At 39.8% G+C, this 144,179-nt stretch overlaps 2 protein-coding genes, 1 non-coding gene and 1 pseudogene across 3 annotated transcripts; 1 reads left to right on the plus strand and 3 right to left on the minus strand.

Annotated features, from left to right (window-relative positions):
- Positions 1–1,623: 1,623 nt before the first annotated feature.
- On the minus strand, positions 1,624–1,695 carry TRNAE-UUC. The gene has a single exon. It is a non-coding gene; the product is annotated as a tRNA-Glu (tRNA).
- A 24,417-nt stretch (positions 1,696–26,112) lies between these two features.
- Positions 26,113–72,264, minus strand: NUFIP1 (nuclear FMR1 interacting protein 1). Its single transcript, XM_004759237.3, has 10 exons — positions 71,702–72,264; positions 69,376–69,458; positions 67,208–67,306; positions 66,441–66,503; positions 65,554–65,630; positions 52,638–52,730; positions 45,492–45,685; positions 36,104–36,220; positions 28,035–28,252; positions 26,113–26,420 (listed from the first exon to the last, which is right to left on the minus strand). The coding sequence occupies exons 1-10, from the start codon at positions 72,132–72,134 to the stop codon at positions 26,304–26,306; spliced, it is 1,494 nt and encodes a 497-aa protein (XP_004759294.1). The 5' UTR covers positions 72,135–72,264; the 3' UTR covers positions 26,113–26,303.
- A 12-nt stretch (positions 72,265–72,276) lies between these two features.
- GPALPP1 (GPALPP motifs containing 1) lies at positions 72,277–115,076 on the plus strand. The gene is made up of 9 exons (XM_004759236.3): positions 72,277–72,415; positions 87,993–88,122; positions 88,943–89,044; positions 91,487–91,595; positions 97,857–97,988; positions 98,403–98,567; positions 103,705–103,803; positions 110,799–111,017; positions 111,765–115,076. The coding sequence occupies exons 1-8, from the start codon at positions 72,328–72,330 to the stop codon at positions 111,015–111,017; spliced, it is 1,044 nt and encodes a 347-aa protein (XP_004759293.1). The 5' UTR covers positions 72,277–72,327; the 3' UTR covers positions 111,765–115,076.
- On the minus strand, positions 84,654–85,137 carry LOC123391110 (annotated as a pseudogene).
- Positions 115,077–144,179: the final 29,103 nt, after the last annotated feature.

Here is a 144,179-nt window from a genome sequence, read left to right on the forward strand (position 1 = left end):
AAAGCTTTTGTCAAATCTGTGAGCCCCAAAATCTATTTTATGAAAATGAATTATTCATAGGCTGAGTACATTTGACAGCCTTCATGTGAATAGAACTCACCTGCTAGATCAAAGCAAATTTTGAACCAAATAAACAAAAAATCACAACTTCTCACTGGCAGCCCTCTCCATAAGCAATCCTCCCTCCCCTTACGGGTTTAGACCCAGGAGCTGAGAGGACTGACTGCATTATCCTTTGTTTCCCTAAACTCTAAATAAACCTGCAGTAGTCCCTTTATTAAATTCCCTACTAAGAATCTGTCATCAGTTTCCTTCTGGGCCCCTGGCTGATAGAGACATAATAACATTACCTAATAACAAAATAAGGATTGAATAGAAAAGGGCACGCTAAAGCATTTAGCCTGGTTCATATCAAGTGCTCAATAAATATTACCTATTATGATGACAACTGGACTTTTTATTTTCCCATCAGTTCTGTCCTACTTGATTCCATAAATGCCGATTATCAGCTGATGATAAATTTTTCCTCCAAGCCCTTTATTAGGAATTTTGAATAAATGAACATTTCGCCTAGTAATAGTCTCATGAAGGAGGACATTTGCTTTTGTGTCCCTTAGAATCCCAAAAGACTTTTAAAGGCGAGCAAATTTCTAAGTCACATGGACACCAAGTCTTTTTCACAGTCATTTCTCAGTGTTGGTGGCAGTCTGCGAACAACCGGGGAAGCTTCCAAAAATTCAATACCAGTGGGAAAGGAGTGTGGCTTCTGCAGGCCTTGAGGATTTTCCTAATGGCAAATGTTTGGAGTGGTAAGCAAGCTAAGCCAGCCGAGGAAAACACTTCTTTGGGTAACAGTTGGAAGCGGTCTTGTGACACATCGATACTAAGATTCCTAATTCCAGTTCAGCATAGCATGAGTTCCAGAAGTTTAAAAAACAGAATGTGTCAAATAAATGTTAGGGCTGGAGAAGGAAGTGGTGTTTTTTGGTTTTTTGGTTGGGTGTTTTTTTTTTTTCTTCTTCTTCTTCTTCTTTCCATTTCCTCGCTCCATAATTCCAATAACCTAAGTTTCCCTTTCCCTCCCTCCCTCCCTCTCCCCACGCAACCAGTTCAGTGAGCTCTTCGGATGGTGAACGCCATAGGCCCAACGCTGAGCTCCTCAGCCCTTAATAACACGTCTTTTCTGGCAATCTTGCTGTCCTCAGTAGAATGGCTTTAGGCAACTTAAAAGTCTTATAATGCCCCCCACACACACACACCCCGTGCGTCTTTTCTTTTTCTTTCAAAGAAGAGCACTTTTTGGTCATCTGCTCCATGTCCACAGAACAAGGGGCAATTACATCAGTAGTACCTGCTGGAACGTGTATTTTAGCACGAGACCCATCTTCTTCACTCGGATTTAAATCCCCCATTTCAAAAGCTAACTTCCTCACCGTCGCAGCTACTGCCTTGCCGCCCGCTTCCGCCGGCGTCGCCGGGTTTGGGGAGGGAGGCCCTGATTCCCTTCAGGCCCCAACTTCCCTGCTGCTCTGAAATTGGGTTATAGGTTTTTCTAAAAACACCAGCCTTCTGCTGGTTGAGGAAGGCCTAAATTGGTTTCTTTTTTTCCTAAAAGGCTAGGCGTTCCCACACCGGGAGTCGAACCCGGGCCGCCTGGGTGAAAACCAGGAATCCTAACCGCTAGACCATGTGGGAGACGACGAGCGTAGTTGCAAGTCTAGGTAAATTGAGTCGTTCCCAGCGGCTTCCGCCCGCCGCTTCCCGAGACCTCCGGCTTCAGGCTTGCTTCTGCGCCTGCGGGGATCTTGAGACGCCCTTAACCCCTTGTGGCCCCGCTCTACTCCGCTCCCGGCCGAGGGCGGCGGAATCTTCCCACCCTCGCGTCCTTTGTGATCTCATGCAGTCCCCTGGTTCTAGATGCCGCGTCTACACCCGAGTAGACCCTCGCCTGGATGAGTCATTGTTCCTCATTCCGCACAGGAAACCCCTCAGAACGCGACAGGACTGGAGTTTGAGGGTTAGACTCGGGAATGAGAAACCTGGGCCGCGCGGAGTCGTCACACCGCCCCAGCGAAGGCCAGACTGGAGCCGGTGTCCCGGCCGCCGAGCAACCGCCTCGGCCGCCGAGCAGCCGCGCGGAGCCTCCACCCCGGGACGCGCTGCGCGCCCGCCGGCCGCCCCCGGGGTCCCGCTGTGCCCCGGCCCGGCCCGGGAAAGTTGCTCTTTCCTCTCCAGAAGTGATAACAAGGGCTGCCTGGAAGCCCGCAGCTTTTCGGGATCTGTTGACCCAACGGCAAAAGGCAGGATCTGTGTCACCACCCAAAGCAGGCGACGGTGGTTTGTAAAAGAAGCTTATGAACCTGGAGGAAGCCCCCCTCCCGCAGGCAGTCGTGGTGGATGGGAATTCGTTGTGGTTTCCGAACCTATCTGGGGCTGAAGGAGCATTTCACTGGGAGCAGTGTACGCGTTAGCCATCTACTGTTTGCATTAGGCGAGTCCAAAGAGTCAGTTATTCGGGATAACTGACTGGGGTGGGAGAGCTACGGTTCTGGGGTCCTCGTTGTGGCTTAGGCCACACAGAAGCTGTTTTTGCCAGCGGCGGACACTTGGGGGCCCACTGAAAAGCCCACTCCCCCCCACCTGCCAAAGGAACTTTGCAGGTCCTGGCTCTCTCCCCGAACTAACTGAGGCTCTCTAAGGCTTTAGTTGTGACATTCAGCGGCAAGGGGGAGGGGCAACGAGAGACCCGAAATAGGAACTCTTCCGCCTGGCACTTACGAGCATAGATGAAGCTCCCTCACAGGGAGTGAACATAACCCAACATCTCTGGAACTGCATGAAGTGCCGACGAGAAACTAGAACCCACTGCCTGCAGACCTACTGCGGGTGTTAGACACAAAGAGGTCTGCTCACTTAATCTTCACATTGGACTTATGAGATGGGTCTTATCCCAGTCTCTGGTGGTTCTTCCTGTACTATCTTGACATCTTTGAACAGTTTCGTTGGTTTTTTAATCAGTGAGATAGTTGTCTTCTTTTGGGGACGTCTGGGAACACTAAAGAAAATCTCCAAAGCAAACCTCATCAATTACAGAATAGTTTACATCCTGTGGTTCTCAGTTAAGGACCGTGATTTCTCATGTAACTTTCAGTTGTGTGTTCACATTTGACAGTAATCTTTTTAAAAAGCGTCCTGCAAGTTTTTAAGATAAAAGTTCCCTAGGTGGGGCACTTGTGTGACTTCTGTTCAGCGGGGAGTCTGCTTCTCTCTCTGCCTCTCGCCTCTACTCATGCATTCTCACTGTCTCTCAAATAAGTAAATGAAATCTTTAAACAAACAGAAAGTACCCAATGTAACCCATACATCAAACAGGCACCATCTTTAGGATATAACCAAATACGATTATATCTTTGTCTCTTACTCTCCCTAAACTGAAATCTGCTCAGTTTTTCCCCCTGCCACTGGGTGGAAACTTGGACAGAAATGGGAAGCCCTATGGGCACTTTAAATAATAAAGCGCAGGGCAGAACCATATGCTTTTCAGCAACTCAGTCTTCATTTTTAGATAGTTCTGCCCCTCCATGCCAGCTTGAGTGTGATATCAGGCTAGGAACACTGGGTGTGAGCTGGCTCAGGCTCCCATCGGGCTCACAGTCTGTGCTCAGTGACATCACGTGGGTAACCTGTGGCCTGGAATGGCCATGCTGGGAGTATTATACCACAGGGAAGAGGCAAATGCTGCAAGGCTGGGCTTCCTCCCTCCGGACTTGGTGTGCTGCTTAAAAAACAGTGGTGCACTGCTTCAATATTTACCCACACAACACCCAGCCAAGGTTTACTGTCCAGGGAACAGGGTGTGATCCCTTACTTCACTTTGACCTTCTTCCTTTAGAGACTCCAAGGCCCTCCAAGATTGGAGTGTAGGGAGGGCAACAGAATGGGGAAGTGAGTTTCTACTGGACTGGTATGACTTTAAAAGTTGGCTTCCAAAAAAAAAAAAAAAAAGGTTGGCTTCCTGCTTTCTGGGCCTGAGAGTGTTCTAGAGCTGACCCTCTTTCTCAGTGCTTATCCAAGGCTTCACCCGAGGCTTCACGGTTAGGGTTTTTAAACAGCGTCTCCCAGGAGGCCAGCTGAGCTCTCCCAGTGTGGGTCTTCACCAGTGGTACCGGGATCACCAGGGGCAGAGTGTAACTGTAGATTCCCAACCCCACCTGGAACTTCCACCTGAGAACTTCTAGGAGCGGGGCCCTCAGAGACTGAATTTTAACAAGCACTCCCTCCTGCGATGATTCTCATGCCACTAGAGTTTGAGAAACACTGAACGACAGAACTGTGAGTTCCCTAAAAGTTTAAGTCTGTAAAAAGAACATGATCCACTGTCCATCATTTCCTTTTCCTGCTCAAAATACCTGAAAAAAGGACCCCAGGATGGCTCAGTTGGTTAAGCCGCTGCCTTCAGCTCAGGTCGTGATCCCAGGGTCAGCGAATCGAGTCCCACGTGGGGCTCCTTGCTCAGCCGGAAGCCTGCTTTTCTCTCTGCCTCTGCCTGCCACTCTGCATGCGTGTGTGCGCTCTCGCTCTCTCTCTCTCTCTCTCTCTCTCTGACAAATAAATAAATAAAATCTTAAAAAAAAAAAAGGCTTGTAGTTGCCTACTGAATATATGAAAGGTGAAATGAAGTCAGGTGAGGAAAGGTGAAAAAAGGGTCACTTGTGTCACGGGATTTTAAAACCGAGCCGGGAGTCATTAAGGAGATGGGCCGTATGCACGTCCTCATTGGTGGAACAGCACGCCTTTGAACTGGGCCAAACTGCAAATAACTCCAGGGGCTGAGCCCCAACACCTGCAACTTGCCACCATAAGAGATTTTGCTTAGTGATAGACTCAGCAACCACATATACCCTGCCAAGACTAGCTTTCCGCCATCAACCCCAATCAAAAATTCTTTATAAGCAATGCATGTGAGCATTCTGTTTTTGCTTTAAAAATCCCCGACTTTTGCTCCCTAGTGTCCCTAGACACGATTTGGGTTGCCTGTGTAAGCCGAATTGCAACTCTTTGATCCCAAATAAAACACTCTTGCTTAATTATTGCCTCCTGACAATTTCAGATTGACAGGTAAAAATCTGGCCGAGACTTCCACGCTTTCCATAATCCAGCTCTTTCATACTCTGCTAATATTATCCAACAGAAGCCCCCTTCAGACACCACTTTCCAAGTCTCCCTCCGTGCTCCATCCCACTTGTCCCAAGTGCTTTCCCGCCCTGATCTCTTCACTCCGCCTGTCTGTGTACTGCCCTCCCCAGTCTTCTTTCCACGTCTGACCCCAATTTCAAGGCCAGCTCATCCCCATGAAGCTGCCTTGGGTCCTCCTGGTCACAAGTCACTCCCGTTTCCTCTGAATCCCAAAGCACAGGCCTTTAAAAAAGTGGTGACGTGGGCTAAAATGCCTTGCCACACTTATTTGAGTTATTTAATAGGAAAGTCCATGAATAAAAATTGCACTTCATAATCCCCCTGGGAACCCAGTCCTGCACTCAATCATTCTACCAAAGAGTCCTTCCTTTTAACCAACTTAAATACTTCCTGCTGTACTTCTATGTGAAAGCTGCCCCTTTTTAACCACCAACATGAACAAAATGTTCCTGAGAGGAGGAAAAAAAAAAAAACACAGAGTTTTGAAGTTTAGCCAGACCAGTAAGCAAGCGGCATTTCTTGAGTTACACACACACACACACACACACACACACAGCCGCCTTGTTGACACAAGGAAAAGCTACTCCTGTTCCCATGCATCTAGAGCCACCTCATTTGATACTGGGAAAAAGCCCCAAACATATTGTACTTGCTGGGCATCTCTATTCGCCCAAGTGCTGGGTGCGATTCAGGTCCCTGCCTGCCAGTCATTTAGGAGTTAGGACGCTTTCTATTTCTGGGGGCCCAGGAGTCACCCTTTCTAAGGGCACTGAAAATGAGCACCAATTAAATTCCACTCTCCCAGGGAGAGCTCCTGCCAGCACAGACCCAGCTTACGGCACCAAGTTAACCTCCAAGCTCTTTTGGGTAACAACAGCACCTGCCCCTGCTGACCAGGTGGAGTGAGTTCAACTTCGTGGCCTAACACTAGGTTCAGTTTCTAAAATTGGATCTGAGCTCAGGAGGCCACTGAGATGACAGAGTTTCCTCGGGGCTAGTTTAGATTATATAACTCTGCCTTTCACCTCTACCCCAAATCTCGCAACTCCTACTCATCCTATGACTCAGGGCAAATACCCCTGAACTCCTTGAAAATGAGTTAGGTGCTGTTCTGTGCACGCACTCCACTAAATCATGAGGCTGGACGAACTCCCTGCTTCTCTCTGTGGCGGTCTATAAGCTCCTGAAGCAGAGTCTGGTTCTTCCTCTGCCCCAGCTTCTAGCACAGTGCTTGGCACACAGAACCATTTACTGAATGAATCAGTCCTAAGATATCTTTGTTTCTTTGGGGACTCTCATAATAAAGGTTACTTTTTTCCTCAAGTCAACAAACCACAGGAAGAAACTATCCTTCAGCCAAGAAAAAATAATCTCTACAGCAGTATCTTTCCTGACATACCAGTGACACTCGGTCAGTGCTGGAGTGGTTGCTTATTTGATTCATTTCTTCATTTGGGAATCAGTCCATCAATGAGTCCCAGAGGAATAGTCCTGGTTTTCACAAAGCACGTTAAGCGGCAAGGCCACGAAGGGTCTCAGGGGGCCATAATTTCAACATCTGAACAACTACAGCATAGAACAAGAAACCACATCGCTGTCTGCTAATCTTCCCCACCTCACACTTTTTTTTCCTAATACCTTCCTTTCATCTGCTGTGCTCACAGAAGACGGGGAGAGCTTTGGCTGACTGTCTGTCTTCTTACTCCCCTGTTTGTATGCTCCTACCAGGGTCTAGCCCTGGGACAGAGAGAGAGGTTTTCTCATTTTTCTGGAGAGCCATACTCCGGAGTGGTACGAGTCTGGGTACTCCATGGCCTGGCATCCAGAAAATGTGGCCAGCATTGTAGTTTCCTGTTCTGTGTGACAATGGCTCAAATATTGAAATTATGGCCCTCTGAGACCTTCATTTCATTTACTTTGCCACTTAAGTGGTGGTGGAAATCAAATTGGATGGGAGGTTAAAACTGTTTCTGGTTTATCTCTGAACTTCCCACCAGTAGTTCTGAGTTGAGTGAGCTTTCTAAACTCATTTTCTTCTTGCCCTGTGAAATAATCTGTCTCAATTCCCATCAATAGATCCACAGCCAGAAATTATGTCAAGATCAATGTTCGTCATGGCACCCAGTATATATCCGACAGTGCATGATACAAAAATAATAGCTATTACATATAGGATTCACTACATGCCAGATCATTCTAAACACTTTAATATCTATTAACAATTTAATTCTCACAACAACTCGCTGAGATAGGTACTAATATTACTCCCAATTTATAGATTAGAGAACTGAAATGGGAAGGTTAAGTAACTTGCTAAAAGTTTTACAACTTAGAAACAGTAGAAGCATAATTCAAGAATTCCAGAATATGAACTCCTTTTTTTTTTTTTTTTTTTTACGATTTTATTTTTGAAAGCGAGACAGCGAGAAAGTGAGAGGCAGGGGCAGAGGAAGAAGTGGACTCCCCACAGAGCAAGGAGCCCTAGGTGGAACCCAGGACCCTAGGATCATGACATGAGCAGAAGGCAGACACTTAACCAGTGGAGCCTCCCAGGTGCCCCAGAATCTGGACTCTTAATACCATACTGAATCTACTGTTATACACAGCGCACAGGATAGGGGGTTGCCACTGGTAATAATAATGATGATGACAATGCCTTCAGCAATAATGACAGGATACATCCTGAAGCCTGATGGCATCTTTGGGGGAGAGTAAAGAAGTTATGGGCTCTTCTTAAACAAAAGAAAATAAACAGTTCATGATCTAAGTCTTCAAAGCTGCTGACATTGGCACAGAGACAACACCCTTGGTCCCTTCTCTCTCATCATCTTCCCATTTTCAGACATCCCACCTTCACAATTATCCAAAACCTAATTAATGTTTTTCCTCTCTCACAGTCCAGGATGAGAAATTCCCCCTAACTTGCATTCAGAATTACTGCTCACTGTTCTTTAATTAGTTGATTCATGCAATCAACAACCTAGACACAAAGACTTATGAGGCATAAGACATTCTGCCCCTCCGAAGCCATAAGCTACTTGACATCTGCACATGGATGACTAAGGAGCGTCTCAAACTGAACATGTTTAAAACTGAGCTCGTGAGCATCCACCACCCTCACCCCCACACCCACTTTCTACCATCTTCCCAGTTTCTGTTAATGGCAGCAACATCTTCCCCAGTTGCTCTGGCCAAAAATTCTGGAATCACTGTTGATTCCATTCTCTCTCTCTCCTTTCTCCATCTGATCCCTGGAGAAATCCTATTGGCTCTACCATGAAAATATACCCAGAATCTGATCACCTGTCCCCATTCCTCTGGCTCAAGTCCCCATCATCTCTCACCTGGACCACTGTAATAGTCTCACTCCTGCTTCAGCCTACCAGCTCCCTTCCCCCCCCATCTCTGCAGGCTATTCTCAACACTGTAGCCTGAGGGCTTCTTTTAAATATTTATTTATTTATTAGAGAAAGAGAGAGAGAGAGAAAGAGCACGATGGAGGTGGAGGGGATCTCCAGCACACTTTCCGCGTAGCGCAGAACCCAATGCAGGGCTTGATCTCATGGCCCTGAGACCATGACCTGAGACCATGACCCCAAGACCATGACCTAAGAAATCAAGAGTTGGACACTTAACCAACTGAGACACCCAAGCGTCCCTGAGGGAGTCTTTTAAAACAAATCAGATCATGTCACTTCTCTCTCTACAGCCCTCCAGTGGCTTCCCATCTCACACAGAATAGAAGTCAAAATCCTGACAATGACCTACAAGGCTCTACATGGCAACCATCCCCTCCCATTACTTATCCTTTCCCCTCAGCAAGTACGTTTGGCTCCAGCCACACTACTCTCCTGTCATCTTCACATCCTCTAGATATGCACCCTTTGGACTTGGGTGGAAAGGAGAGAGCTTTCTGTAGCAGGGGAATACCTTCATAACTTGTTCCCTTGCTCCCCTCAAATCCATTAGAAATTATCTCCTCAGTGAGACCTTCTTTGTTCACCCTATCACAAATTTCAGTAACCTGCCTTTTTCTGCTTTACACCTTCTCATGAGCACCTACTGGCACTTGACACACTATTTATTTTATGTATTTGTTTATTTATCTTGCTCATTGCCTTTTCTACCAGAGTACAAAACTTCTGCTGTTTTAATCCCTGAGAGATCCCCTGACTTGAGCAAATCTTTGAACTTAGTGGGCATTCAGTAAAAACTTATAGAGCAAATGAACGAATGAAGACAGTTACACAGAAGAGTGCACTGAAGGGCACTCTGAGTGGTCCGGATAACGATAACCACCATGAGAATTAAGAGGTAAAAGATCGATTCTTGCCAGGGCAATCACAGAAATGTTAAAAAGCACATGGTATCTGAGCTGGGATTTTAAAAACAAGGAACCTTTGGGGCAGGTGCAGGTGGTGGGGTGAGCACAGTGGGTTAGAATGGAACATGAGCAAAACCCTGGGAGCAAATACGGTGTACCTCGAAGGGAGGTTCCCTAGGAAAATAATGCCAAGAAGTTAAGCTGAGAGGGTTGAAGAAGCTTCAAATGCAAGCCAAGAAGCCTAACTTCCCACTTGCTTTGTCCACACCATAATCGTAGTTGGCTCTGTAACGACAGCGTGTCAAATACGTGATGTGACCATAGGGTATAAGGTAAGTAGATGTCAGGATTTCTTCTCAGGTAGTTGTATTTACTGTATTACCTATTAACTTACTGTTCCCAAGCACAGAAAAGCAGCCTCAACCCCAACATCTGGAGGCTGGAACTAGGGTTTTTAGCAATGCACATATTAGAGTTATAAAAGGAAAACTCAAGAACAAACTGGAATTCTTCTTCCAGTCGATAGATGATGATTTTCCTGTATTACCATTAGGCATACATAGCTGAGACTCAGCAAATTAGAAAGCAGGCTAAGCAAGTATGGCCCAAAACCATGAAGCAAATGTGATTTTCAGAGGGGCCATTCAGTAGAACATATAATTAACTTCCATGCCGCTGATAGTTCCCAACCATTAGCCACTGCTGAACCACAGTATCTTTCTTTGGAGCCGCTCTTAAGATAGTAAAACTTTTATAAAGAGGACTAGGATGTACTACTAAGTGCAGGGTAAGTCAACTACTGATTACTGATCCAAGAGGAGTTGAATTCCCCCTTAGCGGTCCCTGAAAATTAAAGAGCTATTCAGACCACATCACAACAGCACTGTCTCCCACTGTGGGTTCCCTTAGAGCCCATGTTCTTGCCACCCTACATAAAAGGAGACACTCAACAGCATTTCTTAGTGACCCTCAAACAGCAGACTCCCGTCAGCATTGCTGTTTATCTGTTTCTATTATTTCTCTTGGCAAAATGCCAAGCAAAGGACAAACGATGCTTGTTAAAGTAAAAACAGAGACGCAAGGGGGAAGCTACGCAGGGAATGAATCCAACCCAGCAGCGGCAGTACTCCTGTGGAAGTAAGTGAAGACCAACCCAATGAGAAAAGCAAAGGCTGTTTGCAAGTCTGTCAGCCTCTGTCCCTTGCATTTGGGCAGACATTCCAAGGCAGGCAGAGGAGTGAGAAAAGTTGTACAATGAAAGAGAGGAAAGGCTGCAGGAGCACCCTGGTTGGAGGCTGCTGGTGTGGGGAAGCAGGAGTCAGGCTAACTAGAAGCGCCCTATGTGGTTGGGGAGTGGGGTTGCCTACTTAGCTTTCTGTAAAGGGCTCTTTACAGTTGGAAGTGGAGGTAAAACAGGGAAGCTGTCTGTTATTAATCAAGTCCTGCCCATTTGGGACTGATTGTTACAGAGGTTAGTGTTTAGCTTCCTGGGTTATTGTTACTGGAGAGAGCTGTCGGACTTCCTACAAGCCTGGCCCGTTGGTTGCCTTCCTGGGCATCTCATCGGAGAGCATGGGTGATTTTCCCAGGCAGGCTGCTGCACGGTGGGGGTCAGAGTTCAGTCTGTACACTGAGTCTTGATTCTCAAGAGGGTTAGTAGCTCCAGCAGTTTCAAAGCACCTCTTCAGGCCAAGACACATAATTCAGCTAGTCCTCACTCCTTCCTTCTGCTTTCCGAACAGCCCCCTCACCTATGGCCCAGCAATGCAGGTTCTTCCCTCCGTCCCTCCTACCTACGCTGCATGAGCAAGAGCTCTCATTTACAATCAAAACCACTTGGAAATCACTTGAAGACAGGCCTCCCCAGAAGGTTCCAGTTCCCCTTCTTGCTGAAGTATTCACATGTCATTTACTTGTTTGCCGGCACTCGTATTATCATGTGGTGTTAACATAAAGAGCAGTGACTGTGTCCTTTTTTCCCAAGACTGTCCAGGGACTGGGACAGTGCCAGAGAGGATGTGTAGTAAATGAATGGCTCTAATGGCCGATGACCTTTGCCTTAGGAAAGTGAGAAGCAATTCCAGTCCACCAGTCAGGGCAGTTTCTGGTAACCTGTTTAACTTCAGGGGGCATCTTTCTCTCCTCAGGTCCTCTTTCTTGTTAAATTCAAAAACACAGCAAAGGCATTTCCTCTATGTTTAGGAGAAAAAAGTCTCCCAGTTCTTACTGAGAAAGATACATATCTATATAGATATATATTATAGATATATTATATAAAATCCAGGTACGGATTCAAATCTCACTTACAATAACTATTAAACTAAAAGTCATAAGGCAATAATAACAAATGGGCCCTTCCACATTCATAATCCAATCAACAAAATAAACTGGGTAGGTATAATAAGGGAAGATGGACCAGCATCCTGTTATAACAGTGCCTGTTACCTAGATCCGGATTGTTGTCTGGAACACCTCAAGCCTTACCATTATCTACCAGGAGAGTCTGATGTGGCATGAGCTTTTGTCCAGTTTCTGGTACCAGATTCCAAATGAATTCCATTCAATAAAAATAAAGGGAGTTTGCAAAAAAATGTCTACTGTTAAACTTTCAGACACTGACATGGTCGAAGTCAGTCACTGACATTTTAAATCAGCACAAAGACATGGACTAGTGCCCTCCATTGAGATATGTGTCCAATTTATCTGGGTCCAAATTCTGACTTCAAGAAGAATGTTCAGGAGGGCCATTATTTATAAATGCCAAATCTTAAAACTATAAAACTGCTCTATGATTATGTAAGTTCTTTGCTCTCTGTTCTCTTTGTCTCCTCTGAATCCTCCCTTGGATACAGAAACCTCCCTGGAACTCAGCCAAGCAGCAGAAAGAATACAAATAATAAATACCACTTCTTGTTTGCATTATGCTTTACAGCTTATAAATCAGCTCATATACAATGAAGTCATGTGGACCACAAACTATGGGTGAAATACAATCACACATCTGTGGCGTCCTATCTCTTTGAAGGTATCAGTCATTATCAGGGTGTGGGCACACATGGGAATTTACACATGCTCCACGACAAGCTCATAAAACTATATGCAACCTACTAAAGTTGCCAGTGGGTCTATCTCTCTGGATCCTATGGACATGTTTCTTCCTGCCTCCATCCATTGTACCCCACAAGATAAGCCAAGTAATTGCCCATGATGCGAAGCAATAATACAGGATGGCAAGTCAACTGTCCATGACTACTCCCTTCCCTGACCTGAAGGTACTAAGTTCAAGTTAATGCTGGAGACTCTTCAGGCAATTGCCCAACAGCCCCCAGGTAATAAACCATTTCCTTCTCCCAGTTTCTGACCTCTAGTCAAACAGGCTTTTAAAAATCCTGTGCTTGGGTACATGGGTGGCTCAGTCACTTAAGCATCCGACTCTTGGATTTGGCTCAGATTCTGATCTCTTGGCTGGTGGAATCAAGCCCTGCTTCAGGCTCCGTTATCAATGGGAGTCCACTTGGATATTCTCTCCCTCTGCCCCTTCTTCCCCCCCTCCCCACCCCTCTCTCTCAAATAAATACATAAGTAAATCTTTAAAATAAATAAATAAATAAATAACAATCCTGGGCTGGTTATTTCTATCCTCTCCTCTGTGATGGCCAGTAACTAAAACATTTGGTCTCTCTAAAATGAACACAATTTCCAGATGTTACCCATTGTAGGATTCTACTATATGGAGAGGGCAGTCATGTTTGCAAGTAGTTAAAAATTACCTTACTCTCCTTTGGTACCAACTATCTCCAATCCCAAAAACTACCTTAGAGATCTAGTTTGAGCATAAAATTGGTTTCTGCTGTTTTTGTTTATATTTCCTTTAGGAAATACATCTTCTATCTACAGATCATATCTTTATAATACACATTGGCTTTTGGAATCATAGGGAAAAAATAACACCCAAGATAATAGCAGACTGAGATTCTTGACTTCCTAGATCAATGCCAAACATAGGATTACAGCTGGTGTCTGACATATAGAAGCACTCAGAAAATAGTAGTTCAAATAACAGAAACCAATGTGTACAGTTGTGCACTATAGGGAATTTATTATAAGAATAACAGTGTCTTCTAGAAACCCCGAGGCAGGACTGAAGCTAATTTTGGAATGCCCCCCCCCGCCCGTGCTGCTGTTTGTATACGTGACCCCATTTGTTCACCCACTATGTGCCAGACACAGCGTCTGTGGCTAGGCCACAATAGGAAATACAAACTGATCCACCTTTTCACAGCATAAGTCCCAGGGCTTACAGTCTAGCTGAGAGAGACAAATCAAGCTACGACACAAATACACAAATACCACTGTGGTTATGCTGGGAAGGGCAGGTATGTGGTGCTGAGTGTGTAAAGAAGGACCTGACCGACTTAGGGAGGTCACAGAAGGCTTTCAGAGGAAGTGATTGCTGAGCAGAGATCTAAGTTCAAGCAAGCAATAACAAGACATTGGGGGAAAGGGAAAAGCTTTCCAGGTATGGAGAAGAGTAAAGGCCTCTTGGCATGAGGGAAGCATGGCAAGGCACCAGGGCTGGAGCTCCCCTGGCTGGAAAGCAGATTAGGGGACCTGCCCAAAATCACAATAAAACCAGGGTCAAAGCACAGGGATTTCTGCCCAGATCTGCACAGCTCCTCTGCTATTTTCATTCCCCTGCCAAGCCACCCTATCCAGCAAACATCAACATCCTTCCACTCGAAACGTTGCTTAGGGATAGAGGTCCATCAATTCATGCTCATTCCCAAGGAAGAAAAATCACCAATCAAGAAGAACATGAAAAAGAAAAGCAAAGGCTTGAGCCAAAGAAACATAAGATCTTGCCCCAGAATTCAGTTTGTTGTCTTTGTTGAGTGTGACCAGTCTGGGACTGGGAAGTCTCGGGGAAGATCTAGGTCAGTAGTACTTGAATGTGTGGTCCCTGGCCCAGCAAAAGCAGCAGCAGCAGCATCTCCTGGGAACTTAATACCATTGCAAATTCTCAAGCCCAATGGGAGACCTGTGAGGCAGAAACTTGAGAGGAGGGAGACCCAGCAATCTGTATTTTCACCAGCAAGATACACTGTAGGGGCTTTTCCACACACACAATACCAGTGCTTCCCAAATCTGTCGGACCATATTCACCACCTCACCTGGGCAACTTGTTAAAATATTCCTGAGCTATATCCTAGTATCAATAAAACCCAGAATCTCTGGGTAGGAACTTATATTCAGATGATCAACATGGTTTGGGAGCCAGCAAATAATAGTGACTGACACAGTGAACAATGAATTTTCAAATGCCATTTTTCCTTGCTAGGTAATTAAGGGTAATGAATACCACAGGCTCTACAAGTCTGACTCAATACCTAATTTGATTGATACCTTCTTATTTTAATGACTTGATACCTTATTTCTTATTCTGATGGTTTTTGATGACTGTCTCCTGTCTCACAATTTCCTATCATTACATCCGTCAAACACCGTATGGGACTGAATAAATGCCTACCAAATTCAAACCCTGTGATTTTAGTTGTGGTCTAAAAACCTGCTCTTGAAAATGTACCCAGGATTCAAAATATCCAAAAGAAAGCACCCAGCCTTGGAATGCAAATATGTATCTAATTCAGAACTTTTTCTTGTTCCTGCTTCTGCAAGGAAGTAGATGTTCTATCACAATGATTCAGCATTGTTTTAAATATATATACACAAATAAATATGGGAGGAACTGAGCCAATATTATGTCTAAAAACAAAAACCAGAAAATTTTTCCAGAGCCGAAAGAACAGATATTATCATAGATTCATCTTAAAGCAATAATATTTTAAAGAATTTTCCCGTTTTAGAATTCTTCCAAAATCTGGAATTTATGCAGCTCATCTGCAAATAATACTGACCGGTCTACTCTAATTTTATGTGTTCTCAGACAAGGTAATAGTTTTTGACTTACTTTCCTCAAGATACAAGAAGGCCACAGTCCAGTGAGAAAGGGCCAAAAATAATCAGTGATCACTGTAATATTAAAAAAAAAAAAGTCCCAATTATTGGTTATCTTCAGATAGTTTAGTGGTTAGAGCCAGAAATCTTATATAAAATCAAAATTTGGGAAGTGGCTACCACTGTTTAGGAAGTGCTACTACCACTCCCATAAGACATGGAAACAATTTCAGTAGTTCTTAAAACATAGAAGAGAGCACAGGAAGAAAACACAGCCTTGATTAAGTAATTGCCCCTTACGACATTAAAAAGAAACCACTATGAAGTTACGTAGTTACGTAGTAATAAAGGATTCTTTCTTATTATATGGTATCATCTTCAAAAAAAAAGAAAAAAGAAAAACAGAACCCTTCTATAGAGCACAAAACCTGGAAGGCAGTATCAAGAATGTAAACCATTTTACCTGTAAAAATAAAGGGATTAGAACAGCAGAATAAGGAATTTAAAAAGTAACAGATCCCTAACTCATGCTGTATGCAAAATAAAGATCGAAATATAGTATCACAAAAATATTAGAAGCCATCAAAGGAAAAGTAATAGAATGAATGTCCCCCCAAATAAAAATACTAGCAAGAGACTGCAGTATTTAACGGAAGATTGAGATCCATAAAGTCTGTGTACAAATCAGAAAGAAAAAATCCAAGCAACCAACAGGAAAATAAAGATTAGAACTCGCAATTCACAGAATGCAATGGTCAGAAACAAACATACAAAACAGGAAAAGTGGTTGGCCTCACTAGTGATGTAGCAAAGACATTAGGGCTCAGAGCCAAACAGCCAAGAAAGAATTCTTGAGATGTCTTTGGTGCAAAAAGGTGAGTTTATTAAAGCACAGGGACAGGACCTGTGGGCAGAAAGAGTTGCAGTAGGGTCAGGAGGAGTCCCCAGTATATACTTTCAAGTTGGGAGGAGATTAAGGATAGCACAAGTCTAAAGGAATTTGGAAGCAAGGTCTCCAGGACCTTGAAGGGTCTAGCTATTGTTGGGAAAAGGTCATTTACTGCGGTCTAATAAAACCTCAGTCAAGAGACCCTTCAGATGTGTATTGGTGGGCCATATGCTTGGGGGGTAACTGCCAACAGTTTTACAAGTTTAGAGATAAAGGAAATTTCTACTTGTCAAAGTATTAACATTGAGGCAGTTGAGTCCCTAGAGGAATGTCACTCTGCCTGCTTCAAGGACTTGTCAATGGGCTGTAGGTAGTAAGGAAATTTAGTAATTTTTCTTCTGCCTTTGTTTCCCAAATCAACTGGTGTCAGGAAAATGCAAAAAAGATGCCATTCTCTCACCTGACAGAATAACAAAATTACTGTATTTGCTGTTTTGGGACATTCTTGTCCCTCAACAAGGTTGTCTGAATATAACATGTGTTCCATGTGAAAGGTCCAACACTGAGGACCCTACTACTGCTCTGGACTGGCAGCTGCGGACAGGACCAACTCCCGGGGTAGGAGTATTTGAAGGAAAGGCACATCTCCCCATGCCATGTGGGATATGGAAGGGGAAGCCTGGGCACTGCCTAGTCCTTCTCTTAGAGTACCGAATCCTCTTCAGGCCCCTGAACAGAAAGCAGATGCACTGAATACTGAGGAAATGTTTAAAAAAATTTTCTTAACTTTTAAGTCCTTAAGTCTTACAATAGCATCAGCAAAACCAGTAAAAATATCTGTGATACATTGGTAAGGGCATGGATAAAAAGAAACTCTTGTGAACTTGTCAAAGAATAATTTTCAAAAGTTGGAAACAAGATAGTAAACACAGGTCAAAAGACTCCTTTAACTTATTATCAAAGGATCCCAAAGGATGATATGAGACGATACTGGAAGAGAATGCACGAGTAAAATTACAGTCAAATGATTAATGTCCTACAAGGCTAAACAACTATGACCTCCCTTCTACTAGAGAAAATGAACAGGTCACTCTACCAAACAAAATTCATTTGTGGCTTATCAGGCCTTACAGAGTCTGGGCCCTAATGAATCAGTCAAACAAAAAGGGTCAGTTAACCATTAGGTATATTCGTTAGATACTGCTCTAGTACAGTGACTTCCCAAACATTTTGGTCTTAGGACTACTTCACACTCTTAAAAATTATTGAGATCGCCAAGAACTTTTGTTTCTATGGGTTATATTTATTAATATACATAGCACTAGAAATTAAAATTTAAGCATATAATGCACTTAAAAACAAAAAACCATTTACATATTCACATGAATTAACATTTTTAAAATCTGTTTTCTAACACAAAAAAGTAGTGAGCTGAGTGGCATCATTTTAAAGTTTTCCAGATCATTGGCATTTAAAAATAATAATTTATTGATGACATTAATTCAATAATTACAAGGTTACAAAGACTATAACAGGCAAAACAAAGATAGCCAGCAAGAGTACTAACAACTTGAGTTAAGCCCTAAAAACTCACGTATGTTTATCCTCAACCTACCACTTTAGAAAATTCTAGACAACACAAGAATAGCCAAGGACACTTCCCATTAGCTGTCATAGTGAAGACAGCATCACATATCATATAGCTTTTGGAAAACTATTCATACATAAAAAATTAGAGTGAAAAGAGCAAATAATGTCCTAGAATTATGAAAACAGTTTGAATTTCACAGACACCCTGAAAGGTCCTGGGCCACACTTTGAGAACTACTGCTCACGTGACACTGAAAGGGCATATGCCAACCTATTTTTATTTCAAGTTTCGATATGTTTTCTAAACATATTTTTAATAAGAATTTATTTTGATATAGCCTTCTAAAGGCCATTCGACCTTTGAGCCCAAGACTCCTACAGAAATATTCATAGATAAAAACAAACACACACACAGAGTGTGTATCACTGTAAATTCAGCAGTGTTCACTGTAGTCTCATTAACATTAGAGAAAAACTGGAAACAAATTTCCCCATAGGGGAATGATGTTAAAAGTGAAAGCATATATATGCATACATGCATATATTTACATATATATACATAAATATCCATGACATACCGTCAAGTGAAAAATTTGCAAGGCAATATCTATGATGATTTTTCTATTTAAAAACAAAATTTATATGAGCATATTTAGACATTTGTAAATATGTGTATCTTAAAAGACTGGAAATGCACTCCAAACTATTAACAGTGGTATCTCTGGGTAATATGACGATAAGAGTATAGGGCAAAACAAACCTCACTTTTTTATTTTATATATTACTGGATTATTTGAATTTTTCAATGAGCATATTACTCTTGTCATAAAAAAACAACAAAATGAACAACAAGGTAACTAAGAGAGACACACTGCTAAACGCAATGTGGTATCCTGAACCGAACTATCAAAAAACGACACAATGGAAGACTGGAGTAACCAAAATAAAGCCTAGAGTTTAGCTTTACAAATTAAATAAAAACAGAAATGTAACTAGAAAAACGTACAGATGCTATGTGTTCGAAAATAGCTGACTCAGGAAATGGTGGTACTGCCCTCCAATAGCCAGTTAGAGACTGACAGAAATCACAGTATGGAAACCTTCACACAAACTATGAAAATTTCTGAAGTGAAGCCATTATAGGTTGTTCCGGGGGTGCACAAAGACACATTACAGTCAACTGGTAAAACGGATCAAGAGAAGACCCCAAAGTGTTTCACAGTGTGCACTGCACTGCAGGGCACAGTCTACGGCAACTGTGATCAAGAATGGAAATGTCAGTTCAGGCATATTCTGAGTATCTGTCTCCTCTATTACTCCATTTACTCACGTTTACTGGTTTCCTCCTCTTCCAATTTTGAAATAACCATTTCTTATGCCACCCTCAAGAAGCCCCCAGCTATGCTAACAGGAGACTGTTCTGGAACAAGCTTCCACCACAGTCGAAGTGGCTTTCCATTCCCAGAGTGACCATTCAGTCCATTTCAGCCTTGTGTATCTGGCAAATACATACTGGACAAAGGAAGCCAACAGGGCAACTTTCAAATGCTTATTAAATACAAGGCAAGCCCCCGGCCCTGGCCTGTTCCTTCAGCAGGGCTTTCCTATCTTCCTCTCCCCTCACAACAAGAGCAACGGTAAGCTCTACTGCGCTTGGCACTGCCATTTGCACATTTAAATGAAGATACATAGTCCATTTCAGAATTTAAATGTCTACTTTTTCATGGAAAAGAGGAAGGTGACCAGTAGTAAGTAGCAAATTGAGCAAATTTTAAATATGTCCAAAATATACTTTTCTAATCTGGCACTTGAGCTACATAAACAAGGTACAAAATGAAATACACAGAATGATCTCAACTATGTTATCTTAACAAGTTATAGAAACTTCATTTGTCTGATTGGATAGTTGATGATCTTAAGGAGTTATTAAATTTGAAGATATGGTGGGGGTTTTTCTAAGTCCTTACCTTCTAGAGATATATACTGAAATGTGTAAGAATAAAATAATTAAGATGCCTAGGCATTTGATTCTAAATAATTTCAGGTGGGGTGGGGAGGGACTGGTGAGGTATGGATAGAAATGAGACTGGCCACAGACTGATCGAGCACTGAAACTGCACGACGGGTGGGAAGATGGGTGTCATTGCATTACTCTATACTTTTACTTTATACTTTATAATATACTTTACTATATACTTTATACTTTAAAAAGCCTTAACAAGGAAACGGGGCACCTGGATGGCTCAGTTGGTTAAGCGTCTGCCTTCGGCTCAGGTCATGATCCCAGGGTCCTGGGATCAAGCCCCATGGCAGGTTCCCTGCTCAGTAGAGAGTCTGCTCCTCACTCTCCCCCTGTTCTTGCTCTCTCTCTCTCTCTCTTTCTCTCATGTGTGTGCTCTCTAATAAATAAAATCTTTCTAAAAAATAGCCATAAAAAGGAGAAATATTTTTAAAGAAGCTTATTCTAAAACTGAAGAATTTAATGAATGAAGAAATTAAGTCTAGACTAAAACAGTGGACTATCCCTCTCCTTATGCTACAAATTCCTTGAAATGATATTTAAAACAAAACAAAACAAAAAACTGAAGATTTAGGGGCGCCTGGATAGCTTAGTCATTAAGCTCCTGCCTTTGGTTTAGGTCATGATCCTAGGGTCCTGGGATCAAGTCCTACATCAGGCTCCCTGCCCCATGGGAAGCCTGATTCTCCCTCTCCTACTCCCCCTGCTTGTGTTCCCTCTCTTGCTGTCTTTCTCTGTCAAATAAATAAATAAATAAAAAGGGGGAAAAAAAAAAGAACTGGGAACAGGGAAGGAATACAAAAGGTAATATTGGGGTGCCAGTGGTTTTGAGAAACTCTCAAGTTCTTAAACGTCTCACAGTGTTTTGTTTTGTTTTTTTTTTTTTAAAGATTTTATTTATTTGACAGAAATCACAAGTAGGCAGGAAGAGAAAGAGAGTAGGAAATTCACAGGCCACATCCCAACCTCCTTATAATCTTCAGGGGTAGGGCCCTGCAATCTGGATTTAATAAGCCCTCTGGGTGATTTTGATGTCCACTGAAGTTGGGGAGCCCCCGTAAAGCTGATCAGACCAACAAAAAACAAGAATGGAGAGCTTCAGCCCCAACCAGCCCAGGCAACAACAATCAAAAAGGTGAAAGCAATCCTAAGGATACCCTATGCTGAGACAACAAGTGACAGAAAGGTGGGAGCCTCCAGCAGTGACTGTCCCGTCCTAACTTTGTCCACTTCCAAAACCAAGTCATTAGTGGGAGTGGGAGAGTTCTGTCCTGGAGAGAAGAACTCTGTCCTCAGAATCAAAACCTCTACTTTGGCAAACATGGTGACTCTCCAGGGATGGGGCTGAGGATGGAACAAGAGCCTAGATCTCCTGCCCATTCCCATCTATGTATTATTAAAAGTCTGTGTGAACAAGCCCTCTTCTTCCAGTCAAGGTAAAAAAAAGTCTTTTGGAGAAAAGAAGGCTCATAGCAATGTGGGGAAACTCCACACCCAACTACCAATACATTAATCAAGTGAATCTCTTCCATATATTTGAATGATCCTTTATTTTTTTTTAAAGATTTTATTTATTTATTTGACAGAGAGATCACAAGTAGGCAGAGGCAGGCAGAGAGAGAGAGAGGAGGAAGCAGGCTCCCTGCTGAGCGGAGATCCCGACACGGGACTCGATCCCAGGACCCTGAGATCATGACCCGAGCCAAAGGCAGCGGCCTAACCCACTGAGCCACCCAGGCACGCCCCTGAATGATCCTTTAAAGACAACAAATAGTGGTAAAGATAATTAATAAATTAACAAAACAGTTGGCAATAGGGAACACGAGTAATTGAAGGAATGGAAAATAATGTAAAAACTCCAACTGAGATCCCCAGGAATGTAAGGGTACCACATCTATGAAAAAAACAGACCAAAAGAGCTATCTTGAGGGGCGCCTGGATGGCTCAGTGGTTTGGGCTGTTGCCTTCGGCTCGGGTCATGATCTCAGAGTCCTGGGATCGAGCCCCGCATCGGGCTCTCTGCTCCGCAGGAAGCCTGCTTCCCTCTCTCTCTCTCTCTCTGCCTGACTCTCTGCCTACTTGTGATCTCTGTCTGTCAAATAAATAAATAAAATCTTTAAAAAAAAAAAAAAAAGGAGCTATCTTGAATATTTAAAAACAAATGACTAAACTTAAAAGGAAACAGAAAACCTAAAATACTATTGTAATGGACATGCCTGAGGAGCGAATCATGATCTGGACAATCACATCTGAAGAATTCTTCCAGAATGGAGCAAAATATAAATGACAAAATATAAATGTCCAGCGAACAGAGGACCAAGGCAGGAGGTCCCACACTCACTCAGTAAGAGTTCCAGAAAAATGAAACTGATGAAATGGAAAGAAAATCATTAAAGAAACCATATTAGAAATTGCTCTTCATCCAAGAATGGTACAGTTCTTCAGAGTGAAAGGACCATGGGGTATGACAAATATCCCACATACCTAGATATACAATGGTGAAACTTTTAGGACTCAACACATAAAAAGAAAATCCTAAATGTTTTTCAATGACAGAAAAAAACAGGTCTTTATCAATATATAAAAAGAGAAGGTGAGAGAATCAGATTGGTGTTGGGTTTTTAAATCAGCAATACTGGATGCTAGCAGACCATCATATTAGGGCTTCAAAATTCTAAAGGGAAAGGATTTTGAACCCAACACCCTAAAACTCAATTTAAAAAAAATTCAAGTGGATGATTCAATCTGATGGGATTAACTGATGATAATCTGCAGTAAACCAAAAAACTAACCTTGGGATGAAAGAAAAAGCAGTGAGAAGGAAACTAAAACTTATAGTTGTCTAAATAACTACACGTACTGTTAAAACACACACAAACACATTCACCAAGATAACAGAGATTAATCTGAAACAAATCCCACATCATTATACCAGGAGGAGAGGTCCAGGTGGGGAAGTGCAAGAATGGTAAGGGAGAGGAGTGGAAGAAGATACAGCCACTGTAGCTGCAAACTGAGAGAAAAGGAAAACCACGAAAGGAAGAGCAATAGGTTTGATTCTTTCCAAAGTACCAGAACGAAAAACTAAGAGAAAAAACAATGCTCAATCAAGTCACTGAAATGTTGAAGTAAGATACAAAATAAAATGGCAGGGACGATCCAAACATTTCAACAATTTCAATTAATACAGATGGATTAAATTCCCCAGAGACCATTAGACCGAACTCCCAGAAAGCTGTTTTGACTACATTAATTGGGGGAAATAGGTCATTGCAGAGAGTCCTGACAACAAACAAGAGTATTTCACAGTTACAAAAGACACAACTCACCAAAAGTCATCATATATTGCTTTCTTTCTTTCACATTCAGAAATCAATTCACTATATGAACAGTAAGACAGGAATGTAGACTCTATGAACAATTAATAAGCCAAATCCAAAAAAAACTTTGTATCCAAGAATAGGCACCCCTCCCTCTGAAAACACTCAATATTTACAAATATTGACCATGTATTCCATAAAGTAGAAACCACATGGGCTGTGTGCTAGGTGCTTAAAAATTTTAAACGCACTTGAGGAATTCCTGGGTTAATTGCTGAATCCAGCCACTGAAACTGAAATTACCCACTTAGAAATAAATGACAACAGTCACCAGAGCTCAAGACTGCCAGACACAGCCAAGGCAGTACTCAGAAGAGCGTTTTCCGTCTTAAATACATTTATTAGAAAGCAAGAGAAATTGAAAATAAAACTTTTTGCACAAAACCCTTTTTTTTTAAATTTTTTTTTTTAAGATTTTTATTTATTTATTTGACAGAGAGAGATCACAAGTAGACAGAGAGGCAGGCAGAGAGAGACAGAGAGGAGGGAAGCAGGCTCCCTGCTGAGCAGATAGCCCGATGTGAGGTTCAATCCCAGGACCCTGGGATCATGACCTGAGCCGAAAGCAGAGGCTTTAACCCACTGAGCCACCCAGGCGCCCTGCACAAAACCCTTTAAAGCAGTGATTGTGAACATTCCTGGGGTTACAGAGGTCTGTGAAAGCAGCCTGAGAGTCTGAATTCATTTATGTAGTTAAAGTCTATGAAATTTGCATGCCAACCTATGATAAAACTACAGACTAAATCATGTTTTAGAATATCAACCCAGTTTTGTAACACTGGTTACTTCATTCTGATGAGATGGATTGGCTTAAGAGTCACAGCTATGAATAATATAAAAATTAAACTGAGTTCCTTAAAGTCAGGCAAGGCCTCATTCATTTTTATATTTTCAATCAATCCATGTTTCCAGTCGGCACCTAAGTAAGAACTCAACAGTGTTGTATAAACTGAATTAAGTAATTTGGTGGACAGGTAATTTTCTAAAACATGGGATTCACTGGAGGAGAAGAATGAAGGAGAGTAAGATCTGTATGGTGAAACACTGGCCTAAGTATGAATTTTGATCTCAGGTCTGTAGTATCACAGTGTTACATACCAGGTGCTCCAGGATTCTGGATAGGATCTTACAGAGGTCTTTCTTCAGGGTTGCCATAAGTTTTCTTACCTTTTTCTTGCAGGCAAGATTTATGGACTTCAAGAATCACAATGTCAGTCAGGTAACAGCAATTTTTCAACTACAACACACTAATTTTTAAAAATCCCAGTCAAAAGTGGAGGGCTCCAGCTCTAGCTAGCACAAGTGACTAGAACGTAAGATCAAAATCTTTGGTATTAATCAGGGAGATTCAAATTAAAACCACATTGAGATACCACCTTACACCAGTTAGAATGGCCAAAATTAGCAAGATAGGAAACAACCTGTATTGGAGGGGATGTGGAGAAAGGGGAACCCTCTTACACTGTTGGTGGGAATGCAAGTTGGTGCAGTCAATTTGGAGAACAGTGTGGAGATTTCTTAAGAAATTAAAAATAGAGCTTCCTTATGACCCTGCAATTGCACTACTGGGTATTTTCCCCAAAGATACAGATGTAGTGAAAAGAAGGGCCATCTGTACCCCAATGTTCATAGCAGCCATGGCCACGGTTGCCAAACTGTGGAAAGAACCAAGATGCCCTTCAATGGACGGATGGATAAGGAAGATGTGGTCCATATACACTATGGAGTATTATGCCTCCATCAGAAAGGATGAATACCCAACTTTTTTATCAACATGGACAGCACTGGAAGAGATTATGCTGAGTGAAATAAGTCAAGGAGAGAGAGTCAATTATCATATCTTTTCACTTATTTGTGGAGCATAACAAATAACATGGAGGACACGGGAAGATGGAGAGGAGAAGGGAGTTGAGGGAAATTGGAGGGGGAGATGCACCATGAGAAACTATGGACTCTGAAAAACAATCTAAGGGTTTTGAAGGGGTTAGGGGTGGGAGGTTGTGGGAGCCTGGTGGTGGGTATTATGGAGGGCATGTATTGCATGGCGTACTGGGTGAATGAACTCTGTTACACTGAAAAGAAATTAAAATTTTAAAAAAATTCTGGGAAAAAAAAATATTTGGTATTAAAGGATCTATTCAAAAAGGGTTCAATTGATATGCTCATAGGATGAATTTTAATTAAATCTTAAAACTGGTTCTAAGGTTTTACTTTATTTTACAAACTACTGTTTTGCCTGTAAATTAGATGGGCTTCATTAAGTACCATGCTTTATATAGTTTTCAACAGAGAAATTTAAAAGGTCCAATTCTGAACCATAGCAAAAACAAGCATTTTCAGTGAATCTAAACACACTCAAAGGCCTTATCTATATTAATATTCCAAACATTCAATATTTGAAATATTTAATTAGTGCCAATAGGTGAATTTCAAAATATCCTTTGAAATAAACAGGGAAATTTTAAATTTCAAGACCTTTTGAATATATTAATTTGATACAGTTTATTTTCTAAATAATCTCCCTTGCTATGGTTAAGGAATGATTCTTGTTCTCCTGCATTAAAAACAAAATGAATATACTTCTCTCCCTAAGCTACAGTTTTGCTTAGCTGAATTTAACATTTTTAAAGCTTTTTTCTTTACTACTAAACCACCAGAGCAGACTTCCTTACCTGACAGCAATACATACAAGTAAATATAAATAACAGAATTCTGCCAGCAAATAACTATGCACATCCCCAACAATACAGACACAGTCTTAAAAATCAGTTATGTATTTATTTGCATAGATTCAAAGGAAAGATTTAAAAATCCAACATAACGTCCCATGAGGCCTACAATTTAATTACTAATCCATTTTTTTTTGTTTTGTTTTGTTTTTTTAAAAAGGTTTTCCTCCACTAACTTTAAGATGGGGCTATTTCACATGAGTGCTGAAACATCAGATACCTATATATCTTCAGTTTTTGCAGAATTAGTATTAAGTCCAAAAAAGTCCTTTTTGATGATGTACCGAACACACTGCAAAATCACATTTCTTTCATGTCGGATGTCCGGAGCTAAAAGCTAAAAAATAATAAATAAAACGATTAGCTGGTAAATAAAATATATCCTAAAATACTATATGTGTCTCCCCTATATAAAGAACAGAACAATAAAGATATATATATTTACATACTTACAACATAATTTTTAATAAATTTGTAATATATATTTAAGTAGATTATTATATTTAAATTATCTTGCTAAAAAACAATATAAGAACATTTACTTTTATACCAAGATTATCTAGCTTTTTGTATGGCACAAATGTTCACATTGGGCATCCTCTCTGGGAGTATGTAACAAAGGACAGGAAATACAGGTTTAAACGTCTGCAATTCTTTGATCCACAAATCATGTCAAAGAGGATCCTCCTAAACCCAAACCTACAAACAGTATAGAAACTGATAAGCCGATACAGTAAATATAGTAATGATGAAAGCAGCAGTAAAAAAAATCCCAACATTCCTGGGCTTTTGTAACTTTTCACTTTTGTGCTTATTGTAATGGAAATATAAAAATCCCCCATATTTAGATGAAATACATAACCAAGGAATCATCTGTGATTTGTCAAAAAGGATAAGATCACTCAATTTATCTCCTGATGTCATTAGTGCAATAGAGAGACCTCACAAAGGAATGAACATCTAGTGAACAGAAGATTTAATTTAAAACTTAGGAGGTATTTTAAAAATGCAATTTACGGGGTGCCTGGGTGGCTCAGTGGGTTAAGCCGCTGCCTTCGGCTCAAGTCATGATTTCAGGGTCCTGGGATCGAGCCCCACGTCAGGCTCTCTGCTCAGCAGGGAGCCTGCTTCCCTCTCTCTCTCTCTCTCTGCCTGCCTCTCTGCCTACTTGTGATCTCTATTTGTCAAATAAATAAATAAAATCTTTAAAAAAATAAGATAAAATAAAATAAAAATGCTATTTACTTTATAGAAGCACTGAAATTTACAAAATAGATAGTCCATTCCAGATCAATTTAAATAAGAAGCAACTGTGTCTACATGTAATACCTCAAAGAGTGTAGCCACAGAACAGTTCAGCTACAGCAGAAACACTTAGCTGACAGGGCAAAAACAACTTTCACACATTGTCAATAGTTCTACAACTCTAGTAAAAATTTTGGAATATTTTCTATTACTTCTAGCACAAAAGAACTAGACCTTTGAACGACTTCATGTCCATTACTTAGAATCAAAAGATGTGCTGCTGCTTCTTTTAAAATTTGAAGAAATAGATTTTTCAGCACATCACACTAAGAATAAAGCCAATAATGCACAAAATAAACACATAAAAAAACTCCTTCTCCCTTCAGTCTGCCTTTGTGTTTAGTTGTGATTTCAAGAGAAACTTTAAAAATGTCAGTACACCTCAATACATATTTCCTTACCAATCAGTTAACTCTACAGATCCTTTTATTTTAAGCAGTTTTGAAAAGTATACTATTTCACATTTACTGAATATCAGCTGTACTCCAAATGCAGCTTCAAAATACACTAATGGAGTCTTCAAGGAGCAAATGTCCCTGGTAAACTTTAAAAACATGCATGCATGAACCCATGAGGAAACCCAGTGGCTCTATCTTTATCATTTGAGAAGAGCACAAAGATTAGAATGTAAAGAAAAATCATTTACCATTTCCAAGAGATATGGATGGTGTGTCCGTGGTTCAAATAATGTTTGGTAGTTGTGATAATCTTTTTTCCTCTTAGGTTTTGTCTTTTTAAAACTTTTCTTTGGGCTCTCATACTTCCTAGCAGTCTCTTTAGCACTGGGACTGGGTCTCTTAGGAGTATTGCTATGAAGAACCTCATCGGCCACCAGAATGTCTGCTTCAGTCTTAATGGGAGCTTCTGAAAGTAATGAAAAACAAATACAAAGATTAACCCCCCCCAAAAAAAAGGTAAACTTACAAAATAACCAAAAAAGCCATAATACTCCCCCCAGCAGCCATAATACTGGCTACTTATTAATAAAAACTAGGCATTTTCAATGTAGTACCATATTTTTCAAATCAGAAATATAACTGCCAAGAACTGAAAAGATTACCATAAAGAGTTACAGAAAGTGATCTCTATGAAGGAAATAATACCAGACAGAAACAAAGGAATGAAGAGCATCAGAAATCATCAATATGTAGATAAACAGAAAAGACCTTTTTTTCTGGTTTAAAAAAGGTTTTAAAGATAACTGACTATTCTAAGCAAAAATAGTTAACAGTGCATGTAGGATTCATAACATCTGCAGGAAAACCTGATAACAACAGCACAAAGGAATGGAAGAGGAGAATGTATGTATATTGCTATAAAATTCTTAAATCCTATATGAAGTGGTATAACATCATTGAAAGTATATTGTTAGTTGGATATCTATAAACTCTAGATAGACCAACTCCTAAAAAGTAAAATAAAGAGGTCAACAAATAAACCTATGTTTGCACTGTCCTAATAGTTAGGCAGCATAAATCCAAAGGCAGGAAAAGAAGGAAAATAGAACAAAAGGTGTGACAAAAAGAAACAAGCCATATTAATAATTACAATATGTTTAAACAGTTTAAACATCCCACTTAAAAGAGTGATTGGTCAGAGTGGAGAGGGGTGGTAGAGAACAACAAGATCAACTATGTCATGTCTACAAGAAACCAACTTTAAATTGTAGGTAGTTCTTGCTTTCACAAACAGAACTGAGATTAAATCTCAGTTACCAAGGAAGTACAAAGCAAGGACTGCCTGCGACCAGTCACAGACTAAAAGTAAAAGGAGGAAAGAAAATTCCATACATACACCAATTATAAAAAGGCTGGATTGGTTTTATCAATATCAGACAAAGGAGACTTCAGAACAGGACTATAACCAGGGACAAAGAAGGGCACTTCATAACGATAAAGAAATCAACTCATCAAGAAAGCAAAACAGTAACACCTAATAATAGCATTTCACTATACATGTAGCAAAAGCCCACAGAGCTGAAACAAGAAACAAACAAATCCATTATTAAGGTTGGAGACTTTTAACACTGCTCTCAGTAACTGAAGAAAATTAAACAAAAAATGAGCAAGGATAGAGAAGACCTGAGTATGGCTAAGAACTCAAACTGACAAACATTCAACCCAGTACATATTTTTGTCAGGTTCACATGAACATTCATTTGTGTTAGGCTACAAAACAAGTCTCAATGAACTGGAAAAAAAAATTGTAAGTGTGCAAATGTGCCCTCTGACCAAAACAGAATTAAAGTAAAATCATTAACAGAAAACTATCTAGAAAACCACCAAATCTCTGGAAACTATACAGCACACATCTAACTAACCCACATGTTAAAGAACAAACCACAAGAGATATTAGAAAACATTTTTATTATTTTTATTTATTTTAAAGGTTTTATTTATTATTTATTTGACAGAGACCGCAAGTAGGCAGAGAGGCAGGCAGAGAGAGAGGAAGGGAAGCAGACTCCCTGCTGAGCAGAGAGCCCAATGAGGGGCTCGATCCCAGGACCCCGGGATCATGACCTGAGCCGAAGGCAGAGGCTTTAACCCACTGAGCCACCCAGGCACCCCTAGAAAACATTTTTAAACAATAAAAATGAAAACATAACAATTTGTAGGATGCAGCTAAAGCAATGCATGGAGGCAAATTTATAACTTTGGTTGCTTTTATTAGAAATGAAGAAAAAGGGCGCCTGGGTGGCTCAGTGGGTGGGCCTCTGCCTTCGGCTCAGGTCATGATCCCAGGATCCTGGGACCAAGTCCTGCATTGGGCTCTCTGCTTGGCGGGGAGCCTGCTTCCTCCTCTCTCTCTCTACCTACGTGCGATATCTCTCTGTCAAATAAATAAATAAAATCTTAAAAAAAAAAAGAAAAAGAGAAAGAAAGAAAGAAAGAAATGAAGAAAAAAAGAAAAGAATTAAAAACTTAAAAAAATTAAAAAGAGGGGCACCTGGGTGTCTGAGTGGTTTGAGCCTCTGCCTTTGGCTCAGGTCATGATCTCAGGGTCCTGGGATCAAGCCCCACATCAGGCTCTCTGCTTAGCAGGGAGCCTGCTTCCCCCTCTCTCACTGCCTGCCTCTCTGCCTACTTGTGATCTCTCTCTCTGTCAAATAAGTAAGTAAGATCTTTAAAAAAAAAAAAAAATCTAAAACACAAAACATGTTTAAAAAAAAAATTAAAAAGACGGACGCCTGGGTGGCTCAGTTGGTTGAGCAGCTGCCTTCAGCTCAGGTCATGATCTCAGCGTCCTGGGATCGAGTCCCACATCGGGCTCCTTGCTCCCCAGGGAGCCTGCTTCTCCCTCTGGCTCTGCCTTCCACTCTGTCTGCCTGTGCTTGCTCTCGCTTGCTCTCTCTCTGACAAATAAATAAATAAAAAAAATCTTTTAAAAAAAAAAAATTAAAAAGAAATGAAGAAAAGCCTAAAATCAATTATCTGAACTTCCACTACAGAAGGCAGAGAGTGAGAAGGGAATAAATAACAAAGTGAAAATCAATGAATTAGAAACAACCAAAAGAAGGGCACCTGGATGGCTCAGTTGCTGGACACGTGCCTTTGGCTTAGATCACGATCCCAAGGTCCTGGGATTGAGCCCTACCTACATCTGGATCCCTGCTCTGCTCAGCAGGGAGCCTGCTTCTCCCTCTCCCACTTCCCCTGCTCGTGTTCCCTCTCTTGCTGTCTCTCTGTCAAATAAATAAATAAAATTTTCCAAAAAAAAAAAACAGCCAATAGAGAAAAATCAATAAAGCCAGAAGTTGGTATACTCTGAAAAGATTAATAAAATTAACAAACAGCTAGCAAGACTGATCAAGAAAAAAAATTTTTAAATACCATTTAATAATATGAGGAATCAAAGAGAAAACATCATTATAGATCCAACAGATAGCACAAGAAAATATCTTTAAGTAACTGTATGCCAATGAATTTGACATCTTAGATGAAACAAATTTTTTTGAAAAACACAAATTACCAAAGCTGAACAAGAAAAAATAGAAAATCTAAATAGTCCTATACCTACTAAGAAATTTAATTCATAATTTAAAATCTACCCTCCCCCAAAAATGCCAGGTAAATGACTCCACTATTGAATTCCACAAACACGAAAAAATGGTAGCAATCCTACACAGACCCTTAAAAGAAGTGGAGAAGGAAACAGATCCCTACTCATACCAAATCCAGACAAAGTCATTACAAGAAAAGAGAAACACAAACTAATAATCCTTTATGAACATGGAATAAATTATTAGTAAATCAAATCCAGTAATGTATTAAAAAGGTAATAATTGTGACTAAGTAGATTTTATTCCAAGAATACAAGACTGGTTTGATACTTGAAATCAATCAATGCATTTCACCATACTAACAAAATAAAAAAGAAAAACCATATGATTAGTTGAAAACTCACAAGTTTTAAGGATCCCCTCCCCTCACCCCCAAAATGGTTATTCTGTATTTTTGACAAGCTGATGTGATATAAAGAGTTCGATTCTAGAAGTTGGGAGACTCAGTTCAAATGCCTGAACAAAAGTGTAGGAGTCTAATCATATCCCTCAAAACCTTTACACCCAAGTGTTAATTGCATTAGAAGGGAAATACAGGGTAAGTATTTTAAGCACAAACCCTGGTCCCAAACTTCAAATTCTAGTTCCATCACATACCAGTTGTGATCTTGGAGCAAGTTACTTATCTCTACCTAAATATCCTCATAAATAATGGCACCTACTTCATGAGGTTATTATAATACTTAGATGAGTCAAGCACATAAAACAGGGCCTGACACAGAATAAGCACTATGTAAGAATTTGCTATGACAGGGCACCTGGGTGGCTCAGTTGGTTAAGCATCCAACTTTTTTTTTTTTTTAAGATTTTATTTATTTATTTGACAGACAGAGATCACAAGTAGGCAGAGAGGCAGGAAGAAAGAGAGGGGGAAGCAGGCTCCCTGCTGAGCAGAGAGCCCGATGTGGGGCTTGATCCCAAGACCCTGGGATCATGACCTGAGCTGAAAGCAGAGGCTTTAATCCACTGAGCCACCCAGGCACCCCAAGCATCCAATTCTTGATTTCAGCTCAGGTCATGATTTCAGCGTTGTTAATGAGATTGAGTCCCCATGCTGGGCTCTAAGCTGAGCATGGAGCCTACCTGAGATCCTCTCTCCCCCTCCAACCCACTAGAGTGCATATGCGTGTGCATGCTCTCTATATCCAAGAAAAGAAAAAAAAAAAGAAAGAAAGAAAAAAAGAATTTGTTGTGATGACCACAGTTTTGATATGCCTTCAAAATGATGGAAAAAAGAAAAATAATTAGAGAAATGTAACCATATAAGAATGGAGCAAAGAATTCAAAGTGGTTTATAGAGTTCAAAACTATGCGAACAGTAGCAAAAGGCAAAAAGAAAAGCCAGGGTACTACTCTCTATTATTTCCTTCCCCTTCAAGCATTAATCTTCTGGGCGCCTGGGAGGCTTAGCTGGTTAAACGTCTGCCTTCGGCTCAGGTCATGAACCTGGAGTCCTGGGATGGAACACCAGTGGGGAGTCTGATCCTCCCTCTGCCCCTCCCCTGCTCATAGTTTCTCTCTTTCTCTCAGATAAATAAGTAAAATCTTAAAAAAAAAAAAAAAAAAAAAGAAAAGAAAAGAAAAGAAAAGAAAGAAAAGTATTGATCCTCCAATCCAGGAATACAAAAGTCAAAAGAATCAGAGCGTACACTGTCAATTTTCTGCTAAGGAATGAGGAACTGAGACTCTATATTTTTCTTGAGGCTCACAACATTTCCCAGCTTAGAATCATATTTTAATGTAATATTTATCAATCCAAATAAATTTAAAATATAACCAATGAATTTTTTCAAATCTATAAATCACATCTTTTGGTTTGTGGCTTTTTAAAATGAGTTTTCAAAATGATACAAGATGGGATTGGGAGGGAGACAAACCATAAGAGACTTTTAATCTCACAAAACAAACTGAGGGTTGCCAGGGGTAGAGAGGGAGGGAGAGGGTGGTTGGGTTATGGACACTGGGGAGGGTATGTGCTATAATGAGTGCTGTGAAGTGTGTAAGCCTGACGATTCACAGACCTGTACCCCTGGGGCTAATAATAAATTATATGTTAATTTTAAAAAAAAAAAGAGTTTTCAATTTGGAGGACACCCAGTCCTAGCCCACACCAGTTTGAGAAAAAAAAATGTGGAGAGCTACAAAACTGTGCTTAACTTCTAACATGGCAAAACAAAAACAAAAAACTAACATGCAAAATCCAGAACAGATATCAAACTAACCCATTTGGAAATATCACTCACTGAAATTTTCTTTTATATGTTACGTATAAAAGTTACGTATAACTTAATGATCTTAATGATTCTGATGTCCCCAGAGCCAAGCACAGCCTCTTGTTTTCCTTCAGTCTTTCTTGAGGGACCCCTTCCTTGTTTAAAACTCATTCTGGAACAGCAATGGTCACATTTAAGATACTCTATATACCTTTGTATCAATTCCCAAGTCAAGACAGATTATAACTATGATGATCCAATTGTTAAAAATCTGTGAGGAATCAAACTGCTCCTCTCCATTTAGAATCCACTTAAATAAGCAGCCTTCTAGATGCTATTTCATGGTTCAGAAAAGCCCACTTTATTTCTTTGGTTTATTTCTTCCAAAGTCCCTATGTGTCGATATCCTATCCCATAGCCCAGAACTTACAATGGAAGTTGGAAACTTGCTGGTGACCTGGATGGCTTAATAAAGCTGAATTCAAACTACATATAATAATTCTGAAGCCTTAGGAATATAAGCAAGGGGTTTTTCCTTCAGGCAGGACATTGTAGACAATTAGTAAAAATAAATTCATGTAAGATAAAATGTATCTTTTAATAGATAAATACCTTCTCTTATCTATAAGATAAAGCTATGCATTTCTGTGCAGTAAGACACTAAATACAACAAAGAGAATGACTACAATGAAAGGCAATACAGCTGGCTTTTTTCAGATTTTTAAGTCCCTAAACCTAGGCTTTCTATCAGCTCTCTCACATACTAGCTTTGTAAACTTATCTTCTTTAAGCAGAAGTTTCTACAAATGAAAGAGTGACCTCAAAAGATCCCTCCCAGTTTCCTTCCTTTCTTCTAATTTAAAAATGGTGGCAGCTCCTGGGTGGCTCAGTCGGTTAAGCATCTGCCTTCAGCTGAGGTCATGATCCCAGGGTCCTGGGATTAAGTCCCTCAGGCACTCCTTGCTCAGCAGGGAGCCTGCTTCTCCCTCTCCCTACCACTCCCCCTTTTGTCTGCTTGTGCATATGCAAAAAAAGACATGAGAATGAAAGTATTAAATGTTTTATCTTGGGAGAGAGAGCAAGAGCATTAGTGTGGCTTGCTTTTATAAGATTCAGTAATGTGGTACCAGCTTTCATTGCTATCACCTGTCATAAAAACACACGATAAGCAGGAAATGTAATATGTGTTTAAAGAATAACTCCATCTTCTATCAGTGTACTGGAAACAAGAGTAAAGAAATAAATACTGTTATACTTAAAATCAAAATAAAAACAAGAAGAGGCAACCATCTGTTAAGAAATACCTGATAAAACCAAAGTAGTTTATATTTCAAAATTCAAGTAGCTTTTAAACAGCTACCATAGTAAACCATGGTCCATTAAAAAAGAAGAAAAAAATCCCTATGTTACAGATATATCTAAACATTATCCTTCACAGTAAATGCCAACTTGTTCTCCTTCAACATCTTCCAACTATACAGTGATTATCTCTAGCTTAATTAACATTAAAAGTGCCACCATCGTCATCCAATTACATTAAAATCTTCCCTTCCTTCTACACACTCACCTGTAGACCCTGTATTCTTTATCTTCAGTACACATCTAGTGCAGAGACAGACACGTGAATTCTCTCATAGGTGGTAAAGCCCAAATAAACTTACTGTGCAGAGCCAAGTTTCCACAACAGAAGGGCAAGACTTATTCACTAAACATATGCTGATTATTTATATGAACCGTGGGTTTAGCATTGCCATGCTACAACAAATCAACAACATACAACTTTGAAGTAACTCTAAGAAAAGATGCTAGATTAAGCTGGTTTGTTGTCATTTCTAAAGGTTAGACATATATCCTGTACTGTACATCACCAATTACTTAGAAAGAACCTTGAAAGGATTCCGTTTCATCCAGTCTTTAAAACACACAGGCTAATTTGACACAAGAATAGAGTTACTATGTTCTCCAAATGAGGTAATTTATGTAAATGTGCTCCATAAAAAAAATGCTCTACATACATGTAAGGAATTCTGTCATTCACTTTTTTACAAAGGACCTCTTTTCACCGACCAAAGGTGCTCTAAATATGTTAAGACAAGGGCTCTTGAGAGTAAACAGAGGAAATTAACTTTCTTTGCTGTATCTTTTAGAATTTTCTTTGACTCCATTAGTGAAACATTATTTCTTCCCCTTCCTATCCTGTCATATTATTTTTGCCTTTTTCTCCCAGACTAGCAATACATTTCCTCATTTCTCAAGTTTTCCTTTATCCCATGCTAACACCAAATGAAAAATGTGAAGATGAAATAAAGAATATGCTTAAAACATCTTGTCCTCAGAAAGACACACCTGAAAGGATGCTACTGGCGCAGAGTATACACCAAATTCAAAAAGCAACAAAACAAAACAAACCCACCTGTAACAACTGAGCCCATGACTTACCTTCTGGCTCACTGTCTGACCCTGAGAGATTGCCATAACTGCTCATAAGTGAGCACAGGGCTGGTGTCACTTCCTTGGGTATAACAGTGCTTTGCGGTTTCTCCTCTTTATCAGACTCTGAAACAGAATGGGAAAGAAGTAAAACAGTATACCAAACACATCTACCACCAGAGCAAAGAAAGCTGATAGATTCCCCACTGGTTCATACATTAGTGAAAAGAAAGTCATTTCTGATCATTTCCTTAACCTTCCCCCAAAACAAAATTCAGGAAACCTGGACATTTTCCCTTGGTTTAAACCATCGTGGTCAGAGAAGCTACTTGCCCCAAAGAGAAGACAGAAGGCCAGTGGCAGCTATAGCACAGCTAAGTTACTTACCATGCTTCACAGGTTATGAAATTTGGGCCTTCTCTAAATTAATTATACAGTTTTTGCTACTAATTAATTTTATTTTATTTAGGCTATTGTGCCATTAATTAATTTTATTAAAGTAGTAGGAAGGCCAAGGCCAGAAATTCATTTAATTTCACTGGATTAGAATGACTGGCTATAAAAATTAGATTTAGGAATAAATAATATAAGTACCTTTTTGGTTTTTATTTTATTTTATTTGAAAGAAAAAGAGAGAAAGATTGGAAGAACAAATGGGAGGAGGGCCAGAGGGAGAAGCAGAATCTCTGTGGAGCAGGGAAGCTGACATGGGACTCCATCCCAGGCCCCTGGGATCATGACCTGAGCCAAAGGTAGACACTTAGCTGACTGAGCCACCCGGGCACCCTACCTTTTTTGTTTTTAAGACTAGCTTTGAGAGCACAAATAATATTTAAACCATTCCATATATAAAGGCTTACTCAAAGAGGTATACTGCAATGAATTCACCCAAAGTTTATATTTAGAACTTCTAAGAATTTAAGTAAACAAGCCAAGCCAGAGAATTTAGTAAGTATCAAAGAGCCTGCCAAAGGCAGAGTTTGATCATAGCCCAGTGAGCCTAGTTGTAGCCTCAGGCAACCATTTATTACATTTGTTTTTGGCAGCTCTAAAAATGTATTAAATCTAGTCTAAACAACCAATAAAAAAATAAAAAGCCTGACTGAAGAATGAAGACAGGAAGTAACCTGTCTATGTAATGTACCAGCTCAACCCACATCCAATATGAAACATTTCAAGGCAGCATTTAGTATTCACCAAGTCAGTCTAGAGGAAAACAAACAGGTCAGTAGGAATGGGGGTATACTTCTATGTGAATAAGGAACTACAACCTACTGGTGGATGAAATTAAATCCCCTCTCCTCCCTCCACCCATCCATATTACCCTGCGCCATGCCTTCTGAAAACTGCTGCTTGTCAATTTTAAGCTTATGATCTTTCCTCCTGAATTAATAAGGGGAAAGAAAAATAACGCAGTTCTACATACAAATTATTAGTGGACTAAACAAATCTATAACAATATTAATATAGAGACTATTCAACTCACTGTAAGATAATAAGCCCCACTGTTATTTTCATCTAAGACCCCAAGAGAGATACTAAAAAGCACAATACAGTTGACTATAACGCTCTTTAAAAGTATGAGCTTGTATTAATCCTTAGGAGGTTATAATTTTCACTATTAATTACAGATGAGAAAACCAAAATTCAGAGAATCTGAGTAATTTTTCCTTCAGGTAACAAAATTATACAACAGTTGGATCAAAGTTAAATCTGGGCTATCTGACTCCAAATCCCAATTCTTAACTAATGGGCTAGAATCTCTCCTATAGATACATAAAATCCTCCTTATTAAAACGAAGCCATCCTACCAAAATGTCTCTATGATTAATAATAATGCTAATAAATGCCCTTTCTTCTACCTACAGTTCCATTTCTCTATTCCCTGTAATAGCAAAATTTTGGCTCCAAATCCCATTTCTTTTTTTTTTAATTTATTTTTTTAATTAACATATAATGTATTATTAGCCCCAAGGGTACAGGTGTGTGAATCGCCAATCGCCAGGTTTACACACTTCACAGTGCTCACCATAGCCCATACCCTCCCCAATGTCCATAATCCAACCACCCTCTCCCTAACCCCCTCCCCTCAGCAACCCTCAGTTTGTTTTGTGAGATTCAGAGTCTCTTACGGTTTGTCCCAAATCCCAGTTCTTAACTTTTGGGCTGGAAGAGCTCCTACAGATACTTAAGGTCCTTTTATTAAGATGAAGCCATCCTCCCAAAATGTCCTACGGTCAGTAATAATGCTAACAAATATCTTCTTCCAGCTGTGGTTCCATTTCTCTGTTCCCTGTTATAGCAAACTCTAAACAACTATCTGTTGTACTTAGATGTGAACAAGTACGAGCTACAGGAGGGAAAGAATTTGGCTTTGTTCAGTACTGTATCTTCAGAGCCTAGAACAGTACGTTAAGCGCTGAACAAATATTTGAAGAACAAACTTGCGGGAATGAGTAAAGACGTAGTAAAGACGTATTCAAAAAAGTCTAACTGGCACAGGACGATAGGGCTAGGAAAAGGTGGAGCCACAACACAAACCTAATTCTGTCTGGATTCAAAGCCCATTTTCTTCCTTTCTTTCTTTTCATTAATAAAATGATTCCATTTTTATTTTTAAAAATCATACACCAGTGATATAAAAAATATTAAAAGGATATAAAACAAAATGTGAGCAGTGGCTATCTCTGTAAGATAGTAGATTTTTTTTTAATGTTCTCCAGTTTTTTGTTTTTATAGTCAGAATATAATAGAATATAAAATAAAGGAGAAACTAAAAAAAAAAAAAAAAAGTAATAGAAAAACATAGGAAAATAAACCCTGGAGGAATCACTCTCCTCCAGGAAAAGTGTTTCCTCACAATTCAGCTCAAGAAGCGGGGGGCAAGGCGTTAATAGGCCTACATATAGCCCCTTTTCCTGCCTTCCCTTTTTTAAAAAAACTTTGTATTTGAAACAATTTTAGATTTACACGAATGTTGCAGAGATAGTATAGAGAACTTCCATACACCCTACTATATAGCTTCCCCTCCCTTACATACTCATGGCACATTATCATAGCTACCAAATTAACGCTGGTAGAACACTACCGAAACTACAGACTATACTGCGATTTCACTAGTTTTTCCACTAATTCCCTTTTCTTGCTTCAGGATTCAATCCATCATATCATATTATATATTTAATCATCATGACCCCTTATCTGTGTCTCCTCTAAATCTGTGACAATCTGTCAGTATTTCCTTGTCTTTAATGAACTTGACACTTTTGAAGACTGCCGGTTATTGAAGAATGGCCCTTAGCTAGGGTCCATCTGAGGTTTTTTGATGATTGCACAGAGGCTACGGATTTTAGGTAGTGTCCTTCCTATCACCTCATACCAGGAGTCCATCACATCAACATGACTTATTACGAGTGATGTTAATCTTGAGCTCTTAGGTGGTCGGCCTGGTTTCTTTGTTATTAAGTTACGATTTTTCTCTTTCATTTTAAAAAAAATGATTCATTAAGTCTAGCCCACATTCAAGAGGAAGGGAATTAAGCTCCCCTCTCTTAGAATAATGAATATCAAAGAAATTTAGACATGTTAAAACCACCACAGTAGGGGCACCTGGGTGGCTCAGTTATTAAGCATCTGCCTTCAGCTCGGGTCATGATCCCAGAGTCCTGGGATAGAGCCCCATGTCGGGCTCTCTGCTCCAAGGGGAGCCTGCTTCTCCCTCTCCACCATCCCGCCTGCCACTCCCCTGTTTGTGCTCTCTCTATCAAATAAATAAATCTTTAAACAAAACAAAAAAAACTACCACAGTAACTAATATTTAGTGAGCAATATTTTGAAACTACATAAATACCACGTTTTAAAGTTTTGCCACTAATTTTACCATTCATCAGTGAGTTTTGCCTGAAACAACTATTACTGTGGTGTTTTAATGGTGACTTTTAATTCCTTCATTTTTTTTACATTTATTAATTAGAATTTTTCTGAAAGATCTGTCCCTCCTTCCCCATTTCTTATTCACATCAATATGGACTCATGGGTATTTATTAAATTCTTTGGGTTATAATCTATTATTATTTTCTTTGTGGCTCAAGTTGTTCCAACTTAGGCTATTCAGGCACTTTCCAGTTGGTCCCTATATCTTTCTGACATGCCCACAATCCCGATTGTTTTCTGAGAACTTTCTAACCCTCTGGCACTACTAAGATCCTCTAGGTTCACTTTGCATTTTCTCTGTCCCAGCTCTACAATCAATCATTTCTCCAAAAGGCTCTGGTTTCTTCAACTGGAAAATGGTAAAACCACAATATGGATGCTTGGTGTATTCACTACCAGGACTGTCACAAAGTTCACTGTACTGGAATGTCTCCTCCTGGGTAAGAGTTTGGAGTTCACAAAATGAACAAGTACTCCCCTAGGTCGTTCTCCCTCAGTTAGGACCAAAAGGATGATACCTCTTTTCAAAATGTTATTGTGTGTCATGGATTCAGGAATCCTATCCTTTTGGTCCTATCAAAACATCCCCTATAGTGACGTTTCATCTGAAAAGGGGGTGGGGGGCTGTTCCCACAGTCCCTTGGATCTACTAGCAGTTCGAATATAGGCATTGTCAGCAGTTGGAAAGATTATGTTGAAGGCACTGTACTGGCTAACAAAATAATACTGAAGAAAATTTACTCACTTTTTAACAAAAACAGCCAAAACACCTCTCTAAACTAAAACATGCCAGTAAAAAGACAGGAGCAATGAAGACGATAAAATCAAACTTTAGAATGATTATAAAATACCTAGCAACACTTCTCCTAAAGTAAATCTCACCTCTCTCTCATACACAGATATCATGTGCCCTCTGACCAAATATATACATATAAATCTAAAATTTATCACCAGACTATAAATTTCTTGAAGTCAGGGAGAAATTTCTCTGAATTACAATGATGGACAAGCAGAATGTAGGGCCTCAAGTAAATCCCTATTAAAATGAAAAAAGGAAAACAAAAACCTTCCCTTTGTGAGTCTTGGTAAGTATAAACACTAGTGGTAAAAGCTCTCATCTGGGTTCTTCCTACATCTTCTTTCTTTACTTGTCTTTCCCCGTTCATCTCCTTACTATTTTCTATTGCCTTTAAGAAGCGAAACACAATTACATGCTCTAGCCGCAAGAAGATTTATAGACAGATTAAGTACCTTAAAGAAAATGCAATTCTGCAGAAAAAGTCACCAGAAAAAATGGAAACCTTGCTTTAATGGTGTCCAACTCTCAAAAACAAACATTAACAATGAGCATTCTTAACAGCTGATATGCTAGCTTATGTTCTTATTTTAACATTTACCTTTTAAACACCAGAAGCCCAACTAACTTAATATCCCCCAGGGTTCTATGACAACAGCTATATTTACACTGTAATGAACGACTAACAAATTGCGTCTTTTTCATTTTGTGGGCACTGAGGCACTTCGGTCAGTGACACTTGACGCCCGTTACTGACCAGCTCTTCTCCCTCTAGCTCAGACAACACTTATTAAAACCACAGGTCAGGAAAGTCATAAAACATGTTGTATATGCATTTAAACAACGGCCACAAAATAAATGTGGTCCTAACTATTGAAATAGCAAAAAAAAAGATTTAAAACAATAACACCTTGAGGAAACTAGTTAGCAGAACACACAGGAACTAAAAAAGAAAAAAAAATACAGCACCATTGAGATCATCTGGTGAAAACAGGCCATATTTAAAACTGATAAATTGGGAGACTCCAAATGACAGGCTTTCCCTTTGAAACACTATCAATCCCCAGTTTAAAGCACCTGCACTAGTAATGAGAGTTCACATACTACCAACCAGCACAAAAAATACTGATTTTCTAAGCATGATCTGAAGTCTGTAAAGATCCTCAAGAACTGCTGTCTTGTTTAAAATGTGATGCTGGCTTGGGTCATGATCCGAGGGTCCTGGGATCAGGCTCCATGTTGGGCTCCCTGCTCAGTGAGGAGCCTGCTTCTCCCTCCACCTCTGCCTGCTGCTCTGCCTACTTGCACTCTCTCTCTCTCTGTCAAATAATAAAATCTTTTTTAAAAATTAAAAATAAACAAATAAAATAAAATTTGAATGCTGTTATCTAGATAAGGTTCTGAGCCAAAAAAAAGGAAAAAAATGTAAGGTATCAGGAGATCTTCATTTTACAAGTGAAATTAGTGATAAAAAGTACTAACTACCACCCGAGAGCACAAACAGGGCCACATCATTTCAGTGGTGCCCCACCAATAAAAACCCGAATAATGAGCACAACTGATCTTAAGGTTGGCTCACCCTGGCCCAGGGAGAAGGAAGCTGCCTCCAAACAAGTGTAAGACTGAGAGATGAAGAGAGCAGACATGCTGAGAATATTCAGGCATGAGAAAAAAATGGTACACACAGATTTTTGTAGCTATACCTGGAGTGAAAAGTTGAAGAACCAATGGTCTAAACATTGATTTGGAAAACGTAAATAATCCAGAAGAAATCCCAAATAAAGGATAATATAAACTTAAACAAAATCTTTCCTACAAAATTAAGTTATCCTAACTTAATCATTGGTTTTTTTATTTCCTTAATGAATAATATTATGAATTTATAACTTACTTGTAAGATTTTTATATTCAAGACTTACATAATCATCTTTGACCCTGAATATAGGTGTATTCCTATCTTTGACCCTCAGTACAGGTAAAGGCTTACACATTTACACCAAAACAAAATTACTTGAGGTCTCTCATACAACTGCTTGGACATAAAAGAATCTGACTAAACACTTTCTACCATGACAATAAAAGATACTATTATCTCTCACATCAAAAGCATCTCCTAAAGACCTAGATACAGGCTTAAGTAGAGCAAAATACATAATGATCTTTATGCTGGTATTTCACCAGATTACCATATACTGAAATACTTCTTTAAAAATGAGAAAACAGGAGCACCTGGGTGGTTCAGTCAGTTAACCATCTGCCTTTGGCTGAGGTCATATCTCAGGGTCCTGGGATGGAGCCCCACATCAGGCTCTCTGCTTCTCCCTCTCACTCCCTCTCTCTGTGCTCTCCCTCTATGCCTCTCTCTCTTAAATAAATTAAAAAAATTCTTTTTTTGGTGTGTTATGTTAGTCACCATACAGTACAAGATTAGTTTTTGATGCAGTGTTCCATGATTGTTTGAATATAACACCCAGTGCTCCATGCAATCTGTGCCCTCCTTAATACCATCACCATGCTCACCCAAAATAAATAAAATATTTTAAAAAATAAAAATAAAAAATGGGAAAACAGAGGGGGCCTGGCTGGCTCAGTCCATAGAGCATGCAACTCTGAATCTCAGGGTCATTAGTTCAAGGCCCATGTTAGGTATAGAGATTAAAAGAGAGAGAAAAAGGTAACAATTACCTATCTACCAAAGCTAACAGAATAAAGACTATTCAACATTACAGACTCCCTTAAATGTTCATTTAGAGAATTGCATGAAGTGAAGAATTACATAATTTTCAGATTAGTAACTTACTAATTTTAACAGTAGTCTTTGTATTGTGTTTCAAGTATTTTGATGACATGAAAGCTTGTATTTGGATACAGATGGTTTTTATCATCAAGGTCACACACTGTAAATCTGAAGAAGTGTGTGGGTTCTAACACCTTCTGAAGGAAAGAAATCAGTGCCCAAGAGTAAACTCAGCTCTGGCCCCAAATGTCATCTGCCTTTTCCCTGCTATCAGCAAGGATACAAAGATGCCTTTTCTAAACTCTCTCCCACATCACAACTATCCTAGGCTTATACACTATTTTTTTTTTAATATAAATTCAGATTTCACATTTAAAAGAAGCACAGTGTCTAATGGAATCAGACTCTTAAATTCAAACTCTGGCACTGTTGCCAATGAACAGCTGGGCTAAGGTAAATTACCTACCTGTGTTCCTCAGTTCTAAAATGCAAGTAGCAACAGTACATATGCATTGTAAAAGGAAAAGAGTTAACAAGTATAAAGCATGTAGAGCACTGTAAGTACCTTACTCAGTAAGTGTTGGCTGGTGTTAAAATAATTATTATTATTCTAACTAAATTATATATTATTCTTAGCCCAACACTCCCTATGCTAAGATCTTTTCCATCCTAATTCAGTCATTGAATTAGTTATTCCATTTCTTGCCAACCACAAGTTTAAATATTTGCCATGTGTTTATCACAGAAGCCATTGTTTTCCGAGTTAAACAGTGCCTGCTAGTATCAGTCCCCTCACTAATACTACTCCTTTGCAGAAGAGAAAATACATATAATAAGATAAAGCTTCATGATGATATTGGAAGGAAAGGTGGTAGAAATATTTACATTTACATTTTCATTTTTTATTTTATTTTACTTTTTTTTTTAAAAGATTTTATTTATTTATTTGACAGATAGAGATCACAAGTAGGCAAAGATGCAGGCAGAGAGAAAGGGGGAAGCAAGCTCCCCGCTGAGCAAAAAGCCCAACTTGGGGCTTGATCCCAGGACCCTGAGATCATGACCTGAGCCGAAGGCAGGAGCCTTAACCCACTGAGCCACCCAGGTACCCCTATATTTTCATTTTTTAGAAGGGAAAATGGAGCCTCAGAGGCTGGATGATATCTCTGTGTGGTTAGCAGCATTCTGGTCCTTTAATTTCTCAATTTATTAAGCAAGAGTAAGGGAATTCAAAGCTAATATTCTACACGCTAAGGAAGAATAGTATCAAAAACAATGAAATAATATTATTTACTCAAGGAGATCATATTCATGCTCAGCAACATAAACAGTACTGGCTTCCACTGAAATTAGCCACCTTGTAGGTGGGGAAAAATTAAGATAATTAAGCAACTCTGAATCTACAGCATCAAAACATTCAAAACAATTTTTTTTCCCCAAAGATTTATTTTGGAGAGTGAGAGTATGGTGCAGGGGCTTGGGGGGCGCCAGAGGGAGAAAGAGAAAATCCCAAGCACAGTCCCCTCTGAGCACTAACCCTGACATGGGGCTCCATCTGATGACCTTGAGATCATGACCTGAGCCAAAAATCAAGAGTTGAACACTTAACCGACTGAGTCACCCATGCGCCCCCATACAGAACAATCTTAAGAACATTTCAAAGATTACACAATACTATGAAAATTATCCAATAAATATCATCTTTCTTCTACATCCTGCCTGCCTCATGCACCTACTCCCCAAGATTCAGAAATGAGGGTTTTAACAAGACACTCCTACTACAAACAAAAACAAAAGCATCAGTCTTTTTTTTTTTTTTTTTTTTTTTTTACATACTTGCCATTAAATTCTCCACAAACAATGCCGTGAAGCATCAACTTCAGCATCACGGTCTATACACTTATAAACACACTACTTTCCTTTCAGCTTACCAGAATCCGTGTTTACCAAAACACCCAGAGGGTCTGAATTTGCTTCAGGTGGATCTTCAGGCTTCGCATCACCCAAGCAACTGCCAGATCCAACGGCTGCTTTCTGTCCAACGCGGTCATTTTTCCATTTGTGATGCCTGTGAGGACTTCTAATCTTTGCCATCTGTGAATGTCTGGACATCCCCTTCATCTTGCTGGAGTGAGAAAAATGCAATTCTATATATAAAAGGCACTGACCTCTCAAGAGAAATCTAAAGGAGAGTACTGAATGCAAAAGAAACTTAGCTGCCTTATCAATTATTTGTAGCCTAGTACATTAAAGAAATCAAAATAAATAAACTCAACAGCTTCCAAAGACAAGGAATTTTATGGCAGACCTCTAAAATAACATACCACAATATACTATCCTTTATCAATTCTGAGATGCGTATGTCCTCCCATATTCTAACCCCTCTGAAAATGGTCTATGTTGTATGATCAACAGCAGGTCAATTTAACTGGAAAATTTCTTTCATTTTGATTGTACATGAAAGTATTTCTTAGCTTTGAAAGAGTGGTAACTCTTGTCTATTCATTCTCCAGGAGTCTTAAAAGTTTCTGACACATTTACAAATATGCTGCCTTGTTTGATCTTCATGACAACTCTTTGAAAGTAGGTTAGACAGATTACTATTCTCTTCTCTTTAGAGGATAAACTTAAAGATCATAAACTGAGCACAATTTCACAGCTACTTCAAATCAAGTGCCCTCTCAACAACTATAATTACCCCTCTTAGAAGGAAAACAAATGCTTGCCTGAGCATATTCCAAGGTAAACTGTGTAGGAAAAAATTTTCAAAAAAAGGTTCACTGTATGTTTTCAATAGACAACAATACAAGTTATCCTTTAGTAGGGCTGAGTTTTCACAAAAATACATGATTTTTCTAATTTATCATTTATTGGCAGAATTCTTTTTTTTTTTTTCATTAATAATGCAGGCTGCAGTTAGGAATACAGAAATTTGAAATCTGGATTCAAATCCCAATTTGCCACCTACTAACTGTGCCTCTTGGACAATATTAATATCCCTGCATTTGTTTACTCCCCCACTTGTAGAAGGGAATCAAAGAGACATAGAACTAATAATAAAGTGCCACACTGAGCTCTTAATAAATGGTAGTTATTATCACAACAATTTCTAAATAATTTTCTAAACTAACATATTTGGTTAATATTTCTGCAATCCAAAGATTCTTAATTTTTTTAGGGTCACCATAATCCTTACACAGTCTCATTCCAAAAATCATGTATAAACTCCAAATTTTGCAGAAAACCATGGACCAATTTCCAATATGCAAGCACAGAAGTCAGGCCTCAACAGTGTCATCACAGGTAAAACAGGTAGTTTCTGCCTCTGGCCCACTGGCCCCATGAAGATAATGAAGAGATGGCACTTTCCTTAGGTTCCCATTCACAAATGGCTTTTAAATGATCATCTTAAAATATTCACACTAGTAAGAATGATTTTTTTTAAGATTTTACTTTTCTTAAAGATTTTATTTATTTGAGAGAGAGACAGAACAGAACAAATGGAGAGGAGGGGTAGAGGGAGAGGAATAAATTGACTCCCTGCTGAGCAGGGAGTCCAATGTGGGACTCAATCTCAGGACCCTAGGATCATGACCTGAGCCAAAGGCTGATGCTTAACCAACTGAGCCACCCAGGTGCCCTAAGGTTTTTTTTTTTAAGTAATTTTTAAAAAAATATATTTTATGTATTTATTTGACAGAGAAAGAGATCACAAGTAGGCAGAGAGACAGGCAGAGAGAGAGGGAAAGAAGGCTCCCCACTGAGCAGGGAGCCTGATGTGGGGCTCAATCCCAGGACCCTGAGACCATGACCCGAGCCGAAGGCAGAGGCTTTAACCCACTGAGCCACCCAGGCGCCCTTCTTTTAAAGTAATTTCTACAGTCAACATGGGACTAGATACTCACTCTAAGATCAAATCTCATGTTCTACCAACTAAGCCAGCCAGGTGCCCCTAGAAAGACCTTTACCTGATTGGTCAATAAGACTTCATTGAAAGTGGTATATCTGGTATTTGCACTACCCTACCTTTAGGGAGTAGTTCCTTTACACTGTTTATTGACAATCATTTAAAAGGAAAAGTTTATTTAATCAGCACTTAAAAATACTTACAAAAAGTATAATGTAAATAAAGATGTAGATACACATGAAGTAGAGAAATAAGGAATAATTATAACTAAAAAGCTAATAGAGGAGAAGTAAAATATTAAAAAAATATTCAATTAATCCAAAAGAAGACAAGAGGGAAGGGGGTCTCTGATTGGCTCAGTTGGTTAAGTTTCCAAGTCTTGATCTTAGGGTCATGAGTTCAAGCCCCTTCTTGGGGCTGGGCATGGAGCCTACTTAAAACAACAACAAAAAACAAAGGAAGGAAATAAAGAAAAAAATAGGACATATTTTTTAAAAAATAAGACAATGGTAGACTGAAACCCAACTGTATTAGTAATTATTTTATTTTATTTTTCTTAAAGATTTTATTTATTTATTTGACAGAGAGAGATCACAAGTAGATGGAGAGGCAGGCAGAGAGAGAGAGGGAAGCAGGCTCCCTGCTGAGCAGAGACCTGCTGCGGGACTCAATCCCAGGACCCTGAGATCATGACCCGAGCCAAAGGCAGCGGCTTAACCCACTGAGCCACCCAGGCGCCCAGTAATTATTTTAAATGTAATTAAAAGATAAAGACTGTTGGCCTAGATAATAAAAAATAAGACCAGGGGTGCCTGGGTGGCTCAGTAGGTTAAAAGTCTCTGCCTTCGGCTCAGGTCATAATCCCAGGGTCCTGGGATCGAGCCCCGCATGAGGGTCTCTGTTCCTGCTTCCTCCTCTCGCTCTCTGCCTGCCTCTCTGCCTACTTGTGATCTCTGTCAAATGAATAAATTAAAAAAAAAAAAATAAGACCAATTACATATTCTCTAAGAAAATATATATATTTTCTCTAATATATATTTTCTCTATATATTTTCTCTATATATATATTTTCTCAGAGAAAATATATATATTTTAAATACATAGATATGAAATTTAAAAGGAAAGGGTTGAAAATGCTACCTTTCTCCAATGCACCATATTGCCACCAGCCATAAATCAGGAGACTATTTACCAGAGGCTCTATTGTGGACTGTATTCTGTTCTGTTTACCTATCCTTGGACAATGCCATACTACCTTCATCTCTTTCTTAGCTGTCTGGATCCTCTGGGTTTTCATGTAAGTCTTAAATCTTACCAATACTAACCTCCCCTTCTACCGTGCTACAAAGCAAAACAAAACTTTCTGGGATTTTGATTGGGATAAATTTGGAGAGAAAAACATATAGAGTCTTCTAGTCCATGAACATTACATATATCCTCCATTTATTTAGGCCTTCATTTTTGAGCAACATTTTATAGTTTTCAATATAGAGGCCTTACAAATCTTTTGTTAGATGTTTTCCTAGGTATTTGATATTCTGATGCTATCATAAATAGTATCTTCTAAAACTTTCATTTTTAATCATTAATAGCATATAGAAATCCAACTGATTTTTTAAATACTGATTTTATATGTATTCAGCTCCCTTGTTAAATTCACTTTATTAACTCTAATTATAGATTTTCTTGGATTTTTCTTACACACACAATCATGTCGACTTTTAATAGCTGACAGTTACTTCTTCCTTTTCAAATTTTATACGTCCTATTTTTTTTTGCTTTATTATACTGTCCAAGACCTCCATTATAACATTGTACAATATACAAGACTATATATTTTAAGACCAACTCTTAAAATGAGTTGGAGAGGTACCTAAGTAGCTCAGTTTAGCTTCCAAATCTTGATTTCAACTTAGGTCATGATCCTGGGGCTGTGGGATTGAGCCCTACATCGGGCTCTGCACTGGGTGTGGAGCCTAATTGAGATTCTCAAAATTTTTCCAAAACTGACAAAAACTATAAACCCATAAACCAAGAATTTCAACAAATCCCAAGCACAAGAAACATGAAGAAAATACAAAGGCACATCATTATCTAATTGCTTAAACAGTAATAAAGAAGAAATATTAAAAGCAGCTAGCAAAAAAAAAAGCATTTTATATATTGGAAGAAAATAATGATTAATCGCAGGTTTCTTTGGAAACAATGCAAATGAAAGGACAATGGAACAAAGTCCTTAAATTAAAAGAAAAAAAAACTAAAACTAAACAAAAAAGCCTGTTAATAGCCAAACTATGGAAAGAACCTAGATGTCCATCAATGGATAAAGAAGATGTGGTATATATATATATATATATATATATATGTGTGTGTGTGTGTCTCTCACACACACACACACACACACACACACACACACACACACACAATGGAATACTATGCAGCCATCAAAAGAAACAAAATCTTGCCATTTGCAACAACGTGGATGGAACTAGACAGTATCATGCTGAGCAAAATAAGTCAATCAGAGAAAGACAATTATCATATGATCTCTCTGATATGAGGAGTTTGAGAGGCAAGGTTGGGGGTTGTGGGGGATGGGGAAGGAAAAAAAATGAAACAAGATGGGATCAGATGGGAGACAAACCATAAGAGACTCTTAATCCCACAAAACAAACTGAGAGTTGTGGGGTGAGGGGATAGGGATAGAGTGGCTGGGTTATGGACGTTGGGGAGGGTATGTGCTACGGTGAGTGCTGTGAAATGTTTAAGCCTGATAATTCACAGACCTGTACCCCTGGGAGAAATAATACATTATATATGTTAATAAAATAAATAAATAAACCTGTTAAACTGGAACTGCATATCTAGCAAAAATATTTTTCAAAAAGAAAGGCAAAGAAAGACCTTTTTAGATGTACAAAGCTGAAAAAATTCACGTCCGCAGATCCTCACTACAAGAAGTGCCAAAGAAAGTCTTTTAGGCAAAAGGAAAATGCTATCAGATGATGGATCAACACTAAAGAGTGAAGCGTACCAGAAATGGTAACTACGTAGGTATCCCAGCCTTCAGCTAGGCTAGATTAGCCATCAGCTAACCAACCCTCAGCCATGACTGAGCCTTGTCAAGATCAGCAGATATGTCTAACTGAAGCCCAAATGACCCCAGATGTCTAAACAATTAATACTTATTGCTATATTGGGGGAAAAAGGATACCCAGTAAGAGAGTAAAAAGGCAAGTCACAAGTTGTAAGGGTATACTTTTAATACATCTACTCAAGAAAGGAATTGTGTCTAAGTAAATAACTCCTACAAATCAAGAAAAGCAACCCCATTTAAAACTGGTCAAAAATTTGAACTGGCACTTCACAAGAAAATATCAAAATGGCTGATAAGCATATAAAAAGGTGTCCAACATCATTAGTCAAGAGGGAAATCAAGATAGAGATAGGAGGACATGAGGAAAAGGTGTAACCAAGAATGAACCAAAGACAGAACAATTAGATGCACAATCAGTAGGAATGTAAACTGGTACAACCATTACAGAAAAATTGCTTGGCTTTATCTATTAAAACTAAATATACAGATGCCTAATGATTCAGCATATATCTATGACCCATGAAAACAAGTACTTATGTCCCAAAAGACATGTAAAAGAATGTTCATTGCAGCTTTATTCATAATAACCCAAACCGGGAACAATCCAAATGTCCAACAGTAGAATGGCTATTCTCACTAATGAGTGCTACGCAACAATAAGAATGAACAGTTTAAAAAAAAAAAAAAAGAATGAACAGTTTAGAGCTACACACGATATGGGTGAATACCACAAAACAATTCCAAACCACAGAAATCACACACCAAAGAATATATATCTTACGATTCTACTTACCTAAGGTTTCAAGAGCACGTAAAACAAATCTATGATTACAGAAATCAGAAAAGAGGTCATCTTTGTCGGGACACAATAAACTAGGGAGAACTTAAGAAAAATTCATGAGGTGAAGACATTTTGAATATTATTAACCTGTGTGGAGATTACACGGGTGTGTTGGTGTGTGTATGTGTATAAATTTGAGTTGTACATTTGAGATCTGTATCTTCTATTTATATTAAAAATTAAATTTAGTAAAAAATGAAACAAAAAGTTTTGAAAAAAATTCTATGAAGGTGAGGGGTTGGGAAAAATAGGGTGTCTCATATACAACTGGTGGAAGAGTTAACTATGATAGGTATTTGGCAGTTAGCCATTAATATTACAAATACACATACATCTGGGATGCCTGTTTGGCTCAGTCAGTTAAGCTTCTGTCTCTCGACTGTAGCTCAGGTCATGGTCTCAGGGTCATGGGATCGAGCCTCATGTCAGGCTCTGCACTCAACAGGAAGTCTGCTTGGGATTCTCTTCCTCTCTCCCACCCTTTGCTCCTCTCCGCCATGCTCTCTCTCTCCCTCTCTCTAATAAATAAATAAATCTTTAAAAAATAATAAATAAAAAACTAAAAAATAAAAAACAAAAATAAATTCACATATTATCTTTTGACTTAGCAAATCTACTTCTAGGAATCCATCCTAAGGAATACTTACGTATGTGTAAAATGTATGTCAGGGCAATAGTGGCAAATTTTTATTAGTAAAAGACTGGTAAGAACTTCAGTATTTGTCAATAGGAAATTGGCTTTAAAAAACAAACAAACAACAACAACAAAAAAACTGTGGGACCCCCTTAGGGCTCTACACATCCTTGAAGAAAGAAAAAGCTAGTTATTTATTAATATGGCCAAATATATCATTCGGCTAAAAAAAAGAAAAGTATAGAATAGTGTCAAAAAGGGAAAGAAAAAAAAAGACTATTATCTTATGTGCTACATACAAATGAAGTATCTCTGGAAGGATAGAATGGGTTGTCTCTGGGAAGAACTGTTTAGCTAGTAGACAAAGACAAAAGATTTATTAACAATAAATCTTTTTGAAAAACCACTTGAATATAGGGCACTACTTATTTAAAAACACAATTTAAAGAAATTTTGAAGTAAAAAAGTTACAAAAGCAAAGATTTCAGAATTAGGAGTATAGAAATTTTAAGATTTTGGTACATACTCTTGTTTATTATTTGTAAGTATACTCATTTGAAATAAGCATAGAGAATGAAAGCAATTTTAAGGAACTTACCCATACTGTGTCGTCGTCAAAACTGCTCCTCTCTTTTCCTTTTCAAGTTTTAACTTTTTCTTTCTTTCGATATTGGCCAGAGTTGGGTAGTTTCTAGGAAACAGTAAAAGTCAATTATAAAAGGGCTTTTAGAGTACAAATTTAATTATGCAATCAAGCAATTTATGTTTAATTAGCAATTAGCAATTTTTGTTTAATTAATGACTAATATAATAAATCATTTTAACTGTTTTTGGAACTTTTTTAAGGGAGAAAAAGCAGACTGTTCCAGTGCTACTCAAAATGTAAACTGGCTATTAATCCACAAACTTTGCTACGAGTAGGTAGGGAGCTTATACCAGAATTTGAATCAAATATCATAAAATGTGCTCAAACTAATATAGTTCATCTATTTGCCATGTACCTGTAAATACTACTAAAAAACAAAGTACCCCCCAAAGAGTATAAAGATGAGGCGGGAGGAAAAGATGGTATCTTGCTGGAGAAATCCAGAAATCCAGAGAGAGAGAAAAAAGAGAGAGAGAAAGAGGGAGAAAGTGAGTTGATCTTACATGGTGTTAAACAGAAATTAGATGGAAAAGCTTCAGTGGTCTAAGCAGAGCAAACAATGCAAACAAACCAAGGCCTCAGAAGGTGTGCAAGATATCCAGGGAAGGCAAATGTTTTGTTTTGTATAGTTACAAGCAATCAGACAGAAAGGGAAGCTAAGGCCATGAAAAATGAAATAATGGGCCTTGAATACCAAATCAGGAATTTTATGTAATTCAGTGGCAGTGGGGAGCCACTGAAAGTTATGAACAGGGTGAGGTATGTACAAGGCAGTGATTAAGATTAAATCTGACAACAGCGTCCAAGGTGAATTGCTCTAACAAAGCTTTCTTTGTTCCTTGGCAAAGCTGTGTGGAGATACAAGCACCAAACTCCGGTGGTAAGGGAACAGATCCTAGGAGTATAAGAAAGTACGAATGAAGGGAAACAGAGATGGCCCACTACCATTCAGTTTGGCTAGTCAACATAGTAAATTTTAAGAATACCAACAAATTGTGTTCTGCCACTGTTTCTAGAACATTGTTTCACCCTCCTCCTTTTTTTTTTTTTTCTCTTTTTTTAACATCTGCATCACTGACTTGCATGGCACAGAAAATATGAAGCCTTTGGGTTGGCCACACTGGAAGATAAGCATGGAAATGACATTAATTAAGTGGTAAAATAATTAGAAAAAAGGGCAATGAATTTCAATGAGGACAGTGCAAAGCAATCCACCCAAGAAAAGTAAACTCCATAAATAAAAAATGATGAATGCACAAGCTATAAATAAACATAAGAGGGAAAGATCAAGGTCATAGGAGATAAAAATCTGACAGCCAGTCAGCACATATGACTGGACTTCCGGAAAGCAAACATCATCTAAGGTTATGTGAAATGGAGTCTGGCGCATGTGTACGTGTGAAATCTCCCTCTCACAGTACTCAGAAGTGGTCAGAAACTCTCAGAGCACAGTGTCCAGTTTTGTGCTTCTAAACTGAAAAGGAATGTTAAGGAAAAATAAAACTTGGATGGGATTCAGAAGAGACTCAAAGATGATTAACAGGCTGAAACTAAAACCTCTGAGGAAAGATGAAAGGAACTGGAACTATTTGCAGCCTCTCAAAGAGGAAGAGAAGTGACAATAAATGCTCTTACAGAAAGGACGGTAGCCAGCTGGTCTCAATCTGAAGACAGAAATATGCAGAAGCAGAAATGGTGAGAAAAACAGTGATGACTTTCACAGGCCCCACGCTGTCTAGGCATATAATTCACAGCTACTCAACACCCTTCACATTTCTGAAATGCACTTATTCTTACTAGTAGTCTCTTCACCATTTTTCTTCTGAGCATTGCAGACCCTTAACATGCTGAGTCACTTGCTGAACAATAAAGATTTGGTACTACAGTCTACCATGTACAAGCAAGCAGATGCTACCTAAGTGCTTCCCAATGGTAAAACATGTAAATGGTTGTTATAGCAAGTGGATTTTATGTGAGGTCTGAGAAAGAATTCCTTAAACAAGACATCAAAGATGTTGTGCAATCTCCTTTGGTAGAAGTCTTTTTTTTTTTTTTGACAGAGAGAGAGAGATCACAAGTAGGAAGAGAGACAGGGGAAACAGGCTCGCCGCTGAGCAGAGAGCCCGATGTGGGGCTCCATTCCAGGACCCTGAGATCACGACCTGAGCTGAAGGCAGAGGCTTACCCCACTGAGCCACCCAGGCGTCCCTGGTGGAAGTCTTTTAAAACAGCTCACTTTCTCCTTCTGACAGATCAAAGTAACACTTCCTGAAAGGTAAGAAACCTTTCAATACCCCTTGCAAAGCTAGAAGATGCCATTTTTCAGTGCTTATTATAAAACCCAAACCCTCATCCAAAATGTGTATCATTCTTATTTGCACAGAACCTAGAGACAAAACACTAAGAAAAATGAAGGCACTAGATAGCAAATAATCAAAAAAAAAAAAAACATAAAACCTTGCCACATATATATCAGAAAGCCCCCTCCAGCAACATAATATTAAAATAAAAGAATAAGGAAAAGTTTGGAGCTTTGATGAACAACAACAAATGAAACACAGTTAAGGTTCCTAAAGTACACCTGAAATAAATCCAAACACTGCTGAGAAAAAAAAAAATCACAAACTGTCTTATGTTACACCACTACATACAGAAAAAACTTAGTCCAGTGTCTCTTGTTAGAGAATGGCTATTATGAACTTATAAAGCCTGTGACAAGTGCTATTTCCATAGTTGGTTTCTGTGTTTTTACTTACTAAAATCACTTTTTCCCTATACTTTCACATTTGCCCAATACTCCATGAAGAACTGGCCCTGAAACCATATGTTCTTTCTCCTCCTCCTCTTTCTTACATGTCTTCCCTACTTTTTGCCCTCCCCTTGCTTAAGCCTTAAGTCTGCAGTGACAATCCTTAAGCACTACCAGCAATAAATGGGCAAAATTGTGCCAATTGTGATCCTAGCACGTATCATTTTGGTTACATTATACACTGCCTCTTTCCCTCTCAAATCACCCCCCATTTCTTGACTTTTCCCTAAGCCTTTTCTCTATAAAAACACAACCCCTCTTTACTGGCATTGACCCGAAACTGCTTCAACACAAGCCATTCTGCTGTATTTTTATTTCGAAGTTTTTCTAAACTTCAAAAAGACATAGCATTTTTTTTCAGAAGCCAACCCTCTCTATTAGAATTCTGAAAGAAACGGAGATACAATTTAAAAGGATTTCCTCAGCACCACAGTAACCACTGAAATACAGATCCCGAAACTACACCACCTAGTGGGCTCACAATCTACTGTAAAATATGTTTCAATGTTTCCAGCAAACCTCTATCACTATTTTCTGTAATGCCCAATCATATAGCATTTGTACCTCTCAGGTCAGGAATTAAGAAAGAATCACTTCAAGCAGGGTGAGGTGGGGTGAAGGGTGAGAAGTGGGTTAAAAGTTGTTAGTAGAAAGCCTTAAAAGTTTTTAATTAAACACAGTGGGCACCTCTGGGTTTGGCTAGTTGAAGGAATAAGAGCAAAGATATGCCTTCTTCAAGGAAGGACATAATATACCAAGCAAATCTTTAGCATTTTCTTCCAACTCTAAAAATTCTTGCTATATGGAAGCCTTTTACAAGGTTTCCTAACATAGCTATTACATAAAGATCTTATCTTTCCAGCATGTTAAAGAACACGGTGCCTTCCTCAGAAAGAATGTGGCCCTCAAAAGAAAATTCAAGACATAAGGACTATTCTGCCACATCAACATGAAATTTATTCTTTTCAGGCCTTCAAATAACATTTTTTTAAAGTTGAGAATGATAGAAATTTAGAAAGTAAATATATTTTTATAATAAGTTCTTTAAAAACTGCTAGTGGAGAGAATGTTAATGTATTCTTGAGAAATGTATCAAATGTGCCAAAGAGAAATGTTTCCCATACTTTTTATTAATAAAGTACATTTATAGAAATAATGTATGAGAACGTTACAGCAAAAGAACTTCAGAAATAAGATATGGAAAAACCTCAGATGAATCAGCAAGTGCCAAGTGATAATTTCAGGACACCGTACTAACAAGGCCACATCACAGGTACAAATAAACTTTACCCCAAATAGTTATCCTCACCCAATTTCCTTATTCTCTTTAAACATCTCTAAATTTCACAAATCTGTCATTTCAATTATTCACTTCAAAGGTTTACCCATTCCTCTTCCGAGACATTTCTGTTCACTATCACAGCATATCTTCAGTCTACATTCTAGAAAACAGAACTGCACTGCCTATCCCCTGTGCCCTCACCTATCTTTCATAAAAATCATCACCAATAAGTGTATTAAACACTTGCTCGAGTTATTCCTTTTTCAAGACAGACCAGGCTTCCAAATACCACTGAAAAGTTTTGAAATACATGGGGCACCTGGGTGACTCAGTGGGTTAAGGCCTCTGCCTTCAGCTCAGGTCATGATCCCGGGGTCCTGGGATCGAGCCCTGCATCTGGCTCTCTGCTTGACAGGGAGCCTGCTTCCCTTCCTCTCTCTCTGCCTGCCTCTCTGCCTACTTGTGATCTCTGTCTGTCAAATAAATAAATAAAAAATCTTAAAAAAAAAAAAAGTTTTGAAATACAATGAGCTTTAAACTCTGCCACCAAGCACTGAGGCAAATACTCCTAAAGGCCTGTTCTGCCCCTCTTCCTTAACAATTTTGTTTGTGGATGTTCAATCAACTCTGTTGTCACTAAAAGTGGTCAAGCAACCCACTTGTTAGCCAATGACAGCTAGGTGGAAGTCTCCTGGTTGGATTGAAAACACAAAGCTATTGTTGTCTCAATGAAAAGAGGCAAATTCAGCTTTGTGTGCATTTTGCCTTTTTCTCATCGTCCTGCCTAGAATGAGGGTCTAATATTTGGATAGGCAGGAATCTCCTGATGGACACGAAGATGAAAGCCACCTACTAAGGAGCAATAAGCAAGAAAATATGCCTGATGGTACTGCTAAGCAGCAACAGTAGCCCAGGACTTTTTCCTACCTGGGAAAATAGCCCTCTTTGTGCTAAGCTAAGGTAGTAAGGTCGCTGTTCCATTTACTGAAACAGGATCCTAACTGATGCAAGCACCACTGCGTCCTAGCCATCCTCTTTCATCTGAATGCTGTCCAAGTCCTACTAGGCGTATCTTGATTTAAAACTTGCCTCCTAAAAGCAGGGTTCCTTTTTAAAAGATTTTATTTATTTATCTGACAGAGAGTGAGCAAGCAAGAGAGCACAAGCAGGGGGAGTGAGAGAGGAAGAAGCAGGCTGCCCACTGAGCAGGTAGCCTGACACGGGCTCAAACCCAGGATCAGGTCCAGGATCATGACCTGAGCTGAAGACAGATGCTTAACCAACTGAGCCACCAAGGCATCCCCCTAAAAGTAGCTTCTTATAAAGTTAACCATATACTTCTTATAAAGCTATACTTATTATATGACAAAACAATCCCATTCCCAGGTATTTACCCAAGTCAAAAAAAAAAAGTATAAACAAAACAAAACCTGTACATCAATGTTTACAGAGGCTTCACTCACTCATACTCACCAAATACGGGTAACATCCCAAATATCCCTCAATTGGGAAATAAATGAACAAACTGTGGTACATCCATATTATGGAACAGAATAGCAACAGAGAGGTACTGACTACTGTTACATGTAGTAACATAAATGAATCTCGAATGCACTACAGCTAAGTCAAAGAGTCAGACTCAAAAAGCCACATACTGTATGATTCCATTTACATCATGTTTTGCAAAGATATGAATATAGGAGCAGGAAAAAGACCGCTGGTTATCAGAGGCTAGAGCTGGGGGTAGAAGTTGACTGCAAAGGGCATGAGGATTTCTGGGGGGTTAATGGAACAGTCCTATACCTTGATTGTGGCGGAACAGTCTTATACCTTGATTGTGGCAGTGATTAAATGTCGATATACATCTGTCAGAACCATATATTAAAAAGGATGAATTTCACTGTATGTAAAACATACCTTAAAATAAACAGAGAGGGTGGGTGGGCAGGTACTATACCTCCTACAAGAAGTCTTGCAAAACAAATTAGTAGCCCTGCCTTCCTAAGATTCCAAGTACCCCTTGACCAAACATTATTATCCCTATAAGGTTAAAATTAATGCTTCAGTTGCCTGTGGTCTCATAGCCATCTCACATATATTTATCTTTTATGTCATATTAGGGTAAGAGTCTTAAAGGCAAGGGAAATATCTACTCCTATATGTTTTTGGTGACCTCAGCCATATGTAACAAAATTCTTGCCTTTTCAAATACTGAATGTTTACCTCTGACTTTTAAGCTAAATAATTATCAAGAAGTTAGCCAAAGGTATCATAATATACATTAACATAAAGTATCAAAACAAACATATCATAATTTACAAATTAACATAATATAAATTCAAAGGTTACTAAGATATCTCACTAACATTAGAAAATCAAACCAGCCTTCACCAGAGCCTTTACATTCGCTAACAAAGCTGGTTTTTGTCTTCATATTAATATACCTTAAATTTCTCTAGCCAGGGGAATTTTTCCTTTAAAGCATTTTTTACACAAAACCACAAGGGGGCATAGTTCATATTCACACAGGGAGAGTTAATCTAGAAAGTAACGCATTCAAACAGATCAGTTTGGTTTGTCTAGTGATGGTCTGTCCTACGTGGTGAGAATTTAATGTTCAAAACCACAGTAGTTTAAGTACCGTTAGCTATTATTACTGATTTCCAACTGTAATTACCAACCAGATCAACACACTTTTACCCAATTTCTTTAAAAACAACAAAGATGGGACACCTGGGTGGCTCAGTTAGGTAAGTGTCTGCCCTCAGTTCAAGTCATGATTCCAGGGTCCTGGGATTGAGTCCCGCACGTACCAGGCTCCTTGCTCAGAAGGGAACCTGCTTCTCCTTCTGCCTGACACTCCCCCTCCTTGTGCACACTCATGCTCAGTCTCTCCCTCTCCCTGACAAATAAATTAATAAAACCCTTTTAATAAATAAACAAACTGGGTAAGGAGGTGAAAACAGAAAGGGAAGACAGAAGGTAAAGGGGTAAGGGATGGGAGGTCTCAAATAGTGCAAGACCATGTACAGGTGACAGTGGGAGCCAGAGAGAATGGAAGTTATGATCAAAGAGGAGTATGCCTGGGGCGCCTGGGTGGCTCAGTGGGTTAAAGCCTCTGCCTTCAGCTCAGGTCATGATCTCAGGGTCCTGGGATCAAGCCCCACATCGGGCTCTCTGCTCGGTGGGGAGACTGCTTCCCCCTCTCTCTCTGCCTGCCTCTCTGCCTACCTGTGATCTCTCTATCTATCAAATAAATAAATAAAATCTTAAAAAAAAAAAAAAAAGAGGAGTATGCCCAAGGGCACCTGGCTGGCTCAGTCAGTAGAGCACGCAACTCTCGATCAAGGTTGGGTTCAAGCCCCACACTCGATGTAGCAATTACTTAAAAAAAAATTTTTTTTTTAATTTATAGAAAGACGAGTATGCCCAGCTTTAGGATTTTCAAGGCAAAAAAAATCCAGAATGTAAAATCCAGACTGTGATCATGAAAGTGAGCAGCTAAAATTGCATGGAGGTGAAGGACACCAGAAATCCAAATATAAAAAGGCCCTAATGAACTATTATAAGCTATGAGTTTCAAAAAGTCAGGGGAATTCTAAGTATACACGCTTCTGTTGGAACATCTAATATGCCAACGACAGGTGGCAAAGGCAACTGCAACCCGCTGGAACCCATCTTGTTACAAGTCACTGGGGAGGGTGTTAGAACTGCAGAGAGCTGTGTAGACAGATGGCAGGAAATTCAAAGAAGGGCGAAGGAGCAGTCATCTGAATCCACATCAAGAAGGCCCTATATGTCACAAAATCAAATAGTCACTTTTTGTTCTTCTTTTATTTCCTCTTAATACAGCAAACTACACTGCTACTACTAATCACATCTTCCTTCTCAAAATCCTCCCCTTTACTGGCTTCCATGACATGTCATAGTCCTAATTTTCTTCTACCTCTCCAGCCCTCACTTGGAAGTCTTACTGGTTTCTACTGTAAGGCTGTCTTCTCCTTTCACTCTATCCTCTCTCTCTGCGGGGGGGATGTCTTTACATTTATAACGTTAGGATTTAAAAATATGTATCTCCAGCCCAGTCTGGTCCAAGACCCAATGTCTACATAACATCTTCAAATACATATCTCAGAATCTCCTGACACTCAACAATGTCCAAAATCAATACATCCAAACCTTATTCCACAATTCACTGTTCAGAGGGGCTCAGAGTAGAATCTAGAAGTCTCAAAACCTCTTTCCTCCTGAACCTCTTATTAACCAATCCCCAAATAGTGCCCATTTACCACCCAAGTGTTCTAAATCCACCTGGTTCTTTCTGTCCACATCACTGCCATCTTTTAAAAACTTCTATCATGGGGGCACCTCCATGGCTCAGTGGGTTAAGCCTCTGCCTTTGGCTCAGGTCATGATCTCAGGTCCTGGGATCGAGCCTCGCATCGGGCTCTCTGCTTGGCAGGGAGCCTGCCTCCCCCTCTCTCTGCCTGCTTCTTTGTCTACTTGTGCTCTCTCTCTCCTCGTCAAATAAATAAATAAAATCTTAAAAAAAAAAAACAAAAAAAAAACACTTCTATCATGTCGGGGGCACCTGGGTGGCTCAGTGGGTTAAAGACTCTGCCTTCGGCTCAGGTCGTGATCCCAGGGTCCTAGGATTGAGCCCCGCATCGGGCTCTCTGCTCGGCAGGAAGCCTGCTTCCTCCTCTCTCTCTGCCTGCCTCTCTGCCTACTTGTGAGAGCTCTCTCTGTCAAATAAATAAATAAAATCTTTTAAAAATTTTTTAAAAATTAAAAAATAAAAACTTCTATAATCTCTTACCTATACTCAAGTTCCTTGAACATGCCAATCCATCTAGATATGCCTCCCTGCCTCCCCTCATCTTCTCCTAGCTAGATCTGAGTTCAGTTCAACCTCCCTTTGCCAAGGAACACTGCCCTCCTCCAGACTACATGCTGAGAAAGAGGGAAGGACTGTAGAACAGTCTTGTGGACTGTAGAACACAGTCATTGAAAATGGTGACCATCACTAATATTGGTCTAACTTTCTCAAAGTTCATGATTCAATTTATACAGCCACCAGAGATAAGAGAACCAAAGCTGGCAAATTAGAAACTCATCTCAGACCTTTCCTACTCACTTAAGTGAACTCAAAACTTGCAAGATTCAACAACTGAGTTTAGTTAACTTCTTAGCTGCTTTATAATCTATGCTGACTAGCAGCATTGTCATCCACCTCAAAAGAATTAGACATTTATAAAAAGGCCTGGCACCATTGAGCAGCACCAACTCCCAACTGATCAAAGTCAGGGCTAAGTAGCAAGGGGAACAACAGCCTAGTGTTTTAGCAGTTAGGTCACTTCCATCCCATCTAGCATGATACAATCTTCAACACGGTCGCATTCAATCTTCAAAACCAAAGTATCAAACAGGAAATGGAGTTAATTCTTCTTGTTTTATTATTCCTCTGTGTAAAATAATAAAAAGATATAACCTATTGATAAAAACAAAGAAGCAAAACAAAAAACAAAACACAACAAAATAACCACATACTTAGGGAGCTGTGAGGAGAAACAACTCTATCAATAAAGAAGCCAGCTAAAGGGAGCAAGGAGCTAGGTGCTTCAATATGCCATGCATATTGAGTTCTTCACTAAGTCAAACCACGTTATGGTCCTAACTGCTTCTAAGTTTGACCACACAATTGGCTGAGCTCCCCTCGTGCTGAAACTGGGTGTTCCTACCCTGTACCATTTAACAGAAATTCAATCAACAAATATTTATTCTCCACATACTAAATTCCAGGCATAGTGCAAAGTGCAGTGGAATCAAAGATGTCTAAGACTAGGGATGACTAGCATACTATGCAAGAGGTGCTACCATGGCTGTATTCATAAGCTACATAGTCACAAATGAGGTAGTCCATACTGCCTTAGGTTAGGGTGGTCCATGGATTGGCAGCCAATCCACACGCTGAAGCCAGAGTATAGACCAACTATGTTCCTAAGTAAATATTTAAATCAGCCGACATCTTCACCAAGATTTCCTCTCAATAAAAAAAGGAGGGGCGCCTGGGTGGCTCAGTGGGTTAAAGCCCCTGCCTTCGGCTCAGGTCATGATCCCAGGGTCCTGGGATCGAGCCCAGCATCAGGCTCTTCTCTCATCGGGGACCCTGTTTCCTCCTCTCTCTCTGCCTGCCTCTCTGCCTACTTGTGATCTCTGTCTGTCGAATAAATAAATAGAATCTTAAGAAAAAAGTAATGTATCAATTTACATTCTAATACAAGTTCCTTATCTCATTAGAGACTAGTACTCTGGCAGCACTGAGATAAAGAAAATGAAGATTAAGAAGAGAGTGACATTTGAGGTGACATCTGACACAGGTCTCTCAAGATAAGATTCTGCCTAGGAGGTAAAGAGAAAAAGGCATTCCAGTATACTCTGCTCCTGGTGGCTTAAACTCCTTCATGTGTTAGCCAAAGGTGTGACTAAAATTCTAAGTGGCTAGATTCTACTTGCTTCAAAATTAAATTCTTCTGATCATCCCTTCACCACCATCCATCTCTGCATTTTACAGTATTCATAACTGATATTTATATACCCCTCGACTAAATTCTGTTTGCTCTCAATTGGTTCTAAATCTTAATGTTTATGCTGGTTTCCCACAGAATTATCCCTGTAGCTTTAAAGGGCAGTCACTAACTTTTTCACCTAACAGTGTAACATCTGCCATGACATTACATATGCAAGTGGGTTTAAATTAACAATTGAAGATACCATGGATGGACTTAGAAGGAATTATGGTAAGTGAAGTAAGTCAGAAAGAGAAAGACAAATATCATGTGACCTCACTTAAATGTGAAATCTGAAAAATAAAACTAAATAATAAACAAAAAAGCAGAATCAAACCTATAAACACAGAGAACAAACTCATGATCGCTAGAGGGGAGGTGGGTGGAAGGATGGGTGAAGGGCAAGTGGGAGACACAGGCTTCCAGTTATGGAATGACCAAGTCATTGGGATAAAAAGTACAGCATAGGAATATAGTCAATGGTATTATAATAGTGTTGTGTGGTGATGGACAGTAGCTACATTGTGGTGAGCAAAGCATAATCTATAGACTTGTTGAACTACTACTCTGTATACCTGAAACCAATATGACATTATGTACCGACTATACTCAAATATTAAAAAAAAAACAAAAACGTGTATTTTAAGAGATTTACAAGTGAGACAGTGAGTGCTATACAAAAGCATTAAGATACCCTGGGCTGGGGGCACCTGGATGGCTCAGTGGGTTGGGCCGCTGCCTTAGGCTCAGGTCATGATCTCAGGGTCCTGGGATCGAGTCCCGCGTCGGGCTTTCTGCTCAGTGGGGAGCCTGCTTCCCTCTCTCTCTCTCTGCCTGCTTCTCTGCCTACTTGTGATCTCTCTCCGTCAAATAAATAAATAAAATGTTTTAAAAAAAAAAAAAGATACCCTGGGCTGTTTCTCATTGGTACGTTTACTCACAACTTCACATTGTACCCACAGCACATATTAATGAACTAATAAAACGTGCCAAGTCATACTTTATTCTTTGCTGGGCATCCCATCAAGCTTATCTCACTCACATATCCAGACTCTGGGGATGACAACTGTGGTGATAATAAACACCAATAATTTTACTAACATCCTCTTTCCATAATGCCAACACAGTCTCAAATTATTTGTTACAAATAAAAACGTTGAATTTAAAAATAAACTAAAAAATTAAGTTGAACAAAGCAAAAATTTCACCTGCTGGTCCAAAGAGTTTTAAGTACCTTTCTTGACCTCAGAAGATAACTATCCTCTTTCTCATCTCAGGCTCTCCTCATTTTTTTTTTATTTTTTTATTAACATACAATGTATTATTAGCCCCAGGGGTACAGGTACCTCATTTCTTAACTCCAGAAAACCATCATCTGACTTAAAAATGCATTTGACCATTCAATAGTTCTGCCTGGTTTCAGCTTCAGGGTGAGCTGTCATATTCCTTTCTGAGAAGACAGTAAGAGAGTGGGATTTTTCATGAGTATATCTAGCTAGACATCTATTAAACTTTCTCCCTAACAAGCATAAAGCCACAAGTCATGTTGTGGCTGAATTTTCTTAGCCATTACTCACAGGAAAGAATTCCTGGTCTTTTTAAAATTAAGGATAAACACATGTATCATTGCTATACTTCCTCTACCAAGCATACTGCAGTCATCCAACAAGTTTTTGTTGGGGGAGGAAAAAAAAAAATCAAAAGAAAAACATAGTGAAGTATTATATATTTTTGAATAAGAGCACCCACTCATGACTACCTGAGCACTGAACATCTAACATAGGAGGCATGCGGTAGCTCCCCTCAAAGAGCAGAGTACGGTCCCATGACAACACCAGTTATTCACAAAGAGATCCTATTAGGTCTTCTCAAAACTTCCTCAATAACAAACCTCATATAATATAGCTCACACCCCCATTCCCTAGTATCAACATTATAAGGGAATTCAATCAATCAAAACTGCCCTAGTAAAAACTGTACACTTCTTTTTAAAACATCAAGTAACAATCTCAAGTTCACTACATACCAACCCCGAAGAACAGCAAAATTAGTACTAGTCATTTTCAGAGGAATATTTGCAATGTTGAAAAACACCATCATTTCCTTTTTCAAAGTACTCATTAGGGCCAGAACGGGCATTAGTTGGAAGTAGTCAACCTTGCCACAGTACAAGAAAGTTATTTCACTAGTTCTGAACTCTTGACTCACTTCCTTCTTTCTTCCCTCCATCTTGCAATCTCCTCTGGAGTATCTAACTTGATCTTCTTCATACCAGGAGCATGCATCTAGGGAGAAAAAGCCTGCTGAACATCAGGAAGCATATGTGTTGGCTGTTTTTTGTTTTGTTTTGTTTTTTAACTTTTTGTTTTTTAAAGTAGGCTCCATGTCCCCAAGGCTTGAACTCACAATGCTGAGATCAACAGTCACATGCTATACTGACTGAACCAACCAGGCCCCCTCATGTTGTATGTTTCTCACTAAATTTCCAGTATCATGAGGGATAATGGAGACTCTGTACTCAACATTAAATTTCTTAGCAGAGACAATTTTTAAAAAAAGTAATCAGATGTTATCTATCCATTATTATGACTCCTCCTTTAAAGGAAAAAGAGTAATTTTTTATGTATTTAGATTAGTGCTATTGATAAAGAAAAAAGGAGTAACATAACTTTGGTTACAAAGTAGGTATGTCATTATTTCTCAACCGACATCAAATACCCAAATGAATGACTGACCAACCAAAACTGGCTGAGGTAACTAAAAAAATAATGAATAAATAGAATGATCTGAAGCAGCACCATGTAGTAAAACAAGTATAGAATGTGTGGTCAAGAAACTCAAGTGCAAGAATCATTTCTAAGGCCCTGGACAAGTTATTATTATTTTTTTTAATCTATTAACTCTGGCCAATATTTATCTGCTTCACATAGTGGTTTATGAGGATAAAACTGAATAATACAAAGTACAAAGTACTCCATGACTGTTACTTATTATTAGGCTATGTAAACGAAGAGCTGTGGACAGCAAATCAATGAAATAAAAAGAGCATGAATTTAAATTTAAAAAAAAAAACAAAAACCCACACAAGAACTTACATTTCTCCAATGGAACTGGACAATCTTCTCATGTGCACTAAAAGAACAATCTACTTCAGGACACTGAAAGAGTTTAGGGAAAAAGACCATTCAATGTTTTCCATATAAAATTTATCCTACTACTACATATTCAGACATAATCTGGTTGAATTACTTACGTCCATAGCAAAACAGCATTTCAAAATAGGATTGTATTTAAAAAGGAAGGACATTCTCAAAGCATATAAAACAATAATGTATATCACTTACTTCTCTACTTAGTAAATGCATAACATCAGCAATGTTATAAAATTTTCTTAATTCCCAAAGTTGAAGGGGCATTCCTATTAACTGAAAAGAACCTTTCCAAATTAAGAACATTATGATTAAAAATTTCTTAAAAGTACTTAATAAGGTCCAGACCATCCTTAGAGAGTAATGGACCATGGCAAGTTACAGTGTGATTAAATAGTCAAGGGAAGTGTTTAAGGGGAAAAAACACACAAAGGTGATAGAGAGAACCGTAGGTGAGGTCCAGCACCCTTACAAAGCAGAGGAGATGCACACACACAGCTGTCAGACCTCCCTTCTTTGCTGCCATCTTGCCTCTTCCTGAAGCAGTGGGCTCCCCGCCCTCAAACTGCAAATCCCAGGGTCTCAGTCTCAATTTGTCAAGTAATCAAACAACTTTTTTATGAAAATTATAAACTTTTATGGAAAAAAGCTCAGAATTTCTACCAAATATACCCACTTTGCTATCAATTTCAGGGAAACCAAGAAAAACCTACTTTCGTATGTTCGGACATGTGTTTTTCATACTTTTCTTGATTTTTAAAACCACGATCACAGGTATCACAAAAACAATGAAAAACTGGTTCCTTTCTTTTCTGCAAACAAAAACAGAGGCATTAGGCTTTTGATAAAAAAAAAATTTTAATCCATAATAAAAATATAACTATCCTTCCAGTGGTATGTACTTTGATTTTTCACATAACCCATCATGTATGTGGGAGAAACTTTTGAGTACATGTCTAATGAAGGAGTATTTGGTTTTTTATTTTATTTTTTGGAAATACATTAGGAAAAGCCAGGCATGGTAAAGAAATTTTAAATCTAAGTAAAGCAAATATGATCATAGATTTCAAATTGGTAATCTAATTAAGAGTACAGCATATGTCAAAATAATCTAATGATCAGTATTCCTGGTAAAGACAGCATTCTAACTTATAGGAAAAACAACTATATTACATTTTTTTGAAACCCCCCAAAAAACATTATTGAGTAAAGGTCAGGTTTTTTTTTCAAATTTGCTATTTTTATGTTTAAACATAAAACAAAAAAAGATAACCACCATGACAGACTATATAGGAAATGGTTTCCCATTTAATGGTTTCCCATTAAATCCCATTTAATGGTGGGATTACGTTAATAAATACATTATACATGCACAATATTTTCTTAGTATTAGCTACACAGTTTCCATGCCAAAATGAAGAAGGATACTAATTTCATGCTGTAGACTTTATTCAACTCATTCTAAAATAATGACATTACTTTTTTTTTTAAGATTTTAAGTAATCCCTGTACCCAACTTGGGGCTCAAACTTACAATCCCAAGATCAAGAGTCACATGCTCTACCAACTGAGCCAGCAAGGTACCCTGACATTTATATACCTTAAAACAGACCAGATTTATAACCCTCATCAGAATAAAAAAAGCCTGGGACACGTGGGTGGCTCAGTCGGTTAAGCATCCAGGGCTCCTGATTTCAGTTCAGGTCATGATCTCAGGGTCTTGAGATTGAGCCCTGGTCTGTTGAGTGCTCACTGGGAAGTCGGCTTAAGATTCTCTCTGCCTCTGCCCCTTCCCTCTGTGCACATCTATGTGCAAGTTCTCTCTCCCCCTCTCTAATATAAATAAATAAATAATCTAAAAAAAAAAAAAAAACAAGAATAAAGGAAGCCTATTTTAAGATTTGGTCTCTGAAGCATAACCAAGAGTTGATCCTGATTTTAAAAAAATAATTTTTCATAAAAATGGTAAATACCCACTACTGAAAAGAACTGAAGCACTATAAGGAATTGAGATAAACAAATAATAAATAACAATGACAGCACAGAAAACCTTGTCTGAACAATTTCAGACATTACTTCAGGTATAGAAGATAAACAAATTATGTATATTAAATTTAATTTTAATTGAATTTGACACAAGAAAAACTGCTGCAAATGCTTTTTTTTTTTTTTAAAGATTTTAATTATTTATTTGACAGAGAGACACAGCGAGAGAGGGAACACAAGCAGAGGGAGAGGGAGAAACAGGTTTTCCGCCAAATAGGGAGCCCAATGCGGGGCTGGATCCCAGAACCTTGTGATCATGACCTGAGCCAAAGGCAGACGCTCAACCAACTCAGCCACCCAGGAGCCCTGCAAATGCTTTTTTTAAACACAGAAATATTTGTTCCTAAAAGATCTGTGTTATAAAAAAAAAAAATCATAAAAAACAAAAGGTTTATGTCATTGTAATTTGTTCTTAACTCCATGCTTTCAATTTTATAAGAGAAAAGTTTGGATTTCCATTCTTTCTCCCTAAATTCCATCCTTCCCATCCCAATTTGTTAATATACATGTGTGTGTATATATATATGTATACACACACATATTTTTTTTAGCTCAGCAAGATTTAATAACATTTATACTTACTAGTAATATAATTCTCAATTATATTTATTCATGAAAATATACTGAACTGGATTGAATGTTTTTTCTACAATTTCTCCATTTATTTCTCAAAAAGATTTTGCTTAAAGTTTTTCCTTAAAGTTAAGATCCTATTTTAGCCAGGCCTGTGTCAAAAATGGATGCAAAACATTGAGACCGTTATGACAGAAATATAAGGCATGAAACAGTGACATAGGGACCCAAGCGTCACATTCAAGAATATCTTTAAAAATACCTTTTTTTTCTGTTTTCTACTGGGAGGGAAGTTGACATCAGCGAACTTTGGATCATATTTTCGTGGAAAATAAGGATGTTTAACTAAAAAACAAATAGAAATCCATAAGTATTTCCAATGACACAATTTTTAAATTTTTATTTGCCCTAACATGTCACAAATACTTGAGCAAAAACTACCTCTTCTGAGAAGAGTAATAGTTCAAACATATTAACAAAGATTAAGAACAATCTACCAAATAAATATTTTTCAGATGAATACATAATTGGTAAGATTACAAATCCATACATACTTTAGGTGTCAAAGGAAAGAAAGGAGTGGCCACCCTAACCTGATGAAATTCCTTGTAGTTATTTCAAACAGTAGAAATGTAAACAATAAAATCCCAATATAGTGCTTTCAGCATCAATTTTACACTAGGCAAACAGAGCCTTGTGAAATATACTTTCTCTCAAATTCTTTCCTGTCTTATTGCCATGACTCAACTCTGAAACCCTTATCTTTCACCTCAATTACTCTGACAGCCTACCCCACTGTCTTCCAGTTCCTAACCCCTCTCTTCCAACAGACCCTGCACACTGACATCACAAAATAATCCTCCACTGGTCACAATCCTGCTGGACAATCTATAAATGGCTTCCCAGAGTCCTCTAATGAGATCTCGGTTTATTTCCTCAACCTACTCTTCACTCCATACCCTCCACTTACTTTACTTCAGTCACACCAGAACAGCGCAATTCTCAGAACTCACCTTGTACTCACTCTCCCAAGACACTTCCTCCAAAAGCTTTCCAACTTCCTCTACACTCTGAAATCACCTTTCATATGCCTCCATCACCAGTCATGCTGTGTTGATTTATATTTATGAGCTCATCTCATCTGATTTACAACTGTCTTAGGCACATTCCTATTCCCAGCACTTGGCTGGAACCCAAACACTGATCTGGATTCAAGTTAATGTAAATTAAATCTTAGGCAGAGTTGGAGAAGTGTTTTAAGTGAACAAACTCATGGCTTTAAATACGATCTATATGCTGATACCCAAATTCACAGCTCCAGCTACAAATCTCCCCCTTGGGCGCTCCTGGGGGGCTCAGTGGGTTAAAGCCTCTGCCTTCGGCTCAGGTCATGATCCCAGGGTCCTAAGATGGAGCCCTGCATCGGGCTCTCTGCTCCGCGGGGAGCCTGCTTCCTCCTCTCTCTCTCTCTCTGCCTGCCTCTCTGCCAACTTGTGATTTCTCTCTCTGTCAAATAAATAAAATCTTTAAAAAATTTACAAATCTCCCCCTGGAAAGTACAAACTAACAGCCTATTCAATATCTCTATTTGACACAAACATACTCCAAACTCAACTCCTGGTCTTCCTTCCAAATCTGTTCCACCCCCATTCTTCTGCTTGTTTGGCAAAAAACTTTATTCTTTTCTTATCTTTACCTCACACCTTGTGTGATCCTTTAGCAGATCGTGTTGTATCTGATCCTTCAGCAGATCGTGTTGGCCCTACCCTACCTTCAAATTAGATCTGGAATCCAGCACTTCTCATCATCTCCTGAGCTCCACCCTGGTCCAAGTCGCCAATATCTTTCACTTGCATAGGTGCAAAAGCTTCTTAATTCGTTTCCCCTTTAAGTCAATTTCCATCAGTGGCCCATTAATCCTTCTAAAATATAAATCAAATTGTTTCACGCCCCTAAACTAACCCTATCACAGGAGTAAAAAGTCAAAGTCCCAACATCTACAAGGCCCTAGCAGGTCTGCCCTCTTCCCCAATCTAGGGGCTCTTTCCTCTCTAGCAACATGGGCTTCAGCTCCAATCTACAGCTCCTGCCTCAAGATCTTTGCACTTGCAGTTCATTCTGCTTACATCCCTATTCCCCCAGATTATCCACAGCTCTGATCGCTCACCTCCCTTTGCTCGAATGTCACCTTCTTTATGACTGACACTGACATTTAAAACTGCCCTATCATTCTTCTTCTTTGCTGTGTCTCTCTCCGTAGCACTCATTGCCTTCTAATGCACACTGCTTTATTCTGTCTTCTGCCACCAGGAAATGTTAAGCTCCATAAATATAGAGATGTTTGTATGTTTGCTTCACTGCTATGTTCCCAGTTCCTGGTACATAGTTGGAATTCAATAAATAACTGTCGAACTGACTGAATAGGCGGGGAAAAACATTACTGTCGTACAAATTATGAGACATGAATGAACAGCCTTCAAGAGTGCAGGGCAGAATCAGAAGTAGAGAGAGGAAAAGGGGGAAAGTGAGAGAGGGAAGAAGGGGAGAAGAAAAATAAAGGGGTGGTGAGGAGAGGAGTAAGAGCCTACCTGGAGCGTTCTGATGCCCAGGAAAAACACCAGGAGACTGTCTCCAATACCATGATGTCGAAGCCTGGAAATTCCAGGAAGGCTGGCCGTTGAGGTGAGGCTGAGAATCAAGCGGGGACTGGGCGTCGAAGGGAGGCTGTGCCCCGGGAAGAATCTGGGCGTCGAAGGGAGGAGGCGCCTCGGGGAGAGCCTGGGCTTCCTGAAGGGGCTGCTTCTCTGAGGAAGGCTGTGACCCTGCTACGGGGGCGGACGACGAAGGCGGTGGTGGTGGCGGCGGCAGCATTGCCCAGAGCATCCAGCTGTCCCGCTGCGCGGCAGTGTCCCTCGGAGGCCCCAAAGTGGGGGTCAGCTCGGATGCTGGCAACCACCCTGCAGAAGACACGAAATCACTAGCCGGCTCAGCCATGCCTCCCGCCAGGTGGAAACCCAGCATGCGAATGTGGCACAAGCCTTAGGCGTCACCTCCGTTCTCGCGAATTACGCAACTCTGCCAACCAGAGGCTGCTACGTCATCGGCAGGCGCCGGGAAAACTTCCTGCATTTCCGACGGATCCCGGGTTGCCTCTTGGGTAGATTTGACTCTGCGTGGTTAGAGTTGTAAGCTTGAGCAGTGTCCGCTACTGCGGATGGCGAGGGATCTGATCGGGCCGGCGCTGCCGCCCGGCTTCAAGGCCCGGGGGACAGCCGAGGACGAGGAGCGAGACCCCAGCCCTGGTAAGCGGCGGCGTGGACGCTACCCGCCAGGCCCGCCCGCCCCTTCTCTGGCCCGGCCCCACTCTTTGAACAGAGGTCTAAGGCCTGAGAGGGCGGAGCGGTGGCCTGTGGGCGCGGCCGAACCGAACTAACTTGGCTTCTTTAGCGGTAGCAGGGAGGAGAGGGTGGGCTGATAATGATGACAATGATGATGTATTCTCATTTAGCGGTGAATGGGCTGGACCCTGTGCTAAACGATCGATACACATTCAGTCATTTCATTCTCCTAGCCACTGTATAAGGCAAAGATTATCATTTCCATGTTACAAACGCTAACACTGAGGCCCAGGCTGTTGCGCAGATCGCATAGCGAATAAACGGTGGAGCCCGATTTAGAACACAGCCAGTGCTCCTAACCTCTGTGCCATTTCGTCTTCTGACGTATCATGCTCTTAATTCTTGTAGAAGATGCTCTGCTCCCTAGTCTCCAGCCTACCTTCCTAGCTCCTCTTTCTCTCATTATATATGGAACACACAGCCCAGTGCTGAAACCAGTCCCGAGTTTCTGCGCTGTTCCTCAATACTCTAGGCTCTTTCTGGCCTCACTCCACTTCTTGACATACTCCTACTCCATTCTCCAAGGCCCAACTTAAATGTCAGTGAGGCTTCAGTGAAGCTTTTCCAAACTCTCCCAAGAATGGTCACGCCTTCCTTTTCCCCCGGGTTTTCTTCTATTTAATTACATAACATATTTAATACACTTTTTTTTTGAAGATTCTATTTATTTATTTGACAGACAGAAATCACAAGCAGGCAGAGAGGCAGGTAGAGAGAGAGGAAGGGAAGCAGGCTTCCCGCTAAGCAGAGAGCCGGGTGTGGGGCTCGATCCCAGAACCCTGGGATCACGACCTGAGCCGAAGGCAGAGGCTTTAACCCCTGAGCCACCCAGACGCCCCTTTAATATACTTTTTTAAAATGATCTGTGACATATCTGCCTCACCATGGCAGTATGATCTTCTAGTTTAACAGAGTGAGCACTTACCAAATAAATGCTTTCTATCTCCTTTAATGTTTGCTCTAATTTGTACACTGGGATTGACACCAAAGTTGGAAAAGAGTAAAATTGGAAAACCAACCCACCCATTTCTTTTTTTTCTTTTCTTTTCTTTTTTTCTTTTTTTTTACGATTTTATTCATTTGAGAAAGAGTAGAGAGTGAGTGAAAGGGAGAGAGAGTACAAGCCAAGGGGAGAGGCAGAGGGAGAGAGAGAAGCAGACTCCCCTCTGGGCAGGGAGCTCGATGTAGGGCTGGATCCCAGGACCCTGAGATCATGACCCCAGCAGAAGGCACCCAAACTCCCCTAACCCTCCAATTTCTTAATCTAATTTTCATTCTTTGACTGGGGGAGGGGGGCGATACGGGAATTGGTAGAGGCATGTTCCCACCTAGAGATTCTCTTCCAGATCTCCCTTCTTTTAAAACTGCCAACAAGTCATGTTTATTTTTAGCAAGGAAGGACCATTCAACTAAAGTTGAAGAAAAGTGGGGTTAACCAGGTTTTTTAGTTGGGTTTCTACATGTATGTTGTTTTTGGTTCACCATATTCCCTGATCTTAAACCAAGGTAGGATTTGCATTAAATAACCACTAATCTCCCAAATACATACTTTAATAATGATTGGCTTCCATCATTCTGCAGCATTTATTGCAGGTACTCCTTTCTTTGTCTACTCTCTTGTGTTTATTTCTTTTGTGTATTCCTTCTCTTCTCACCCCCACCCTCAGCACTTTGCACTGTGTGTGTAGGTACTCCCCTCTATCTTGACCAAGTTTTACCCTGCCTGGCACATAAAAGATCCTCAGTAGATATTTGATGGCCACTTGCTCACCAAACACAATCTCTTATGCACAGCATGTTCTTTTTAACACCTAAAATCCCCCCTACTATAATTCCGTTCCCTTCATAACCTCCTGGATGACTGATACTATAACTGTTGGCCAAAAAATCTTCTCCCTCTGCCCCTCCTCTCACTGGTATGCTTTCTCTCTCCCCCTCTCTCTTCAAATAAATAAATAAAAATCTTTAAAAAAAAAAAAAGTAAGTGGAATCATACAGTATCTTTCTTTTTGTGACTGGCTTATTTTTTTTTTTTTTTTTAAGATTTATTTGACAGGGGCGCCTGGGTGGCTCAGTGGGTTAAAGGCTCTGCCTTCAGCTCGGGTCATGATCCCAGGGTCCTGGGATCGAGCCCCACATCAGGCTCTCTGCTCAGCAGGGAGCCTGCTTCCTCCTCTCTCTGACTGCCTCTCTGCCTACTTGTAATCTCTCTCTGTCAAATAAATAAATAAAATCTTTAAAAAAAAAAAAAGATTTCTTTGACAGAGAGAGATCACAAGTAGGCAGAGAGGCAGGCAGAGAGAGAGGGGGAAGTAGGCTCCCCGCCAAACAGAGAGCCCGATGGGGGCTTGATCCCAGGACCCCGAGATCATGACCTGAGCCAAAGGCAGAGGCCTAACCCACTGAGCCACCCAGGTACCCCATCTTGAGATATTTCTTACCTCATTATTCTTTTGTCTGGTTTCTTAAGTTTATCAGTACCAATATCCTTGAAATACACTTGGTTACATCATAGAAATTCCCTTATTGCCCTCTTCCAGGCACTATCTGCCTCCCCATCCCTCTTTCAACCAAAGGGGAATGACTGTCTTGACTTACCATAGATTGGTTTTGTGTGCTTTATGTAAATGGAAAAATACAATATGAACTCCCTTGTAACTGGCTTCATATTTTGGCATAACATTATTTTGTGAGATTCATCATGTTGATGAATTATTGTGGGTGTTACTGCAGATTGGTTATTGTCACTGCTGTCTAGCAGTCTATTATGTGAATGTTCTGCAATATCCCACCCATTTTACTCCTGATGGACATATGAGTAGTTTCCCTCTTTTGGCAGTTAACAGCGCCCTGCTGTGCGTTATAGAACATGTCTTTTAGTGAGCACGTGTTGCATTCCTTTGGAAATTTTTGGATCATTGGGCATGCATCGGTCCAGCTTGCCAAACAGTTTCCAAAGTAGTACCAATTTACACTCCCACCAGCCTGGGTAAGAATTCTAATGATTCCATATTCTCACTTAGTTGTCTCTGTCTTTTTAATCTGATGGTTTGTAGCAGTGTCTTAAGATAGTTTAATTTGCGGGTCTATGATAACAAATTGAAGTCCACTACCTTTTCATTTGTTTGTTGTTGGGTTTTTGTTTTGTTTTATTTTTTGGAAACGCTGATGTGTGTTAGTCTTTTGTTCATTTTTCCACTGATTTGTCCGCCTTTACTGACCTATTGAGTTCTTTATATAGTCTTAACAAATCATTTTTCAGTTACGTGTGTTGCAGGTATCTCCTCTAATTCTCTGGCTTCCCTTTTCACTCTCTCATTAGTATGTTTTGTTGAACAGAAGTTTTTAATTTTAACATATTCTGATTTGGGGGGGGTTTCTTTTACGGTTCGAGTTTTTTGTACCCTATTTAAGCAGTCCTTGCCTCCTCTAAGGTTACAGAGTTGTTCTTCATTTTATCCTACAAGCATTATTGTTTTAGCTTTCACATTTATATTTGCAGTTCATCTGGAATTGATATTTCTGTATGGTGTGAGATAGGGGTGAAGATTTATATTTTTCCTTACAGATATCCAATTGGTCATCAACCTCCCTTCTTCATGATACTGTAATGTCACCTTCTTTATATATCATGTGACCATATATATGCATCTAGTTACTTTTTTATTCTGATAAAATACACATAACATATCCCATGCTAACCGTTTTTAAGCATTTTAACCATTTTTAAGCATTAAGTACATTTACATTGTACAATGTACAATGTACACCACTATCCATTTCCAGAACACTTTTCCTCTTGCAAAACTGAACTCTGTACCCATTAAACAGTGAGTCCCCGGTGCCACTTCCTCCAGCCCCTGGCAATCACCATTCTACTTTCTATCTCCATGAATTTAACTACTCTAGGTCTCTTGTATAAGTGGAATCATACAAGAGCACCTGGGTGGCTCAGTCAGTTAAAAGTCTGCTTCAGGGGGCACCTGGGTGGCTCAGTGGGTTAAAGCCTCTGCCTTAAGCTCAGGTCATGATCCCAGGGTCCTGGGATCGAGCCCCGCATCGGGCTCTCTGCTCGGGTGGGAGCCTGCTTCCCTTCCTCTTTCTGCCTGCCTCTCTGCCTACCTGTGATCTCTGTCTGTCAAATAAATAAATAAAATATTTAAAAAAAAAAAAAGTCTGCTTCAGCTCACATCATGATCCTGGGGTCCTGGGTCCAGCCCCACATTGGGGCTCTGCCTCAATTTCTTCTCCCTCTGCCCCTCCTCTCACTGGTATGCTTTCTCTCTCCCCCTCTCTCTTCAAATAAATAAATAAAAATCTTTAAAAAAAAAAAAAAGTAAGTGGAATCATACAGTATCTTTCTTTTTGTGACTGGCTTATTTCACTTACCACTATGTTTTCAGGTTTTGTCAATGTTGCAGCATGTGCCAGAATTTTCCTCAGGTGGGAATTCTTAGACCCAGTCGGATATCTGCCCTGTGTTCTCGTACTTAGCTACTTCCCGGAGAGAGATCACTGACAGGATTCGGAGGAGGGAGTGAGCACACAGATCTGAGATGGAACAAATGAACTTTATTCAAATACTCTAGAATATTGAATGCTGGAAAATGTCCCCTTAGATCATGTCATTAGAAAAACTCAAGGGGGAGATGTTTTCTCAAGACCAGTCCATATACTCCAGATGCTGTTTTGTGGAAGTTAAGTGGAGCCTTGGCTCTTTTGACTCCAACCCCAGATTCCTCCACTAATTTCAGCTGTATTTGTAATCACACACTGGACTCTTTCATCTCTGAAAACTTAAATTCAAATTTCATTCAGAGCAAGAATCCCTCATTCAGCCATCATTCTCACTTCTTGTTACACTTGCTTGGTTTTGTTTTGTTTTGTTTTTTAATTTTTGTTTTAAAACCTCATGAAGCTATGCCATCTCTGCCCTCTGTCCTTTTTGGCCTCCCTCTTTTAATCACTTCTGCCCCCAGACCTAGACCTCACAATGCATCACTTCATCCACGCTCTTGTAATATTTTCAACTGCCTTACCCATTCAGGATTCTGTTAAACCCATCTGGCAAAAACCCAGCTCTGGATAAATCCAAATGTTGACCTCTTGTGAGCCTACCTCCAGTCCTCCAAATGCAGCTGGAAAAAACCTCAGACCTCCACAGGCTAATGTTACTAAAAATTACAGTCTCCTCCCCAGCTGGGTTCTCAGCTCTGCCCAGCAGTCCTCAGAGGTTTCCCTGTGCAGCTCTTTCCCCATTATCAACTGTGGTTCTTTAAAAGCCTCTTTTTTTTTTTTTTTCCCCTGAGACTATCTTTCCCTCTATGTTGCTGAAGGAGTAAATCCCATCTTAAAAGATCTTCCTTAATTTTCTGTAAGTGTGCCTAAAACTTTCCTGAATCTATGCCCCATATGTCATCTCTTTGATTACAGTAGAAACTGTACACTATCGGCTTCTAAGGCTAAATCCTTCCATTTTTACTCTGAATCCCTTGCCTTATTTGTTCTCAGGGCTCCGTGCCCACAGCATTTGACCAAAGCATTCCAATCTTTCTTGTCTTTATGAAAATTCTACTCTACATCCCCCTGTAGCTAGTATTCTTTCTCTCTGGATCCTCTCCATTTTCTCCTTACCCCCTGCGTTGTACCTTCTTAACCCACTACATTCTGGCTTCTGTTCTTGGCAGTCCACTGATTTCACAGTGAAAGTAAATGAAGACCACCCACCAATTGTTTTTCACACATTTTGCTAAATCCAAGGCACTCTTTAGTCCTGACCGTGCTTGACCCCACTGCAACATTGAACCCCATGGATGCCTCCTTTCTATCCATTCTTGGTGCCAGTCCCTGATCACACTTCCAGTTTTTCTAAATGTGATAGGCCCTTGTGTTTCCAGTTCTTTAGAGATCCTTTTGCCTCTGCCTGGATGGTGCGTCCGGCAAGCCTCACCAGCTAAGTCACTTGAATCCTTCAGCCCCATCCCAACCATCACTTTCTCCAGGAAACATTCTCTGACGTAACTATTCTCCACAAAAGACTGAATTGGGTTCTTAATGATATTTCCAGGCTCAATCTTGTCACAAGTTCAGCAATCTTTTTTTTTAAGATTTTATTTCTTGATTTGATAGAGAGACCATAAGTAGGCAGAGCAGCAGGCAGAAGGAGAGGGAAAAGTAGGCTTTCTGCTGAGTAGGGAGCCAGGCAAAGGGGCTCCATCCCAGAACCCCGGCATCATGACCTGAGCTGAAGTCAGACACTCTACAGACCAAGCCACCCAGATGCCCCAGGATCAGCAGTCTTTTTTCCTATAAAGGACCAGATAGCAAACATTTTAGACTTTGCAGGTAAAAATCAAGATTAGTGTGAAAGTATGTATACAATAAGAGAGAAAACAAATTTTCATAATTTTTGTTGAAATCCAAAACATAAAGGAGTACAATTTTATTGTATGTATAAGCCTACTAATGAGAAGAATGGGATTACTTTTGGTGGGAATAACATTTCGTTTAATTGGGGTTCTGAGTTAGTGTTTCCTGTCATCAGAATCCATTGCTAATCTGTAATGAAGGTTGTTTCTTTAAGAGAAAGAGAGGGTGTGTACATGAGGATTTGGTTGGGGCAGGGAGCAGAGGGGGACAGAGAGAGAATCCCAAGCAGGCTCCAAGCCCAGTGTGGGCCCGATGCAGGACTCATTCTCATGACGCTACAATCATGACCCAAGCAGAAGTCAAGAGTTGAATGTTTAACCAACTGAGCCACCCATGTGCCCCGTAACGAGGTTTTATTTACTATACTGAATATATTTTTTCTGTGCATAGTTTTGCATTACAGATGTTACAAGGGAAAAATAATGAAACATAACCCCTATTCTCATGGAATTAATTATCTGTTTGTAAAATTACCATTGCAATGAGAGATCTACTTTAATAATTCTAATATAGCATTACTATATAATAATTACTAATTACTAATTATAATTACTAATTATAATTACTAATTATAATAATACATTACTATATAATAATTACTAATATAGCATTAGGACAGAGATGAACTAGTTCATTACAAGTGCCTAAAATAATTTTGAGACAAATTCGAGACAAATCCTAAAGAAGAATACCTATGAAAGACTGAAGCCAGGTGTGTCCTTAATTTTATTAGAAAGTTTATAGTGGCTTATACCAACTTACATTTTCAATATTCTTTTTCCTTTTTAGGTCACTGTCTCTTAATATTCTATTCCTTCATTATATAATAGGTATTTCCTTTGATACAACCCACTCTTTTACAGTATTTTTCCTGTGATCATTTTTCAAAAATAAGGCTTTGCATCCTTCTCAGATGAGTTTTATCTCCATCTATTTAACTATGCTCTTTTTTATATACCACACTTGTTTCTTTAAAAATTTAAGGCAAATTTATCTGTTAGTTATAAAACCAAGGACAGCACCTATTTAGACCATTTAGTCTTTTAATCATTTGAACTGTATAAAAGAATAGTAAAATCTTTTTTCTTAAGATTTTTTTTCTTAAACTACCACAACTGAACCAGGAAGAAATAGAAAGCCTGAACAGACCCATAACCAGTAAGGAGATTGAAACAGTCATTAAAAATCTCCAAACAAACAAAAGCCCAGGGCCAGACGGCTTCCCGGGGGAATTCTACCAAACATTTAAAGAAGAACTAATTCCTATTCTCCTGAAACTGTTCCAAAAAATAGAAATGGAAGGAAAACTTCCAAACTCATTTTATGAGGCCAGCATCACCTTGATCCCAAAACCAGACAAGGATCCCACCAAAAAAGAGAGCTATAGACCGATATCCTTGATGAACACAGATGCGAAAATACTCAACAAAATACTAGCCAATAGGATTCAACAGTACATTAAAAAGATTATTCACCACGACCAAGTGGGATTTATTCCAGGGCTGCAAGGTTGGTTCAACATCCGCAAATCAGTCAATGTGATACAACACATCAATAAAAGAAAGAACAAGAACCATATGATACTCTCAATAGATGCTGAAAAAGCATTTGACAAAGTACAACATCCCTTCCTGATCAAAACTCTTCAAAGTGTAGGGATAGAGGGCACATACCTCAATATCATCAAAGCCATCTATGAAAAACCCACCGCAAATATCATTCTCAATGGAGAAAAACTGAAAGCTTTTCCGCTAAGGTCAGGAACACGGCAGGGATGTCCATTATCACCACTGCTATTCAACATCGTACTAGAGGTCCTAGCCTCAGCAATCAGACAACAAAAGGAAATTAAAGGCATCCAAATCGGCAAAGAAGAAGTCAATTATCACTCTTCGCAGATGATATGATACTATATGTGGAAAACCCAAAAGACTCCACTCCAAAACTGCTAGAACTTATACAGGAATTCAGTAAAGTGTCAGGATATAAAATCAATGCACAGAAATCAGTTGCATTTCTCTACACCAACAGCAAGACAGAAGAAAGAGATATTAAGGAGTCAATCCCATTTACAATTGCATCCAAAACCATAAGATACCTAGGAATAAACCTAACCAAAGAGACACAGAATCTATACTCAGAAAACTATAAAGTACTCATGAAAGAAATTGAGGAAGACACAAAGAAATGGAAAAATGTTCCATGCTCCTGGATTGGAAGAATAAATATTGTGAAAATGTCTATGCTACCTAAAGCAATCTACACATTTAATGCAATTCCTATCAAAGTACCATCCATCTTTTTCAAAGAAATGGAACAAATAATTCTAAAATTTATATGGAACCAGAAAAGACCTCGAATAGCCAAAGGGATATTGAAAAAGAAAGCCAACGTTGGTGGCATCACAATTCCGGACTTCAAGCTCTATTACAAAGCTGTCATCATCAAGACAGCATGGTACTGGCACAAAAACAGACACATAGATCAATGGAACAGAATAGAGAGCCCAGAAATAGACCCTCAACTCTATGGTCAACTAATCTTCGACAAAGCAGGAAAGAATGTCCAATGGAAAAAAGACAGCCTTTTTAATAAATGGTGCTGGGAAAATTGGACAGCCACATGCAGAAAAATGAAATTGGACCATTTCCTTACACACACACACGAAAATAGACTCCAAATGGATGAAGGACCTCAATGTACGAAAGGAATCCATCAAAATCCTTTGAGGAGAACACGGGGCAGCAACCTCTTCGACCTCTGCCGCAGCAACATCTTCCTAGGAACAACGCAAAAGGCAAGGGAAGCAAGGGGAAAAAATGAACTACTGGGATTTCATCAAGATCAAAAGCTTTTGCACAGCAAAGGAAACAGTTAACAAAATCAAAAGACAACTGACAGAATGGGAGAAGATATTTGCAAACGACATATCAGATAAAGGACTAGTGTCCAGAATCTATAAAGAACTTAGCAAACTCAACACCCAAAGAACAAATAATCCAATCAAGAAATGGGCAGAAGACATGAACAGACATTTCTGCAAAGAAGACATCCAGATGGCGAACAGACACATGAAAAAGTGCTCCATATATCACTCGGCATCAGGGAAATACAAATCAAAACCACAATGAGATATCACCTCACACCAGTCAGAATGGCTAAAATCAACAAGTCAGGAAATGACAGATGCTGGCGAGGATGCGGAGAAAGGGGAACCCTCCTACACTGTTGGTGGGAATGCAAGCTGGTGCAGCCACTCTGGAAAACAGCATGGAGGTTCCTCAAAATGTTGAAAATAGAACTGCCCTATGACCCAGCAATTGCACTATTGGGTATTTACCCTAAAGATACAAATGTAGTGATCCAAAGGGACACATGCACCCGAATGTTTATAGCAGCAATGTCCACAATAGCCAAACTATGGAAAGAACCTAGATGTCCATCAACAGATGAATGGATCAAGAAGATGTGGTATATATACACAATGGAATACTATGCAGCCATCAAAAGAAATGAAATCTTGCCATTTGCAACAACATGGATGGAACTAGAGCGTATCATGCTTAGCGAAATAAGTCAAGCAGAGAAAGACAACTATCATATGATCTCCCTGATATGAGGAAGTGGTGATGCAACATGGAGGCTTAAGTGGGTAGAAGAAGAATAAATAAAACAAGATGGGATTGGGAGGGAGACAAACCATAAGTGACTCTTAATCTCACAAAACAAACTGAGGGTTGCCGGGGGGAGGGGGTTTGGGAGAAGGGGGTGGGATTATGGACATTGGGGAGGGTATGTGATTTGGTGAGTGCTGTGAAGTGTGTAAACCTGGTGATTCACAGACCTGTACCCCTGGGGATAAAAATATATGTTTATAAAGATTTTTTTTCTTTAAAGATCTTATTTATTTATTGAGAGAGAGAGACAGAGATAGCAAGAAAGAGCACAGGTGGGGAGGAGAGGGAGAAGCAGGCTCCCTGCTGAGCAGAGAGCCTGATGGGGGACTTGATCCCAGGACCCTGGGATCATGACCCAAGCCGAAGGCAGACGCCCAACTGACTGAGCTACTCAGGTACCCCTCAAGATTTTATTTTTTAATAATCTCTACACACAGCATGAGGCTTGAACCTGCAACCCTGAGATCAAGAGACATGTGCTCTACGGACTGAGCCAGGCTCCCCATAAAATCTTTCCTTAATCCAAACCAATCCAAAATTACCCAGTTAGTGTCAAGTTGACAAATTACATTGGTAACACTCTCATATAAGAAAAAGATGGAAGCAAAAGAGAAAAAAGAGAGAGAGACAGGAAAAAAAAAATCTTTAATACATAGAATGAAGAGGAAGAGATTAGAGCTAATCTCTATGAAAGGGAAATTTTCATAGTCATTTTCATGGTGCAGCTGTGACCTCTAGAATTTTGAAGAAAGGGTTATTGATAGAAGGTGGTATCTTCCCCTTCTTATTATAGTCTAAAAGGTGTTTTCCCTAGGAATTAATATACATAAAAGATAATTAGAAATTATTAAAGACATTAATCATTAAGCTTGCAAGTCAGATACAGTCTCCATGTATAGTTGGGGAACACTTACCTACTAACTATGCAGTCAATCTTAAACAAGAGTTGGAGAGGGATGCCTGGGTGACTCGTTGGACATCAGCCTTCAGCTCAGGTCGTGATCCCGGGTCCTGGGATCGAGCCCCCGCGTCAGGCCCTGTGCTTGTCTGGAGGCCTGCTTCTCCCTCTACCTCTCCCACTGCTTGTGTTCCCTCTCTCAGTGTGTCTCTCACTGTCAAAAAAATTAAAAATCTTTTTAAAAAAAGAGTTGGAGATATGGTTCCTGTCCCTTAATTCTTAATGTTTTCCTCTTTTGCTGCTTGATTGTCCTTTTCTAGGCATGCTGAATTACTAGTGTAGCATGTGGTAAAATTCCTACCTTTATTTAATGACATACAGAAGAATATTGAAAAAAATGCATCAGATTTTTAAAAACAAAAATTTGGATTTTAAGTCAACTTACTGTGTATTGAGTATTAAAAAAAAAAAGATTTTATTTATTTATTTGACAGACAAAGATCACAAGTAGGCAGAGAGCAGACAGAGAGAGAGGAGGAAGCAGGTTCCCCGCCACACAGAAAGCCTGATGTAGGGCTCTATCCCGGGACTCTGGGATCATGACCTGAGCCGAAGGCAGAGGCTTTAGCCACCTAGGTGACCCCTTGAGTATTTCTTCTGTAGAAATACATGAAGAGGGGATAGGAAAAAAATGTTCAGAAATAGACCAAATGTTCCAAAACTGGCCCTTTTTCCCTCAGCTTAATACCAGTAAACCCAGATACCACTGGTAGTGCCACTGACATGTTTAGTGGTCATGTTAAACTTAAAATGTGAAAAGCAAACTCTTGGGGGCACCTCGCTGGCTAAGTCAGAAGAACTTGTGAATCTTGATGTCAGGGTCATGAGTTCAAATCCCCTGTTGAGTAAAGAGATTACTTAAATAAATAAACTTTTTTTAAAAAAGCTTTTTAAAAAAAGATGTGGAAAACAAATTCTTGACACTTCCCCCAAACTTGCCTTCCTCTTAGTCTTCCCCATATTAGCAAATAGCGTTACCATCCTCCTGGCTGGCCACTCAGGCCAGAAACCTAAGACTCAACCTCAAGTCCTCCCCCCGCCCCCACAGTCTTGAGGTCTTTTATTTTCTTTACATTTGTCATGCCATGAATTCATAGGGAATGGGTTCCAGCAGTTCAGGCTCGTTTCCATTGGTTCTTCCAAAGTGTGCTTCTCTGGGCGGAGCAGGCTGACGCTTCAGTTGTACCCAAGTACCTTTCTCTTTGGCTTCCTCCTTTTTCTGCTCATTTTCCTTCACACGCTTCAGGAAGCTACCTCGGCTCTTTGAATGTTTAATATGCTCAATGTGTACATTCATTCTCTTGGCAGGAATCTTGCCCTTAACTTGTTTGTTTAGAACAATGCCAGCAGCATGCTGAGTAACATTGTAGACTCTTCCGTTTTGCCATGGTAACATTTGTGGGGCATTCCCTTTTGAACAGTGCCCATCCCTTGATGTCCACCATATCACCTTTCTTGTAGATTCACATGTATGTGGCCAAAGGAACAACTCCATGTTTTCTAAAAGGCCTAGAGAACATATAATGGGTACCTCTTCTCTTTCCCTTTGTGTTGGTCATTTTGGTGAATTACTGGAAGATGGCGGTTCCAGCCAAAAGGCCTCAAGTCCTTTTGGGGGGGGGGTCACTTCTCCCATCCAGACCATTAGCAAGTCCTCTTTGCCCTTCCTTCAAATTATGTTGCAAATCAAATTATTTCTTGCCAGCTTTCTAACTCATCTCCCTTACTCCCAATCCCCCAGTCTATTGTCCATAAGCAAACAGGTATTTTAAAAAAATGTAATTCAGATTATGTCTCTCCAGACTTAAAACCTCTCAGTGACTGCCTATCATTAAAACCCAAACTCCTTACCACATCTCATATTAGTATCTGTTGAGTGCTTAGTGGATGCCAGCTACTGTGTAAGATGCTTTGCGTGTGTTAATTGACGTAATCTTCACAATAGCCTTTTGAGATTGGGAGTATTATTAACCTCATATTACAGATCAAGAGTATAACACAGGTTGGTTAAATAATATCCAGGGGCACCCCAGTGGCCCCAGCGGGCTGAGTGACCAGCTCTTCGTTTCAGCCCAGGTCCTGATCTCAGGGTGGTAAGATCAAGTCCCACACTGGACTGCCACTCAATGTGGGGCAGGGACTGTCTGCCTGAGATTCTCCCTCACCCCTCCCCCCACTTGCACATGCTCTCTCTTTATCTCTCTCTCTCTCAAATAAATAAATAAATCTTTAATGCATAAATAATATCCAAATCACATAGCTAGTTAGCAGCTAAGCTGGAATGCAAAGCCAAAGAGTTGACTCCAGAGCATACAGTCTGGCCCCTTTATCCCAGCCTTATCTTGTCATTTTGCTGACTTGGCTTGTCCTTCAAGCATATCAATCTTAGTTCCATGATGGGATTTTTGCAGTCGCTCTTTCTCTGTCTAGACTGTTCTTTCCTCAGATGGTTTGGTGGCCACTGTCATCTCATCATTTAAGTTTCCATTCAGATGTTTTCTCTGAAAGGCCTTCCCTGACCTCTGTCTTTAAAATTCCTTTCCCACATATTTACAGTCACTCTTTATATTTGTTTCCTTTTTATATTGTTTTTGTAGGAGTATTTACTTAGTAAGTATTTGTTGGATGGATGGATGTTGACTCTTCATTGAATGTTGCCTAGTATAGTGATTAAGGGTAGAGGCTCTGAAATCAGACTCCTGGGTCCATATCCCAACTCCTGTACTTAATTGTGTGAAGTTGGGCAAGTTGCTTTCTGCCTCAGTTTCCTTATCTGAAAGGTAGAAATAATAATACTTCCTAATAGGGTTGTTGTTAGAATTAAATAAGTTAATGGTAATGCATGTGAATCTTTTTTTTTTTTTTTTTAAGTAGGCTCCACACCCAGCATGGAGCCCAATGCAGGACTCTAACTCACAACCCTGACCTCAAGACCTGAGCCGAGATCAAGAATCAGACACTTAACTGACTAAGCCACCCAAGTGCCCCTTGCATGTGAATTTCTGAAAATAGGGCATAGAAGGGGCTCTTGGCTGGCTCAGTCAGTGGAGCATATGACTCTTAATCTCAGGGTTGTGGGTAAAAGTGCATCACATATCAGAACTCAAGACATATTTTTTCTCTTTTATTTATTATTTTCAAGTTTTTGCTATTATTAATATTGAATGACTAGCATGCCAGGAAAGTTCTTTGGAAAATCATATTTTCAGGCCCTACTCCAGGCCAGCTGAATCAGAATCTCTGTGGAAAAGGCCCAGGAATTTTTTTAAAAGATATTCTGGCTTAGGGCATGCATGCATAAATATACATATGTAGATACATAGATAGATATTATATATATATATACATATGTGTGTGTATATATATATATATATATATATATATATATATATGATTTTTTGGCAGTTGTGATAAGCATCCAGGTTTGGGAACTATGGCAGCAGAGTTTTAGCGTCACTGCTCAGGTTCAGTATAGACAGGTATGACGTGACATCATGCAATGGCATTATACAGTAATTTGTAATTTTGCTAAGTTGTAGAGTGAGAGCAAGTCATTGTGGTGAGTGGTTCCAGAAAATCCCCATCCCCCATCCCCAGCATCAACATCCTGGTGTAGCCTCATTCTCTGTGTCTTTACTAGTAAGCAGTAAAGCTTAAAGTGACACTAATTTTTGTTTCAGCTTGAAAAATCATCTCAAAAAGAAAACAGGGATGCCTGGGTGGCTCAGTCAGTTGGGCATCTGCCTTCAGCTCAGGTCATGATCCCAGGGTTCTAGGATCAAGCCCCGAGTTGTGCTCTATGTTCAGCAGGGGAGTCTGCTTCTCCTTCTCCCTCTCCCTATGCCGCTGCTTGTGCTATCTCTCTCTCTCAAATAAATAAACAAATCTTAAAAAAAAAAAAAAAAACTGGGAAGTATGATGATGCCAGTAAAGATACTTTTTAAAGTGGTGGTTCTTAATCATAAACCAGAATGGATAGTCTTGATTATTGATTTTTAGAGTATGGAATGGCAAATTTGTTGCTTGGTTAGCACCGTGACGTAAATATTGCCTATCAAATGCTGTCTGTAGGAGCAAAAACTCGTGAAACTATCTTGGCAGTTGCACCAACCAAAATTGGAACCAATGCAAAAATTGTAAGATGTCAGGGAAGTTATATGCCATTGTTACAGTTACAAGTTTGGGTATATTAATTTTTTTGTGAATCTTATACTACGTAAACCACGATTGCTGTCTTTCTGTAGTTGGAAAGACAAAACCACAACATACAAAACAGGGACAAATGAGATTAAATGTTCCTAATAAGTAATAGCCCACAGGTGCTGTGAATTTCAGAAGAGAAGATATAAGATCCCAGCTAGGGGGTTCATTGAAACAGTTGTGGCCACTTAGGACTTACACAAGAAATTTTCTTCAGTTGCAGGACCAGCTCTGCCCCCTAATTATAAAAGCAGTAGCTCGGAGTCCTCAGACAGTGATGAGGACAGTAGTTCATTATATGAAGAAAATCAAGAATCTGAAGACGATGACAGTGGTCCAGTGGCAAGGTCGGTCACTTAAATTAAATGATAAACCAAGCTTCAAATCTAGCATACATTGGCTGAAACAGATAGCTAGTCAGAGAACAACATATCTGTATTTTTACAGCAGAAGAAGAAATCCTTTCACACAGCATTGCCTCATGAACTATGCTGTGGAGAAAGAAATTTATTCTAGTAGCAGATAGCTGTGGAGATACCTAGGATTTTGATTAAATTCTTATTGAAAGGATTTTTCCTGAAAGTATTGCTGCAATGACTAAATATTCTAAATAAGCCATAGCATTTCTTTTAAAAAATTTTTCTACAGTGGATGGTTTTTGCTTAAGTAAATGAATGACTTCCCTCTAACAATCTTACTTACCATAGATCCATGTAAATAAGAAGTGGAATCTTTGTTTAGTATTGGGTTGCAAGGTTTTTTTTATGCATTTTAAAGATTATGGACAGAAATAGCAAGTTAAAACCCTTCCTGAATGAGATTAAAATGGAGAATCATGAACTTTTTTCTCCAAAATTTTCAGCATGTAGACTGTTCAAAACCTCAGCAAGTGGAATCTTGAATTAACACTGTAGAAAATATAGAAAACTGATAAAGTATTCCCACCAGAGAGAATTAACCAGTCTCTATTCTAGACCAAAAATAAATTCCAAGAAAAGGTTAGTGTAAGATCTACTGTGGTATCCATTTGCTGTTATTGGGCAAGATTAATTTGTTAGTATTTATTATCAGCATTCATACAACTAGTTGGGAGTTAATGGCTTCCTTTAAAACTCAAAACTTCTCTGTGAAAAACATTTGCATAAAGTTGCGCTACTGTATTTTTAGAAAACAGAGGAGAAATCAAGATGACGACGACGATGATGATGAAGGGTTTTTTGGACCAGCTCTTCCTCCTGGATTTAAAAAGCAGGATGATTCTCCTCCAAGGTGATAATGTGTGATAGTTCAAGCCTGTCTTGTCTGAATATTTCAATTGGTGTTTGTTAATTCACTAAAGAGTTGTCCAAAATTGTTGTTTAACTTACAGACTTAGGTAACATATGAAATGCATAGGGAAAAGTAATTGTCTCCTATAACAAAAATGACTATTTCATTCTATATAAAAATTTTGTGGTTTATAAAAAAAAACTTTGCATCTCTTAGGTGATGTTCACAAGAGTGTTTTGTAGTAGATTGATTGGAACATTATCCTTCTTCCCCCCTTTTTTAAATAGTTAAGGTTGCACACATAGGGAGTGTCCTGTCTGGCCTGGGGCTGGAATCCTGGTATTTGACTTTTAATATCAGACACTTTTTCAGTTTTTTGGTGATAGAAGAAACAATTCCTGTATGCCACGTTTAACAGTTTGACTGACTTTTCTGTACCTCAAATTTGCCATCTGATAAATAGGATAACAACAAGTACCTTTCAAAATTGTTGCGATGATTGAGATTTCATATTTACATACATATACACATGTGTGTATGTCTCTTACGTGATACCTAGCCCCAAGTGAGTATATAGTAAGTATTGATTCCTATCTTCTTGGAATTGTATAATTTTTAAATGCTGAATATGAAATTGTACACCAAATTGTTTATACTTCAGAACGTTATTACTCATATACAAGAGCAAATAGAAGGGGCTATTGTACATTTTACTTTCAAACTTTGTAATCACATTCGTCAGCTCCAATTTTCATATTACTTTGGTCTTTTTAGAATTAACAGGGATAAACTCTCCACTGATTTTGTATGGCCCCCAAGTCAGGAATAATCTTTAAATGGTCACTGAAAAAACAAAGACAAGCATGCCTACAAGTCCCAATGGTGGCCTCAAAGCTTAAAATGTCCTCTATGGCCTTTTACAGAAAATTTGCTGACCACTGGGGCACAATATTCCTTTCAAGAAAACACATTATTAGGTGTAGAGCAATTTCTTTCTTGAGAGTTGTATTTTGGCTATTAAATGGCCAGGATCAGAACCCAGATCTTCTCCTGGTAGCGTTTTTCCTCTGCCAAGAAGCTTGCCTGTGAGGCTCTAGTTGAACTCAGTACAACCTGGAAAATTCAGCTCAGGACTTCAGTGCCATGTTGGTTGGTAATCCTGGCACAGTGACATCTCGGGGGAGAATGTTGGTATGAAAGAAAGAATGAAGAAACTGAAAAGCTCAAAAGAGAGGAGAAAATATCTTGTCTGTTATTTTTTCCCTGATGTAAGGCTTTCTCTCATTTGGAATGATGAGATTTTAGGCGCTTTTCGCATTTGGAATGATGTCAGTTCCCTCAGAAATGTGGCAGTGGGGCAGCTTGAAAGAAAATGAACTTTGGGGGGGCGCCTGGGTGGCTCAGTGGGTTAAAGCCTCTGCCTTCCACTCAGGTCATGATCCCAGCGTCCTGGGATCGAGCCCCACATGGGGCTCTCTGCTCAGCGGGAAGCCTGCTTCCCCCTCTCTCTCTGCCTGCCTACTTGTGATCTCTGTCTGTCAAATAAATAAATAAAATCTTAAAAAAAAAAAAGAAAAGAAAAGAAAATGAACTTTGGCATCAAGGAGACCATGGTTTAAACTCTAGCTCAGCCACTTAATTATTTGTGATATCCTTGGGTATGATTTTGCTAACCTAGAAAATGGAATGACTTACACCAACCAGGGTTGTTTGAAGGAACAGAAAGGTGCTCTAGTTGAAATGTGGTTAGCACAGCACCTTTTCCCTTGTCTGGAGGTCTCACGTGACTTATATTCATTCTTGTAGACTTACATTCATTCTTGTAGAGCTCCACGTCATTGTTGGATCATTGGTGAGGACAGTGTTTAGATTTTTATACTACCTTGGCACACATAACCATTAATTGCCAACTTCCGTTGTATGCGTGTGCTGTTTACATTCTTAGAACTCAATTTCTACTTAAGGAGTTCTGACTATAATTAGATCGCCCCCGAAAAATGTGTCGGTGGACAATGACAGTCAAAAGTGAAAGCCAAAGCACAAAACAGAAAAAGATCTACACAGGCTTCAATTCTTAATAAGGACTTTTTTAAAAATTGGTATTTCTATTTAATGTAGTTCTTTTAGGAAGTGGCATACACCAGTGCCACAAAGATTGGGAATTACTGGTTTAATATCTTAGCATTGGCTAACAAATAGAAAGTAAAAAGGAGAAAATTAGATTTTTTTTAAAGATACTACTAAGTGGAAAAATACTAGGTTATAAAATAAAAATATGTTAAATAAAATTCTTGTTTTCAACATTTTGTTATATTTTGGCTTTGAACATTTTGTTATTTTGTTATTTTCAACATTTTGTTATATTTTGGCTTTGTGAACTTTTATTCTAAAAACTGCTTTTTAAAGTCAGGGAGAATGCTAAAGGTACATTTTATTTTTCAGGCCTATAATAGGTCCTGCACTACCACCTGGTTTTATTAAATCTACTCAGAAAAGTGACAAAGGCAGAGATGATCCAGGACAACAAGTATCATCATATTTCAACTCTGAGGTTTGGAAAATTTTTGGCTAAAGAATAAGATGTAGCAAACTCAAGACTTTACAAAGTAATAACTGTATTCATTTGGCTCAAATGTAACGAATATGCAGCCCTGTTAGCCTGAATCTAGGATTGTAAGGTACAGAGATGAAATCAAAAGCTTGTCCCAAAATGGAGATGTTACAAAAATAACAAGACAGTTACATGATGACAAGGATGTTATTTATTCATCCTTCTCATCTTTGAAGGGAAGCTTTAAAGTGCTAGGAAATAGAACATGATGAAAAGTTTAAGGAATCATTGTGATTTGACCTGAAAAAGAGGAAGCTGAGGAATTTGTTGACCATGATCTTTGACTTGAAATCAGCTCTTACGTATACAGCTATAGTGCCGATATATAACAAAGCTGGGAGTTAAGTGATGTTATGAAAAGATAGGTCAGATGATTTTATAAAGAGTCAAGTACAAAAGCTGTTTTCTTGTTAGAGGCCTGGTCCTTATCAATAGCTGAGATTTGTAGAGTACTTTATAACTTGTAATGCTCTTTCCCCATCTATGGGTGAGTATTATTTTTATCTTCTCTGCAACCATATGCAATAAATATGATCTGCCATCTTACAGTTGCTAAAAAACAGAGAAGTTAGGTAATTTACCAATGTTGCAGTTTATATTTATCAAAGCCACAGCTTAAACCCAGTTTTTGTTTTCTTTTGTTTACAATTTAAAGTAATCTTTACACTCAATTCAGGCTTGAAGCTACAACCCCGAAATCAGGAGTGAGTTACTCTACCAGCTGAACCACCAGGTGCCCCTTAAACCTGGTTCTTAAGATTTTAGATCACCTGTTTGGTCTGTTATTCTCCAGTAGCTTCCTGTATATTCATCTCTACTGAGAATTCAGCAGTTACACTGAGGTTGCTACTAAGGAAAATAAAATACAGTGGTTAAAACCATGAACTTCAGAGTCGTTTACTCATTCCTTCAACAGATATTTATAGTGCACCTACAATGTATCAGGCACATAGTCACAGAAGTGAGTCTGTCAACAAATCCTATTGTCCTGCCTTCAAAAGATAACCACAATCCAACCATTTCTGCAGTCACCCTGGTCTAAGTCAACATCATACTTCCCCTGTTTTGTTGGTCTTGATACTTTATCCCTGGTTTTTCTGCTGCCTCTTCTCAACACAGCCGCTAGAGTGGCCCAGATAAAATGAAGTCAGATCGTGTCACTCACACCCAAAACCATCGGATTGCTCCTCCTGTCTCTGCATAAGAGCCAAAGCCCAGGGCCCCCTCTACAGTCTGGTCTCCTTTAGCTCCCTGATGTCCCCTCTTATTTTAATCCGACCACACTATGCTCCTTGGTGTTCCTCCTCACAGAGGCCGGGGAGGCTCCTACCCCAGAGTGTTGATGCCTGTAAGTCTCTCCAAAATGGTCTTCCCCTAGGTATCTATGTGGCTTGCCTCCCGGAACATCAGTTTTTGGCTGGAATGTCACCTTAATGAGGTCATTTCTGATCTCCTAATCCAAAATTGCTAACTCCTCTTCCCCTAACTCCTCTCTCCTTCCCTCCTTTAATTTTCTCCAAGCATCTGTCACCACCTCAGACACCATTTATTTTACTGCTTCTTTTTATTTATTGATGACCTCTGCCCACTAGAATGTGACTCTATTGAGGACAGAGATTTTTGTCTTCTCTCTAGTGGACATTCAGAAGGGTTTGTTGAGTGAATGAATAAGTTAGACATAGTCCCAGCTAATCACACCTGCAATGTAGTGGGGAATACAGACACTAAACAAAAATCTAACATTATGAGTGATTCAAAAGGTGAAACGAAATACAATGGAACCATGACGGACGACTCTAAACTAATCTGAAGAAATGAGAAAAAGTCTTTGTCTCTGAGAAAATGTCTAAAGATTGATAAGTTGGAGATATCTCAGCAAAGAGGGCAGGAAAGATTGTTCCAGAACATACAGATATCTTCTTTGAAGGCAAAAAAGTGTGGAGAGGGAGAGTTAGGTTTTAAGAAGTCCATTGCAGTCGGAGGAGAAAGAGAGAAGGCAAGAGCAACCAGAGCTTGGAATCCTGGACGAGCTTAGTTTCACATCAGTATCGTGCGGTTGTTTTCCTTATCTTAGAGGGCTGTTACAAGGATTAAGTCAGAACAGTAGGTTTTCAACTTTCAAGAGCTCTCATCATTGTCATCATTCTTACCATCTTCACTACTGATGCCATGTGAGTATCTTTGAAAAATTTAGTGTAACTATAAGAAATCTTTCTAGCAAGGTTGCTAAATACAAGAATACATTACCAGAGGAAGTACCTCCAGGCACATGGAAGACTGAGCTGGCGGGTCCTGCTCGGGGCTCCCTGCCACAAACTCAAAGAAATGCCCAGGCTGTGGGGAATAGCAACAAAGTTAATATACAGCTAAGCTCCAAAGAAAGAAAGGGAAGTCTACAGCTGCTAGTGACATTGTGAGAATTCAGAGCTAGAGCAGGAAACACAAGCTTACACAGCAGAGGACCAGGGTGGTTTTAGGGAAGCCAGTCATAAGCCCTAGAGTTGGGCTTGGGGACCAGAGCCGTAGCTTCGGCTGTGCAGGCAGAGCAGAGGGAATTGAAGTCTCTGAATAAAACCCACAGCCTCCAGGTTCCATTCTGCAAAAAAAGGAGTCCGGGAGAAATAGAACTTGCAGCCCTTGGAATGTGGGAAGGAAGTTTCATGCTCTCCATAACCTACTTTCAGATGATTCCCAATATGTCTATCTGTCTGCCTCACACAGAGAGTGGCAAGGGAATGGGAAAAGAAAGATAAATACGGTAAAATGTTAGCAGCTGATGGATTTGGGTGAGGATACATGAGTGTTAGATGTGAACTACATTTTCCAAAAAATTTGTTCAAGCATAATTCAGTTTTATTCATGCTTGGAATTTTGTCCTAACTCACCTAGACAGCAGATGAATAGTTTAATTCCCTGGTGGTATCTATTCTATATTTTCTGCTTCTCTTAGCAAAGGGTGAGGGGTAATGGTAGGGCAGGGCTTACACCATCGCATACCTGTTGCACTTGGTTGTACTCTTGGTTCTGAATTACTTGCTTTATAATTTCCTTCCAATGAAACCTTTTTCAAAAAACACTTCTCGTTTTCATATTTTACTTTTTCAAAGAGGGGCTTCTCTTAGTCTCTTATTCACAACATATACCCCTAAATTAAGATATACGTAATGGTACTAATATTTAGCATTCTTTGAGCACTTGCCATAAGTCTGACACTGCATAGCACAACATAAACATATTTACATGACTTAATTATATTCCCAGAACACATAAACTTAATTTAATCAAAACAACAATCCTGGGAAATGTCAGGAAGTGTCAGCCAGAAAGCTTTTAGCTGCAAATAACAGAAAATGCTACTCAACGTGGAACTTTGTCCTAACCTATTTTATTAGCAAATGGGCTGTATATGTAATTGCCTGGGCCATCTATATTCCCAAAATAAGAAGAATGTGTTTCATATGTAATAAAAGCTATACAACTAGGGTCATTCTAGGTTGGTTGGTTGAGCAGCCTAAATGATATGGGACTGCAGCTTTTCCCGTCTTTTCTGTCCTCTACAGGATGTTCATTCCTCTTAGGGTGACCCTTCATTATACCAGGAAGCTTGTCAAAGTTCTAAGATTCCCATGCACATGCCAATGTTCAGACAGAGGAGGGAATGATCTTACCTTGTGCCCCTTTTGTAGAGGAAGGAACACCTTTCCAGGTTTCCTGTAGACCTGTCCTCAGGTTTCTTTGGCCAGAATTGGATCATATGCCCAAGCCTTGGCTAGTCATTTGGGCAAGAGGAATTCAACCAAACTGACTGGCTTAGAATTACCAACATTTTCCCCCTAGGAGTTAGAGAAGTTCCCAGGTTCCTGAGAAAGGCATGGCCCCTAAGAGGATGAACAGAAACAGGGTTCTCTTAGAGTAGTTACTAGTTGGAGCTGTTATAATCCCCATCTGAAAAGACAAAAAGCCAGAACACCTGGATGGTTCAGTCAGTTAAGCAGCCAGCCCTTGATTTCGGGTCAGGCCATGATCCCAGGGTCCTGGGATCAAGCCCCACGTCAGGCTCCACACTTAACAGGGAGTTTGCTTGAGGATTCTCTTTCTCCCTCTGCTCTCCCCTCCACTCCCCCACTGTCTCTGTTTCTCTCTCTCTCTCTCAAATAAATAAATCTTAAAATACATAAATAAAAGACAAAAAACCAAGGCCTGGGACACCTGGGTGGCTCAGTTGGTTGAGCGGCTGCCTTCGGCTCAGGTCATGATCCCGGCGTTCTGGGATCGAGTCCCACATCGGGCTCCTTGCTCAGCAGGGGGCCTGCTTCTCCCTCTGCCTCTGCCTGCCATTCTGTCTGCCTGTGCTCGCTCTCTCCCCCTCTCTCTCACTGATAAATAAATAAAATCTTTAAAAAAAAAAAACCAAGGCCTAAAAAGGCTAAATAGCACTCCTGAGGTTACATGCTAATACGATAGCAGACTGAGGCCTTGAAACTAGTTCTAACTGCAGCCCATAGTATAAACCAGTAAGGTATATGATTTCTATTGTATTTCTAGATAAAATAATTCACCTAGTTTTAAATCAACCAGGATACCAAAATGATTATATATCTAGATTGGATTTGGATTATGATTCTAGTTTCTCTTTTTCATTTTAGTATGTTGGGCCTGATTTTCATTTTGCTCCCTTAGTTTATAACTCCCAACACCCTAAGTGATCTTTATTTCTAAAAATTCCAGGCATCATCCTAACAAGACATGCAAGATGTGCCAAATTCTATCTTTATAAAATCATCTCTTGTTAGATGGAAGTAAAAATAAAATTCCCTTATCCCATACTTTAATACTATTTTAATGTCATGCCTCTTATAGTTGTAAAAGTTCATTGTATCTTTTATATTTCCTCATTTTATGTCACCAAGTATTATTTTGTAAGGGCTATAAATATGTTTATAATAATGTTTGACATCAAGGAGCTTACCCTGATAGAGATGAGCTATAAACACTTAAGGTTAAACATTAACAAGTGAAATTTTTTTAAAAAATAGAGAAGAGTCTCTAGTATAAGTAGAAAACATACACTGGCCTTAATCTTAGAATATTTTCATCTTAAATACCAGTTTTGTAACCTTGAACAATTTGTTTAACCTTCCTAAATAGACTTCTCTAAACCTAGGTTTCCTGGAAAAGAAAACAGGAATAATAATGTCTTTTCACAATTGTGTTATAAGGATCAAATGATGCATTGTATACCAAAGTCTATAGTTAGAGAAAGTGTGTGTGTGTGTGTGTGTGTGTGTGTGTGTGTGTAATTTAGAGTAAGCCGAGAGATAATACGTAATTATCTGATTGTTTGTACCAATAGCAATTGCTTTAAGGGTGCAGAGAAGAAACCACAGATACAAAGTTACCACCGAGTAGCTAGTGGGGAAAATGTAAACAACACAAATGAACTTGATCCTGATAATTTTTAAAAAATAGAAGCAAGAAGCTGCCCCTCCAAGCTGGAGGACAAATATCTTATTGTTGTTCATCTTAACCTACCTCTTCCTTGAGGCCAAGGACTGCTTGAAGCCCTAGAGTATCTAGATTTTAACACAGAGTCTTACATGCAAACCCTTTATTCAGATGATTTATTTATTGAGAGCAAATTGAATTCACTTATTCCAATACTATTACGTGTTTAGGGTCAAGGGAGTGTTTTGAAAACGAAGCTAACTCTTTGGGGCCAGTATTTGTGAGCTGTTGTATAGCATTTATTTCCGTGCACCTTGCTGAGTCATAAAGGCTCATACAGCTTCCAAGAACTGTGTCTTGTTCCAGAGAGCTTTTTCTGTACCAGGAACGAAAATGGTTTCAACTTGTGTCATCTCTGACCAGCTAGTAGTAATTACCTGGACTATTACTGTGAGAAGAATTGTGAGGCCACATCTATGTCCATCAGGAAAAAAGCTGAAATCATTTAATGAGGTCTGCCATGACCAGGGGAGGGCGGGGACAATGCACATTGTGTGGATTTGTCGTCTCTGTATTGTGAACTTTAGGAAGATGAGGAAAAATTCCTCATTGTTCAATGGTTAGCAATATGTTGTTTGCATTTTTGTTTCAGTGTCTCTGGGTAATCAATTTCAGCAAAATTTTAAGTAATTTAGGATCATTTTCTATAACCTGTAGCTCTGTTCCTGGGTTAAAGGTAATGTCTTATTTCAAAAGGAAACAGATAGCAGTGAAGATGAGGACATTGTTGGACCAATGCCTGCCAAAGGACCAGTTAACTATAGCGTCACAACAGAGTTTGAAAAAAGGGCCCAGCGAATGAAAGAGAAACTGACCAAAGGAGACAATGTAAGTTTTAAAGAGACTGTACTCTGAAAGATAGACTAAGTGAATTAAAAATCTAAATTTTAAAAATAGACATGAAAGAAAATATAGGCACGTATGTATATAAGGAAAATTTAGGAGCAAGGTAACCCAGAAGCTGGTAAAGGAAAAGACTGGCAATTTTGCCTATCTAAAAAGTTCTGTATGGCAAAAGGTAAAAAAATCCGAAAAATGATAAATTAGATGAAGGTATTTATAACATATATGACAAAGTATCAATTTATATTAAATTCTTTCTCTTAAAGTATATTTTTTAACCTTAAAGCCTCAATTTAAAAACATGGCCATTTATAGAGAATTTTACACACACACACACACACACACACACACACATTCTGTCTAGGCTACCTTTTTTTTGACTATTTACTTCTCTTAAAGGATTCATCTAAACCAATGACAAGAGAGTCATGGATGACTGAGCTTCCTCCAGAAATGAAAGACTTTGGTCTGGGGCCCAGAACTTTTAAGAGAAGGGCCGATGACAAATCTGGAGATCGATCAGTCTGGACAGACACTCCAGCAGACAGGGAGAAGAAAGCCAAGGTGAGAGTGTTTGTTTGTTCATGTATTTCTGCCCACGTTCACTCTATTTTGCAAGGATATAAGGCACAATAGTCTCAGGGTACTATTTTTAAAATTATGATTCCAAAAGGAAAATACAGAGTTCTCCCTGAAAGAAAATAAGGAAAGTGACAGCAGTTGCGTACTGTGTCCCAGTGAACTGTCTCATTTACATCTCAAGAAAACCCAGAGATAAGACTTCTCGACTTCATTTCATAGAGAAGAAACCAACTTTTATGAGGTCGACTTTTCTGGAATTAGAGGGCTGGTAAGTAATGAACAATGCTTCTATTCTAGACCTTCCTGTAACAGGAGAGGAGGTAACAAAAGAGATGTGGAAGTGAGCGGCCCACTTGGAATGGCTAATGTTGGAGTGCCTTTCTACTCTTTTGTAACTGGTCTTTTACAAAAATAATCTATTGGAATTTTTCTAATTTAACCTTTAAGATTGTTTCAAAAAAGACATTCCCTTGTTTACATGGATTTATTCATGCCTACTTTTAGTTGTGCTTTTCTCTGTCCTTCTGTTCCTCATTATAGGCAAATAGATTAGCATATAGGCAGATATGCAAGGACTGTTCTTCAGAGGACACTATGACAGAAAATGGAGCAAAAGGAAATTAAGCAACACAGTGATTTTAGGTCCTGAGATTGAGTTCTTTAGATCCTTTCCTTTTCAGTACTGAAAGTGTTTTTCTGAGTTTTACAGTGAACTCATAAAGAGGTTATTAAAACTCCTTAAATTTTATGCTGTATGATGTTAAGCATATAGTACAGCAGACCTGTATTTATGGCATGAACTATATAGTATCAGTGTCAGAGAGCTGTTCATTTTTTAGGTAGTCCCAGTAGTTTATTTTTTATTTTGTTTCCCATGCCTCAGGAGACATATCGAGATGATGCTGCTAAGACTGATGTCAAAGAAGTTACTGCTTGTGTTCTCTTCTAAGATTTTTATGGTTTCAGGTCTCACAGTTAGGTCTTGAATCCTCTTTGAATTTATTTTTGTGTGTGGTGTAAAAAAGTAGTCCAATTTCATTCTTTTGCATGTTGCTGTCCGGTTTTCCCAACACCATTTGTTGAAGAAACATTCTTTTTCCTGGTAGATATTCTTTCCTGCTTTGTTGAAGATTAATTGACCATATACTTGTAGGTTCTTTGCTTCTGGGCTCTCTATTCTGTTCCGTTGATCTGTATGTCTTTTTGTGCCAGTACCATACTGTTTTGATGATCACAGCTTTGTAATAGATCTTGAAGTGCAAAATTGTGATGCCACCAGCTTCTTCTGTTTTAAGATTGATTTGGCTATTTGGGGTCTTTTGTGTTTGCGTGCAGATGTGAGAACTGCTGGTTCTAGCTCTGTGAAAAATGCTCTTGGTGTTTTGATAGGGGTAGCATTAAATACGTAAATTGCTTTGAGTAGTAGTATGGACATTTTAACTACTTGTTCTTCCAGTCTGTGAGCCTGAAATGTCTTTCCATTTCTTTGTGTCATCTTGAATTTCTTTCATCAGTATTTTATAGTTTCCAGAGTACAGTTCTTTCACCTCTTTAGTTAGGTTTATTACTAGGTAATAGGGGTACATTTTTAAATGGGATTGATTCCTTAATTTTTCTTTCTCTTACTTTGTTATGTTGTATACCAATGCAACAGATTCCCATACATTGATATTGTTCTGTGTGACTTTACTGAATTCATTTATCAGTTTAATAGTGTTTGGTGGAGGGGGAGTCTTTTGGGTTTTCTGTGTAGAGTATCATGTCATAGGAAATAGTGAAAGCTTCACTTCTTCCTTGATGACTTTGGTCCCTTTTCTTTCTTTTTATTGTCTGGTTGCTGTGGCTGTGACTTCTAGTACTATGTTAAATAAAAGTGGTGAGAGTGGACATCCCTGTGGTATTCCTGACCTTAGAGGAAAAGCTCTCTTTTTCCCCATTTAGGATGATCTTGGCTGTGGTTTTTTCATAAATGGCCTTTATTATGTTGAGGTTATGTTCCTTCTAAACCTACCCTGTTGAGGACTTTTATCATGAATGGATGTTGTACTTTGTCAGATGCTTTTTCCACATCTGTTGAAATGATCATATGGTTCTTACCCTTTCTTTTATTAATGTGATGCCTCATATTGATTGATCTGCAAATATTGAACCACCCATGCAACCCAGGAATAAATCCCACTTGATCATAGTGAATGATTCTTTTAATGTATTGTTGGATTTGGTTTGCTAGCATTTCATTGGGAATTTCTGCATGTGTGTTCACCGGGAATTCTGGCCTGTCCTTCATTCTCTCTCTCTCTCTGTTTCTCTCTTTTATTTATTTATTTAGTTAGTTAGTTATTTTAATTTTAAGTAGACATTCTGTGAATTCATGACCCTGAGATCAAGACCTGAGCTGAGAACAACAGTCAGATACTTAACTGACTGAGCCACCCTGGTGCCCCGTAGTTCTCTTTTTTTAGTGCAATCTTTATCTGGTTTTAGTATCAGGGTAATGCTGGCCTCAGAATGAATTTGGAAGTTTTCTATTTCTTGAGAATAGATTTTAACTCTTCTTTAAATGTTTGTTAGAATTCTCTGTGAAGCCATCTATCTAGTCTTGAACTTTTGTTATCAGTCTGTTAACTTTTCTTTTTCTTCCTGTTTCAGTTTTAGTAATTTAAATATTTCTAGGAATTTATTCATTTCTTCTGGATTGTCCAATTTGTTGGCATATAGTTTTCATAATATTCTCTTATGACTGTTTATATTTCTGGGGTGTTGGTTGTTATTTTTCCTCTCTCATAATTTTATTTATTTGGGCCCTTTCTCTTTTCTTTTTGATAGGTGTGGCTAGAGGATTATTAATTTTATTTTATTTATTTATCTTTATTTTAAGAATCAGCTCCTGGTTTCATTAATCTGTCCTGCTATTTTTTATTTTCTGTCATTTTTTTCTGCTGTAATCGTTACTGTCTCTGCTGGCTTTAGGCTTCATTTTCCATTCTTTTTCTAGCTTCTTTGGGTGTAGGATTAGATTTGTGATTTTTCTTGCTTCTTGAGATAGACCTGTATTGCTAGATACTTTCTTATGAGGACTGCTTTGGCTGCATTCCAGAGATTTTGGACCATTGTGTTTTCATTTTCATTTGTTTCCATGTATTTTTTATTTCTTCTACTCATTTTTCTTTTTTAATATTTGAGTTCCCAGCATAATCTCCACTAGGTGGAAATTAAGCTAAGTGGAGACTAAGCTACTAAATTCTCACATTCACTTAGCCAACGTGGCCTAAAAGAAGTAAGATTGCTCTTTAGAAAGAAATGGAAGTGTTCATTATAAAATGACAGACATCTGTTATGCCCTCGCCTCCCAGTCTTGACTAGCTCTATTAACTCTTTTTCTTTTTTTAAAGATTTTATTTATTTATTTATTTATTTGACGGGCAGAGATCACAAGGAGGCAGAGAGGCAAGCGGAGAGAGAGAGAGGGAAGCAGGCTCCCTGCTGAGCAGAGAACTCAATCCCAGGACCCCGAGATCATGACCTGAGCCAGAGACAGCAGCTTAACCCACTGAGCCACCCAGGCGCCCTAGATCTATTAACTCTTAATATTAAATGGTCAGGTTTTATCTCTGTCTTACCATAACATCATTTCTTCCTTAATATTTATAAATGAAAGCATCTGTTTTCTAGGAAAATATTTTATGAGAAAGTAAGAGCTGAGCTAGTCCTGTTTTTAACAGTGCTTTATTAAATACAGCATTGTTTTGTACAATTATTTTTAAGATTTTATTTCTTTGTCAGAGAGAGAACACGCAACCAGGAGTGGCAAACAGAGCAGGCAGAGGAAGAAGCAGGCTCCCTCCTGAGCAAGGCACCTGATGCGGGACTTGTTCCCAGGATTCTGGGATCATGACCTGAATGGAAGACAGGGGCTTAACTGACTGAGCCACCCAGGTGTCCCTATAGAATTTTTTTTTAAGTAGGTTCCATGCCCAACTTAGGGCTTGAACTCACAACCCTGAGATTGAGAGTCACATGCTCTACCAACTGAGCCAGCCACGTGCCCGTTTTGTACATTATTAAGATAAAAATTTTAGATGACATCCTTGGTTTTCTTAAGCAGATAACAGTTTACAAATATGCTTTGAGATTTGTTGGAAATTTATATCAGCACTTCATCTTGTATATGCAGTGTTGTTTTGTTTTGTTTTGTTTTTTTAAAGATTTATTTATTTATTTGACAGACAGAAATCACAAGGAGGCAGAGAGGCAGGCAGAGAGAGAGGAGGAAGCAGGCTTCCCACTGAGCAGAGAGCCCGATGCGGGACTCGATCCCAGGACCCTGGGATCATGACCTGAGCCGAAGGCAGAGGCTTTAACCCACTGAGCCACCCAGGCTTCCCTGCAGTGTTGTTAATGTTGTGTTTTTGTTTTTTGTTTTTGTTTTTTTTTAAGTTCAAATTCCAGTTGTTCACTGTTGGTATATTCTGTATATTGACCTTGTATCCTGCAGCTTTGCTATAGTGTACTTGCTTATTAGTTCCAGGAGTATTTTTGTAGATGCTTTGGAATTTTCTATATAAACAATCATGTCATCTATGAATAAAGATAGTTTTATTTCTTTTCCAAACTTTTAAACCTTTTCTCTTTATTTGTCCCCTCAAGTGATTTTACTAGTTTTAAAAACAGATAATGCAGAATTTCTTTCTCTTTTTTTCTAATTTTATTTTTAAGTAATCTCTGTACCCAATATGGGGCTCGAACTTATAACCCCGAGATCAAGAGTCGTATGCTCTACCAACTGAGCCAGCCAGCCACCCCTGTAGGATTTTTTAAAGCCTCATTTTCTCTCCTACATCTCATCATTGTTTGTCAGACTCCTTTGTGAGTTTGATAAATAATTGGCTTCTTCCAATTAGTTGATTGGATAGGTTTCTTCCTTGTTTTCAAGAAAATCATCGAGTAGAACACCAACTGATTCCTTATCAACTATATGTATATTTATATTCCTAGTAGGAAAAGATTCAACAATCTTAGTTTAGTCTCTTAGTACTCAATCTGAGTAAAAATAATATTTCTTTTTTAGTTTTTCTTAACTATATGGTTCAGTAATGTGTTGCCTGTGTTCATTTTTCAGGAAACACAAGAAGCAAGGAAATCATTTAATAAGAAGGATGAAGAACATACATTGTCAGGAAGGGAAAAGAGATTGGCTGAGCAGGTATCCTCATACAATGTAAGTAAGAATAAAATATATAAGCTTTTTTTCTTTTTTTTAACAGAGTGGTCATAAGTTTCATTGTTTTTTAAATATTTATTTATTTATTTGAAAGAGAGCGAGCATGCGTGAGTGGGGGAAGGGGTGGAGAGAGAGGGAGAAAGAGAATTCCAAGCAGACCCCGCACTGAGTGCCGAGCCTGACTTGTGGATTGATCCCAAGACCCTGAGATCACAACATGAGCCAAAACCAAGAGTCAGACTGACTGTGCCACCCAGGCGCCCCTAAGCTTTTATTTTTTTTTTTCTATCCTTCTCATATTTTTTCTCTTTCTTGTTTTTCTTTCTTTTCTATGTCTTCCTTTTTAGCTTGGTCTTTTTCTGTACAACTGCCCTGAGAAATATTCCACTCTATTGTGTTACATGTCTTTATGTAAAATCCTATTTATAGGATTTTTTTAATGTATGTGTATAATATTTTCAGTTTGTATTTTACTTAAGTCTTATGTTAGAAATTTAATTTGTAGAGATTAGAAACAGATGATCAGAAGCAAGAGCCCCTGCCCTGCAGCCACTCCCCACCCCACCAGGGGGCCTGCACCATCCAGCCATGGTCAGTCCCACCATGTTCTGTGATGTCACCCTGAACAGGGAGCCCTTGGGCCGCCTCACCTTGGAGCTGTTTCAGACCAGGTTCCAAACACAGCAGAGAACTTCCGTGCTCTGAGCTCTGGGGAGAAAGGATTCGGTGATAAAGTGCCGGCTTTCACAGGATCATTCTGGCAGTTCTGTGCCAGGCTGGGGATTTCCCACCCCGTACTGGCACTGGTGGCCTGTCCATACAGGAAGAGAAATTCGCTGGCGAGAATTTCGTCCTGAAGCACACAGGTCCTGGCATCTTGTCCAAAGGCTGCACCCCACACAAACGCTTGCCAGGTTTTCATCGGAACCACCCACACAGAGTGGTTGGGCAGCAGGCAGTGGTCTCGGGCGAGGTGAGAGGGCAGGAATACTGTGCACGCCATGGGGCTGTTTGGGACCAGAAACGGCAAGACTAGCAAGATCACTATTGCTGACTGTAGACGCACCTAAAAAATTTGACTTGTATTTTACCTTAGCTGGCAGACCATTCCTTCCGTAGCCCAGGAAAGCAACCTCCACCCCCATCTGCTCGAAGTACCGGTAATCTTTGTGCTCTTGCTGCAGTGCTAATGGATTCCATATTTTCCTTGGCCCCCTTCCAAATCCAGCCAGGTTGCAGAGTTAAATTTATGATTGTGGCGTGAAAACTAAACAACAACAAAAGAAAGCAAGAGCCCTACTAACTCCTAGAGATCCTCAGTTCATATTTCAAATTATAAGCCAATTTGGAATGTTTGATGTGAAGATTTAAATATGGAAGAAAAATGGTTTTTAAGATATAGTTCAATCAAAAAAAAAAGATACAGTCCAATCTAAATTTATAAACTAAACAGTGTTCAGTTAACATTTTGTTATTTCATTATATTCTCTTACTTTAAAAACAAAACAAAAACTTTTGAGTGGTCCAGCTAAATGTAAATCACCAGACCCTTTGGGCCCTACAGTGTTCAGGTATCTAAGGAAAATTACCTCTGTTCCCAGCGTATTAATTAATGAAAAGTTTCCCAAACATTAAAAATATAGTTAGCGTGATTAATTGGACCTGTGTAGACCAGTATACAAACAGTGAAGCATACATGAAACATTTTTTTTGAAACTGACCAAAACTCAACCCACAATGGAGCATTTATGAAAACTGACCAGCTTAAGAGTCAAATCTCAATAAAACTGGAAGAATTACTGTCATTAAAACCATGTTCTCTGACCACAAAGAATTTAAGTTAAAATTTGGAATAATTTAAAAGCCTTGTACAACTTAAAATTAGAAAAATTCAGAATTTAAATTTTGCATGAAGGACAACATGATAATGAAAGTTAGAAAATACGTAGACATGAATAACACAAAAATACTACATATCAAAAATGTGGGCAGTGCACTATCAGGTGGTACTTAGAGGCAAAACTATAGCTCTAGTGAGTTCTGTTAGAAAAGACTAACTAAAAATCAATGAGCTGGGCCTCTTTCCAAATAGGCATTTCCAGTAGTAAACATACATCTACCCCCAGACCCTATAGTTTTACCCTTGGGCATCTATCTACTTAAGGCAAATGAAAACCTATTCACACAAAGACTTGAATATGCTTTATTGTTAATGTCCTCAAAAAAACTTCTAGAAGAAACTCTGGATTCCTGGTTAGCTCAGTCTTAAGCGTCGGCCTTCAGCTCAAGTCATGATCCCAGGGTCGGAGTCCCACATGGAGCTTCTTCCGCTGCCTGCTGCTCCCCCTGCTTGTGATCTCTCTCTCTCACTTTCTGAGAAATAAAATCTTGAAAAAGAAAAAGAAACTCTACCTATGAAACTAATAATACACTATATGTAAACTAACTGAATTTAAACTAAAAAGAAGATTTGCACATTGAAAAAAGACTTCTATAAGAACGTTCATAGAAGCTTTGTTCATATAAGCAACTATCTATGGACAGCTCAGATGTTCATCAGGAAGAGAAAGAAAAACTAAATGCAGTGAAATACTACTTAGCAATAAAAAGAAACAAATCACAGATAGATGGAACAACATGGATGAGTCTCGAAGTCATTACACTGAGTACAAGGAAATATGTACAAGGAAGTACATACTGCACCATTCCATTTAAGTGATGCTCTACATTAAGCAGAATGAGTCTGTGGTTGAAAAAAAGCAGAATACTGGTTGTAGTAGTTGAGTGTGGGCGTTGACTAGGAAGAGGCAAAGTGTTCAGTGATAGAAATGTTCCAGATTTTGATTGAGCCCCAAGCTGGGTTCGGTGCTGGGCATAGAGCCTGCTTAAGATTCTCTCTCTGCCCTTCCTCCCAGCTCCCCTCACATTCTCTCTCTCTAAAATAAAATAAATTTTAAAAATATATGAAAAAGATTATAGTTATAATCTTATGCTGAAATTTTATTCACAAGATTTACTTTTCAAAATAGTAATAGTCTTAAGACCACCCTCTAACTCTTGGTTTGGATAAATCGAACACTCTTTTAAAGTATTACCATGAAGACAAAAACAAAAAACTAGCCTCTTAGCGTGAATTTTCAAAAGCAGTTAAAAAATGATCTCATTCAAAATAAATTGCACTGGCTTTTAGAAATTGTTATAAAACACACATTTTGTTAAATGAGTAAATTTGGCAAATCAGCAATTTGGTCATTTAGCAAATTACTCTGTACGTGAATGGTCCTCAGGGTGATTTTTAGTGAATGGACTGTTTCTGGTTGTTTCCATAATTTTTTTTTTATAGCTCCAGCATTGGTTTGGTCCTGGGGATCTCAAGGTACAAATTACGCTGAAACAGTGTCCCTGAAGCTGCAGACAGAACAGCTCATTTATCATAAAGAATTTGAGCACTTGAATTGTTTGAATTGATTGTAGTAATCCAGTGGTTTAACGTAGTCCTCTCTTTACTGGTGTTTAATTTAATAATATAGGGCATTGGTAAATTGAAGCCCGCCATCTTTGTTCCTCCGTTATTGTTTGATTTTGTTACCTTTTGTGCAGTTTCCCGTTTTGTTTTGTTTTGTTTTGTTTTTTTAAGAGAGGGATGGGGGAGCAGAGGGAGAGGAAGAGCGAGTTGACGTGGGGCTTGATCTCAAGACCCTGAGATTGTGACCTGAGCTGAAATCAAGAGTTGGACACTTAACCAACTGAGCCAGCCAGGCACCCCATCCTTTTGTGCAGTTTTGATCATCGGTATCAATCCCGTTCTTCAAGTGGCTCAAGGTGAAATAGGGCCTCTATAGCATCATTCTTTCTCACATCGCCACACATCTCTTTCAAACCTTGTTCTCTGTTTTCTCCAGCACCTTCTTATACTTCAGGCCTTCCCCCTGCCAGCTCTTGATAGCCTGTCTACCTTCAGCTTTACTACCCTACTAATGAGGTTTTTTTCTCATTCATGAGGGAGGGAGGGGAAAATGTATGGCTTTCTTACATTTGTGTGTGTGTGTATATATATATATATATATATATATATATATGATACATTATAGTTCCTCATCCTACAATTAACCCTGCTCTTCATGTCCTTTGGCTTGCTTTCTCTCTCCTCTGATTTTTAAAAGCACGGGTTTCTGAGACTCAGAGTTGGCAATTTAGATTCACGAAATCTAACAGCGGGGCTCAGGAATCTGTATTTCTTTTCAGTCAGGAGTGGAGACCAGCAGTCTTCAGGTGTTTTTGCTTGGTATCCCCTAAAAGAAACCTTTATCCTTAACAACTAAAAATTTTTATTGTAAGTTTCAGTAATTACAAAAAATGTATAGTATAGGGTATTACTCTGTTCAGTGTTTCAGATGGAATCCAAGAGACATAGCAATTCAGGATCAGTTATTAGCCATTAAAATATACACCTGAAAAAGCACTTTCTTAACATTTGACAGTTTTATTTCATCCTTTTTTCTCCTTGAATTCATAATTTTCTCTTCTGCCACAGAATTTTTTCATAATGGAAGTCTCTTACACTTGAAAATCTTTTATGATAATATTGACAAGTATCTCTCCCTCTCCCTTTGCCCCTCCCCACCTCACATGCACACTCTAAAATAAACAAGTCTTTAAAAAAAAAAAAAAGTGGAAAGCACTTGACTTGCAAATCGATTTGTTTCTAAAAGATTTTACGAAGATTTATGAAATGAGTGAGAGGGGTTAGGAAAATTTGAGAGTGGTAATTCAAATAAATACTAAACTAACATAATATCTTTTTTTTTTTAAGATTTTTTTTTTTTTTAATTGCCAGAAAGCGAGCACGGGGGAGAGAGAAAGCGAGAGTGCAAGCAGGGGGAGAGCAGCAGGCAGAGGAAGAAACAGGCTCATTGCTGAGCAAAAAGCCTGATGTGGGACTTGATCCCAGGACCTTGGGATTGTGACTTGAGTCAAAGACAGACACTCAACTGACTGAGCCACCCCGGTGCCCCAACATAACATCTTTTGTACATTCTGCTAAAACCTACAGCTCCAGATTGAGCTCATTCAGTTGAAGGGGAATAACTACCCCATGACCTAATTGGCAAAGTCGGTTCTGGTTGCTAAATCAGCCAGTTAAGAGTCATTTTCTGGGGACGTCTGGGTGGCTCAGTTGGTTAAGCAGCTGCCTTCAGCTCAGGTCATCATCCCAGCGTCATGGGATCGAGTTCCACAGCGGGCTCCTTGCTCCGCAGGGAGCCTGCTTCTCCCTCTGACTCTGCCTGTGCTCACTCTCGCTCGCTCTCTCTCTGACAGATAAATAAATAAAATCTTTAAAAAAAAAAAAAAGACTCACTTTCTGTCAGAAAATCTTACTTCATTTTTTCATTCAAATAGACGTGTTAATGATTGTCCCAGTGACACTTCAGAACTCTGAAGCAGATGGGTGGGCAGGATAGTTTTTCTCTTGGATCAAATAGGGTGCTGCCATTTTCACCGTTTCTTACCAGTGTTATGTTGCTTTCACTGCCTTTACTTCTTTGCTCTCAAACACATTCTTTAACAGAGTAGGGCCTGGAAGAGATGTCGTTGCTAAGCAAAAATTGCCCTTTCTTCCACTGCCCTTCTATTCAGTCTGTTTGAGCACAGAACATTCAAACAAAAACCAAAACACCAATTTCTGAGAGACACCACACACTTAAGAGAAATATGTTTAAGACACAGAACAGGGCGCCTCAGTGGCTCAGTTTGGTTAAGCATATGACTTGATTTCCACTCAGGTCATGATCTCTGGGTTGTGAGATCAAGCTTCACTTCGGGCTCCCCAGTAAGTGGGGAGTCTGCTTGAGATTCTCTCCCTCTGCTCAGGCTCTCTCTCTCTCTCTCTCTTTCTCTCTCTCTCCCTATCTCTCTCTCTGTCAGGTAATCTTTTTTAGAAAAAGATCCTCTCCTTCTGCCCCCGCCAACTCCTACTCTCTAAATAAATAAAAGTCTTAAAACACACACACAGAAGAACCAAAGCCTTCCTGAGTTTATAGTACCTCAGTTAGAGGAAGTATTTCACATTTTTTGTTTGAAACCTTGGAAACTTGCTCTCCTAGGCAGTATTCTTACAGTAAGATTCTGAGAGGCCTCTCTTTTGTGAAGTAGCCAAGGGCTCTAATAAAAGGGGAGAGATCAAGCTAGCAAGATGCCTTATGGAGCAAGTCAATTTTAAGTGAGGGTACATGAAGAAGTTGAGCTTTGTGGGTAGATAACCTTAAAATTATCCATGTCTTTGTACCACACGAATTCCACTCTCTGTAGCCCGAAGGCCCACATCTGCCCCCACTGAAACTAATGGCCTTTGCTCAGAACTCATCCTACTGGGTATATTTGAAACCGTGAGCACCTGTCCCAACTAAGAAGAAAGAGAATGAGCCATGTAAGAGAAAGAACAGTAAACTGAAAGGAACAAAAATCTCTTAGCTTATGGAATATGCCAGTAGATCCTGAGCGGGCCTTGAATTTTGTCACTCCTGTGCCATTATTTTTTGGGTTTGCCCTTGTTTCTGCGTTGGCCTGGCCACACCCTTTGCTTCCTGTGCACCTGTTCAGGCGGCAGACCAGCACATCCATGACTCTTTACCCAGGCTCCTCAGTGACGATGTAATTGCTCTTCCGTCCTCACCATGCTCTTGGCTTGGACTCTAATTATGACACACCACATGTGGTTATTTCAAAATGTATTTCCTCTCTGTCTTGTTTTTTTTTTTTTTATTACTATTATGTAATGGTAGTTAGTAGATATCTTCATTATGGTTGAATTGAATTTGCCTCCGCTACATATTTTCTTCATGGATCCTGTCTTGGATTTGGCAAAACCTGACAGGGTCTATAAAAAGCCCTCCTTAATTTCATCATTACTGCTTAGTCATTTTGCTTCATGATCCTATTCTGTCCACAATCTAGACAAAGATTTTCATTTCTACTCTCTTGCTCTCCCCCAGGAATCAAAAAGATCAGAATCTCTTATGGACATTCATCATAAAAAATTAAAGAATAAAGCTGCTGAAGAAAAAAATAAGCCCCAAGAAAGAATACCATTTGACCGTGATAAAGATCTCAAGGTTAATCGGTTTGATGAAGCTCAGAAAAAAGCTCTGATAAAGAAATCTAGAGAACTAAACACCAGATTTTCACATGGCAAAGGCAGTATGTTTTTATAAGTAAGTATGAGAGGTCTCTTTTCAAACTGATAAATTTGAACTTTTCTAAATACTCTGTTATCCAGAAATAGTTGTGTGTAAAATCTATTTCCTTTTATAATAAAGTAGATTATAAACATGAAAATCTTTTTTGATAAGTCGATCATGATTTTTTGAATATTCAGCCTTGTGGGATTAAAAAATGTAGTTTACTTTGAAAAATAGCTTTGTCTTCAGGCATTGCTATTAAAAACACTGAAGTTAAAGTTTATAAGAAATGGCCAAAGAATGAGTGATTTGAAGCTTGGTTAAATATGCATGCTTTTTTAAAGAACGAAGAAAGGAGATGCATCTATAATCTCTGTGTTAAACAAGATCACAGTTAGAAAACATTCTTTGCTTTGAAAGCCTCTCTGTGAGTTAAGCTTAAGTTCAAAATCATTATATCCTTCATCCACAGCCCAGTCTGACAAGGGTTCGTAAAGGTGAGTAAGGAATTATGTAAAAGCTGAGGTTGCTTCTTAAAATCTTGAGCATTTTTAAATGTATGAAACCTGTATCAATATTAAAATGTGGCTTTGAAAGAAAATACAGGGGCGCCTGGCTGGCTCAGTCAGTGGAGCATGCGACTCTTAATTCGCAAGGTTGTTGTGAGTTCGAGCCTCACGGCGTGTAGAGATTACTTAAAAATAAAATCTAAAAAAATAAAGGAAAATACAGTTAAAGTTAGAAATATTTTCCAACTTACTGAACTTTCTTATTCTTCAGGGGGATTTCTCTGTGCAGTGAAGAAAAGTTGAAGAATACGCTTTTATCTGTCTGTCCACCTTTATCCCTTTGTTTTGAGTTTCTTGAGATTAGAGATGACTTCAGTCTTAAAAACCATACAAACTTACCTTGTGTGTATATCCTGTAAGTTCTATGGAAACCTAGTCAGTATTTCTTATGTGGAATAGAATTTTGTGTGTCTTCGGCTTCTGAGGAAGTGTGGGCTTTTCTTCAAATAATTATTTTGAGGCTCTCCCATCCGAGCCCTAATTTTTGTGGTGTCTCACAAGTATCCTGTAAGATCTTGGTCAGGACTATCCACCAAATCCCCACCAAAGCTTAGACCTCCTCATCAAATGTTACTCACCTGCCCCTGGAGTAAATGTGCCGGGTCCTTGCAGTAAATCCATGAATTTGAAATTGTTTGGGTTTTCCCTCTAAACCGTGAATACACATTTACAAATAGAGGGCTCAGAGGTTTCATCTGTTTTGTTCACATTTGCTTGTTTGGGCGATCAGGGTTTTTTATTTGTTTGGGCTTTTGTTTTTCTATTTTGGTTGGTTCTATTTGGTTTTGGTTTTTAAGTCAGCAAGAAGGGCCTCTGCATTATCTCATGTGCTAAGGAAAAACTATATTGATTTTTCCAATATTAATAAGTATTTCTGGGGGAGGCAATCTGAGGGACAAAATATGCCCTTAAGCATTAGCAGTGTGAAGTCTAAGACTTGGTCTCCATGGTCTCAGTCAAAGCTTTCTAATTAAGTCTTTAAACTTTGCTTTGCGATGATCTTATTTTACCCTTTTATAGATTTTAGCTAATTTATTATAAACTGATCTTTTTTATCAGTCATGAATAGTCTCTTAAAAAAATCAAGCTCCTAATCCCTGAATACAGAAATATAAATGGACATGTTAATCATAACCACCCTAATGAGAGTATGTAAGTTTGTAATGCTTGAGGTACCATCTGTCGGGATGTTAAATAGAATATTCTAAATGGTTAAATCCTAAATTCAAATTCTCTAAGTTTTGTTTTCTTACAGAGCCATTCTAATTGTTCACTAGTTCTGTGGTCTATTCTTGATAAAGCATGAAGGGTTTTGTTTTTTGTTTTTTATGGGGAAAAACACAAAATGAGAGACGAGGTGGGAAGTGTGAGGTTTCAGTGGAAAAACATTCTGATTCCTTGTTCATTTAGGCTTTATGACAATTGAGTGACCTCTTCAGATTATGGCACAAATTATTCTTTGCTTTTATGATATCAGCCTAAACAGTAGCCTAATCAAGGAGTGTAGCTACTAAAACGATGAATTATTCTCCCAAGCAAACCGAGAAAGCCTCTTGTCTCAGAACTTGAACAGAACTACCATTTGCCTAAGATCTCATTTTTAGTGAGTAATATTTTCTGAACCCAAAACTTTGTATAAAAGCATCCATTGCTCTTATTTAATTTTGTTACAATTTTTCGCCAATGAAAGGAAGAAATGTTTTCTAATTCCTTATCCTTGTATGAATTCCTAACATATATTTTTGGGAAATTTGGTATTTTTTAAAGTAAAAATGTCACCTTTGGTTACTTATTTTTCTTTGTTTTCTTCATCTTAAAGAGATAGGATATTTCCATATCACCTATTTACTGTTTTTCCCCTCACCTTGAAGCATCTTTGTCCTCAGCAAAAGGGAGAAAACCTCTTTTTTCGGCCTAATGCTTTCCATGAGTTACCACCTTATTGCTTCTTGTCACCCCAGGACAGTTTTAATCAAATGTAAGGCCAGACGGGAGGTTTTTATGCCCCTCCCCCGACAGGGACTACGCCCAATATAACAGTATTGATAATAGAATAGAGTTGCTATTTACACAGAATGGAAAGGTGCTCGTGTCAGCCCCTCCCCTCTTCCAAAGTGGTGAAAAGCCTACTTAAATCAAGTCTCCATCCATCTGGCAGAAAATTGGCTTTGCTGACATCTTCTAATAAGAACTTTTTAATTTCCTATACTTCTTGGCTACAAGTTTTCTAGAACTGCATCCTCCTTTGAAACTTCAAAATGAAGAAGAAAAAAGAGCAACACTCAGTTCAAAGGGTGAAGCAGATACTTTAACTTTCTTTTCCATTGAAGGTGACATCTAAGTTCATTGTACCTGAAAGTACATGATTTTTGTCCACCTCTGTAAATCGTCATCTCAGATTGAGTTACTTCCACAAGTAACCACATTACTGATAAATAAATGGTGACTTTAGCAAGTGAGAGAATTGGGAATGGGGACAGAAGGTGAGAGATGATGGCTTCACCCATTCATTATCAGGTAAATTAAAGCCTTTTTATATTGGGCAAAATATTGTAAATTAAGTCCTGCTCTTTAAAAAAAAAAAAAAAGCCATGGTCTTACTAAAAGTTTTTAATCGTCTTCGGATATAGCAACCATTCGACATTTAATTTATCTCTTAAACTTTTAGTATTTCTCTGACTTAATGACTTATTTAAAAGTGAGGTTGAGAGGGACACCTGGGTGTGGCTCAGTCGGTTGAGTGTCTCCCTTCAGCTTGGGTCATGGTCCCGGGGTCCTGGAATCAAGCCCCGCATCAGGCTCCCTGCTCAGCGGGAGGCCTGCTTCTCCCTCTCCTACTCCCCCTGCTTGTGTTCCCTCTCTCGCTGTCTCTCTGTCAAGTAAATAAATAAAATCTTTAAAAAAAAAAAGAAGTGAGTTTGAGATTGACATGGTACCAAAACTTATATGCTCCAGAATAGATTAGTAGTTATTCTATAAATTATTTGGTCCCCAAACATGATGGCACTTTTTATTTCTTATATAGGGTGGATAATGTTAATATTATTACTCAAACGTATGATCATGGGAGATGAATTGTTAAACTGTCTACAAGAGTTCTGTCATGTCTCTTTTGTACTTCTTCCATGCTAATGATAAGCATTGTCAGAAAAAGCAATTCTCTGTTGAGTTATGTAGCTCAGAGGAAGAATTAACGTGGGGGGAACTGGTTAGAAATAGTGCCTGTGTAACATCAGTGCCAGCTCTTCTCTTTCATGATACTAATTTATTTTACTTTGACTTTTGATGCCATTGTGAGATTTAAGTCTACAGTTACAGAAGTCATGCATTTCCTATTATATGAGAGTTGGGGGTTTTTGCAGCTTAAAAAATTGTTCAACTGTGACTCTAGTTTGTAAAATACTATAAAGAGCTATACACTGCCCCTTTGAATCTCTTCATTTTGAACTCTACAGGAAAAGACTTTTTAGAAAAGAGTTCTTGGTGTATAATTTTTTACATATAAATAAAGTTTCATCTCTGAGAAGTTGTGGACTTTTATTTGTGTTCTCTTAATATAATTAACTTGTCTGAAGCCAGCAATACAAGGAAAAAAAATATTCCACAAAAATATATTCTGGCCAATCAGATCATTTTAGGAAGAAACCTCACTTGCCACGTTTTCATTATCCCGGTCTAACTACAAATAGTAACTGTTTCTTTAGACATGCAAGACAAATTGGAAATGCTCTTAAGAGCATCATGACCCAAGAGGGGATAGAGCTGGCTTATAACCAAGATTCCATTGTTCTGTGAATCATAAGACTTTAGAACAGTTGGTGGGTGTTTTCAGGGGTGTTTGATGATCACCTTTTTTTTTTCCTTTCTCTACTTCCCAGATTCTTTCAGAAAGCATGTGTTCTTTTTTAATTTGAGGTGGGGAGGCTAATCCCCCTTTTTATAACATTCTGATTTTTTATTATATAGGGTTAGTTGAGGACAAGAAACTTTTCAGGTAAAATGGTAAGGAAAGTCTGAAGAGACATCATTTAAGCTGAAACCTAAAAATGAAAAAGATGCTAGCAGAATGAGCAGTACTGACCACATATGCAAAGGCCTTGAAGCATTAGTTGGGAAGTGTTTGAAGAACTGTACTAGTGTGGGCGGTATATAAAAAATATGGGGGCTCAAGGTTGGTCCCTGCTACTGATGCTAGGAACCCCATACAAGGGCATCTGACCCAGTTTTAGAAGGCAAAAGGAAGCCTCCCAGAGGAGAGTATGCTTTAGCCAAGTCATAAACCTCACATAGGAGTTAGCCAGATGGGTCCTAATACTAAAGATCTACCCTCCTGGCTATGTCTGAATTTCCCAACCATGTCTGAATTCACCCTTTAGGCCCAGTGCTGTGAAGACAGCATGTACTCATGTCCTCAACAGAAAATTAACACATTGAACTTCTGCCCATACATGTCACCAAAACTAATTATTTTAAGTATTATTATTTTTTAAGTAGAGCTGGAGTCATTTTTCTGTTTTTTCAAAATTTGTCATGAATTATTGTTCATTTCCTCCTCATGGGCCTAATTATTAAGGATTATATACATTATTTTTAAGAGGTAAACAGTACTAGATGAATGCAACAGATACCAATTGAGTAATTAATCTTTAGAATTCCAGGACGTGGAAGAATATTTTCATTCATTTTTTTCTTAATTTGTGATCCTTGGACCACCTGAGGAGATTGATCAGAATCACCTGAGGAGATTGATAAATGCAGGTTCCCAGGCCAACCCCTCTTGAATGGAAATGTTTGAGGTTAGAGTCAGGTAATCTCTGTTTTTAACAATTTTCCAGGTCATTCTTTGTAAACTCAGGTTTGAGAATCACTGCACTACTTATCTACATAATCATTTTATGTTGCATAGCTACAATCACAAGTACCAGCAATAACTTGGGTTTTGAAGAGTGGATTGTCATTTCTGTTAACTAAATCAATGCCTAAAAGGCTTTATTCTTGAGACATTTTTCCCAGCCTGCTACCTTGGGGCTCAAAATTCTACTGTCAGTGATAATTTGGTTTCATTAGACTGCCTTCTCTCAGGCTACCTTTTTTTTTTTTTTTTTAATTTAAATTTATTTGACAGAGATCACAAGTAGGCAGAGAGGCAGGCAGAGAGAGAGGAGAAAGCAGGCTCCCTGCTAATCAGAGAGCCCGATGCGGGGCTCGATCACAGGACCCTGGGATCATGACCTCCTGGGATCATGACCTCCTGGGATCATGACCTGAGCCGAAGGCAGAGGCTTTAACCCACTGAGCCACCCAGGCGCCCCTTAGGCTACTTTTAAAATGGAAGAATCTTGGGACGCCTGGGTAGCTCAGTTTGTTAAGCATCTGCCTTCGGCTCAGGTCATAATCCTGGGGCCCTTGGATTGAGTTCCACACCTGGCTCCTTGCTTAGTGGGAGCAAGTCTGCTGCTCCCCCTGCTTGTTCTCTTTCTGGCAAATAAATAAAATAAAATAAAATGGAGGAGTCTTTAGGAATAGTTAGGTTATAAGATTCTTGTCCCTGGCTGTTGGGTCCCATGAAATCACTGAATACCCTGGCATTGAAGAACACTGAAAGGGCCAGGGGCCCGCCCAATGGGTGCTAATGACAAACTCCAGAGGTAGTCTCTGCCTTATGACCTTTCCTTAGCAAAATTCATCAGTGTTACCGAAGTGCTTTGAGGTCATAGATAACCGTGCCTGGACAGCTAATTATCTTAACTAAAGAACTTTGAAAGCAAGTCGGTTTACTTTTAGATATCATTTTCTGTATTTGCTAACAAAAGAAAGATGACAGTAGATTTAAAAAATGGCAAAAAGAAACAAAGGGGCATGATTGTGTTAAGGCTGAAAAATTTCAAGGACCTATGCTAGAATGTTAAAAAGAACTGCAAAACTCAGTTCAGTTCTCTGATAACCACCCTTCTATTGTCCAACTTCCATTTGGTTTCCTTAGGTTGGAGTAATGTTGGCCAAACGGCCATTTGATAAGGTATCGAGTCCTAAAGTTTTCTCTTCATACAGTCAATGCCCTGAGATGAAAACAGATGTGCTCCTTCTATCACCGGGCACAGAGACCTCACTAACATAGGGGAGTTAGCTACACTAAACTAATTAAGAGCAAAAACATTGGAAATGGCAGCCTGGAATGGAATTTCGAGCTCTGCTACTAGCTGTGTAGACTTGAGAAATTTCCCTAACCTATTTCAGCCAAATTTGTCTTAAAATGAGACCGGTAATATCTCACTGGCTGCTATGAGGATTATGGAAATGACAGATGTAAACAATTAGCACAAAATCCAATAATCAGTGATGGTTATCGTTGTAGACCCCTGGATGATAAACCCGCATGGACTTTCGTAGACATACCCGTTCCTTCGTTATAATCTCAGAGCAGTCCTATATTTATCAGGACTCTTGGCAGCAAGTGAAAGAAATCTAACTCAAACTGACTTCAGCAATTTAAAAAAAGAGATAATTTATCTTTTGTAATATAATGTAATGAAAAGTCTAGAATGTAGCCCTGGTTTTAGGTACAACTGGATCTGAAGGCCCAAATTATGCCAACAGGATTCTGTCCCTGTCCCTCAACCTGCTTCCGTTTGTGTGGACCTGATGGTTGCACGGGCTTCCTAGTTGGTGACAACCGTGGATAGCAGCACCTTTAAAGCAATAGCCTACCAGCTTTGCCAATGAAAAGAAAGCTTCTCCCCATTAAATCCAGTCAAAGCCCAAGGACTAATTCTAATTGGCTCCAAGGACAAGCTTTGGTCATTTGTTCATCCCTGAATCAATCATGGTCAGGAGAGACAGCACCTGGTTACCCAGGCTGGCTCACATCCCCTTCCTGTGGAGCTAAATCCTACCCAACCACACAGACTTCAATGTTGGGAGGGTAGTTCCCTCAAAGAAAATAAAAGTGCTATATCTTGAAACAAAGTAACACATGCTACAAACGCAAAAACAGCTGATGCTTGGGTTAGCCTCCATCTCAGTTTTCATTTCTACCCATATTCCAATGAGAATACCAGTGTTCTGGGGTGCCTGGGTGGCTCAGTCAGTTGAGCGTTTCCCTTAGGCTCGGGTCATGGACCCGGGGTCCTGGGATCAAGCCATGCATTGGGCTCCCTGCTCAGCAGGAAGCCTCCTTCTCCCCCTGCTTGTGTTCCCTCTCTCACTGTCTCTCTGTCAAATAAATAAATAAAACCTTAAAATAATAATAATAATACCAATATTCTGTTTTCCAAAATAGGATGCCACCCAACTGCCTGTCAGTTCTCCCCAGATTATCATTATTACTACCCGGGCATGTGACTCTCCCGTTAGGTATCTTCCGGTCCAGGTCTCGGGGTGATGAGTCTGTGTGTGGGGAGGGAACATGCATAACTGAAATGCTTTACAGATACCTGAGCCAGGTAAGGTTCCACCCAGTAAGATAGTCCTTGTCTCCTGCTTCTTGGCTTCCATCAGACCTTCTGACATCAAGAAGCACACTGAGCACAATGTAGATGAGAAATGAAGTCATCACAGTGTATCCACCACATTCTGCTGCAATGTACAAATCACAATACAATCTGCTGCAATGTATGAATCACAGGACAATTCAGAATGATTTATTTAGCCTTTCTTTTTACAAACGAGATAAGAAAAAGGAAAGGGAAATGACAAATTGTGGAAAATTGCCACCTTCAACCCAATCAATAGCAAAGAAGCTTGCCTGACCTTGCCCATTAATCATGTATCTTGGATAGAAGGTATTCAATGTCTGAGGTAGCGCTTGAGAGGGGAGCGCCAAAGTGGGGACCACAAACCCCCACATAAAACTCGGTGGCAGCAAGAAGGAAGATAGGAGATTCTCAAATTCTCTCCTGAGCACCTGGAGGTCGAGGTCTGGAAAAGTGCCAAGGGCAGTAGGCACATGGTAGCCCTCAAAAGCCCGTCCACCCAGAGAATCACAATGTGACTTGTTTGAAGTAAGGGTCTTTGAAGATGTAATTAAACTCAGGATGAAATCATCCTGGATTGAGGGTGGGCCTTACATCTAATGACTGATATCCTTATTAGAGAAAGTTCTATTTGCCACGAGCCAAGGAACTTTACAAGCCACCAGAAGCTGGAAGAGGGAAGGAACGATTCTCCCCTGGAGACTTCAGAGGAAGCGTGGCCCAGCCATCACCTTGATTTTGGACTTGTGGACTCCACAACTATGAAAAATAAGTTCTGTTGTTTTAAGTTGCCAAGTTGTGGCAGGTTTTTGCAGCAGAACTCAGAAACTAATGACCAAACGGGAACTGAATTCACCTTTGCTTTTTCAAGCCCAAGATGGCGACCTCATGTTAGCAACTTCTAGCTGGCCATAGTGTTGACTGAGGGCACTGATGGGCCCCTGGATTCACCAGGCGCTCTGCTGGTTTCTAGTCTCTGTGCCAGAATGCTTTCCTAAAGGAAACTGGAGGTATTTTTACCTAAAGAAGGGAATATATTCTAGACAGGTAAAAACGTGAAAACAAACAAAACAGTCAGTGAAAAGCCTGACAGGGATTAATGAGAAATAGATTTTTTTAAGTGTTGTCAAGTGGAAGTAGTTCTTTAATAAATATTTGGTTTCGATTAGCAATCAGATATGTTGCTATAGTGCCGCTGGCCTCCTATGCATCGCAATTACATAATTTGTGAATGTTATGTTTCTAAAGATAATAAGATGAGGGGTCTGGGGGACTCCTGGGTGGCTCAGTCAATTAAGCATGCTCAGGTCATGATCCCAGGGTCCTGGCCTTGAGCCCGACGTTGGGCTCCCTGCTCAGTGGGGAGCCTGCTGCTCCCTCTAGCCCTCACCCTGCTCATGCTCTCTCTCTCTCTCTCTCAAATAAATAAATAAAATCTAAAATAATAATAATAATAAGGTGGGGGGGTTCTTACATAGGTAACTATTTTTAAATGAGCTTTGTTTGTACTTCCTCCCCAGGAATTGCACTTCAATGTGTGCAGTAATCACATTAATTTAGGCATTAATAATATAAATTATTAGAGTATGAGCTTTGAATTCTTAAGTTGTAATGCAGAAAAGGGTTCAGAATTCATTTAGACCAACGCGGTGTGTAGCTATAGCCAAAATAATAATAATTATTATAATTATACGCATCTCTTTAAAGCTAATAGGTTATTACATCAGAGAGAAAAGGAATACGAGGAATAAAAAGTGGTGCTACATTTGGACAAAACTATGGTTTGTCTTCCTAGAAAACTGTTTCTTGTTCTAATTGCTATACCTCAAGAAAAGATGTAATGGGGAGAGATCCCCTAGTGGCTCAGTCAGTTAAGCGTCTGTCTTCAGCTCAGGCCATGATCTCAGGGTCCTGGGATCAAGCCCCACATTGGGCTCCTTGCTCAATGGGGAGACTGCTTTTCCCTCTGTTTGCTGCCCACCCCTGCTTCTGCACACACACACACTGTCTCTTTCCAGCAAATAAATAAAATCTTAAAAAATAAATAAATTTTAAAAAATGAAACCATAAAAGTACTGGAAGAAAATGTGAGAGAACTTAATTTCATAATCTCAGAATGGGCAAGGACTGCCATAGGATAACGTAACTTCTAGAAGTCCTAAAATAAAATGTTGATGAACTGGATAATATTAAAGAAAAATTGAAAGCTTCAAAAGACAAATGAATATTTGCAACTCATGTCACAGACAAAAGTGTAATGTCCTTAGCATTTGGACAACTGATAAAAGTCGATAAGAAATTCAACAACAAAGGACATCTGGGTGGCTCAGCTGGTTAAGCGTCGGACTCTTGACCTTAACTCAGTTCTTGATCTCAGGTTTGTGAGTTCAAGCCTTGCGTTGGGCTCTATGCTGGAGCCTACTTTAAAAAAAAAAAAAAATCAACAAGCCAACAGATAAATGGGCAAAGAGTATGAGCCCAATTCATAGCAGCAAGATAGTAGAAGATTAAATATATGAAGAGAAACTCAATCTTGCCCATAAAAAAGGACAAACAAGTTAAAAACTACAATAAATCACTTTTCAGTTAATAGGTCAGGAAAAGTAAAAAATGTTAAAACACTTTGTTGGCAAGGGTGGTAGGAAATGTGTTCTTCACATTGTTGGAAGGACTATAGACTATTGTGGCCTTTTTGGCGATTTGTGAATATTCATAAAAATCACATACAAAAGAACAGTAATTCCACTGTTAGGAATTTAGTCTACACGTATACTCGCAGAAACATAAAAGGACGTGTCATTTCAAATTGCACATTGTTTGCAGTAGTAAGACATAAATGCCCATCACAGGGGACTGGCTTAACAGAAATTACAACACTGCTTTATTAAAAGAATGAGTCAGTTGTGTACATCCTGATATGAAACCATCTTCAAGTTAGATTAAGTGAAGGGTTCAGTCGGAGAAGCACGCAGAGAGAGAGGAGGAAGCAGTGCTGAGCAGAGAGTCCAACAAGGGGCTCGATCCCAGAACCCTGGGATCATGACCTGAGCCAAAGACAGAGGCTTTAACCCACTGAGCCACCCAGGCTCCCCATAAGCTTCCAAGTCTTGATTTTGGCTCAGGTCATGACTTCAGTGGAGAAATTGAGCCTTGGGTTGAGCCCACCCCAACTCCGTGGAGCCCCACGCTGAGCGGGGTGTCTACATCTGTCCCTCCCTTTGTGCATGTGTGTGCATGCACCTGCTCCCTCTCTTCAATCAAACAATCAATCCTTTTTTAAAAAATCCTCTGCTCGTGGACATCTCCACTTGATGTTCCATAGACCCTCCAAACCCATGTCCAAATAGAATCCATTATTTGCTTTAAATTGAAATATGCCTGTAGAAGCCAAGACTATCTCTGGGCGAACACACAAGAAGCCGGGAGGCATGGCTGCTATGCTCTGACCTCTCCTGGATTCCCCCTTTCTGTGAACAGGCACCACCGTCCACCACGGCACCCAATGCAGAGCGCGGGAGTCATTCCTGAACGTAAGTCACGAACGCAGCGCCATCGTAACAATCTTTGTACCGCACACGGTTGATTACGTTGCCCCCTACTCAATGTCTTCCAATGACTCCGTAGCCTTTAGAGTGCCCGGCCATCTCTTCTGACTCGCTCACAAAACCTTGCCTGCTGCACCTGGGGGTGGCACCCCCTCCAGCCTCGGTGTGCCCCTTGGCTCACGCATGCACCCCACTTTCTGCCCGGGGAACAACCTGGTCCTTCCACGAGGTCCCACCACCTCTGCTTCGGGTGCCCGTGGGTGTCAGCCAGCGGGCTGTATTGGATTCAGTCCGCTCCAGACACCTTCTTCCCAGGTGTTGCCACCAGCACTGTCTCCTGTCCCTGCTTCTGACTGCAGAGGGACAAGCATAGGGACCCAGAAAAACCCTGGTATTACTGCCTAGTAGACCCCGTGGTATTTTGATGACGGAATCCCCTGCTTGATGAGATCAGGGTCTTTATTTCATCTTTCAACTTTGAAGGACCGGTTCTTTGAACATCCAGCTCCAAAAAGCCTTCTCCTTTTGTAGTGTACAGTTTCCCAGGCACATGGATCCCTCCCGCTGTCATTGTCCCATTTGCTCCTACGACTGTTGGGAGCTGTTCACTTGCTTCGTCCCTTCCCCACACCGGAATTGGGAGCTCTGTGAAGGCAATACCCTGTACTTAAGAGTACTGTTTCTGGGGCCAAGCCGAAATGTAATGGCTACCCAGTGACGTTTGTGGGAGGGAAGGAGAGGAGGACGGATCCGTTCATGATGCATGGAGAAAGACCACTTTGCTTCCTAAATACTAGCAGTAAAACCTCGGTTTGGGTTTTTTTTTTTGTTGTTTGTTTGTTTTTTTTTTTTCCTGGATAGGGGGAGATCGAGCTGGAAGTGTCAGAGAGGCCACAAGGAGGCACTAGAGTTCCACCTGGGCTCCCTCTGCCAAGAAAAGCCAGTTAGAACGGAGTGTCTTGACCTGGGCAGGTGCCTTGTCACAGATGCCTGGTGGGGCCAAAATAGGCCAGGAGAGAGTGTTCGAACGAGGATTGTGGGGGGGGGGGGGTTAATGCAAAGAGGCTACAGCATCACCGCTATGGCCAAGAGTTGGATCGTGCCTCTAAAGGGACTTTAGCATGAAAGAATTCCATCTCCACCTGTGACCAGCATCCCCCTGTCCCCTGGAACCAGATCCAGACAATATATTGCTCCCCGACCCCAGTTTTCCTCCTCTGCTAGTGAAGCAAAATACTGAGACTCATGATAGGGGGATATCTTCCTGCTGCCACAATAGGTCCCCTCGGAATCCTTCCTTCCTCGTTCAATGATCGATGACAACGGTCATGAGTATTATTAGATCTCCCCCTTTCCTTCCCAAGAGGTCACTGAAACTTTCATCTCAGATCTTCGAACCCTGGATTTCTGGGTAGGCTGGCGAGAGAGGGAAAAAAAAAAATCCTTTGAAATTTCAAATACATGTATCTAACTCCTGCCAGGGACTGGGAGATGTAACCATGGCAACCAGAGCATGCCTGTAACCATGGAGACCCATTTAAACCAGCTGGGCCGTTACCGCCTAGAAGCTGGTGGGGCGTGGCTGTTAGGATAGTTAATATGGTCGAGTGATTTCAAGTGTTTAGGTGAAAATTTACAGACATTTCAAGCAATTTTGAGGTACTGCCAACACTGTAAAATGTTAATGAAAATGCCTTTTAATAGGACTTCCTCTGTTTGACTAATTTCTAAAGGATCCCCAAATCTCTTCCCCACCCCCTTACCACACCTACAGAGCCATCACTTAATCAGACATTCCTTCCATAATCACGGTAGTGTGCTGGGCTCTCTCCTGGATCCTACCATGTGTGTTTTCCAGATAATACACATTATCTGTTCCATTATCTTTAATTCTGAGCCAAGTCCTTGAATAAAGGGTCTCTTTATCAAAAGGCTTCTTTACCAGAATCCATCAGAATTTGGCTTTGTGCTTCCAGTAAGTGAGATGTGACCTAGCCTTTTGTTATTTTGAAGGAAACTGCCCCTAGCCAATGTCCTAAAAGTGCTTCACAAAACCAGATCCTTCTGTTTATCCCACGTGTTTTATTCTTTCCCAGCTTCTGCCAAAACCCCATCATTGCCCCAGAATTTCGGCTTTCAAAACCTGGTGACAGCTTGGTTTGTGAGCTGTTCTGTGGTGTGTTTTGTACCCCGATTGTAGTTACAAGATTGAGCACTGGAGTCACAACACTGGCTCCTGCTGCCCACCAGCACGTGCCCCGAGGCAAGTCACTGGAATTCTGGACACCTCTAGAAAAGGGAAACAAAGCCTATCATTATTTGAGGATAACTTCACACAGGGGTGGATAGATCAACACTGCTACAGTGTTATCTCCTGGTCTTTCCTGCATCCCCCGCATATCACTCAGCAAACTTTCAAACTTTCCAGTTCTTCAGTCCCCTCTATTTTACTCAACAGCTGGTCCAAATCTTTACAACTCCCATCAGGCACCAGAGACCATATGGCTCAGCAGATAGTGACAGTGGAGATGACACCAGTAAGGACAGTTGCGACACAGTGTGTGAGTTCCTCCAGGCACTATTCTAAGCCCTCCATGTATTCTAACTCATTGCATCTTAAAACAGTCCATTGCAGATTCTTACACCCTCCCCATTACACAGATGAAAAAACTGAGGCACACAGTGTTTGGATAAATTTCTCAGGGTAATGAGGTAGGGAATGACAGGAAGAGAACGTGAACCTCAGCCACACCTACCCAACTGGCCCTGCTCACCGTCATCAGATCGTCGGCCTCTCTCAAATGAGTGTGTCCTGTCCCGACTCGCTGTAAAGAGAGTCCACAGGCACAGACACCCTTAAATGTCTCCTGTTCAACCCCTGCTCTCGCCACATGAACTAACATCTTGCTCACCACCTGTCCCAACAGCCTTCCTCAAGGTTTTTGAGGAAAGGATCAACTTTCCTCCAACCCCCCACCTACCCCGACATCAGGTTCCTTGCTCCCCCAATTGTTCCCTTTTTCCTGATCTTCAATCCTTCTTCTCATTTGGCACTTTCTTCCCAGCATGCCAGTACTTCCAAGTCTCTCCTATCTTATTAAAATTAATATATATATATATATATATATATATATGACTCTCCCTGCTTGTCACGTTCTCTTTCCTTTGCTCAGCCAAACAAACTTCTCGAAAGCTTTCTATCTCCACCTTTAGGCCTCCTGACTCAGCACTCTACTGCAACTATTCTCCCGACGCCCCTCCAAATTCTACAATAAGGGACCTCACGCTTCCCCTCCTCCCAACCCTCCATCCGTCCTTCCACCTTCCTTTCTTCCTCCCAGCACCCTTCTCCTCCCCCTCTTCCTCTGACTGCTCCTTCTTCTTCTCTCTCCCTCCCTCTCTCAACTTCTCCTCCCATCCCCAAACCTTCTTCCATGTCTCCCCATCTGTACCAAAATAAATAAATAAATGAATGAATAATAATAAAATATAAAGTATCTTGTTAAGGTACTGGTCCTGCTCCTCTTTGTAGCATTTAACTCCATTGATGGAGTTCTTCCCTTTAATAGGTTCACCTTGGCATGACCTCCTGTTCTCCCACTCTCCCACTCTGGCTCCTCCTCTTCCATGTCCTCTGCTGGCTCCTCCCTTCCTGTCTATTCCTTACATCTGGGTGTCCCCGGAGGTCCTCCACCTGGGTGTCCTCTCTAAGGACAGTCAGTGTCGTATCTGTATGGTTCACCACAACTTTCTTCTGAGTTTCGGAATAGTAGATGAAAATGAAGACTAACCATTGTGCCCTAGAGGGTCCCTCAGCTCCTCCTCCTCAGCTCACCCCTGCCCTCCACCCAGGAGCCCATCATCAAACCAGAAGTCACCCTCCATCCAGTCTTGGAAATGGGAAAGACAGAGGAGAGAGCTCATTCATCTTGTTCAGCTAACACTTGTTAGGGCCCAGCTCTGCCAGGTTCTGTGTCAGGAGCCAGGGCACAACAACAAAACCATGTGCTCACTGTCCTTAACGTGTTCATGGCCTGGAGAGGCAGACAGATACACAACCATCAAATGCAAAAGGCAGGAGGGGAAATGGTGTGATTAATTCTGCCTGGAGAGAGAACACAGGATGGAGCGCAGACCTCAATAAATTTCCCAGTCGTGGCATTTGGTATGGCTCTTGAAGGGCTAATGATTTTTTTTCAAGTAGGGAAGGGAGAGTTCCACAGCGAGAGAACAGAACGAACAGAAGAAGCACATAGAGTTCACAGCTGAGGCACCTTGGAAACCATTGATTTTCTCCAGGACGTGCACAGCAACAGCTGAGCAACTTGCTCAGAGCCCCATAGGCTCTTGGGGAGCCTGAGCGGGCTGATGTGTAGTCCCGTGTAGCTGGGGTACACCACGTTGGCCAGGAAGTGGGGAAATACAGCAGGGTCCCACAAAACTAATACACATTTCTTGGATGTGCCGAAGGAAAAATCCTTTTTAATTTAATCTGTCCCTGATCTAGTCTTCCTTCTCTGCCTTACCCACACCTTTGCCAAGAACAGAAGTAACTAGACGGCTAGTAGTTTCACAATCCGTGTAGTAACATGTGTCTCTCAGATATTTCGCTTTACCCTCTGCTTCTCTTCCAAGAGTGTGCTGAGGAGTACAGTTTTTACACTCTCATGAGGTCCAGAAGGAGTTGGGGCCTTAAGAAGTTATGGCAGTACCTCTTTCCCTTGGGTGCTGTCCACTGTGCTGGCCTTTGAGGCTGAACGTCTGCGTCTTTGGTCTAACTTAGCTGGACCCAGTCAGTCAGCAGCGCTCCCTGGACTCTGAGCCCTCACTGGGCCCCCCAAACTCGGAGGTCTGTGACTCCCTATTCACCCTCACTTGGGCACTCTTCCCTGCACAGGATTTTTCTATAGAACATCTTTACCACATCTGGAGTTCCTCAGCTGAACCCCACATTTTACCTGTGCAATACAGGGATCAAGGATACCTTCAGCCATTAAACCTCCCAAAAGCACTCTGCCTAGCCAAGACGAAATGGTAGCACCCAGGGGTAATTTAAAATATTTAAAACCCCTTGAAGGGATATCTGCACCCCCTCATTCATAGCAGCATTTTTTACTCTAGCCAAGACATGGGAGTGACCCAGTGTCCATGGATGGATGAATGAATAAAGAAAATGTAACATATATATACAGCGGCATATTATTCAGTCTAAAAGGGAGGAAATCCTATCATGTGCCACACAATGAATGAAACTTAAGGTATCGTGCTAAGTGAAAGAAGCCAAATGCCAAAGGACAAATACTTTTTGATTCTACTTCCACTAGGTATCTAGAGTAGTCAGTCATAGAGACAGAAAGGGGCTACAGAGAGGGAAGAAAGGGAGGGTTCTGTTTAATAGATACAGAGTTTCAGTTTGCAAGACAAATAAATTCTAGAGATCTGCCTTACTACAATGTGAGTACTTAATACTACTGAACTATACCACAAATGTTAAAATGTTAAATTTTATGGTACAAGGAGGGGGGAGTTTAACCACAATTTTTAAAAAAAAAACTACAAATAAAGACATAAAACCCAAAATACTTTAAAAGCCAGTAGGACATCAACACAGCACAACCCACATGGACCCTTGTCCTTACGAACCCGACCAGACAACCAGAATAGGCTGTGAACCCCCGGAACGGCTCCATTAGGGCAGACTGACACAGAAGCACCCAACTTAGCTACATTCTGTCCCCTGTCCAAGCACATTTTTGCCCATTCGGTTCTCCTAGCTTTGCCCCTCTACTCTTCTCTCCACAACTTCTCATGCCTAAGAAGGCTTTTATTTCATTTCTACTCATAGATTTTATTTATTTATTTACTTACTTAGTCATTTTTTACAGAGAGAGAGAGCACAGGCAGAGGGAGCAGCAGACAGAGGGAGAAGGAAAAGCAGACTCCCTACTGAGCAAGGAGCCCAGTGTGGGACTTGATCCCTAGGATCATGCCCTGAGCCAAAGGCAGATGCTTAACCAACTGAGCCACCCAGGCGCTCACCACTCACAGATTTTAGGTACAAGGAACAGAACCAACTCTGGCAGAGTCAAGGGACAAAGGAATTCCATGAAAAAGCAATGGAGAGCCTGCGGGATCCCTGGGAGGGCCAGAACCAGGCACCAGGACTCTGCAGCCAGGAACAATCCTCACAGTAAGGCCTTAGAAACAATGCTGTTGCTACGGACCTGGACCTCACAGGTTCCTCCACTGAACAACACTGGACACTGGACACAGCCAAGGTCACTATCTGCACCCAACACCAGAACAGGCTATGGACTCCAGCTGCTTCTTCCAAATACCAGCTTTTGAATCGAAGTGAGGATAGATGTATCTGACTGGCATGGGCCTCACTTATTTCACTTATTTTCAAGGGAAGCGAGGAAAGCAAGTATCTGGTATTTTCTGATTTTTTTTTTAAAGATTTTATTTATTTATTTATTTGAGAGAGAGAGAACACCAGCAGGGAAGAAAGGGAGAAGCAGGCTCTGGTGAGCAGGAAGCCCAATTCAGGGCCTGATTCCAAGACCCTGGGATCATGACCTGAGCCAAAGGCAGACGCTTAACCAACTGAGCCACCCAGGTGCTCCTGATATTTTCTAGTTCTATGGTAGGTGCAGGCTCTGCTCAAATAGAGAAAAAGGCTTCAAAGCGTGTATGGTCAGTGTGACTGGCCTCTTCTAGACTTCCCTCACATCTTATTTTCCTACATGGTATTACTTGTCTGGCTGTCTTGAAAATTAGGAATAGGATTAGGTCAGGTTTAGAAAATAAAAATACAAGATGCCCAGTTAAATTTAAATTTCAGATAAACAGCAAATAATTTCTTAGTGTAAGTATGTCCTATGCAATTTGGGGAACATACTTATATTTAAAAAGTTCTCATTGTTGGGGCACCTGGGTGGCTCAGTGGGTTAAAGTCTCTGCCTTCGGCTCAGGTCATGATCCCAGGCTCCTGGGATTGAGGCCCACATCTGGCTCTCTGCTCGGTGGGGAGCCTGCCTCCCCTCACCCCCTCTGCCTGCCTCTCTGCCTATTTGTGATCCCTGTCTGTCAAATAAATAAATAAAATATTTTTAAAAAATAAAAAAATTAAAAGTTCTCATTGTTTATCAGAAATTCAAAATTATCCAGCAATCCTCCAGCATTTTTATCCAGCAATCCTCCTTCGGGCTTTCTTTTCTATATGACACCACACTTTCCCACTCTATACCAGAGCCTGGTTCCCGAGTACACTAAAGATGCTGCCATGCAAAATCCATATTCAAGACAAGAGCCTCATTGCAGAATCCTGTCTCTAAGTGCCCCAAATCGGAAATTACCCAGTCTTTCTCTTCACTTGCCGCCCATAACAGAATTTCATCTCCTCCAAATCAGATATATGCCTAGAACCAACTCATGGGAAGATTATGTCCTTGGGAAGGCGATGGAGAGAAGCACATTAATATTCTAAAAACAATTACCCAGTGGCAATGAGGAAAAGTGCAGTAAGCAGTGCAGAAAGATTTCATGAATTTTTTACACCAGGCTCTCTCGATTTCTAGGACCTCGAGTTTAGTATGACTCACACTTAAAAGGGCTTTATAATAGGAGGTGAAATGATAAAGCAATGAAACGGATTTCCATGGGCTGTGTATGGAAATGAATCTCTGAGTCAACGGTTACTGTGGCTCTCACCTCCCACGTGTCAAAGTGGACCCATTACCCAACTGCCAACGTGTTCCTTTGATGCGAAAAGGCAAATGATTTTCAAAACCACCACATTTCCATGTATTGTAGAAAAGTATAGGACTATTTTGTAACATTACTTAAAATCATAAATAACACAAACAAGGCACACTTTGCCGAATTCTTGTAAAGCAACTCAGGTCTTACATAAGGAATAGTTAGACTTTCCCAAACCAACCTCAGCTTTCTCTGGGCTGCCAGCTGCCCCACAGTGGGATGGTTCCAAGCCACAGAAAATAAATGGTGTCTTTGAGAGCTGATGTGCATGTGTGTATTTCACTAGCCAGCCTCAGACCCTTGGAAAGAGAACGGATTTATGTATTTGCTTAAATTAGACCTCTTTTCAATTCTTCGAACATGCTCGTCCCTCCCATTTCGGAGCCTCTGTGTACACTGTTCCCTCCTCCCAGAATTCTCTTCTTTGCTTCATCTTGTTAATCCCTTTGGACCTCTGTTCAAAATCATTCCCTCAGGAAAAAGTAAATTCTCTGACACACACACCCCCGCCCCCAGACTGGATCAGGACTCCTTTTTATGCTTTCAGAGTCCATGTTACCATTTTACCACAGTTTATTAGGATACAGTTCTGAGAGCTGGGGGTGAACATCATATCCCCTGTCTTCCCAAGTAATGAGAGTTACTTGGACACAAACCAGCCAGTTACCATATTTCCCAGCATCCCTTGCAGCGAGGTGGGGCTGTAGGACTAGTGCCTGGCCAATAGGAAGAGTTTACCTTCTGAGTGTAGGCTTTTGTGGTTTTTGTTGTTGTTGTTTTATTTTATTTTAACAGACAGAGATCACAAGTAGGCAGAGAGGCAGGCAGAGGGTGGGGGGGAAGCAGGCTCCCTGCTGAACAGAGAGCCCGATGTGATGTGGGGCTCAACCCCAGGACCCTGAGACCATGACCTGAGCTGAAGGCAGAGGCTTTAACCCACTGAGCCATCCAGGCATCCCCTGAGTGTAGCCTTTTGAAGGAAAGGAACACATCTTTTCTTCCTCTAACGGGCTGGAAGGCTCATACAATGGTGAATGGCCTTCGCCCTTGCAGGTGTGAAGACTTGAGTCTTCATTACCATAGAGCCATCTTGTCCTTCTGCCATTAACCATGCGTTTCAGAGATGATGCCTCTGAACCTTTACCTGAGGAAGAAGCAACTTAGTTTTCTCTATATAATTTTTAACTTAATTTTTCTCTGTGCCACATATAATTTTACATAAATGCAAATTGTATGAGCTTTTATTTTGGTGCAATGCTTTTTCTTTTCTACTTGGTTTCCTCCTTCATTTCCTCTTCTTCTTCCTCCCCTCCTACAGCAGACATTCCCACACCAACCCACACACAAGCCAGATCACCCATCAGCTGTGTGTTCTCCCAGATTTTCTCCTCCATGCTCATAAACTTGGATATAGAGATTCAAAGGGGTTTTCTGTCTTTTTTGTTTTACAAAAGTGGGATCACATTATATACTTTTTCTGCCTCTTTCTCTTCTCACTCAACAGCACCTCATGGAAATCTCTCCAACTCAACTAGTTTAGATTTACTTCAGTCTCTTTGATGCCTGAATACTAATTTATGGTGTCGTGTATTATAATCAGCCATGGGCTTTGTTTCCAGTTTTCTGTCATAACGATTAATCTGCAACGGCATCCATGTACATGCATCTTGAAGGAGTGGCTTTGTCTCTGTGGGATATTCCCAGGGATAGGCTTTCAAAAGTTAGATGAATTTTTAATTTTAAAAAATATTGTTTTCAGTTGCAATTGCTTGCTGCCCTACAGCCAACCTCTCCCTCCACTCCCTACAGTTCTCCTGTTTCCCCACTTCTCCCATTATATCCTTCCTGTCTTTTATTTTCCATAATTAAAAAGTTGGCCTGTTTATTTTAGGTCTAATCTAATAGTCTAAGATGTAAGCTATTTGTGCTACTCTATGAAAATACAATAAATAGTAGTTTAAGAATGATCATTATATTAAAAGTCTCAACAGGAAGAAGCCCTCTTCTGCAATGGACTGAGTGATTAAGAATGTGGCTCTGAGCTCCCTCTGCCCCTGCCCCGGCACCTCCCCTCCCTCTCTCTCTCTCAAATAAATAAATAAAATCTTTTAAAATTAAAAAAAAAAAGAGTGTGACTATAGATATGTAATGGTACTTATTTTTCCTCTCTTTCTACATTTAATCAAGATACATGTTCACAAATGCCCAAGCACTACGGCAACTAAATAGTATCAGTAGCAAATTATGCAATATCCTGCCAGTGTTTCTTAGGTAATTCACTATATGAGGTAATGCTTTCCTGAGGCATACCTTGCCCTGCCACCCCACTTCCAGGACTATTTATTCATTCGACAATATTTATGGAGTTACTGCGACATGCTAGGCGCTGTGCTGAATGATGGACATAGAGCAGTGAATAAGAGGGACAAGATCCCACTCCTATAGAGCTTCTCTTCTAGCTGAAGAGAAAGATATTAAACAACTAATTACACATGTGTTTGCATAATATTTTTAAGTGTTCATTTATTCATGTAACTAACCTATACCCAATGTGAGGCTCAAACCCATGACCCCAAGATCAAGGGTCCCATGCTCTTCCACATGAGCCTGCCAGGTGCCCCCCCTTAGATAATAATATTTTTATTGTGATCAAATATATATAACATAAAATTAATTAAGCCACTATACTGTCTCTTATTAAAGTTGCCTGTATCCCATGGATATAGATTTAAACCTTTTTAAGTGCCCAGTTCAGTGGCAGTGAGTATACCCCCATGGTTGTAAAACCATCAACATCTTCCATCTCCATAACTTTTCTTCTTACAAAACTGTAATTCTGTACCCATTAACCATGAGCTCCCCCATTCTCCCCCAGCCCTTGGCAGCCACCAATCTGCTTTTTGTCTCCACATACCTGACAGCACTCATGTAAGTGGGTCACACAGGGTGTCTTTTTGTGACTGGCCTCTTTCACTTCTCATAATGTTGTCTAGGTTCATCCATGTTGGAGCAGGTGACAGAATTTCCTTTCTTTTTAAGACTGAACAGTTCTTATCATATGTGCAGACCATATTGTGTTTACCAGTCATCAGTGGACACTTGGATCGCTTCCACCTTTGGATACTTTTAAACTTTTTCTTTTCTTTTAATGAAGTTTAAGCTTCTGTACTAGACTGGTAAAGAGTGGCAAAGTATTTCTCCCACATAACTTCTCTATACATTCCCAGACAGAGTAAATATGTGTTTGAACTATTTTAAAAATATTAACCAAAATAAATAAAATCTTTAAAATAAGCATCTGCCTTTGGCTCAAGTCATGATCCCGGAGTCATGGGCTGGAGCACCCCATTGGGCTCTCTGCATCTGCTTCTCCTTCTGCCTACCACTCTCCCTGCTTATGCTCTCTCTCTCTCACTCTCATTCTATCTCAAATAAATAAACTTTTAAATAAATAAATATATATATATATATATATACACACACACATACATATACATACATATACATATATATATATATATATATATATACACACATATATATGTCAGTATTTTCCCTTTCTAGCTTTTCTTTCCTTGCTTTGTCCCTATGAAAATAGGGAAGCTATGCTCATTGCTCTAGAGGCAGTGTGGCAGGGCAAAAACTTTTCCGGGTATTTCTCTGGCTGCTCTTGTCCAATGGTCAAGAGGAATACTTAAGGAAACAGAACGAAATTGGACTCTAGGTGTCTTTTTTTTAAAGATTTTTAAAAAATTTATTTGACAGAGATCAGAAGTAGGCGGAGAGGCAGGCAGAGATGGGGAGGGAAGCAGGCTCCCTGCTGAGCAGAAAGCCTGATTCGGGCTGCATCCCATGACCCTGGGATCATGACCTGAGCCAAAGGCAGAGGCTCTAACCCAATGAGCCACTCAGGTGCCCCACCCAGAGAGATTTGTGGTCAGATAACACTAAAGACAAAGTGGTCATCCCCCCAATACCTTCTTTTCTTCCTCTTCCTCCCTCCAACCATATAAACTTAATCCTACATAACTATAGAAACCCTTTGGGACCCCAAATATAATTTCTACCACCATCATTGAATGGGATCTTGAAGTATAAGTTACTTTTCTTGTTCACCTAAGCTGTCGATTAGGATCTTTACTCCTCTACACAGTGAATGATGTAATCACAATGGTGTTACATGCTGTCAGAGAAGGAGTGATTCTGTGAAAGCCTAGGATGGGGCCTCATCTGGATGGTTGGGAAGGAGATGGCAGATGAGCAGCTAGTCTTCCTAAAATTTGAGCTGAGATCAAGGATGAATGTGAAGCGACTGCACAAAGGCAATGGGCCAAGAAGTTGCATCTTCTCTTCAACGATGCTAGCCCACAACTTTCCCATGCCCTTTTTCTGAAAAAACAATCCCCACATTGTTTTGTTGTCAGGAAAACTTGTCCAGCACTCCCTCTTGCAATAACTCTACTTTCCCAATTATTAATATTGCTGAGGTGTCAGGGACACCTGGGTGGCTCAGTTGGTTAAGCATCTCACTTCGGCTGAGGTCATGATCCCGGAGTCCTGGGATCCCTGGGATCCCTGAGCCCCACATCAGGCTCGCTGCTCAACGAAAAGTCTGCTTCTCTCTCTCTGCCCATACACCTGCTCCTTCTCTCTCTCTCTCAAATAAGTAAATAAAATCTTAAAAAAAAAATATTGCTGAGGTGTCCAAAACTCCATGTGGATGTTATCATGTTCTAGAAGTTTTATATTTAGAATTCTCTAGACATTTTAAGATGCTATCTTGATCTTTGCAGCTTGTCTTCTGAACATCCGAGCATTCTTCATCTAACACAGACATATCAGCTCACATGTGTTTTCCCTGGCAGTATTCATATTCAATCCTAACACTCTATGCCTTATCATAAAAAGCCCTCATGTTGAGAAGCAAATAAAGGAAAGATTTATTCCACATCATTAATTACTCCATTTTTAAGCAGACACAAACATGTTTCCTCCTTGGATGTGAAACAGCTACTATGGCTCCCAGCTGGGACTCCCAGGGTTTCAAGACTGTTAATCACCAGACTGAAGTTTTGTTCGTTTAAGACTAAATTAAAGGCACACTCAGATATTTCCCCCCTGGTTAGAAAAGGCACAAAACTTGGTGACTAATTTCTCATACTTGCCACTGACTTTTAAACAGTTACTATAACTTAAATAAATTTCTATTGAAGTGTAGCCTGATTATAAATTTAACTATTTAGTCTAAATCTATTTTCTAGCTCCAAACTCATATCCAATTACCTACAACAACTCCCCTTAAATATCTCATGGACATCTAGGGGGAAAATATGTGTCTAGACCTAGGATTCTGACACCAAATGTGTGGTGTTTTTTCCATGCCAAGAAAGTCTTTTGAAAGATTTATTTATTTATTTTAGGGAGAGAGCGCAAGAGAGCAGGGGGAGAGGCAGAAGGAGAGAGCTAATCCTGAAGCACAGAGCCTGATGCAGGGATGTGGGATGTAGGTCTTGATCCCAGGCCCCTGAGATCATGACCTGGCCGAAGTCAAGAGTTGGACTCCCAACCAACTGAGCCACCCAGGCGCCCCGTGCCACCTCTCCTTCTGATTGAGGAATTCTCATGACCCTCTTCTCTGGTTTGATGATTTGCTAAAATGGCTCACAGAACTCAGGGAAACATTTAACATTCACTATTACGGGTTTGTTAGGGAAAGATTCAGGTTAGGAACAGCTGCATGGAAGAAAGACATAGGTCACAGTATGGGGCAGGAGTGTATGCGTTCAGAGCTTCTGTGTCCTCTCTGGGTATGCCACCCTCACAGCTTCTCCATGTATCCAGATCCTGCTGTTTAGGTTTTTATGGAGGCTTCATTACATTGGCATGACTGACTCATTCATTGGCCATTGGTGATAAAGTCAATCTCTAGCCCCTCTCCTTCTTCTAGGGGGAAGGGGAGATTTGAAAGTTCCAACCATCTGGCAACCAGCCTCCATCCTCTAAGAGTCAACTCATTAACATAAAATCAGATGTGGTTGAAAGGGGCTTATTATGAATAATAACCTCTTCTCATTCTATCACTGATGAAGTCACAAGGGTTTTAGAAGCTCTGAGCCAGGAACTGGGAGGAGACACCAAAAGTATATATCTTTTTGTGTCACAACATCTCAAAGAAATCATGTCCAAAACTGAAAGGGTTTTTTGTTATTTTTTAAAGATTTTATTTATTTATTTGATAGAGAGAGATGGAAAGATCACAAGTAAACAGAGAGGCAGGCAGAGAGAGGAAGGGAAGCAGGCTCCCTCCAGAGATCATGACCTGAGCCAAAGGCAGAGTCTTAACCCACTGAGCCACCCAGGTGCTCCTCAGAGTCTTCCAAGATGAGTGTTGTCTGGACTGTATCAGGGGAAATTCTAAAAAACAACAATTTAACTTAATAACTATTCTTTGTTATTTTTATTTTTTTAATCCTTTTTTTTTTAAAGATTTTATTTATTTGACAGAGAGAGAAGACCACGAGAGAGGGACCACAAGCAGAAGGAGCAGGAGAGGGAAAAGCAGACTCCTGCTGAACAGGGAGCCTGATGTGGGGCTTGATCCCAGGACCCCAGGATCATAACCTGAGCTGAAGGCAGACGTTTAATGACTGAGCAACCTGGCATCCCAATAAATACTCCCTTTTAAAAGTATAGAACTCTAAGTTTATAAATGAAGGCTGTTTTAAGTTGTTAAGTTTGTTACACAGCAATAGAAAACTACTACATGCTTTTATTTTTTTTAATCATTTATTTTATTTTATTTTAAATATTTTATTTATTTATTTGCAAGAGGGAGAGAGGGCAAAAGAGAGAGAGAGAGCATGAGTTGGAGGGAGAGGGGCAAAGGGAGAGAGAGAGGCAGATTCCCCACTGAGCAGGGAGCCCAATGCAGGGGAGGGGGCAGTAGGGGAGGCTGGAAGCCAGGACCCCAGGATCATGACCTGAGCAGAAGGCAGATGCTTAACCAACTGAGTCACTCAGGTGCACTACTACATGTATTTAAAGGGGATTATAATAATACAAGAAATCTTTCATGCCAGACATGCTGCTGGATCACCTGTGGACCTACATTTGTCTCCATGTCAAGATCCTATATGTGCAGATAAATGGCACCCGGGTGGCGCCTTCAGCTGAGTGTCCAAATCTTGGTTTCTACCCAGGTCATGATCTCAGGATCATGACCTCAAACCCTGCATAGAGCTCTGCGCCCAGCTAGGACACTAGGAGCTGGCTTGGGATTCTCTCCCCTCTCTTCCTTTGCCCCCCCCCCATTCACACATGCTCGCTCTCTCTCTCGTAAATAAATAAATAATTTTTTTAAAAAAACTATTGTATGTGCAGATAATGTGGAAGATTCTACAAGTTTGTTTGTTGCATGGTAAAGAGCTCAGGTTTTAAAATATCAGGAACCAGATTTAAATCATGATTTCACCTCCTATAAGTTGTTTGATATTCAGTAAACTAAGTAACATCTAGGGATATTGCAAAAAGTAAATGAAATGTTATGACCAAAATCTGGAACATGGACAACACCAAGCACTGGCAAGGATTTGTAGCAACAGGAACTCTCATTCATTGCTGGTGGAAATGCAAAACGTTACAGCCACTTTGGAAGATAGTTTGGCAGCTTCTTACAAAACTAAACATATTTCTACCATACAAATCCATCAGTTGCATTTTCTGGCATCTACCCAAAGCATCTGAAAACTTATATCCACGCAAAAACCTATACATGGACATTTATAGCAACTTCATATTGACAAGACTAAGCAGCAAGCAAGATGTCCTTCAGTAGGTGAATGAACGAATAAATTGTGGTCCGTCCAGACAATGGAATACTGGTCAGCACTAAAAACAAATGAGCTACTAAACCATGAAAATATATGGAGGAACCTTAAATATATGTCACTCAGTGAAAGAAGCCAACCTGAAAAGGCTACATACTGTATGATCCCAACTATATGACATTCTGGAAAAGGCAAAATGGTGGAGACAATAAAAAGATCGGTGGTCACCAAAGTTGAGAGGGAGGGAGGTGATGAATATACAGAGTACAGGGGATTTTTATGACAATTAAAATACTCTGCTCTGTATCTTATAATAATCAATGTATGTGATTATACATTTGTCTCAACCCCTAGAAAGTACAATAGACTGACACAAGGTGGACATTTTCAGCTTTATCCTGATTCTTGGGGATGCAGGTTTATTTTGTCCTGCTGAGAAATGACAAAGAAGCTTAATATTTAGTGGGTTGGTGGAAGAAGAGGAATCCATGAAAGTACCTGAATAAGAATAAAGAGGGAGAGGAAAAGCAGCTATACTTTTTTTGTTTAACTTTGGGAGAGAATTTTAAAGAGGGAGTAATTACAGTGTCTAATGTCGCATTGAGTACACCTAATATGGCCATTGCATTTGGAAATTGCAGCACTGCTTTCAGTAAGAAGAAATCACAAGGAAATTAGAAAATACTTTGAGATGAATGAAAATGAAAACAAATTTGAGCTCGCATATTTGCTGCGAGGGAAATTAACAGCTCTAAACGCCTTTTAGAAAGAAGAAATCTTATTAAGAAACTTATTAAGCTAAAATTTCACCTTATAACACTGGGAAAAGAAAGGCAAATTAAACCCAACACAAGCAGAGAAAGGAAATAATCAGAAGTAGAACAAAAATTAAATAGAGAAAAGAAAATAGAGGAAATCAATGAACTAAAAAATTGGTTCTTTGAAAAGATCAACATAGTTGACAAATCTTTAGCAAGGGCAGCCAACAGAAAAGAAAAGAGGTTCAAGGTACTAGAATCAGAAGTGTAAGGGGAATATTATGGAGTGCCTGGCTGTCTCAGTCAGTAGAGTGTGTACCTCTTGATCTCAGGGTTGTGAGTTCAGGCCCCATGTTAAGCATAGAACTTACTATGCTATATAAATAAATAAAAATAAAGAATGACATATTTAAAATTAAAAGAAGAAGCAAGAGGGGACTTTTCTACCCACCCTCCAGAAATGAGAGGTTTGTAGGAGAATACTATGAGCAACTGTACATCAACAAATTAGATAACTTAGAAGAAATGGACAAATTCCCAGAAACATGGAAACTATCAAAACTGACTCAAGAAAAACTAGCAGTGAGGCAAAAAGCCTGATGGGTGCCTGGAAGCTGAGGAAGGGCAGATGTGCACAGACTATTTATTCTTAGAAGAAGTCTGGCTATGCAGGGAAAGAAAGATGTGGTTCCTGGCAGGAGTGTGGCCATAGAATTAGGGGTTTTCTTTTCTTTTTCTTTCTTTTCTTTTTTTTTTTTTTTTTTTCTGGTTCTGTTTTCAGGGTATGGAGACTTTCTTCTTTTCTTTTTTAAAATTCTTATGTTAAGTAGGCTCCACAGCCAATGTGGGACTTGAACTCATGATCCAGAGATCAAGAGACCCACGCTCTACTGACTAAGCCAGCCACGCACCCTAGGAGGCAAACATTTGACCATAGTTGAACAATAAGGTACTAATGGAGAGGAGAGGTTGAGGACATAGGAGGAGAAAGAGGCACCGGAGGTGGCAGGAGATAGGATGGTATGCAGAAGGAGAAAGTCCAGTGCCATGCCTGCCCTCAGCCATAAGGACCATGGTATGGGACAATAAATGGCCTCCATGTGGAAGGTGCAGACAAGTATAGGCTGAGACTGTATTTTCAAATGAATAGATGCCTCAGAGTTCATAAAGAGAATGATTAAAACAGAGGCTGGTGATAGTAGCAGGTGGAGATACACTTTGGTCTGTCATCATAGAGGCCAAACAGAGCTATAATGCATCTTAACCCTGGCCGAAGTACTAGTCTCCAAATCTTTCTCTTCCCCAGATACTCTAGATGATGTGAGGTGACCCTCGCCTACACACATACCACCCTGTGATACTTCTATTATAGAAGGTAATTGCATTGTATCATAATTGCATGTTTACTGGCTTATCTTCCCTACTAGACATGACAGTAATTAGTATAATCTTTACATAACAGTTTTTGTAGTTTTCTTTTCTTGCTTATGTTTTTAGACCTCCAAGCCAATAATTATAAAGAGGATTTTTAAAAAAAATCTTATATAATAGAAAATTTTAAATATATATAGAGGTTCAGGGAATAGTATAATGACCCTCCTCATGATACAGATGCAGCAATTATCAATTCATAACCATTCTTTCTTCATTTATGTTCCCACCCACCCCCCTACCCTGATTCCCTCTCTCTTTTTAATTTTAATTTTAAATTTTTAAAGAGATTTTATTAATTTATTTATTTATTTATTTATTTGAGAGAGAGAAAGCATGAGAGGGGTGAGAGTCAGAGGGAGAAGCAGATTCTGTGCTAAGGGAGCCAGATGACAGACTCAATCCTGGGACTCTAGGATCATGACTTGAGCTAAAGGCAGTTACTTAACCAACTGAGCCACCCAGGCTCCCCTCCTTAAGAGAGAGAATATGTATGTGTTCTGTGCAAGTGAGTGGGGGTAGGGTAAGGGGCAGACCAGGAGGGGCAGAGGGAAAGAATCTCAAGCAGACTCCTGCTGAGTGCAGAGCCCTCAGCAAGTGGAGCTTGATCTCTCAACCCCAAAATTATGACCTGAGCCAAAATCAAGAGCCAACACTTAATCACCCGAACCACCCAGGTGCCTCTCCTCTCCCCTAAATCTCTTGAAGCATGTCAGAGACATTGTAATTGACCTAAAATGTTTTAGGTGAACAAAGCTTATACTCTTTTAAAAAAACATAACCACAGGGGCGCCTGGATGGCTCAGTGGATTAAGCCGCTGCCTTCGGCTCAGGTCATGATCTCAGGGTCCTGGGATCGAGCCCCGCATCGGGCTCTCTGCTCAGCGGGGAGCCTGCTTCCCTCTCTCTCTCTGCCTGCCTCTCTGCCTACTTGTGATCTCTCTCTCTGTCAAATAAATAAAATCTTTAAAAAAAAAACATAACCACATATTATTACATATTTAAAAATAAACAAGTTCTTAACATCATCAAATATCAAGTCAATGGTCAAATTTCCTCATTCGACTCATAAAAATGTATACACTTTTTAAAAAAAATCACTGCAATTAGTTATACAGCTTTTAAGTCTCTCTTTTTTTTTTTTTATTAAAGATTTTATTTATTTATTTGACAGAGATCACAAGTAGGCAGAGAGGCGGGCAGAGAGAGAGGAAGGGAAGCAGGCTTACTGCTGAGCAGAGAGCCTGATGCAGGGTTCAATCCCCGGACCCTGGGATCATGACCTGAGCTGAAGGCAGAGGCTTTAATGCACTGAGCCAGCCAGGCGCCCCTTAAGTCTCTTTTTAATATAGAAGTTCCCTCTCCCTGATAATCTGTGTAGAAAACCCAAAAGACTCCACCAAAAAATTGCTAGAACACATGAAGTCAGAAAAGTTGCAGGGTATAAAAATCAATGTGCTGAAATCTGTTGCCTTTCTATCCACCAATAACAAAGGAGTGGGAAGAGAAATCAAGGAATTGCACCAAAAGAACAAGATACCTAGTAATAAACTTAACCAAAGAGGTTATAGACTTGTACTCTGAAAACTATAGAACACTTATGAAAGAAATCAAAGAGGACATAAGAAATGGAAAAGCATTCCATCCAGCTCATGGACTGGAAGACAAAGAGTATAAAAATGCCTATACTACTGAAAGCAATGTATACATTAAAAGCAGCCCCTATCAAAACGCACCAGTATTTTTCACAGATATAGAACAAACAGCCCTAAAATTTGTATGGAACTGCAAAAAAAAACAAAATAGCCAAAGCAACCTTAAAACAGAAAACCAAAGCTGGAGGCATCATGATTCTGGATTTCAAGCTCTATTATAAAGCTGTAGTCATTAAGACAGTATGGGACTTACTGTCCCATAGATCAATGGAACAGAATAGAGAACACAGAATTGGACCCATAACTCTATGGTCAACTAATCTTCCACAAAGCAGGAAAGAATGCCCAATGGAAAAATACAGTCTCATCAATGAATGGTACTGGGAACACTGGACAGCCACAAACAGAAGAATGAAACTGGACCACTTTCTTACACCATATGCAAAAACAAATTCAAAATGGATTAAAAACATAAACATGAGACAGAAAACCATCAAAATCCTAGAGAAGAACATAGCCAAAAACCTCTTGGAGCTCAGTCATGGCTACTTCTTACTAGACATGTTGCAGGAGGCAAGAGAACGAAAACAAAAATGAACAATGCGACCTCATCAACATAAAAAGCTTCTGTACAGGGACACCTGGGTGGCTCAGTGGGTTAAAGCCTCTGCCTTTGGTTCAGGTCATGATCCCAGGGATCAAGCCTGCATTGGGCTCTCTCCTCAGCAGGGAGCCTGCTTCCCCACCTCCCACCCCCAATGCCTGCTGTTCTGCCTGCTTGTGATCTCTGTCTGTCAAATAAATAAATATAATCCTTAAAAAAAGCTTTGCACAGTGAAGGAAACAATCAATAAAACTAAAAGACATCCTATGGAATGGGAGAAGATATTCATAAACAACATATATGATAAAGGGTTAGTATCCAAAATCTATAAAGAACTTACCAAACTCAGCACCCAAAAAACAAATAATCCAGTTAAGAAATGGGCAGAAGACATGAATAGACACTTTTCCAAAGAAGACATCCAGATGTCTTGTTAGCCAATAAACACATGAAAAGATGCTCAATATCACTCATCATCAGAGAAATACAAATCAAAACTTGTCTCACACTTGTCAGAATGGCTAAAATTAACAACAGGCATTGACGGATGCAGGGAAAGGGGAAGTTGTGCGCTGTTGGCGGAAACACCAACTGGTGCAGCCACTCTGGAGAACGGTATGGAGATTCCTCAAAAAATTAAAAATAGAACTACCCTCAGATCCAGCAATTACCATACTAGGTATTTACCCAAAGAATACAAAAACACAGACTCAAAGGGATACATGCACCCTGTGTTTATAGCAGCATTATCAACAATAGCCAAATTATGGAGAGAGCCCAAATGTCCATTGCCTGTTGGATGGATAAGGAAGATGTGGTACAGGGGCTCCTGGTGGCTCAGTCGTTAAGTGTCTGCCTTCGGCTCAGGTCATGATTCCAGGGTCTTGGGACCAAGTCTTGTGTAGGTCTCCTTGCTCAGGAGAGAGCCTGCTTCTCCCTCTCCCTCTGCCCCTCCCCTACTTGTGTTCCCTCTCTTGCTGTCTATCTGTCAAATAAATAAATAAAATATTTTAAAAAAAATATGTGGAATATATATACATACATACACATCTATATATGTGTATGTATGTATATATATGAATATTACTCGGCCATCAAAAAATGAAATCTTGCCATTTGCAATGATGTGGATAGAGCTAGAGCATATAATGTTAAGTAAAATAAGTCAGTCAGAGAAAGACAAATACCATATGATCTCACTCATATATGGAATTTAAGAAAGAAAACAGATGAACATATGGGAAGAGGTAGGCAGGAAAGTAGAGAGGGAGACAAACCATAAGAGAAAAAACTGGAGGTTGATGGAGGGGGGTGGGTGGGGGATGGGTTAAATGGGTGATGGGTATTAAAGAGGGCACATGCTTCATGAGCATTGGGTGTCATGTGTCAGTGACAACTCACTGAATTCTACTCCAGAAACCAATATTACATGGTATGCTAAGTAGGTTTAAAAAAAAAAAAAAAAGATCCCAGTACTTTTCTATTAAAATTTTGAGACCATTTCATACACACTGTATTGACTGGACCAGAGGTATAAAAAGAACCCAGGAATGAATCAAGATGGTAAGAGGATG

Source organism: Mustela putorius, unplaced genomic scaffold (assembly GCF_011764305.1).
Source record: "Mustela putorius furo isolate JIRA1106 unplaced genomic scaffold, ASM1176430v1.1 tig00000179_pilon_pilon_pilon, whole genome shotgun sequence".
Lineage (NCBI taxonomy): Eukaryota > Metazoa > Chordata > Mammalia > Carnivora > Mustelidae > Mustela > Mustela putorius.

Coding starts and splice junctions, on each gene's coding strand:
- NUFIP1 (XM_004759237.3), bottom strand. CDS start 72,134: ATGCTGGGTTTCCACCTGGCGGGAGGCATGGCTGAGCCGGCTAGTGAT. Junction 45,686..52,637: donor TTGACGACGACACAGTATGG/GTAAGTTCCTTA, acceptor TTCTCACTCCAG/CAAGATGAAGGGGATGTCCA. Junction 36,221..45,491: donor TTTGGTAAACACGGATTCTG/GTAAGCTGAAAG, acceptor ATTCTGTTTCAG/AGTCTGATAAAGAGGAGAAA.
- GPALPP1 (XM_004759236.3), top strand. CDS start 72,328: ATGGCGAGGGATCTGATCGGGCCGGCGCTGCCGCCCGGCTTCAAGGCC. Junction 89,045..91,486: donor CAGGATGATTCTCCTCCAAG/GTGATAATGTGT, acceptor TTTATTTTTCAG/GCCTATAATAGGTCCTGCAC. Junction 97,989..98,402: donor AACTGACCAAAGGAGACAAT/GTAAGTTTTAAA, acceptor CTTCTCTTAAAG/GATTCATCTAAACCAATGAC.